This window comes from Mus caroli, unplaced genomic scaffold, assembly GCF_978045245.1.
Source record: "Mus caroli unplaced genomic scaffold, Mus_caroli_1 scaffold_2, whole genome shotgun sequence".
NCBI classification, from domain to species: Eukaryota; Metazoa; Chordata; class Mammalia; order Rodentia; family Muridae; genus Mus; species Mus caroli.
In genome coordinates this window covers 151,743,354-151,884,573 of record NW_028227257.1, presented here as the reverse complement: position 1 = coordinate 151,884,573, position 141,220 = coordinate 151,743,354, and the positions used below count along the sequence as shown (strand labels likewise).

The window sequence follows — 141,220 nt, the reverse complement described above, 5'->3', positions numbered from 1 at the left end:
CTAACTACCCTACTCTAGTTACAGTTCCCTCCCAAGGGAATCTCCTCCTTCTCCTTCTCTTCTTCTTTTCTTCTTCTTTTCTTCTTTCTTCCTCCTTTTCTTCTTCCTCTTCTTCTTTCTCCTCCCCCTTCTCTTCCTCTTCTTCCTTCTTCTTCTTCTTCTTCTTCTTCTTCTTCTTCTTCTTCTTCTTCTTCTTCTTCTCCTCCTCCTCCTTCTCCTTCTCCTCTTCTCCTCCTTCCTTCTCCTTCTCCTCCTCCTTCTCCTCCTTCTTTCTTCTTCTTCTTCTTCCTCTTCTTCTTCTCCTCTCCTCCTCCTTCTCCTCCTCCTTCTCCTCCTTCTTTCTTCTTCTTCTTCCTCTTCTCCTTCTCCTCTCCTCCTCCTTCCTTCTCCTTCTCCTCCTTCTTTCTTCTTCTTCTTCTTCTTCTTCTTCTTCTTCTTCTTCTTCTTCTTCTTCTTCTTCTTCCTTCCTCCTCCTCCTCCTCCTCCTCCTTCTTCTTCCCTCCTCCTCCTCCTCCTCCTCCTCCTCCTCCTCCTCCTTCTTCTTCTCTCTCTCTCTCTCTCTCTGGGATATCGTACTAACACAGTCATATTGCAATAGAAATATGCATTCTTAGGCTTGAGGTCAATGCTAACTCACTGGGTGGTCCCAAGCCAATTTCCCTGTTGTACACTTCCTCCCACCTCGAAAGAAAAAAAAAAAATATGGATTAGAACAATAGTGTCTGACTCTGGAATCAAATGGAGGGAAACTGAAAAAGATCATCAGGCTTGGTTCACTGAGTAAGAATATCTGAAAATAAGGTCGGGAAGATGAACACACACACATATCAAAGAAACAAATATAAAGACCCACTTGGAAATGGCATCTGAGATTATCCTTAAGGATCTATTAACCTACAACCCATTTTTTTTTAATTTAAAAAAATTCAATCCTACCAGAAAGTCAAAAATTGGGGGGGGGGAGCAAGAGAAATGGCTCAGCACTGAGGAAGACTTGCTGTTCTTGCCAAGGACCTGGGTTCAATTCCCAGTACCCAGTTAATGCATCACAACGATCAGGAATTCTGGCCTCCGAGAGGCACCAGGTGCATACATGCCATACAAAGATATACGAAAGAAAATAGTCATATGCATATCATTTTAACTGAATACAGTGGATTCAATAAAAACCTGAGGATGTTGCCCAGATTTACAATCCTTTGGTTGGTTCTAAAGGTATACAGTCCATTGTGGTAGGCAGGCATGGTGGCTGGAAAAGTTTGCTGACACCTCACATCCTGAACTCCCCAATCATGCAGGACGAAGGGAGGGAGGGAACAGGAGGGAGAGGGAGAGAACACTGGGAATAGCAGGAGGCCTTTAAACCCCAGTGAGTGGCCTACTTCATCTAGGCCTACACCTCTAGACCTCTCCAAACATCATCACCAACTGGAAGGCAAGTGTTTAAATAGGTGAGGCTATTCTCATTCAAACCGCTGGGAACCCTAAAGACTTCACCCTGCATAAAGCGCATTTTCTTTTGAGGGTATTTTTCTTAAAACATTTAACGATTTTGTGCATATGTATAATGAGCTTTGTGCATATCATCTCCTTCTCCCTCTCCCCAATTGTTGAACTCCCTCTTCTTGTCAGCAAGTCCCTCTTCCACTTTCAGGTCTTATTTTGTGCCCCACTGAATTCAATTAGGGTTGCTGACCTAAGCATGGGTGGGGGTGACTGACACTAAGGCATAAAGTCCTCCTGGCCCCCAACAACCATTAACTGTCAAGGGCACTTTCGGACAGGGCCAGGTCCTCACTATGTCGTCTACTGATTATGAGAGCTATGTAGCCCTAACTGGCCTGGAACTCAGAGATCCGTTTGCCTCTGATGCCTGAGTGCCCCACTAAAGGTGTGTATAATGATGCTTTGAGTGTCCAGAGCTCCTTTATAAAAACTTTTTCAAGATTTCGTTATGTGTATGAGTATTTTGCCTGCACATGTGTTTATGTCCCTATGTCTTGTCTGATGCCTGCAGAAGTCGGAAGAGGTTGCTGGATCCCATGGAACTGGAGTTATGGATGGTTGTGAGCTACCATGTGGGTGCTGGGTCCCCTTTGCAGGGGCAAACATGTGTTCTTGTTTTTCTTCTTCTTAGATTTATTTATTATTATAATTAAGTACACTGTAGCTGTCTTCAGACGCACCAGAAGAGGGCATCAGATCTCATTACGGATGGTTGTGAGCCACCATGTGGTTGCTGGGATTTGAACTCAGGAGCTTCGGAAGAGCAGTCAGTGCTCTTACCTGCTGAACCATCTCTCCAGCCCCAAACAAGTGTTCTTAACCAATAGCTGTCTCTCCTGCTCCATGTCCATGGATTTTATTTTTTTATTTTTTATTTTTATTTTTATTTTTTTTTTATTTTTTTTTTTTTTTGGTTTTTTTGAGACAGGGTTTCTCTGTATAGCTCTGGCTGTCCTGGAACTCACTTTTGTAGACCAGGCTGGCCTCGAACTCAGAAATCCGCCTGCCTCTGCCTCCCGAGTGCTGGGATTAAAGGCGTGCGCCACCACGCCCGGCTTATGGATTTTAATGTGGTACAGTAATGATGTCTATTATGCAGACATATGAAAAATCAGGATTCTTTTTAGAGGCTCAGTCGTTACTGGTTGCTCTTCCAGAGGACCTGGGTTCGAATTCCAGCACCCACATGGCAGCTCACAACAACTGTCTATAGCTCCAATTCCAGAGGATCTGACACCTTCACAGACACACATGCAGGCAAAACACCAATGCACATAAAATTTATAAAATTTTTTAGAAAGAAAGAATTCTTTCTGTAAAATGCTTGATTTTATTGTACTCATATGGGTTTTGGCCTACAGGAAAGTCTATGCCCCACATATATACAGTATATGTGAGTTCATTGAACCATCTTCAGCACTAAATGCAAAAACACCCACTTCCACAAAGCCCTGAGTTCATCATTGAGCAAGACGCACTGATAACCAATCTGAACTCTGAATGTCAAGGCTTTACCTACCAGCAGTGGACACTGTTAGTACCACAGCAGACAGCGCAGACTTCCGGCTGCTCAGACAAGCCTGACCAGGTGTGTCTGCTTACAGTTTTTCCAGATTGCTTCACTATGTAACCCAAACCTGTGATCCTCCTGCCTCAGCATTACAAATGCTGGAATTACAGGCATTTGTTACTACAGCTGGCAAATTGTGCATTTTTTTTAAAGATTTACTTTTTTAATGTATATAAGTGTTTTGCCTGCACATGATATGCATGTCTACCATGTGTATACACCCGGTGCCCGAGAGGTCAGAGGAGGGCATTGGAGCCCATCCCCTGGAACTGGACTTATGGACAGCTGTAAGCCACCTCATAGGTGCTGGGAACTGAACCTGGGTCCTCTGGAAAAGCAGTAAGTGCTCTTAACCACTAAACCATCTCTCCAGCCCATTTTAACCAAAGGTGCTTAGTAGCTCACACAGAGGAAGCCACAGTAGTTTGAAGAAAAGAAGAATAGTAGAGGGGAAAGCATGGATTGGAACCCTGGATCAGATAGGTCATCTTACCAAAAGCCTCAAATTTTCCCACTACAAGAAGGGACTGAGACAGTATTACCTAATACAGATACCCACAACATAGGATTGTTGTAAGAGTCAAGAAGAGAACTTACAGCTTTTAGGCTGCTATATGGCTCAGTTGGTAGAGTGCTTGTTCAGCATGCATCAGTCCCTAGGATCAGTCCCTGGCACAGCATAAAACCTGGTATGATGGTACCTGCCTGTTATCTCAGTACTGAAAGTAGAGGCAAAGGAATGAGAAGTCCATGGTGAGTTTGAAGGCACCCTAGGCTACATGAGACCCCGTCTCAAATAAACAAGAGAAAAGCTTTCAACTTTTATGATCACCGCACAAAAGCTGTTTTAACGTTCCAGTGGTATAGATATTAGCTCTAATTTGATGATTCAGTTACATTTTTCACTTTTTTTTTTTTTTTTTGCTTTTCGATATGGGGTTTTTCTGTGTAGCCTTGGCTGTCCTGGACCAGGCCTCAAACTCATAGATCTGCCTGCCTCTACTAGGGCTAAAGGCATGTACCACCGCCCAGCTGCTTATAAGCTAAGTTTTGGCTTATTATTATTATTATGAGAGTCTCACTGTATAGACTGACTTCAAATTCTCTATGTAGATCAGGCTTTCTTCGAGCTCACATATACCTGCCTGTGCTTCTGGAGGGCTGGGATTTGCCTGGCTTGCTTAATTAGAAGGGCACACTTTTTCTCTATCCTAATCGTAGCGTCACGACCATAGATAGACAACTACGCATGCGTCCAATCCTTGCGCGCCTCCATGTTACTATGGCAGCCGGATGCGCAGCAGGCCGGAAGTCAGTACAGTATTTCCGCCTCACAACACTTCCGGGTTGGAAGACGAGTGCTACATTGTCGATGGGTAGGTTGGATGAGTTTTCCTTGAGTTTCTGCGCCCCGAGTGTGGCGGGCGGCTGCGCTGGTGCCTCGTTCCGAGTGAGGCTGCGGCCTGAGGCGGATGTGCCTGTTCCTCGCCGCCGGGGGCAGTGGGGGCCTGGGAGCCAGGCCGCGGCCCGCGGGTTCCTTCTAGTTTGTTCCTCCGGTCGCCGGTCCGGGACAGCAGGGTCAGTCAGACGCTAGGGTGGCGAGCGGAGGTTGCGCGGGGCCGGAAGTGGGGTTAGGGGGTTAGCCGCTTTTCCGCTCCGTAGTTGAAGCTGAGCGTTCTCGGGAAACTGCCGGGCTGTTTGGGAAGTTTGTGCGGAAGGGACGGTGGGACCCAGTTTGGAGTCCGTGACTGTACCCTGATAAAGTGGTTTTCGCACCGAGGCTAGTCATCGGGCTTAACGGCATCGCGAGGCCGTTAGGAAATCCGAACATTTCCCAAGACAGAGGATGCCAAGAAATGAACGGCATGGGCCAGACCTTGTTATGAGGACCTGAAGGCCCTGGAGTTCTGAAAGGATGTTGATTTTACACTAAGAATAACAGACAAAAGAGTTGAGGTTGAGGAGATGGCTTAGCAAGTAAAATACTTGCACAAACATGAGGACCGCAGTTTGAACTTTTAGCTTCTCCACTTACACCCTTTCTTCTGCGCATTTAGTGAGGATAAATAATTAAGCTCTTCTGCATAAATCCCTCCTGTTCCTCAAGATTGGGTAAGGGGGTGGAGAGATGGTTCAGCGGCTAAGAGCACTTGTTGCTTGTGTACAAGACTTGGGCCTGGTTCCCAGCATCCAGATCTATATAGTAGGTTACACCCATTTATGACTTAAGTTCTAGGGACCTCCACGAGCACCCAGCAGACAGTAGCTGCATTCATACACACAAAATATAATCCTTTTTTTTTCTTAATTACAAACGAGGTTCAGGAAAAGTGGTTGTAATTAATTGTTACCGAAGTGACCTCAGCCCTTGGCAAAAATCCATCTGGGGCCCAAAAAGAGCTCAACAGCTTTAAAAGACAAACAAAAGCCCCCAATAAAACAGTAACTAAATGTGTTGTCACAATAAAGATGTGGAGGAAAATAGGGAGCCGACTCCCTGGGAGGGCCAGGAACCAGGGGAGCTCTGGCGATGGTGCTCAGGGAAGAGACTGATGGATGGCTAGCATATCCATTTCAGTTTTACAGTTTGCTCCTACCCCATTTCAAGTGTTCAATAACTTCATCTGGCTAGTAGCTACCTTAGGGGACACCCGGGTCTAGAGAAACAGAACTTGTTCTGGTTCCAGCCGTGATTTTAATACAGCCCAACTGCCCACTTGTGGGTTTTCCTTCTGTTCTCAGCACAGGGACAGCCAAAGAGAAAGAGTTAATTCATGTCAAAAAATGAGAATTACTAAGAGCAGACCCAGACTAGGTTCTGGGGCCACAGTGATTATGTAAGACTGTCTTAGAGCCTTAGCCCTAGTTCACTCCTGCTGTGTCATACTTTGCAAAGTCTTTGAAAGGGTTCCCTGCGTCCCTAGGTACCACTTCCCAGCTGGGGGATATTTATGAGGGAGGAAGGTCTAAAACAGAGCTCTGGTACCCCATGGAAGGTGAAGGAACTGCCTTGTAGATTCAAGTGTTCTTTCATGGCCTCCTCCCTCCAAAACACAGTTCTTACAGCTGCTGTGCACTGCCCAGAATTGTTAGGACTTTCTATAGGAAAGGTACTTAGCATCTAGGTTGACTAAAGCCTCTGGTGGCGGGGGGGGGGGGGGGTGTTGATTGATTGATTCAGAGTCTGTTAGTAAAACAAACTACAGGTCAGAACATAAAGATAGTGAGAAGAAATCTGAAACACTGTTTTTGGCTGGGTATGGTGGTACACACCTTTAATCCCGTCTCCCAGGAGACAGAAGCAGTTAGATATCTGTGAGTATAAGGTCTGCCTAGTCTACAGAGGGACAGCCATGGTTACACAGAGAAATTTTGTCTGGGGTTTTGGGAGGAGTGCACTGTTTTGAACCACATAAGTATGTCACCTAGTCAAAGATATATTCTAAATATTTATTCTAAGTATTTGGACCCAGAAGCAACTCAGATTGAGGAGAGGAATATGAAATGTTTGTAGATAATCCTTTTTTTTTTTTTTTGGTTTTTAAGACAGTATTTCTCTGTGTAGCCTTGACTGCCCTGGAACTCACTATGTAGACCAGGCTGGCCTCGAACTCAGAAATCCGCCTGCCTCTGCCTCCACAAGTGCTGGGATTAAAGGTGTGCGCCACCACGCCCGGCTGATAATTCTTTATGTACTGGGGAGGAGGGTCTGAGAGGGATTCAGCATCCCACGATGGCCTCAGTCTTACTGTGTAGCTGAGAAGGATCCTCGTAGCTTCACTTCTCAGGAGTGGGAGCCAGTTACAGGTATGTACACTGTAGATTTATGGAGTTTTCTAGTTTTGCTGGTCACTAACAAGACACCTGTGCTGTCAGAGGCCAGGGACCCTGCCTGAGCTCTGGGGGATACGAAGTGATGTCAAGATGAGCCTTGCTTCACTCTAATGAAGGGCTGAGTCGGGGCTTCCAGGCAGTGGAAATGGAGCAGCACACACAAACTGCCTTCCTTTGTGGGATCTGAATGTGCCAGCAGAAGAGATAGATGTTGAATGACTGAGTAGCTAATTGCTAATTTTTAAGTTACAAGTGCTTCAAAAAAGCAGATAGCCACAGAGAACAAAGAGAGGAAGCTTTCCTTTGTAAATGGATACTGGTGTTCTTCTAGGATTTCATATGTAGTTTGATCAGATTCATTCCACTACTTCCCCAACTCCTAGATCTACCCCTACTCCCCTCCCTCTCCCCACAATTTCATGTCCTCTTTCTGTTTTACAAATAACCATCCAGTCAGGTTTGTGCTACCATATATTCTGAGTATGGAGCCAGCCTCTGGAGCCATGTCAACCTACCAGGGATCATACCTTAGAGAAAACTGACTCTCCCTTCCCCAGGAGCCTGTGTCATCTCAGTTAGGAGTGGGAGCTCATTAGCCCCTTTCCCAGCACATTTGAATATTGACTGCCTTGATCTCGTGCAGGCAGCTACATACAGCTGCTGTAAGTTATGAACACAGCGGCCCTATCATGTCCAGAAGACATGTTTGCTCCAGTTCCCTCCGGCACCGGTTCTTAAGCTCTTTCCCCTTCTGAGGTGGTCACTGAGCCTTGGAGGGTGGATCTGGTTGGTCTGTCTGAGGCTAAACACTCCTCTGACACTTGTTCTCTGGCCTTTGACTGGTTGTGAGTTTCTGCATCAATCAACTGCTGTCCACTGCACAAAGAAGCTTGTGTGGCATGGTCTGTAGCTGCCCTGGTCTGTGGTCAGGAGGACAAGTGTAGATACAGTGGTTCTGCCTGGTTAGCACAGCAGCAGTGGTAGCTTCACCCTGGGGCTGGGAGCTCTCTGACCACAGGCTCTGGTCCAGAGTCGCAGTACCAAGCATATTTCCTCCTATGGCGCAGGCCTTAAATCCACCCGGAAAGTAGTTGGCTGCCCTTGAGGGAGTTACGCCACTGTTACATCCATTGGCACAGTTTTAGTCCACAGGGCTTGCAGCTGAGTAAGACTGGTTTGTCCACCCAGCACCCCACATAGCACCCTCTGATATATGAAAGCTAGCCAGTAGAGAGTGAGCTTTCTTAAAGAAGGAACCTTCCCACCAGGTGTTGTGATGCATGCCGGCAACCCTGGAACTCAGGAGTCTGAGATGGAAGGATTGTACCCAGGGCGGGTGCCAACCTGGGCTCTAGAGCAGGACTTTTCTCAGTAAACAAAGCAGAGCAGTCTTCTACCTAAACTCACAGGCAGGCAAGAGAGCCCCAACAGCAACAGAGATGTTAGGGAGAGCTAGGAAAGGACTAGGCAGGTTGGGAGAACCACAGCAAGTGCACATCACAGAAGATGAGTCTGTAAGTGGCACCTGGCCCTAGGCTCTGCAGGGCAGTGTTATTTCTTGTGAACTTGGGAGGGGTGTGTATGTGTCGCACGCACCTATGTGTCTATCATAAAGGCAATGGGTCTAGGCAAAGTGGATCTCACTGAACTTCCTGTGTATTTATGTTCATGACTCCAGGTTTGTCATTTGTCATACATTTGTGTTTGACTGTGCTGTTACCCCTGTCCCCACACTTAACGTTTAAAATGCCAAAATTTTGTCACATTTTCCTAAAGGAACAGGATGAAAGGGGGCACAAGAAAATTTAAGACCCACACTGAAACTTTGTACAAGAAAAAGAAATGGTCTTCTGTGTCTGAAAAAAGACCTCAGAAATGTCCCTCTCAATGCTTGGAGAGCAAGCAGCCTCAGGTATCTGTGTTGGGGAAGAGGAAGAGGGAGTCCCAGACACCAGCCCAGGAGAACTTAGAGAGTGAGTGGCCTCAAAAGGCCAAGAGGAAGAAGAGAAGGAGGGAGTCCCAGACACCCGCCCAGGAGAACTTAGAGAGTGAGTGGCCTCAAAAGGCCAAGAAGAAGAAGAGAAGGGAGGAACCCCAGACACCAGCCCAAGAGAATTTGGAGAGTGAGCAGCCTCCAGTGTCCTTGCTGGGGAAGAGAAGGAGGGAATCCCAGACACCAGCCCAGGAGAACTCGGAGAGTGAGCAACCTCGGAAAGCCAAGAGAAGGAAGAAGAAAAAGAAAGAGTCCCAGCAGCCAACTTCCTCCCTTCTGAAAAATCCAGAAACCTTTCGTAAAGCTAAAAAAACCACTTCTGCCCACAGAAAGAAAAAGAATAGTGTTCTGGAGGTGGATATGGAAACTGGGATCATCCTTGTAGATAAAGAAAACATGGAGAACCTGCTAGAGACTTCTAGAAAGGATGTGGATATTGTTTATGTTGATATGAGCAAGGGACAAAGGTCAGCAAAAGTGTGTGAAACAGAAGAGCTGCCCACTGCTAAGCCACAGGAACATGGCTGTCGAGAGCTGCTTGGTGACGTCAGGAGCAGAAAGAAACAGAAGCACCCCCAGAAAGTTGCACCCTGGGATGTTGTTCAGGGGAGCCAGCCTGAGAGTATCTCCCTGTCCCCATCAGAGCCCTTGTCTTCTGAAGATTTAGAAGGCAAAAGCAAAGAAGCAGCAGTGTTTTGCAAAACGAAGTCTAAAAAAAAAGTGCTCAGGAACCAGGAATTGGAGCCCGTCCCTGACAGTCTTGATAACTCGGAGACCATCTCTGAGAGACTTGATAGCACACACCACGAAGGAGTTGTTGGGGCTGGAGAAGAATGTGAGAGCACCAAAGAATCCCACAGTATCAAAAAAAAGTCCAAGAAAAAGAAGCACAAGTCTGTTGCTCTTGCCACATCTAGTGACAGTGCCTCAGTGCCAGACAGCAAGGCTAAGAGTGCCCTGGTGGACTCCCCAGAAGGCAGTGGTTCTGTGAGGGAAGAGGACATGGACCACAGGCCAGCAGAGGCAGAAGCCCAGGCTTGTTCCACTGAGAAGCACAGGGAAGCGATGCAGAGGTAAAGTGGGAATGGGGTGTGTCTTCTGTGTGCGTATGAGATGACAGAAACCTTAAGACTTGTGACATTTAATTGAGCAGATAGCTGAATGTTTTCATATGTAAATGAAGATAGTTTATTTAGATTTTCACTGAGATTTATTCTACCTAATTCTATAAGTTTGCACCATTTGAAGACTTCCCAGTCCCCATGGCTTGTCTAAGAGTGTGTGTGGACATAAGGGCCATGTACCTTACACTGGGGATTCTGCTGAGCAACAGCAGCTTGGCTCCTGCACAAGGAATGTAGCTATGGTTACGTCTCCTGCTGTATCAGTCTATTGCCCCACTTGCAGATCCTGAACCCGGGTCAGATTTTTCTCTTCTTACTTTTCTTACTTTTTATTCAGTAATCTTTTGTGTTTGTTTGGTAGTTCTGGCTTTGAATAGTTTTACATGACTGCTAAATATTAAGTGTCACGTGGGATGGTATTGATACCACGTATGAGCCATTCATACTGTCCTCTCACTGGGACATTGTCAGTACATCGATCATGAGGCAGAAATACGCTAGGGCTGTATTTCCTTGAGCCACAGGTCTGACTTGCTAACAAGTGGACTAGAGGATGTAGTTTCCAGCCTGACAGACTCAACTGGTGTTGTGCCTGAACATGTCAAGTAGGCAGATTCTGCCATCTGCTGGAGTACTGGGAAAAGCATTTGGGAAAACCGAGAGAGAAATGAGGCCAGGGCAGCAGGAATAGCCACAGCTGGGTATACCCTGAACACCAGCCAACCAGTTAGGAGCTGTAGGGTATTCTACAGCTCAACTCACTGTAAGGGCGGGGCATCTCTGTAGAGATCAAAAGGGCTTTATTTACTAGAACCAAGGGTGAGAATTAGCACATAAACTAGCACTGACTGGTAGGATCAATCCAGTTATCTCTGTCCACACGCCCATCTAAGCTAATCGGGATGCATAAAGAATTTGAAAATTATTGAATGAATGGCTGCCTCCCAGGTGCAGTTTAACTTTAGTACTTTTCTAGATTGAGACTCGTTCAGGGAGAGTTAAAAGGTGGAGATAACTTGCTGGTAATCCAGTTTCCCCCTTAGGTTAGAACCTACCCATGAAGAAGAAAGCAATTTGGAATCAGCTAGCAATTCTGCAACAAGACACATATCTGAGGACAGGAGAGATTCTGATGACTCGGATGTTGATTTGGGCTCTGCAGTGAGGCAGCTGCGAGAGTTCATTCCTGACATACAGGAAAGGGCGGCCACCACCATCAGACGAATGTATCGGGATGACCTAGGGCGCTTCAAAGAATTTAAGGCACAAGGTAAGCTTGCCAGTGTACTGCTTTTGAGTGACTTGAACTGATGGAGAAGCATTCTTTAAAAAGATCTTAAAGCCGGACAGTGGTGGCACACACCTTTAATCCCAGCACTTGGGAGGCAGAGGCAGGTGGATTTCTGAGTTTGAGGCCAGCCTGGTCTAAGAAGTGAGTTCCAGGACAGCCAAACAGCCAGGGCTACATGAGAAACCCTGTCTCGAAAATAAATAAATAAATAAATAAATAAATAAATAAAATAAAATAAAATAAAATAAAATTAAAAAAAAAAGGTCTTAAAGCTGGGTAGTGGAGGCACACGCCTTTAATCCCAGCACTTGGAAGGCAGAGAAGTAGGTAGATCTCTATAAGTTTGAGGTGAGCCTGGTCTACCAATCGAGTTCCAGGACAGCCAAGGCAACACACAGAAACCCTGTCTTGGGAAAAAAAAAAAAAAAGATCTCAGAAGCTATAGCTCTGAGACCATGCGTCACACTGAGCAGTACTTACTTAGCAATTGCTGCCCGAGGAATGTTCAAAATCACCTTTCAAAAATGTTTCCTCATTGCGTGTATTTATAGTGCAGGATAGTGTACTGTGGAAGTGCTCTTTCACACTAATAAGCACTGTGTGTTGAGTGAGGGGGCTCTGAGTCTGGGAGACAAAGCATTGAACAGGTTAAGCAATACACCCCAAGAACCTCACACAGACACAGTTACAGAGCAGTGTCGTGAGGGCCCCTTTGCCGAAACCCCTCATGTTGAATCATGAGGTAGAACAGGCTGAGCTCAAACTCTTAATCCTCCTTCCTTGGCTTCCCAAGTGCTGGAATTAGCGATTGTGCAGCGCCATGCCTCGCTCCAAATATAAATTACTGGGTTGCTTATTTAATTTTGTGGTATGTATATATGTATGCATGCATGCATTGTTTTGACCTGGAGTTAGCCACGAACCAACTACTCAGACAACGGTCTTGAATATGATGGAGGTGTATTGAACACTTTCTGATTGATCAATCAGGGCCACAAGAAGAAAACCTAATTGTGATACCTGTCTGTCCTCAGGGAAGACTTTTTATATGAAAACTCAGGTTCAAAGGTGTGAAGGCAAGCAGTGAAGTAGTACATTTATGGCTAACTAGACAAGGTATGATTAGCTAGCCTTTTTTTTTTTTTTTTGGTTTGTTTTTTGAGACAGGGTTTCTCTATAGCCCTGGCTATCTTGGAACTCATTCTGTAGTGAGGCTCCAGGCTGGCCTCGAACTCAGAAATCCGCCTGCCTCTGCCTCCCAAGTGCTGGGATTAAAGGCTTGCGCCACCACCACCCGGCTGATTAGCTAACCTTTAAACTGACTGGTCCTGCGTAAGGTATGAGGAGTGGTGGATAGGTGGTGAACAGGGGGATTTTAGAACATTGAGATAACAGAGTACAAGTAATTCAACCATAACTTTTTGGCTTATTAATAACATTCTTCAGTGTTAGTTAAAATAATAAGTATGGACTTAACTTCACCTGTGAGTAACATGGAGCCTAAATACAGTATGGCTATAGTTATGTTAGCAGGAGCCTCTACATGTATAATAACCCTAAAAGCAGGGCTGAGGGTAAAGCACTTGACGAGCATGCAGCCAGCGCTCGGTGTCACTCCTAGAATCCACAGAAACTGAGTGTGCTGATGCATGTCTAATCCCGGCACTCAGGCAGTGAAATCCGAAGTCAGAGTTGAGGCCCATCCTTAGCTACATAGGGAGTTTGCAGCCAGCCTGAGCTCCATGAAACTCTGTCTCAACCAAACCAAACACCTAAAACCCGACAGGTAAACTCCTGAGTCTCCAAGTCTGCTGAAAGAAAGAACTAGGTTTCACACAGTTGATGCTTAATGATTGCATAGAGAACAGGAGTTCAATGTAAACTGTATTGTGTTCTGTTGATTGATAGAAAGTGTGTGTTATTTCAGCAGGCTCATGCTAGCCCCTGTGAACACCACTCTCGGGGAGTTTAGTGGCGTGGAGGTAGAGTGAAGCTTCTTTTAGATTCTTCTAAAATGCCCAGTGCTTGTTAATATAACTATCTTAAAGATACTGAAAAAGCAAACAAGTCTCTGTGGAAGAGGCTGTCTGGGAAGGCTTGGAGAGGAAAGATATGGTTTACACTTGAACTGAGGATGGGGACTGGGGAGCCCCTCTGTGCCAAAGATACCAGTGGGCTGCTCCTGCCCAGTGGGCTGCTCCTGCCCAGTGGGCTGCTCCTGCCCAGTGGGCTGCTCCTGCCCAGTGGGCTGCTCCCAGCTGGTCCGAATGCAGTAGGTTTCCTTCGGGGCCCTGGGAGATGCTCAGTCAGTAAAGTGCTTGTTGCACAAACATGACCTGAGTTTTGTTCCAGAAGCCATGTAACAAAGCTGGGCCTGGTGGCATGTGCCTTTAACCCTAACACTGGGGAGGCAGAGACCAGAAGATCCTTGGGGCTTGCTGGCCCGCCAACCTGGCAAACTTGGTCAATAGGAGAGCCTGTCTCCAAAAACGATTGATGATCCTGTAGTCTCTATACATACATGTTTACACACACACTCTCTCTCTCTCCCTCTCTCTCTCTCTCTCTCTCTCTCTCTCTCTCACCCAGAGAAAGGGAGAGGGAGGGAGAGAGAGAGGCAGAAAGAGAGATGAGTGTAGTGAGTTTGCTTCAGTATTGACAGTCTGTTCTTTATTTCCTCACTCCAACTCTAGGTGTGGCTATTAGATTTGGCAAATTTTCTGCTAAAGAAAATAAACAAATAGAAAAAAATGTGCAAGATTTCCTATCCCTGACTGGAATTGAGAGTGCAGACAAGCTGCTGTACACTGACAGATACCCAGAGGAAAAGACTCAGATCACCAACCTAAAACGGAAGCATGCCTTCAGACTGCACATTGGTGAGTGGGGGAGGAGACCCAGGCCGCCCTCAGCCTTCCCACAGCTGCCTGCAGCCCCATGGTGAGGAAGCTCTTCCTCTGCATCCCATGGATGTCCCTGTCTCTCGAGTAGTCCTTCAGTGGATTTTGTGAAAACTGATTTTCTATCCTGTCCATTTGGCAGTAATTATGCCTTCAGTTTCTTTACCTGGCTGTCATTCCTTCCATGCATTCTGATCTTCCAAATGAAGTGCTTTGAGCCAAATCCCTGCTTGACGGGTTGCTGCTGAGAGAGTTAGGAGCTCAGTGAGCCTCCCACCAATGACCCCATGCCCAGAAGTGTATGGAAGTACAAATTGTATACAGCAGAGAGAAGAGAGGAGGAGGTGGGTCATGAAGGAGGCAGGGAAAGGAGTTAAGAGTGAATATGATCAAGATACACTGCATAAGATTTATTGATTTATTATGTACACAGTGTACCACCTGCATGTATTCCTGTAGGCAGAAAAGGGCACCAGATTACATTACAGATGGTTGTGAGCCGCCATGTGGTTGCTGGGAATTGAACTCAGGACCTCTGGAAGAGATGACAGTGTTCTTAACTTCTGGGCCATGTCTCCAGTCCCCCAAAATATTTTATTTTATTTTTATTGTTTTCATCTTTTTGAAGGGTTTCTCTGTGTATTGGGCTATCGTGGAATTTGCTTTGCAGACCAGGCTGGCCTCGAACTCAGAGATCCACCTGCATCTACCTCCCAAGAGCTGGGATCAAAGGTGTGCACCACCAAGTCTGGCAAAAGATGTATTTTTAGAAAAGATCAATAAGTGGTAACAGATCCCTCATGAAAGAACCACTTTTGAACTAGAAGATGGTAATCTCACAAGTGTTTTCAGTGTACACAGGGAGGCAGGGGCAGGAGAAGGCTCTCTGGAGAGAGGGAGGGAGGGAGGCTTGACTGGGAGATGATGAGCTTGGCTGGTCTCAATGAGCTTGGTGCCTCTCAGATGATGTTGAAGTGGCAATCCGGTGAGTGGATCTGCAAACCCAGCGTGCACTGCTCCTCAAGGCAGTGTTAACTGTGTATCTGTTCTGACAGTGCAGGCACATGAAGCCCCAGCATGCCTCTATGTCCAACATGCCTCTGCACACTGCTGCACATAACTTAATCATGTCACGGAGGGCTCCATTAGGTTCCTTTGGTGTTTGTGACCGTCTCACGTTGGCCACATGCCACCTCTCTTACTGTCTTCCACCTCTCTGCAGGGAAGGGCATCGCTCGGCCCTGGAAGCTCGTGTACTACCGTGCAAAGAAGATCTTTGATGTGAATAACTACAAAGGCAGGTAAGAGAATCTCAGTGCTGGCATCATAAGTGGTCCTGATGGCGAGAAGCAAAGCCACAAGTGACAGCTGAGGGTCCCAAAGGGTTTTGCATTGAAACCTGGTTAGAAATCATTAGGTTTACACCTCTAAGATTAATTTTCACTCCCAGTTCTTTAATAAGCCTTGTGGAATTGTCTGTCTCCTGTGTCCTCTGTATCTTTGTACCTGGGCTTCAGCACTGGGCATCTCCTGCCCCTCTTCCTGTGGCTCTGCATGCTCTGCTCTCCGCTGTACAATGAGCTTCCAGCACCATGGTGCTCCCTTCTGCCTTGTGCTTCACACTCTCCTTCCCCAAATGAAGTCCCCAGTTTTCATCTATGTCCAACATTCTGAATTATTATTATTATTAGTTGTTGTTTGTTTGTTTGTTTGTTTGTTTGTTTGTTTTTTTCGAGACAGGGTTTCTCTGTGTAGCCCTGGCTGTCCTGGAACTCCCTTTGTAGACCAAGCTGGCCTCGAACTCAGAAATCTGCCTGCCTCTACCTCCCAAGTGCTGGGATTAAAGGCGTGCACCACCACTGCCTGGCTCTGAATTATTTTTAAAATTACATTTTAATGTGTATTTATTTTTCGGGCATGCTTTTTAAGTGAGTCAGGGATCTGAACTGAGGCACTCAAGCCAACCTAGCAAACATCACACTACTGTGCCATCTCCCAGCCCTGTTCCCTCCCTTTCTCCCACCACCACTGCCCACTGTAGCCTTATGCTCCCAACCATAGTTCTTTCCTTTTTAATCTAAAAAAACTTATTCTCTATATGTGTGTGTGCATCTAACTATATGTATGTGTACCACACATACACAGGAGCCTGCAGAGGTCAGAAGAGGCATAAGATCGCCTAGAACTGGGGTTTTAGGCTGTTTGTTGTGAGCCATCATGCGGGTGCTGAGACCTGAACCTGGGACCTCTGCAAGAGTAGTAAGTGTAGCTGGGTATGATGATACATACCTTTAATCCCAGTAAGTGGGAGGCAGAAGCAGAATGATCTCTGTGAGTTGGAGGCCAGCCTGCTCTACATAGCAAGTTTCAGGACAACCAGGCCTACATAGAGAGACCTTATCCCAAAAAAACAACCAGAAAAGAGTAGTGAGTGCTTTTAACCACTATCTATTCAGCGGTCACCTACAGTCCATGTCTTTAGATTGTGAGTCTGTCCTTTTTCTGCTGAGCCATCTGTCCGGCCCATTGCCTGCAATGTCTAATAATGAAGAGGAGTGTGTCTGTGGTTTCCATAGTCCCCATTTGTGAGTGTACTTTCTGCAGACACAGGAGCACTGCTGTGCTAGAGAAGGTCATCACCAGAGGTTATCACTGTTCTTCCAGACCTTTGTTTGATCGTTGTCCCCACTACGACCCTGGGTTATGATTTAGAAATCTAAGGTTATGACAATAGCTATTTTTTTGCTTCAGCATTTATGGTGTTTAATCTCAAAATCTTTTTTTAGTAACTTATCCCACTTTGATATTTAGTAGAATTAATTCAGGCACATATTTGAGTTAAGAACAAACTGGCCAGACCTTTTCCTTGGGCCTTGCCTCCCGGAGCTATGCCATCTACTATACAGCCAAGTGTAATTAGGCTGTATTGCCATACGTGTGAGAGTCAGTGCTGTGCTGGGTTTAGAACATACAGCACGAACAGCCTTCAACACTGACTGACCCCTGGAAGTAGTGTGCCATGCACTTAGGTGGCACCCAGGCCTGGTATTTGCCAGGACATGTCAAGTCATGGAGTCACATCCCCAGCTCCAAGGAAGTTGGTTCTCAACACTGATTATATGAATACTAAGTGAAGGAACTCTTCCATGTGGGGAGTGATACATGGCTGGGTAGCTTACGTGATGTTGGTTAACAGCAGACAGCACTGGTCTAGAGGAAGTAGCGTAATAGGTCCATAGATGCCAACTGCAGACCTAGAGCAGTGCAGGAAGAGATGCTCAGCGGAGGGAGCACTCAGCTATGTGAGCAGTGCAGCGTTCCCTGCAGGGTATCATCCAGGTAGCAGTACCTGTGGGTGGAGACAGCCATGTGCAAGTCACCGCAGAGGCTGTGGTATAAGAACGGGCCTAGATGGTTTGATGTGGCCTATGAGAGACTGGGTAGACCTTGGCTCTTCCAGCCGTGACTGGTGGCATAATCACCACTGAAATGCATAGACAGGCAGTGAGGGGCTCCAGCCATGGGTGGGGGGGCATGGCTTCCAGTCAGTGCTGCCTTTAGCTCTTCCAAGGTTCTGCCACAGGATGCCGTTCCTAGTCTTGGATTTCATGAAACCTAGCAATCATTTTCCTTCTCTCAGGTACAATGAAGAAGATACTAAGAAGCTGAAGGCATACCATTCCCTCCATGGAAACGACTGGAAAAAGATTGGGGCCATGGTGGCCCGAAGCAGCCTCTCGGTCGCCCTCAAGTTCTCTCAGATTGGTGGTAGTAAGTGGCCTCTCTGTGAAATAAGCCCATGACTGAGCCAGTGTGCAGAGGCCTCTGTGGTCCACTCTTAGTGTGTGCTCCTTTTAAAGACCCTCTCTATGCCTGTTCCTTTGACTTCTCTGTGTGCACTAACCATGCCTCAGTTCATACCCTGCTGCATGAACTGCTGCGCATGCTGGTCCTTCCAGAAGTTGGCCAGGAGGGAATCTGGGGGAGTGAGATGTATGGCCACTTTGCCCCAGAATGTTGGGCCTTAAACTGGGTAGAGTGGAATACACCTTTAATCCCAGCACTTGGGAGACAGAGGCAAGCAGATCTCTGTGAATTTAAGGCCAGTCTGGCCTACATAGTGAATTCCAGGATGGCCAGGGCTACATAGAGGGACCCTCTCTCAAAAAAAAAAAAAAAAAAAAAAACAAGCCAAAAAAAGTTGTCAGTTATTTTCAGTTTGTGTGATTGAGCTATTCCCATGGTTTTCTGGAAAGCACCTGATTTATCATCTCTTTTTTAATGTGCCTGGAAGCAAATAGATGAGCAGCTATGACACCAGGTCATCCTTTTATGCCTGCAGCTAGAAACCAAGGTGCTTGGAGTAAGGCAGAAACCCAGAGACTAATCAAGGCTGTGGAGGACGTGATCCTAAAGAAGATGTCTCCCCAGGAGTTAAGAGAACTGGATTCTAAACTCCAGGAAGACCCTGAGGGTCGCCTGTCAATTGTCCGGGAAAAACTCTACAAGGGCATATCATGGGTGGAGGTGGAAGCTAGAGTGGAGACCCGGAACTGGATGCAGTGCAAAAGTAAGTGGTAAGTGTGAGGCTTCCTGTGTACACTGCAGTAGGGCTCTCATTTGTATGGCCTGGGCAAGAAGTGCAGTATCAGGAACACTCCAGCACCCCCTGCACCTCCTTCTCCTATGTGCCTTGATTGACAGTGTGCCGGTGTGCAGTAGCCTCTGTGCTCGGGTTTATTTCTTCCTCCTTTGGAACTTAAAGACTGGCTTGGTGGTGCACACCTGTGAATCCAGTATGCAAGAGGTTGAGGCAAGAGGATCTCAAGTTCAGGACCAGCCTGAGTTGTAGACTAGCTGGATGTGTGACTCTTGACTACATCTTTCTACAGCTTAAGGTTGGCAGGTAGAAATTTTTTTTTTTTAAATTAAAACAGCTTCTCCATACCCCATAGTGTGCTGAATAGCAACCCAGAAGTTAAAGTCTGCAAGACTGAAGCAAATGACAGAAATTGAGAAAGAAACCCAAGGACATTAGTGCCTTGTGTCTGTACAGTTGTAGATCAGCAGCTGCTCTGGGCTCCACTGCAACGCAGTAGTTGTAGTCACACTCTGAGCTAGGTAGGCAGTCTCTGTTCCTCTCTCTGCATATTCCTTACCTGCTCTCACTTTCCAGAGTCCTGGAGGGTTGAGCCTGCACGTCCAGCTACAGCTTGACTGAAGAACTGGTTCCTCGTGGTCTGGCCCACACTGTCCACAACACTCGATGATCTCACTGACCAAGCCAGCTCAGTCAGCCAACAGGTTTTCCAGGGAGGGATCGAGGATTAACAAGAAAGAAATAGACAACATTGTTGCATGACCCCAGCCACTTCTGAGGCTGAAGGGGCTTATTTTTTCTCAGTCTGATTTTATACCACTTTAAGTACATGCAAAATGTTATCAGTTCTGGGACAAGGAACAAGCAAGGCAATAAACAAAATCCCGCAAACACTATTTCTAGGACCTACTCAGGATGACCAAGACAAAAGGAATGCCCTGCGCGACTCATCTGAGGCACTTAGAGCTTTGCATTAACTCCTGTAAATATTCTTTTTTTTTTTTTTTTTTTTGGTTTTTTCGAGACAGGGTTTCTCTGTATGTATAGCCCTGGCTGTCCTGGAACTCACTTTGTAGACCAGGCTGGCCTTGAACTCAGAAATCCGCCTGCCTCTGCCTCCCGAGTGCTGGGATTAAAGGTGTGCGCCACCACGCCCGGCTCCTGTAAATATTCTTAATCTGAGCTATTTCCTGAGTCCCGCCCAAAGTCTTAACTCATGTAAATATTCTTTTTTTTTTTTTTTTTTTTTTGGTTTTTCGAGACAGGGTTTCTCTGTGTAGCCCTGGCTGTCCTGGCACTCACTTTGTAGACCAGGCTGGCCTCGAACTCAGAAATCCGCCTGCCTCTGCCTCCCGAGTGCTGGGATTAAAGGCGTGCGCCACCACGCCCGGCTCATGTAAATATTCTTAATCTGAACTATTTCCTGAGTCCCGCCCTAAGTCCCATTCCCACCTAGCTTTTTTTTTTTTTTTTTTTGCCCTGGCCCAATTCAAATTCCCACCAAGTTTCTAGAAGTGGCCCCAAAAGCTCTCCACACCTTCCAAATGAGGGTAAAATCCATTACAGTAAATACTTTACATTAAAAGTAGACCTTGAGCCGGGCGTGGTGGCGCACGCCTTTAATCCCAGCACTTGGGAGGCAGAGGCAGGCGGATTTCTGAGTTCGAGGCCAGCCTGGTCTACAAAGTGAGTGCCAGGACAGCCAGGGCTACACAGAGAAACCCTGTCTCAGAAAAACAAAACAAAAAAAGTAGGCCATGCATCACGCAACTTTCAACTCTGCTTGGGATATTTGGGTGCTTTGTTTGGGTTTTGTTCAGGGGCTCAGACCCAGGATCAAACACAAGCTGCATAAGCACCCCAGCACTAAGCCAAGCCCCCAGTCCAGTGTGTGTTTATCAGAAGCTCCAGAGAACAGCTAGCGTTGGAAGTGTGTAAAGTGTGCAGGAACTGCAACCCTTTCTTCTCGTATTTTAGGGTGAAGAGGGGAGTAGACTGGGCCTCGGCTGGAGGCTGATGGGTCAGTGTTGGAAGGGGAATGATGGAGGGCTGACTGTGCTGCTGCAGAACCAACATGAGACGGGCAGGGTGTGTTCAGTATGAAGAGAGAAAAGGGCACCTCAGCCCCCAAAATAAGCTCAGGCCCAGCCTCAAACTAGAGCTTGGGAAGAGCAGTGTAGATCAGCTGTGTGTGTGTGTGTGTGTTATGCATGGCAGAGGGCCTCTTAAGGGATCAAGGCCAAAACCGACCCACAGAGGAAGACATTGATTGAAAACCAGAAGGCAAGGAGGGGAGAGGGAAGGAGAGGGAAAGTGTGTCGGTGGAAGAAATGATCTGTCAGGCTGCTGCTGAGCTGTGCTCTTTGAGAGCACTCCTGACAGTCAGGGCTCACTGGGACACAGACTGGCAACCCAAACTCCAGCCCCAAGCTGCAGGCTCCAGGAGTCAGCATGTGAGTTCTCAGCAAACTTGACATTGGTGTTCAAAAGCTAGCAATGGGAGCAAGAAAGCCACCTGTTTTGTTATTTGTTTGTTTTTAGATCTATTATTTGTATGTTTGAGTGCTTTGCCTGCATATATGTCTGTGTACCACATGCATGCTTGGTGCCCTCTAAGGGCATAAGAGGGCACTGGAGTTCCTAAAACTAAAGTTACAGTTGTTTAATTGCAGGCTTTTCCACCTGTGCCCCAGTTCTAAAATAAGAGCTCTGAGACGTAATTATATACAACTAGATGTTGAGGCCATAAGCTTGGGCTTCTTCCCCAACTAACTCGTAACTTAGTTAACCTGCTTAGTCTATTCTATGAGTGCCACATGGCTGGTTACCTCTCCTCAGTTTTCCTAAGCATTTGGGGTAAATCTCCTCCCACCTGACTCTGTCCCAGAGTTCCTCTTTCCCTACTGGAACTCCCACCTCCTATTTCCTGCCTCAGCTCATTGACCAATCAGCTTTTTATTGACAGGTAATGCTTTCATACAGTACACAAGAGATTCTCTCCACACAGTTGTGAGCCACCATACTAGTACTGAGAATTGAACCCAAATTCTCTAGAACAGCCAATGAATGCTCTTACCTGCCAAGCCATCTCTTTATCCCCAATAGCCATTTATAAACAATCACAAGAGCATTTGCATAGTGTCTTTCAGTGCCTATAAATAAATAGGCTTATTCCATTTCTCTCAAAAATTCCATTTCCTTTATGGGGCTAAAGAGATGTCCTAGTGGGTAAAGCATAAGGACCTGAGTTCAGATCTCCAGCACCCATGTAAAATAAAGGCCAGGTGTCTGTAGCCCCAACACTAGGGGTGGGATGGGAGGTGGAGGCAGATCCCTGGAGTTCTTTGATTTTCCCTGACTCAACAGTGAGTTCCAGGTTCAGTGAGCAACCCTGTGTCAAACAATAAGGTAAAGAGCAGTAGAGAAGGACAGCTGGTGCTCACCTCTGGCTCCACATCCTTGAGCACACACACTCACGCAGCTTTTCCCAAAGCAGAGAAATCCAACCCCTCTGATCAAGACGTTGTCAGGTCCTAGATTGTCACCTAATGGATACTGCTTAACAGGAAAGTCATGGACTCTGTGGGAAGAATAACGAACAGTTCCAGGGTTACACGTTGGCTCTGTTACTAGCAGACATATTACGCTCACACCTGGCCCACTAACTCCACAAACCCTGTGTGTTTTAACTCAAGTAGGGACAGCAGTGTCCCTCCTGGTGCAGTCTTCCAGCGCACATGCCCACTTCTGTAAAAGCTTCACTTCCTGCAACACCAGCAGTTCAGAATGTTCTCACTAGTCCACAATTAATTGGGTCTAAAACAGTCTTATTTCCACTAATACGATATCACAAAGTACAGCCAGTGAGTCAGCAGAGGAGCTGAAGAGAAAACATGGAGGCGAGAAGGACAGGCATGAGGGGAATGTGTGTAACTTACACTTGATGCAAACAAAGTCCATTGTACATGGAAGCCAGCATGCTGAAGGTTTTAAGCTGCATCATGAAAATAGTATTGATAGGTATACTGTGCTTTTCAGCTGAAACATTCCACTTTTATAGAGCTAGTAATGATTTTTCATCAATCTTCATGAGTAAAACCAAAAATTGTCATTTATCACTTTGAAAAACAATTTCCCTTACACAAATTTCATACCACAAAATAGACTTTCTCATGCCCATTATCCATATTCAAAAGTGATGACCACTTTATCCATTTATTTATTCCTGCCCAGTGAATGAGAGCAATATATGTGATAAAAATATAGGAAAGTTGTACTTTTTTAGATATTTATTTTATGTATATGGGTACACTGTTGTCTTCAGACACAGCAAAAGAGGGCATCAGATTCCATTATAGATGGTTGTGAGACACAATGTAGTTGCTGGTAACCTGAACTCAGGTCCTCTGGAAGAGTAATCGGTGCTCTTAACTGCTGAGCCACCTCTCCAGCCCAGAAAGTTGTACTTTTAAAACTAAAATTAAACAATGCTTTTCTTTCTCTTAATAGGACAGAGATTCTTACCAAAAGGATGACCCATGGTGGGTTCGTGTATCGTGGGGTCAATGCTCTACAGGCCAAAATCACCCTTATTGAAAGGTACCAAAATAGGGATGGGTGCTTGTGAACCCTTATTTGTTAATCCAGAGACGAGGGTGCTGTTGCTTGCACCCATCGTCCACATGTGTCACAATGGGTGTGTGACCTGCTTTTGAGAGCCTCTGTTGACCAACTCTGAATGAGACTGAGAAAGAGAAGTTACTTGTCGCCTAATGTTTTTGGGAGTATGGGGGACAGACAGTGCATGGCAGCCATACTGTGTACTCAGTCAGAGGCTTGTTGCTAAATAGTCACCCCTTAGCGCTTTCTGAACTCTGGCTGGCTATTTCAACTCAGCTGTTCTAGCCCAAATTCTTTTCCACATTGACTGATTCAGACAGGCTTTTCTCTTGGCTTCTGACTGAATTACTCTGCTTGGCCTCATAGTAACACTAGCAATCAGTTCTAATTTTTCTGGCTCCTTCTCATTCTCTGGATCATTCTGTCTTTACCTGCAAACTGTCTCTAAAACTGTCCCTATAAAACTACCACCTCCTTCTCTTCCTCTCACCCCTTCCTCCCCTCCTCTGTTGCTCTCTTAAGTTGCCTCTCTTTCCTCTCTCTTTTCATGAGAGTTGGGCAGATCCTATCTTATTCTGTCAAATCTTTTTCTGATTCATCATTTTGTCTGCCCCTCAGTTAGATCTCACTTTCAAACATGGCTGCTTCCCTCTACATCTAACTTCATTGTTTGGGATTAAAGGTGTGTACTAAGGACACACCTTCTGTATCCCAGCCAGAGGGATTGAAGGTGTGTCATTCCAGCTGTATCACACAGACCCAGAAGGTCTTTGGATGGGATCCCTTGCCGGAGCAGCCATGTTGCTGGATTAAAATTCCTCTGCACTGCAGTACAATGACACTGTTGGTGTGACTTGTATGGTTTTGTCCTGAGTTCCCTGTCTATTCGGAGTCCTCATCACAGTGTCCCAGGGGAAATGGAGGATGAGACTCATTGTAACAGCTGAGAGTGACAGACCTAGGCTCAGGATGCTGGAGGATCAGCGAGAGCAGCAGAGGCTCTTGGTTGTGGCCATCCTGTCTAGCTTCTAGTCCCAGAACTCTGCCATGCTTCCTGTGTTGCACTGACTGGCTGTCCCCCACTCTTCCTTCTGCAGGAGAGACAGATGAGCAGATCTGAGGAGATAGCTCAGGTTAGACAGGACTGAGATCCTGGGTCTCATAGACTGGTAATCATCATGACAAATGAGTTCTGGTAGAATGGGACTGATGTCACCCCCCTCTGTGCACTGAGGGCCGCTCTGTGTGAGCAGTGCACATACAATGCTAGTAGTGGCTTGAGGAGTAGGCATGAGCACAGTGTACTATACCTGGGGAGCTGTGTTGAATAGAGAGGTGGCTCTTCAGCCTATCTATCTCCATAAATAGTTCTCTGACCTTGGACTAACCTTGGCTGGGATGGACAGTGTAGTTGAGGGACTGGCATGGGGTCAATGCCCTTGGCTTTGAGGTCTTGGTATTCTCTGAACCTATGGAGGTGGATTTCACTCGACATTTTTACTTTTTCTTACAGGTTGTATGAACTAAATGTGAATGATGCTAATGAAATAGACTGGGAAGATCTTGCTAGCGCCATAGGGTAAGCCCACTCATTGAACAGTAAGCTTATTCAATGATGAGAGGTTTCAAAATACTTTGTCTTTATGGTGTGTACCTGTATACAAGTATGTGTGTGCATGTGTGTTCAGTGCATACAGGGAGGTCTCAGCTTACAGGTTCTGTGGCAGCAGGCACCGAGAGATAACTTGCAGTATGTGGCTCCCTATCATACCTCACCAGGCCTAAAACATGGCGTGTGTGCAGTTGTGTACAAGTGCAGGAAAGTGCCTGGAGAGGGATCTCAGTCTATAGGGTTTGCCTCGGGAGCATAAGGATCTGAGTGCAGTCTCATCGTGAATCAGAGCTGACAGGGACAGGGTGGCGGCACATGCAGCCCCAGTGCTGGAAGGGTGGGCACAGATCCAAAGACACACACACACACAAGCTCCAGACTGTCTCAAAAGATTACAGAGACACGGTAGAGAATATGTCAACCTCTGTCCTCCGCACACAATACCTCCTCATGCTGTGTCATCTCTGCACCTTGTGCTTCACTTTGCTTTGTTTTCTCTGTGCAGGATCTCGCTATGTAGCCCAGGTTGGCCTCAAACTCACCATCTTTCTGCCTTTAACTTCAAAAACTTGGGAACTTTTTAGGGCTAGCAGTTCACATCCAGAAGCAGTGGAATGGTGTTGCTGATTGACAAGTGTTCCACAGTCCCTGGGATTCTCACCTGCAACACTGAAGGAAGTCAGGGCAGGAATTGGAGGCAGGAACAATGCAGAGGCCAGGAACACTGCTTGCTTAACCTGCCTCCTTATAGCACTCAGGTTCTGCCACATTCAAAAACCTGCTCCACATAGTCCAGTTTGGTGGGGGCATTTCTCAGTTGAGGTTCCCTCTTTGAAAATGTTTTTGGTTTGTGTCAGACATAAAAGTAGCCAGCACAGTTTGACTTTTTTTGTTGTTTTTGTTTTTTGTTTTTGTTTTTTATTTTATTTTTTTTAAGATTTATTTATTTTTATTATATATAAGTACACTGTAGCTATCTTCAGACACTCCAGAAGAGGGAGTCAGATCTCATTATAGATGGTTGTGAGCCACCATGTAGTTGCTGGGATTTGAACTTTGGACCTTCAGAAGAGCAGTCGGGTGCTCTTACCCACTGAGCCATCTCACCAGCCCTGTTTTTGTTTTTTAAATAGAAAATAGGTTACATTGTGCAGAATAAGAGAGGAATGAAAAGGAACAGTGTGAGTAGCCCTCTGACCACAGGAAACCAGCCAGAGAGTTTTCTGGTCCCTTCCCAGAGCATTTGTGCAAGAGGCTACAGACCCTGGAACATGTCCAACCATCAGAACTCACGGTGGCCCTGGAATCACGTCTGACCATCCGGGCTCACTCTGGCCCTGCACTTTTCTCCTCCACCTGCAGGGTCTCCAGGGACTGCCTTTCAGAGGGCAGCTTTGAGGGCCAGTCTTTTTATAATGGTTCCTGTTTTCATTCTCTCCTCACTCTCTCTCCCTCTCCTACCCTCTTACTGCTCTGGCTGGCCTGACCTCCCTCCTCCCCCGCCGCCCTTCTCTTTGTTATTCTTCTGTTGCTCTGTGAGTTTGTTTTTCAGCTTCTCTAATAAGCTCTGCTTTTTCCTAAGCACTGCTTTCTTTATCAGCAACACCTAGAAGTTTTTAACCTTTTATCAGAAGTTTAGACAGATAAAGAAACAGATGAACTATACCCTCCTCAGAAACTGGTCATGTCTGACCAGGTAACTCAGCTTTGTCTGTCTCTTCTGCTTGTTTTCTTTTCTTAGTAAATTATATCTGCTTTATAGCCTTGCTACCCTGTAGTATTTGAAAAGTCTCTGAGTAATTCCATTTGAAAATCAGTAATACTCTTTCTAGAAATACATTAATAGAGTCCAACTCTCAGTGTACTTGGAGTGAGTTATGTGCCGAATAACCCACTGTGCTGGCATGCCCATGATTGGAGAGGGGCTGAGCATGTGGCTCGGCGGCCTAGCATACACAGAGCCCTGGGTCCTTCCCCCAGCACCACATAGACTCAGGTGCCAACATCCATGGGTAAAGGCAGTTGTCAGTGCTCTGAGTTGCTCAGGACAATCAAAGTAGGAGGGTCAAGCCTGAATATAACCCTGCTCTGAGGCAGTAGGGAGGTCCAGCCTCGATGAACTGAACCTTGAACAGCCAAGCAGAGCATATTTATTGATTGGTACACAAAAGTTGTTTTTTGGGTAAAACAAGTTTCTCATACCAAAGCCCCTAATCTAATCTTTGTGTTTCATGAAGGAACACAGCAGCAGGCCCTGCAACTTTAATCCTCATTGCTTGCTGTCTGCAGTACCCAGTAATGCAAGACACTCCAGGTGTGCCAGGACTGTCTTGTGACGAAAGTCATGCACAGCTGTGAAGCTCCTTCAGAAATACAACTCTGTAGATAACAGAAAAGAATCTCTGTTTTCCTCAAAGATTTCTTCAAAGTCAAAGTATTTCTAGAAAACAATTCTTTATTCTGATGTCTACTCTAGATCCAGTGAAAAACAGCCATTTCATTCTAACATTTCCCCTAGATACAGCAATTTACTTAACTAGGATTGCATTATAGGCAGGAGGATCTAGAGTCATCCCTGGCTGGATAGAACGTCCCCGGCCTGCGTATGTGAGCTCCCATCACAAAAAGAACTGACAGTGTACTCATTGATGTTTTTTTCTTACCTTTCCTTTCTAAAGGGATGTCCCTCCACCTTTTGTTCAGGCAAAATTTTATAAGCTGAAAGCTGCCTGCGTTCCCTTTTGGCAGAAAAAGACTTTTCCAGGTCAGTATACGAATCCTTGTTTAGTTAAGAGTCTAGTGTTGTCCCAGTGTGGTGATCCCAGCAATACAGAGGCAGAGGCATTGGGATCTCTGGGAGTTTGAAGCCAGCCTCTACTATATGGCGTTACCTAAGCCAAATGAGAACCTGTCTCCAGTCTCCACCCCTTCAGGCTGAGCCCAGGGCTCTGACAGGTTCTCAGGGCAGTGTGCTATGCTCTGCTGCCTCATAAAGGTGGTGTTCCTGGAGCCACAGGCAGGGGCTCTGTCCTGAAGAGTGTCCTGAAGCACTGTTGTATACTATGCAGACACCACCACCTAGCTCACCTCCTCCTCGAGCCCATGACTAGTGCCTCAGTGTCCTTATTGCACAGGTCGATTAGAGGGAGCTGGGGAATTGTATCAGTGAAGTGTTTAGTATGCAACTGTGTGTGCACATGTGAAGCTGGGCGGTAGCAGTGCACACCTATGATCCCAGTTCTGGAGAGACAAAGACAAGACTCTAGCCGAGTCTAAAGGACTGTCCGGTCTAGAGAAGTGAGGCAGAGAACAATTGAGGAAGCACTGACATCAGCCTCTGGCCTCCACACGGATGTGGGCTTGTGAGTACATGTGTGTACACAGAGACATGTACATCGGAGAGTCACCTGTGCTGCTGCTGATGATGATGATGAAAGAATAATGTCTGCCTTGTGGGTTTTTTTCAAAGAATGTGTAAGTGACTGTGCACTAGATAAATTGGATCTTCCATGTGCTAAAAGGTGTGGTTCATTATTGTTAAGGTCCTGCAACCTTTGACCTTAATTAGAGGCTTATACCTTTTCTGTAGAAATCATTGACTACTTATATAAGAACAGTCTGCCTTTGCTGAAGGAAAAGTTAGACAAGAAAATGAAGAAAAAAGACGGCCAGATCCAAACACCCGCAGCTCCCAAACAAGACTTCCTGTTCCAAGACATCTTCCATTGCGATGATGACAGTGATGAAGGGAGCCCAGAGGAGCCCAGGTGAGTACAGGTCGCTGACTCCCATCTTGTTCCATTAGGTTATGTGCACGTGTGACAGTCTGCGTCTCTTCACAATAGTGCCTAAGTAGCTCACCTCAGAATGAGAAGGGGTCGTCGCTTTGGCTTTTCTTTCTGCGGCTCCAGTCCATGCCTTGGTGCTGTTGCTCTGTGCCTGGAGGTAGCACACATGACAGCAAATCCTTTACCTCATAACCAGGAAGCAAAAGAGAACAAAGGAATCCCACAATCCTTTCAAGGCTCACCTCCATTGGCTGAAGAATTTCAATGAGCAACCACCATCTTACACTGACGCTGCCCAGGGGACCTGGCCTTTAATGTGTAAGCCTTCGGGGAGTGGTCCAGATCTGATCACGCAGGAGGATCTTCAGTCCTGATGGCTGTTAAAAATGGTGTGATGGGCAGATTTCTGAGTTCGAGGCCAGCCTGATCTACAGAGTGAGTTCCAGGACAACCAGGGCTACACAGAAAAACCCTGTCTTGGGGGGAAAAAAAATAGTGTGATGGCAGGTGGATCTCTGAGTTGGAGGCCAGCCTGGTCTACACAATGAGTTCCAGGATAGCCTGGACTACAGAGAGAGTTCCAGGACAGCTGGGACTACATAGAGAAACCCTTTCTCAAAAAAGCAAATAACAAACAAAATAATGTAATGGAGCTAGGTGGTGCCTCACACCTTACTCCAGCGCTCAGAAGGCAGAGGTGAGCGGATCTCTGAGTTGGAGGACAGCCTGGTCTACACAGTGAGTTCCAGGATAGCCTGGACTACAGAGAGAGTTCCAGGACAGCCTGGGCTGCACAGAACCCCTTGTTTCAAACAAACAAGCAGATGATGTGCTGGGCAGGTGAGCATGAAACACATTGGGGGCTAGAGAGAAGACCGTGCCCGTGCGGTGCCTGCTCACGGTGGCATCAGATCCCAGCACTCACATGAAGAGCTGGGCCTGGCCATGGTGCTGCGTGCGTGCTCTCCACATGTGGGCTGAGGAACAGGAGGATCTTCAGGGCTAGGTGACCAAACTTCAGCAAGTAAGCAAAGGAAATGACCCGAAAAGCTGAGGAACACCACCAGAAATTGTCCTCTGGACTCCACATGAGCATACACACACACATCTTTAAAAGTGTTAGTTTCGGGGGCTGGCGAGATGGCTCAGTGGGTAAGAGCACCCGACTGCTCTTCCGAAGGTCCAGAGTTCAAATCCCAGCAACCACATGGTGGCTCACAACCATCCGTACTGAGATCTGACTCCCTCTTCTGGTGCATCTGAAGACAGCTACAGTGTACTTACATATAATAAATAAATAAATCTAAAAAAAAAAAAATAAAAAAAAATAAAAGTGTTAGTTTCATGTTGATGCTGCTGTGCTTGTGAGCTGACTGAATACTCTACCATTGTATTGAAGCAGTTACACTGCTGGTTTCATTGAGCCAGTGCAGCCACCAGTCCTAGGTGCATCAGAGAACACTACACCCAGTAAAATGAGAAAGCTGCCTCCCCTGACGGCTGTCACTGTGCTCTCTTCCAGCGCCTCTGATGTGCAGTGACTGGATCGCCTCTTTCTCAAACTGCTCTCTGTTCCCTTGGACCTGTGTTGTGCATTGGCCATAGATCCCGCTTGCATGTGATACCTCTCCTGTGCTGGGCACCGAGTCACACGGTGTTCTGCTGGAGCATTGGTAGTCTGCATCGGAGCCCAACTGGTAGTCTTGAAGAGTCTGTCAGCTGGACACAGCCCCACTGGATTCTCAGGACTGGGTGAAAGGGGTGCTCTTTGGTCAATCAGGAGAGTTAACCCAACTGTAGGGGCTTCAGAGAAGAGAACTTAGGGTTTGGGTAAGAAGAAGTATTTCACGAGATCTGTGCATGGCAGTGCACACTATGCACTATGGAGATAGGTGGGGGAGTGGGAAGTGGGGTCACAAGATTGAGGCCAACCTGGGCTACGTAGTTCCTCCAGCATACACACACGCAATGGGATACTGGAGCATCCTCCCAAAGGAGAAGTGCATTGCCCAGAGAGCAGGAGAGTACTGCAGAGAAGCTCTAGCTCTGCAGACCCCAATTTCCCTGTGTTCCTTCTAGCTGTTCCCATACTCGGGCTGTCTGTCGTTGCCCTGCAGAGAAATGTGTCCATGTGTGACACTTAGCAGAACACTGCTGCAAGGGAGTCTGGGACACCCAAATGTTAAGTCGTTCAGACTTCTGCCCCATTTGTGCTGGGGAGACAGAAGGGAAAGTGAGGCTAATGAAACCGTCCATATACTGCTGACTCCGTTGGTGCCACTCAGCAATCTTCTGTCTCCAGAGAACTCTCAGACGTAATTTCTGTGGCACTATTAGAAGGTGGGCTAGAAGGAGCTTCTGCTTGCCATGTACTTAGAACTTCCCCAGATGTGCAGATAATGGAGTAGTCAGGTGGAATGCACTAATGCACCCAGCTTTCACGTGGGGCAGGAGGAGCGGGAGGTCAAAGTGATCCTTACAAATAGCAGGCTCTAGGCCAGCCTGGCCTATAGATGACTCTGGCTCTAACAAACACACAAATAAAACATTATATGAATGATGGTATTTTAGTACATGGTTCTCTACCCAGCCCCTCTGTCCCTCAGGCATTCTATACTCTGTGCTGACAGGACTAAATTGCTCCTACAAAAATAATAGTACTAATGTATAAGCCAATTCTATATTTGTGATAGAAGAAAAAAATGAATATTCTTTAACAGGAAGTATGGTCCTAGAATGGGATATCATATGGCAAATTACAGTGATAACAATAGATCTGGTTGACATGACATATTTTTGTGAAGTATTTCAAAAGAGTATATATTTTCTCAGTTTTATAAAAATGAAAAATAAAAGAAATTGTTTGTTTATACAAATGTGTGTGAAATGACTTGAAGAAGATAATGACTCATTATACATTTGACAGATTAGAATCCAGAGACCCAGAGCACCATGAGAGTCTCAGGGAGCTCCCAAAACTGGGTGACGTGGACCAGGGCCGCAGCTCTTCCATCCCCATCCCTGGGGTGGCCTTCTGGGCTGGCTTTCTGGGGTTTCTTTGAGGCTTTCTTGCCCACACAGGATGCCCCCACTGCTGTGCCCTTGGCTGCCATTCCTCAGGTTCACATGAGAGTTCATACCAGGCAGAGCTGTTAGCATGGCCAGCAGGGTATGGGTGGCTCAGCTTTGAGCAGAGAAGGCTGTGCCCCAGTGGAGAGTCAGGAGCATCAATAGCAGGATGGGCTGATGGGTTCCCAAGAAGCAACTCACAAAGCAACTAACAGCTAAAGGCATGGCGTTTCCCACAAAGCTTGTGTGTGTGCTGTGTAAATGTTTGGGATTCTTAACCTTTTCCTTGCCTTTCTCCAATACACACGCACCAGGAAACTGCTCAGATCTTCCCTGTCCACCCACCAACCAGCTACTCTTATGTAGTAACAGTCATGGGATTTGGAGAAAATCTGCCCGAGTATGAGGGGAAGAGAGTGTGTGGAGCTTTAGGGGCAGGTTTGAACAGAGCCCTGTTAGGGAGTGGACAGAAAGGAAAGGACCCTGGTTTGGTTGCTCAGTCCATGAATCAGTGTAGCTGATTCCATGCAGAGTTGACCTTGTCAAAGGGGAAGAGAGCAAGTTCAGAGTATCTTCTGATGACACTTGCAGGGCCAGTCCATCATTGCTAGAAGTCAGGGAAAGAACTCACAACAGAAACCATGGAGGAACATGGCTGGCTAGGTCACTCATAGGCCCATGCTCAGCTAGCTTTCAGAGGGTAGGAAGTCAGGACAATGGTCAGATAAAGAAAGGTGTCTTTCCCCCCTGGGAAGAAGCTAACACTCCACACAACTGGAGTGCCCATAATAAATAAGGCCATCCACCAACCAGGGCCATTCTCTGAACAGTGACTTTTTTTTTTTTCCTATTTCCATCCAACAATAGCATCCATGGGGTTAGAGGTGGAGTTATATTCTGTCTGAACCAAGAAAATGAAATTGGAAGGGATAAAAGGAAGAAGTGGTCCAGGAACCTATGGAGAGACCAGCTTAAAGACCACCCGGCAGCCCAGAAGCTTTGGAGACAGACCCTGTCCGTGCAGGTGCTTTTTTGCTATTGTGGGACTCTTTCTGGAATAAACACTCCGACACCAATTAGAATGGAAGAGAGGAGATGTCACATGTCACAGTGGACCAAAGCCAGGGCAGCTCCTGCAAGACTTTGATCTGGGTACAGTTTGCATTCTCATTTTGATAGTCTAAACCACAAGGTTGGGGGAGGTTGTGCCATCCAGCTAGCAGTCTGCATGTTGTTAAGGGCAACGACCCATTGTTTTAGCTACTTCTCCAGGTCGCTGTGTTCCCTGTACAAGTGAAGTCATGCAAGGCAAACAGGCAGTACAAGCAGTGCTTTAAGTAAATCACTGAATAAATCGATGAATCTAATAATCTGTCTCTCTGTCTCTATTTTTTTTTTTTTTTGGTTTTTCGAGACAGGGTTTCTCTGTGTAGCCCTGGCTGTCCTGGAACTCACTCTATAGACCAGGTTGGCCTCGAAGGCGTGGGCCACCACTGCCCAGCTACTGCTGCTTTCTGCTTCAGTGAACTTGTTTCCTTTTTCTGGGTCTTTCCCCTTTGATCAGTTCTTTTTTTTTTTTTCCAGTAATTTATTTTTTTATCCACTTTACATCCCATCACAGCACCCCCTTATCAGTCCTTCCAAGTCCCCCCCCACTGCCCCCATCCCTTTTTCTCAGAGAAAGGAGCCCCCCCCCCTTGGGTACCATCCCACCCTGGGATATCTAGGCCCAGCAGTTCACTGTTCCTTGGGAAGAAATGGACTCCTGGGTAGACAGCCCTTGGTTCTAAACCCCTCTCTACAGGACCACTGCCTAGGTATGGTTCAACCCACAGCAGGCCAGGCCTGTTAATTACAAGGAAGATAATCAGTTCCCCACCAGCAATCCCTCAGTTGAGATTCTTTCACTGGTACTCTGCACTGTGTGTCAAATGGACAAAGCTAAGGGCCCTCCCAATATGTAGAAGGCCAACCCCTTAATTATGTCTCTAAGAAGCTAAGCTCTCCCCCACTTCCACCTCCACCCCCACCCCCACACACCAAGGACTTAACTTTGCTTCCTTTTATGCTTCAGCATTTGATGTGGGTTCTGATTTTTGGTTCTTAATCACTGTGAGGCTGCTATGGTGCTTCGGAGATGAGCTCTTAGGAGGAGACAGAGGCTGCCTTAGCCTCTTCCCTAGCACCAGAACAGTGTCCAGGCTGAATGGATGAGTGAAAGGGGGATTGATGGAGCCAAGTTGGTAAACAATAAACAAAATACTGACAAGAATGATAAATGCCACAAAGCCTCATAGGGGCTGTCATTACAGTAGGGCAAATGAATGCAAATTTAGGGGTCAGGATCTTTGTAAGTATTTTGAGATATTCCAAAATCAGCTGCTAGGCACTCCTAAGATGAATTTTCTTTCTTCTTTCTTTCTTTTCCCACTTGTTTGTTTGTTTGTTTGTTTGTTTGTTTTTCCAGGCAGGGTTTCTCTGTATATCCTTGGCTATCCTATCCTGTAACTCACTTTGTAGACCAGGCTGACCTCAAACTCAGAGATCTGCCTACTTCTGCCTCTGGAGGCATGCATCTACACCACTTAGCCAAGGAAACATTCTTTTGTTTGTTTGTTTGGTTGGTTTTTGTTTTTGTTATTTTCCAGACAGGGTTTCTCTTTGCAGTCCTGGCTGTCCTGGAACTCACTCTATAGACCAGGCTGGCCTTGAACTCAGAAATCCATCTGCCTCTGCCTCTCAAGTACTGGGATTAAAGGCGTGCCCCACCACCACCCAGCGAGAGGGACTTTCCTAATGCTATTGTTTGAAACAAGAAGATACACCCTAAATGTAGGCCACACCTTCTGGTGGCAGCCACATAAAAGGACAAGGAAGAGGAAACTGCTTTTTGCCAGCTGTGTTTACTCTTGCTGGCAAGTTCATCTATGTTGCTGCAGCCAATATGAAATCCAGGGTCTTTAGGATTTCAGCATAGACTGAAGACCAGCTCTCCTGGAACCATCCTGGACTCCAGCACTGTAGACAGAACAATTAGTGATTCTCAGCCTTTCATTTGTGAGACAGCCATTGTTGAACTACTTGGACCACACCCTATAAACCAATCTGCAGATAAATCCCCATTTGAAATATATATATGTGTGTGTGTGTGTGTGTGTGTGTATGTATATGTATATACGAATATATCTGGCATGAATCTGGAGTGATTGTTATATGAGATTTAATGGGGTTATTCTTTTGAAGGATTCTCAGTCTTTGCAAAACTTACTTTCCAGATGTGCCTGGCAAACCAGGAAGTCTCCTACAGCTGGCTGAGAATTGCTTAGGTAATGGTTTTTTAAGACAACCCCTCAAGCAGAAAAGAAATGTCAAAATTTGGAAATTGACTTGCTAAAAGTACATTTTGTGTAACAATAGCTTCTAGGGGCTGGACATGGTGGAGCAGGCCTTTAATCAATGCACTTGGGAGGCAGAAGCAGGCAGATTTCTGAGTTCGAGGCCAGCCTGGTCTACAAAGTGAGTTCCAGGACAGCCAGGGCTACACAGAGAAACCCTGTCTTGGAAAAAAAAAAAAGAGAGAGAGAGAGAGAGAGACAGAGCTTCTAGGAAGCTATAGTGTTCAGTCCTTGAGAGACCAATCCCCCTGCTGCTGAGAAGCCTAAATCCATCCTACAAAGTATCTCTCCCAACCCATCAATGATCCCATACATTATAGAACAATATATATATGTGTGTGTGTGTATATATATATATATATATACACACATATATATGTATGTATGTGTTATGTGTATATATGTATATATGTGTATATGTATATGTATATATATATATTCATATTCATTTTATTAGTGCTGATCCTTTAGATAACTCTGTCTAATACAATATTGGTGGGCCAGTCTCATAGGATCCTTAAAAGAAATGACAGTTGAGTAATTAGCTCCAGTTTACCTTCTGAGAGTACCTCCAACATGTCTGCCCCACCCTACCCCATCTTCTCAGAGACTTGCTGGCACACACAATAAGAACTGTGGAGAGCGAACAGAGACTTCCTCAAAGGGGAGAATCAAGACAGGCTGTTACTATGTACAGCCTCACTGTGTCTGCCACCCCAGGCAAGCTGGCAATCAATGCAGGGCAGTGGTGGAGAAGGAGCTTTGCAATGCTCAGATGGCCACGGAGCACACTACCACTGCACAGTGTGCTGTATCCAATGGGACCAGAAAGAGTCATAAGCCCAGCAGAGCTGATTAACAATGACCCAGCCTAGCTGAGCCACAAGATGCAGTCACAACCTTTGTGTCTTGTGTCTCCCACTCTTGGTCTTGATCTCCATGTGTTGTATGCTTGGGGACCTTTTAATATTTGTACAACTTGGGAATATTGGATTGATGGGAAATTTCTTATGAATCATTTGTGCCTTCTCCCAGGAGTGCTACTTCTAAGCAACCCCAGGAAAGTCCTGAAAATATTACCCCTCCTGCTTTTAGGAAATATCCTTTTCTGGGCCCAACTGAAGGTCTTTCTAATGCCCAGGAGGTTGTGACTAACAAAAAGATACCAATGCTCTCCTCATGAGGCTCCACTCCAAGATACTCTTGGAGCATCTGCCCAGGATCAAGATAATACAAACAAAGTAAACTTTAAAAGGTAATCAAGATTCAGTGGGCTAGAGGAGTTGGCAGCAGATCAGATCCAAAGCCTCTTCCTACTCTACCCTCAGGCAATTGTGTGGTGTATAAGATTGAGAGCTGCATATAGTATGGCCTTCCAGAAAAAGATATAACAACAAAGTTAGATAGGCTGGAGCCATCTCTGCACTACACAGGGGCTTATAGTGATGGACAAAGAATGGTGAGTGTGGGAAGCCACATGTGCCGTTGCAAGGTGGCGTTGGCTACTGCTGGCCACCACGCATACATAGGCAGTAAAGTTTTTTTTTGCCAAGATGAGGTTTTGAGAATTAACCAAAATTAACCAATCAGATGAGAGAGAAGTTAACCAATCAGATGTAGGCATGCAAATGAGGTGGTAAGCATAACCCAAGCACAACCATTCCGGGTGTGAGACACGCCTCTCCTAGGCCTATATAAGCAGCACCAGTTCTGGGCTTGGGGGTCTCTTCACCTCTGCAATCAAGCTCTCCCAATAAAAGTGTTCAGAAGGATCCTGTTGCAGCGTTGTTCTTGCTGGCGAGCCAGGGCGCGCGCAAGAGGTGAGGATACCTGAAAACAGAATGAAAAATTAAGGCCTCCCCTTATGCCGGACATGGTGGCCTCACCTTTACTCCCAGCACTCGCACTCAGGAGGCAGGCAGATTTTTGAGTTCGAGGCCAGCCTGGTCTACAAGAGTGAGTTCCAGGACAGCCAGGGCTACACAGAGAAACCCTGTCTTGACCCTCCCTCCCCCCCCAAAAAAAAGACCTCCCCTTCTTAGAAAAGTTCTGTCACAGTTGGTTTATCAATGAAGACTAAAATTGTGACCAAGAGGAAGTCAAAACATGTGTCTGGGACAAGAATGATATGATCTTTGTTTTGGAATGACATGAATCTATCCCTGCCTACTGGGTTCTGTATAAAGAAGAACTACTCAGAGTGCCAGTCAGTCAGGATGCAAGATTCTCCCAACCACCATGCCTCACTCACTTCTCAACCAACTTTTTTTTTTTTTTTTTTTTGGTTTTTTGAGACAGGTTTTCTCTGTAGCCCTGGCTGTCCTGGAACTCACTTTGTTAGCCAGGCTGGCCTCAAACTCAGAAATCCCCCTGCCTCTGCCTCCCAAGTGCTGGGATTAAAGGCAAGCACCACCATGCCCGGCCTCAACCAACTTCTTATCTCCTCTGTAGGACCTAGTCATTGCCAGGGCTGACCCTGGCCACTACCACACTACACACCATGTTGCCAAGAGACTGACTTAAGGGCGGTGTCTCTAGGAAATGGCAGGGGAAAGTAGTGGCCCTTCCTCACTCAATTGCGTACCACTACTGTGCTTTTCAGTTCTGCAAACCTCAGGAACAAAGATCATTTCCTGAAGCTATTCTTGTCTCTAGTTTGCCTCTGTGAGTCTCCTGGTATACTGCGTAATAGTCTGAGGAGAGGGTACAGCTGCACCAAGGCCCTACTTGGTCCCCAAATTCAGTGTAATAAAAGAATGTCTTTCAACAGAAGACAGAGAGCAAGAACAAATTAAAGAATGACCTGCTGAGAATGATATATGCTACTGAAACTAGCAAAAGACAAAATGAATTCAATGTGACATCATCTGGATTGCATGGGACCTTGACTCAAAAACCACCTAAACAAAGAACATCTCAAAAGATTAGTGAGCTGAGGCAGGAGGATCTTCAATGGAAGAACAGCCTGGACTACGTAGTAAGAATGTGTGTGTGTGTGTATGAGACAGATGGTTCAGCAGCTAAGAACACTTACAGAGGTCCTGAGTTCAATTCCCAGAAACTGCATGGTGGCTCACAAGCATCTGTAATGGGGTCTGATGCCCTATTCTGGAATGTCTGAAGACAGCTACAGTATACTCATATACATAAAATAGATAATTAAATTATATATATATATATGCCTGGCATAGTAGTACACGCCTTTAATCCCAGCACTTGGGAGGTAGAGGCAGGTGGATTTCTGAGTTCAACCTGGTCTACAGAGTGAGTTCCAGGACAGCCAGGACTATACAGAGAAACCCTGTCTTGAAAAACCAAAAAAAAATTATATATATATATATATATATATATATATATATATATATATATATATATATATATATATATATATAAAATAGAGGGCTTGGTAAATAAAGTCCTGGCCACACAAGCATAATAACTTAGAATCTGGTCCTCAGACTATACGTGAAAATACAGGCATGTATGGTGGCTGCCTGTAATTCTAGCACTCAGAAGGCAGAGAGAGGATCCCTAGTGCAATCTGGCTATCTAGACTAGCTGGAATTAGCAAGCTTCAGACTCATTAGAAACCCTGCCTTAGTAAATAAGGTAGAGAACACTTAAGGAAGGTAACAGCAACATTGGGCCTCCATACCCAGGCCTGCATGGCAAAGCCATATCTACTGGAAATGTAAAGAATCATGAAGCCAGAACAGGCGCCTGACACGGTCTCAGCAAAGCTGAACTAAATGCAGAGATTGCTGTCATCCTGTCTCTTATTTCTGGTTTTGGTTTCTGCATGTGACATTCTGTTTTGGTTTGGTTTGGTTTGGTTTTTGGTTTTTGTTTTGTTTCTCTGTGTAGCCCTGTCTGACCTGGAACTCACTCTGTAGACCAGGCTGGCCTCGAACTCAGAAATCCTCCTGCCTCTGCCTCCCAAGTGCTGGGATTAAAGACGTGCACCACCGCTGCCTGGCTTGCATGTGACATTCTCGAGGGGCTTTCTACATTATGGTTCATTTTATGTCTTTTCCCAAGAAAATTATGGCTGGCTCTCTTTCAGAAAGTCCTAAGCATACTACTCTTTCTGCTTTCACCGAAATACTCTCACCTGGCCCTATTTGGAAGTCTTCCTTACGCCCTCGAGATTGTGATAAGCACAAAGATACTAGAAATTTCTTTATGAGGCCATGGCTCCAGGATCTTCTTGGTACATCCATCCCTAAGCAAACTGAGAAACAGAATAATCAAAACAGTATAAACGTAGAAGAAGCTGAAGAGCTCCGGCTGCCGGGGAAAACTGGTAACAGATCAGAGGCCTCCTCCTCCAATGTGCTCAGGGCTTCCTGATAATATAGTTTATAAGACAGGGTGTCAGTGGTATGCACTCGAGAAAAAGAACTCAGTGATAAAGTTAGATTGGTTCAAATAGCCTTTCCACCCTACATAATATCATCTATAGATGATTTAAAGATATAAGAAAAAAGTTAGGTATCAGGATTTGACATTCATAAAAAGACTGACTCACACCAGGCTATGGTGACACCATTTGACTAGGAACAAATGTATTTTCTTTAAAAAAACAAAACAAAAAAACAGTTGTTCCAGACATTTTTTTTTTAGATTTTATTTATTTATTTTATTTTATATATATGATGAGTACACTGTATCTGTCAGACACACCAGAAGAGGGCATCAGATCCCATTACAGATGATTGTGAGCTACCATGTGATTGCTGGGAATTGAACTCAGGACCTCTGGAAGAGCACTTAACTGCTGAGCCATCTCTCCAGCCCTTGTTTGTGTTTTTTGAGACAAGGTTTCTCTGTGTAGCCCTGGATGTCCTTGGACTCTCTGTGTAGACTCGGCTAGGCTCAAACTCAAGAGATCCATCTGCCTCCAAAGTGCTGAGATTAAAGGTATGTGCCAGCTAGGCAGTGATGGCACACACTTGGGAGGCAGAGGCAGGCAGATTTATCAGTTCGAGGCCAGCCTGATCTACAGAGTGAGTTCCAGGACAGCCAAGGCTACACAGAGAAACCCTGACTTGGAAAAAAAAAAAAAGAAAGAAAAGAAAATTCAGAAATTAAATAAATAAATAAATAAATAAATAAATAAATAAATAAAGGTGTGTGCCACCACACATAGCCAAAATATTTTCTTTTTGGTTTTTCTGTATAGCCCTGGAACTCACTTTATAGAACCAGGCTGGCCTTGAACTCATAAGTCCTCCTGCCTCTGCCTCCCGAGCGCTGGGATTAAAGGCGAGCGCCATCACGCCCGGTTCCATAGTTGTTTCTTGATTGGGTCAATAAAGATAGCAGAAGCCAATCTTAGGGCAAAGATTTAGAGACGGGATTTCCGGGTTCCAGGAGGAAGAGGCGGAGACAAGATCGAGAAAGGGGTTTTTGGGCCTGGAGCACAGACACCATGTAGGCCACCGGAAGAATTCTGATATGAGAGCTGAGTGCCCGGCGTGGTGGCGCACACCTTTAATCCCAGCATTCAGGAGGCAGAGGCAGGCTGATGAGTTTAGGAAGATAGGTTCCGCACCCAGTGGTTGTGTTATCTGCCTAGTTTTAAAATATTAAGGTTGTCTGATGTTTTCCATCTGTGTTGACTCAGGTGGGCAGGCTCCAGGCGTTCTCAGGAGGGACGGTTGTTGGGGGTCTAGCAGCCTCAGTCAGAGGATCGGGCAGGACAGGCAGGATGTAGGAACTAAGTCGTGAGGGGCTGCAGCACTGGGCAAGGAGACCAAGCTAGCAGGACATGTGCTTTTTAAAATTACACACATTTGTCTAGTGCTTTGAAATTATAAATGCTGCCAGACTAAGAATAGGGTGCAGTATATTAAGTATGCATGCTTTGGCAGAAAAACTCAGATTCGTTGAAATTGGGTTATAGGTCTGATAATAAAAATCACGTCTGTTCTTTCTGAACTTGGTAATTGTAACTGAATCTGCAACCTCAGACCTGCAATGAAAAATCAAACACATGTACAGGGAAAAAAAATGATATGATTTGTATTTCTTGGAAAATCATGCCTCTGTCATTATCTTATGAGATCTATATAAATAAAGAAGCAACCTGATTGCTAGTCAGTCAGAGCTGCAAGATTCTTCAGCTTTGCTGATTCAATCCTCCTTCACCAACTCTTTACCTCCCCTCTGGGACCTGGCCATCCCTGGGGCTGGCCTTGGGCACCCCCATACATATGTACCGCCACAGGTAAACAGTTTCTGAGAGAAGGGATGCCTGGGCGCAGCAGAAACAAACAACTGCCTCGAAGTCAAATCCTGGCTCCAAGCTGGTGGCCTATGCTCTGCTGGAGACAGGGTCCCAGCCTGCTTTCTCTGTTCATCTGCTTTCTCTAGAGATCTCCAGACAGCTCTCTCAGTTCTCCAAGCAGTTCTCTCTTGCAAAATTCCCTGGCTAACTTGTAGACCACAAGCCCAATCTTTTATTTTACATATCAATCCAGTCATTTATTCCAGGTTCCCTTTGATTATCCTACAAATCAGCATCCTGGGGCCCAGCCCCATACTTTTACTTTCACTTTTGCAAAAGACTTGAGAGATCTCTCCTGTGGGCACCATTCACAGATCCTATCTGCTGCTGTAATAGACATTCTTCCATGAATGTGTAGTATGTATCAGTGTGTTCTGAATCCAGATGAAGATTCCCTGGAACTGGACATGGGCTGCCATGTGTGTGCGATTGAATGAACCAAGGTGCTATGGGAGAACAGCCAGTGTCCTTAACCACTGAGCCATCTCATCTTAGCCTCCAAACATGAACAAAGTTTTGTTTTCTAAAAAAAAAAAAAAAAACAGAATTCAGAGATCTGCCTCCCTCTGCTTAGCATGAACAATAAGCTAGCTGGGTGGGACACAGACATGAAATTACCATTTCTGCCCTACCTGGTCCTGGACTTTGTCCCAGGCTGACACTGAACTCAGGAATCTGCCTGCCTTTGTATCTTTCTGACAAGCTGGCTCATTAATGCAGCTACCTTTGTTCCTTTAGATTTGTGAAGCCCCTCATATAATTCATATTGTATCCTTATTTTTGCATAGTTGAGAGAGATGGCTGAAGAGATGGCTCTGCAGTTAAGAACACTGTTCTGCCAGAGGTACTGAGTTCAATTTCCAGCAACCACATGGTAGCTCACAACCATCTATAATGGGATCTGATACCCTCTTCTAGTGTGTCTAAACATAGCTACAGTGTACTCATATCAATAAGAAATCTTTTTTTAAAAAATTATAGGGGCTAGAGAGATGGCACAGTGGTTAAGACTGCTCTTCCGAAGGTCCTGAGTTCAAATACCAGCAACCACATGGTAGCTCACAACCATCCGTAATGAGATCTGACGCCCTCTTCTGGTGCATCTGAAGACAGCTACAGTGTACTTAGATATAATAATAAAGAAATCTTTAAAAAGAAAAAAAAGAAAAAATCTGGGTGCACCAGCATCTGTCTGTAATCCCAGTACCAGGCTAAGACAGAGAGATCCCTGGAACTTGGTGGTCAACCATTCTACCTGAATTATTCAATAGAGACCCTGTCTCAAAAACTAAGGTGGAGCTCAACCAAGGAAGACACCAACATCAATCTCTGCTTCTTTTTCTCTCTTCCTCCCTCCTCCTCCCACCCCCTCCCACCCCTTCCCACCCCCCACTGAGCAGTGGTGGCCAGCACCTTTAATCCCAGCACTTGGGAGGCAGAGGCAGGCAGATTTCTGAGTTCGAGGCCAGCCTGGTCTACAGAGTGAGTTCCAGGACAGCCAGGGCTACACAGAGAAACCCTGTCTCGAAAAACAAAAAAACAAAAAACAAACAAACAAACAAAAAACCCAAAACCAAAACAAAAGTGAAGGCAGTAATGGAAGAGTTGAGCAAAATTGGCTGGGTATGGTGGTGTATACCTTAATCCCAGCACTCAGGAAGCAGAGACAGGCAGATCTATGTGGGGTTGAAGCCAGTCTGATCTACATAGTAATTTCCAGGCCAGTCAGTGCTAAATAATGAGACTCTGTCTCAACAAAAACAAAAAATAAGCCGGGGGGGGGGGGTGGTTATTGAAAGACCCACAACGTGAGGACTCCCCCACATTCTGACTCGGGAGAGGTGACACCCCAAATCACTCACGGTCTTGCTGCAAACTGCAAGAGGACTTTTTATTTCAAGAGTGCTCTCCGGCCCACAGTCATACACCATGCAGGGGTAGAGGACCGTGGCGCCCTGAGTAGTTGGGTAAGGGGGTATTTAAAGGAAGAAACGACAACTCAAGGGGGTGAGAAGGGCGTTGTTGGAAAATACCAAAAATACCAGTTAAGAGTCACGAGGAAGTGGAAAGTCAAGACAGTTTTCTAGGAGCCTCTAACGATAGCACCTTTGCTTAGCGGGTTCCAGCAACAGTCAGGGTGGGTCAGGGTGACTTTCTTTGAATGAACACTTCCTGAACACAGGAAGAGGGTGGGTCTATCTGTTTTATTATTAGCATGCCTTGGAGCTTTGAGTCACAAAGGTCACATTCTCAAGCTTGGGCCTAAAGGCCTAGAATTTTTGTTTTTACGTTATAGTTTTTCAATATGTCTGTAGGCTTAGATTTTCTTTTTCTTTCTTTCTTTTTTTTTTTTTTTCGTTTTTCAAGACAGGGTTTCTCTCTGTATAGCCCTGGCTGTGAAAGACCCACAACGTGAGGACTCCCTCACGTTCTGACTCAGGAGAGGCGACACCCCAAAATCACCCACAAGAAACGATCTTGCTGCAACTGCAAGAGGATTTTTATTCGAGAGCGTTCTCGGGCCCATGGTCATACACCACGCAGGGGTAGAGGACCATGGCGCCCCGAGTAGCTGAGTAAGGGGGTATTTAAAGGAAGAAACCACAATTCATGGAGGTGGGGAGGGCGTTGTTGGAAAATACCAAAAATACCAGTTAAGAGTCACAAGGAAGTATAAAGTTACAAGTGTCAGGTTATCTCTCAAGACAGTTTCTAAGAGCCCCTAACAATCTAAGAGCCCCTAAAGATAGCACATTTGCATTGCAGGTTCCAGTAGTGGTCAGGGTGCCATTCTTTGAATTGAACCCAGGAAGCGGGTAGGTGGAGGAAGGAATGTCGCTATCTGTTTTATGACCAGTACCTGGAGCACTAAGCCACAAAGGCTACACTCCCAAGCCTGGGCCCAAAAGCCTCGAATTTTGTTTTTACTTTGCTATACTTTTTTAATACTTCTTCATTCCCCACTTCTTCTAGTTAATAGTTCTAATCTTAGAACTAGACACTATCTTCTCCCTGACATAGTTGATCCTTTAGGGCATGGTACTGTTATCTCAAAACTAAAAGCCACACTGCATTAATTCTTGTTTTAATAAAGGTGACTTGCCTATTTAACACACATGGACCTATAATGAAAAGCAGAAGCAAAATCAAAAGGGGTCTCATAAAGGTAGAAAGTAGGGTGGTCAAGAGTACAAGATAAGGGCCTTTCCACCCGAGTCTCAAGGTTTTCTGCATGGAGATGTCTAGCAGGTCTTCTGGAGCAGGCCTTCTGGAGCTGCTTTTTTGCTTGCTGTCTCACTCACTGGAGCACCTTGAGCCTAGAGAACAAAGGCTGGGAAAGCAGCATGTCAGCACTATGTACAGAGGCTATTTTTACCAGTGGAGGGGGCTCCCTTTAGAGTAATTTATAAGGGGGTCAGTCTAAACTGTCCAGGGGTGTTTCTAACTCTGAAGAGCAAAGGGTAGGAGAGCTATCCAATCATTGGCGCCAGTCTCCGCTGTCAATTTGGTAAGGGTCTCTTAATGGTTCTATTTATTTTCTCTACCTGTCCTGAGCTTTGGGGCCTGCATGTACAATGTAACTTATAACTAATCTCTAATATCTTGGCCAGTCCCTGATTTACCTGGGCAACAAAGGAGGTCCATTACCTTGGGAAGATTTCTTTTAGAAATTCTACCTCATCATAGCACAGGCCTTGCAGCTTTTGGCTATTTCTTCTGCCAAGTCAAAGAGTCCTATAACATAGTAGTGAAAGGACCTAACCACACGTTTGAATTTCTTGGCCCCCAGGCCAAGTCAAATACCGTCCATAACTTGATAGTGCTCAGGGGTGTATCTAAAGCTGGTCTCTCTAATGTCATGATAATCTTTAGGCTCCTTGACTGCCAGGATCATTGCTCCTTGAGTCACCTGTTTGGCAGTTAGATCTGCTATCTGATTTTCTTTAGCCACAGCATCTTAGGTCTTTCTCTGCAGATGTCAACAGCCCTCTTTGTCTGTATATTGCTCCGTACAGTGACAAAAGCATACCTGCTGTCAGTGTAGATTTTTCTTTTGCCATTTATGGACCTTGTCTCAAAGTCACAAGTTCAGCTTTCTGGGCCGACGTCCCTTCAGGGAGGCTGCTGGCCTAGATCACTTGCTTTCTGTCCACCACCATACTGCTGTCCCCGCCTTCTGCTTACCTTTAACCTCGAGGCTACTGTCATCAGTGTACCAGCTCGAACCCTCAGGCCAAGGCTGATCTGATCCTTCAGATCATTTCAAGTACCAGTTTCTCAGCACAGTGATGAGTAGGTGCAGTCTCACGCAGTGGGACAGCAGGTGGAACGAAGCGAAGGTCACTCGTTCAGTCAACAAAAAGTTCTGATGTGTCACAGGAGCATTGGTAGTCATCCATCAGTCAGGGGGCTTTTGGATAATGCTTTCAAGAGCGTGGGATGCCATTACAGCTAGTTACTGTCCCAGAGTGAGCTTATCAGCATCCTTGACAAGCAGATTATGGCAGCAATAGCTTTCAGGCAAGAAAATCACCCGCTGGCAACAGGGTGTAACTTCTTGGATAGGTAAGCCACTGGCCTTTTTCAAAGTCCCAAAGTCTGAGCAAGGACTCCTCTGGAGACCCCTGATCTCTCTTCCACATAAAGAGTGAAAGGCTTGGTTAGGTCAGGCAAAGGCTGGCCATCAAGAGGGCCTTTTTAATTTTTTTTAAAGGCTTTCTGGCGATCTGGGATCCACAAAACACCTCCCCTTTCTTGGTTAGGGGGTACAACAGGGCAGCTAAGGTTGCCAACCCAGGTGTCTAGAGTCTGTAGAAGCCAGCAAGTACCCAAGAATTTTCTTACTTGCCTTGGCGTAGTTAGCCACTACTTCCCGTCTCGAAGGGTGTATCTCAAGTAAGTAACTTCAGTCTGACACAGCTGAGTCTTTTTAGCTGAGGCTCGGTCTTCAGTTGCCCAGGTTTCCTGTCTAGATCCTGTCTTTTTCTTTCTCTCCTATCAAATTTCTCTCTTGTCTAAGATCCCTCCTGTTTTCTCTTTCTTCTGCCTCCCGCCTCTCTCTCTCTCACACACACTTTCTCTGCCTCTTTCACTAATCACATAACTGTCTCCCTCTCATAATACACCTTCTTTTTTTTTTATTAATTAATTTATTTATTATATGTAAGTACACTGTAGCTGTCTTCAGACACTCCAGAAGAGGGCGCCAGATCTCGTTGCGGATGGTTGTGAGCCACCATGTGGTTGCTGGGATTTGAACTCAGGACCTTTGGAAGAGCAGTTGGTGCTCTTAACCGTTGAGCCATCTCACCAGCCCCCCATAATACACCTTCTAATCTCTGAAGTTTCTTTCTGATATCGGGAGCCAACTGCCTTATGAAGGCCGGCCAGGCCACTGAGGCCTTCTGGGCTTCCTAGGTAAGATCAAAGGGAGTGAACTGCCTGAAGGCTTCCATAAGCCTTTCAAGGAACATTGAGGGAGGTTCGATCGGCCCCTGCATTACCTCTTACCTTAGCCAAATTAGTGGGCCTGTCTCGAGGCACCTTGGAGACCAGAGCCTGGCATTAGATTTTCAAGCTCTCCTTACCTTCAGCCATGTCGCAGTCGCAACTGGGGCGAGTCAAAAGGAATCCCATGTCGATCTCATTTTGTAGCTGTGTAGACCACCCATTGGCTCCCGGGCTATTTTTCTAGCCTCTAACAGAATTCTCTCTCGCTCTTCGGTTTTTAAGAGCATCTGCAACAGCTGTTGACAATCATCTCAAGTAGGCTGATGAGAAAACATAAGGAACTCTACCAACCCTGTCCTGAGAAAGGGGGTGGTTAGTTTTCCAGTTATAAATACCAACAGAGGAAAATGACCAGTACTGAAGGGTTTAAAGTTTGGGCGGGTCCACCAGAGTCCGCCCGGACTCTGTGCTCTGCAGTTCCATGTACCCGCAGCGGTCCGCCTCTTGACACCCCGAGGGGTTTAGGGTTCCCTCGGCAGCTGGGGTTGAGGCTGTGGATAAGGGGAAGGTTGTGGACTAGGCCACTCAGGAGGCTTCATAGATTTTGGAGGAGCCGAATTGGCTGGTGGCTGCGATTTGGGAGAAACCTTTAATTTCTCTTGTAACATAAGAGTACAACCACAATTTTGAGAAGCAAAACCAAATTTTTTTTTTTTTTTTTTTTTTTTTTTGGTTTTTCGGTTTTTCGAGACAGGGTTTCTCTTTATAGCTCTGGCTGTCCTGGAGCTCACTCTGTAGACCAGGCTGGCCTCGAACTCAGAAATCCGCCTGCCTCTGCCTCCCGAGTGCTGGGATTAAAGGCGTGCGCCACCACGCCCGGCTTAGCAAAACCAAATTTTAACAGTGAAAACAATCTATTTTTTCTTTAAAAATGAACTCCAAAAACATTACTTGCTACAAATTTTGGTGGCCTGTTCCTGCACACAAACACAAGAAGGTGTAGCCGCCAATATTTCAAAAAGACACTACCCTAAATCTTATCTTTTATAAATTGGATTTCTAGGATAAGAATTACATAGAATATTACTCAATTTAGGCGTATCTTTAGAGACCTGTTCCCATGGATTGTCTCATGCTGCATGTTGTAGTTCTAAATTACTCTAACCCAGAGTTACCAGTTTTAAGTCAACTTTTTGTTACCAATGTTACAAATTTTTAATCATAACTAATAACTTATGAGCCACTAATCTATAACCAAGACATATAAAACATATTTATACTTTTGAAACTATACAAAAATGAAATGGCTGCATACATTTGCTCATTTAAACCAAACAAAATTCTTAATTTTTCTAGCTGTAACTTCAAAAGAGGAGCACCTTGTCACCTGATGAATCTAATTATCACAAGCACAGAGATTTTTGTAGAACTTGAGAAGCTGCTGGTCCCTATAAGAGCAGCATTTATAATCAGCTCCTAGCAGGGCTTCTCCAGCCACACTAGATTCCTAACTACAGGTGCAGGGCCCCAAAGACCAATTAATACTGTTTATTTTATTTTATTTTTTACCAAATTATCCCCAGATAGTCGGAGAGTACTGCTTTTCTCAAAACCCATTCTCTCACATCTCAGGTGTAAACTATCTCTAGTCAGGGTATAAAGCACCTATGAGAATTACCTTTGTTTTTCTAGATTTTTACATAGCTCTAAACACATACACAAAAACACATAAAACAGAAACCAACAGATCCAGACACATTGGACCCTTTTTTGTCCTCCACAAGCAGGCAAAAGAATTAGACGATTTTGGAGGGGGAAGCTTCCGCTTCAACAGAACTCGGTCCCTCTGACCGATCCGGAGACGGCCAGGCGTCCCTGGCTCTCCTTACCTCCCAGGGCGTCCCCCAGGGCCACAGCCTGTGGTCCTCCTAGCACGTCTGCCAACCACAGTCCTCCGGTCCTTACGGCCCAAAAGGACAGCTGCAAATACCGACCGCGCGCGCATTTCAGACCCCATCACCCCATCGTCTCCAAACACCAGCATCCATTTCTACCTAGACGACCAAAACCAGAGAAGCACACTTGTTCCTCACTCTGCCAGGTGTAAAACCAAGGCACGAGGTGGGACTCGAACCCACGATCTCGCAACCCGAAAACCAAGACACAAATTCAATAAACTCAGATGGATCCGAACTCAGATTTCGCCATGCTTCAGAAACATAGGACAAGACACAAACAACCCAACACAACAAGCACATGTTCCAATGTTCGTTTCAGAAAACAGACACTCAAAACAGAGACACCGGCCGGCACACACACAAGAGGGGATCCCCATACCTCCAAGTCGGTTCTCGGGTGTGAGGGGTGGTCACGTTTCCCGGCCAATGCACCAAATGAAAGACCCACAACGTGAGGACTCCCTCACGTTCTGACTCAGGAGAGGCGACACCCCAAAATCACCCACAAGAAACGATCTTGCTGCAACTGCAAGAGGATTTTTATTCGAGAGCGTTCTCGGGCCCATGGTCATACACCACGCAGGGGTAGAGGACCATGGCGCCCCGAGTAGCTGAGTAAGGGAGTATTTAAAGGAAGAAACCACAATTCATGGAGGTGGGGAGGGCGTTGTTGGAAAATACCAAAAATACCAGTTAAGAGTCACAAGGAGGGCTGGTGAGATGGCTCAGTGGGTAAGAGCACCCGACTGCTCTTTCGAAGGTCCAGAGTTCAAATCCCAGCAACCACATGGTAGCTCACAACCATCCATAACGAGATCTGGCGCCCTCTTCTGGAGTGTCTGAAGTCAGCTACAGTGTACTTACATATATTTAATAAATAAATAAATCTTTAAAAAAAAAAAAAAAAAGAGTCACAAGGAAGTATAAAGTTACAAGTGTCAGGTTATCTCTCAAGACAGTTTCTAAGAGCCCCTAACAATCTAAGAGCCCCTAAAGATAGCACATTTGCATTGCAGGTTCCAGTAATGGTCAGGGTGCCATTCTTTGAATTGAACCCAGGAAGCGGGTAGGTGGAGGAATGTCTCTATCTGTTTTATGACCAGTACCTGGAGCACTAAGCCACAAAGGCTACACTCCCAAGCCTGGGCCCAAAAGCCTCGAATTTTGTTTTTACTTTGCTATACTTTTTTAATACTTCTTCAGCTGTCCTGGAACTCACTCTGTAGACTAGAACTCAGAAATCCACTGCCTCTGCCTCCCAAGGTCTGGGATTAAAGGCGTGCACCACCACCACCCGGCAGACTTAGATTTTCTAAACCTTTCTTTTTCTAGGGTTCTAGAACATTTTACCCTCCCTTCTAGCCCCTCCATCAGAGGTAGGGGGGGAAGAAGGTTTATAGGAATGGGTTATGGACCTGTTTAAAAGTAGTTCTTTGTGGTAATTCCACTCTTCATTGTCAGGACACCAGCAGTCCAGTCCAATCAACTGAGTTGCCAAGGAAACCAGAAATTTTCCACTGCATATGACACAAAAAAAGAAAGAAAAGAAAATTTAGCAGATCTTGTTATATCAAATTTAAATAAATTAAGCTCATGAAGTTGGCATATTTGATTATAAAATAGGCATTATTTATGACACATCTTGTGACATGTCTTTTTGAGTTTGGTGTCAGTATCATGATGCCTCATGGGATGAATTAGGAAGGGTCTTCCTGACGCAGATGACACAGGTTTCAAGTTTTTGTGACCTTTTTTTGTTCCAGTTGTTCTTAGTTGGTCCCAAGGTGCCTGATACTCAATCGTCAACAAAAGTCAGTTTGAGACAGTGGCTCTGAGTTCATTGTTCCACACCAATGAAACTTTCTTTAAACTTTTTGATTCTTTGTGAGTTTCACATCATGCACCCCAGTCCTGCTCATCTCCCTGTCCCCTTATATCCATCCTTTGCCCTTGCAACACCCCCCCCCCGAAATAAAACACGCAAACAACAAAAAAACCAAACCATAGAAAACACCTCATCATGGAACCTGTGCTATTTCACAATGTTTCCCACGGGATATTCCTCTGTCCACAAATATTCACTTGCAAATGTTCACTGAGGCAATGAGTTATTGGCCTAGTTCAAGATCTCTGGCTTCTGTGACACTATGTGTGTGTGTATATATATATATATATATATATATATATATATATATATATATATATATCCTCCCTGAAACTCTTCCCAGTTATCCTGTTGTTGCCCAGTGTCATGGAGATTCTGCAGTTTTGGATCATTAGGACTGGCCCTTTCATGAATGAAAACATATGCAGATGATATAGATTTTATGGTGGGCCAATTCAGAGCCCTGGACTTGGGCCTGGGTGATAGCAGAACTGGTCAGCTCACTGACTCTCCTTTATCTACCACCAGGGTGAGCTCCCTAGCACCACCTAGGCCAGCAATGCCACCATCAGCAGGAGGCAGGGTCAGTTCTCCAGCTCTCATGCCCTCAGGGCCGGCTCACCCACTTTCATGCCTCCAGAGCCAGCTCCACTGTGCTGTCCAGTCAAGGTGCAGGGCCCACTCTCCCAAGTGCTGCAGCTTGTGAGAGGCTGGTTTAGCTCTTTCGCTCTCACACCCTCCTTGCTAGCTCACCCCTGCTTTCACCATCAGGCCCAGCTGCACTGTGTTAAGGGCACAGACTCTGACAGCAAAGCAGCATTCAGAAGCAAATCAAACTTTCTTAAGAAGCTTGACAGAGCCGGGCAGTGGTGGCGCACGCCTTTAATCCCAGCACTTGGGAGACAGAGGCAGGTGGATTTCTGAGTTCGAGGCCAGCCCGGTCTACAGGGTGAGTTCCAGGACAGCCAGAGCTACAGAGAAACCCTGTCTCAAAAAAAAAAAAAAAAACCAAAAAAAAAAAAAAAAAAAAAAAAGAAGCTTTACAGAGAAATATGATGAAGGAAAATCAAGGTGTGAGAGAAACTCCCAAGGAAGAGTGGGAAGGATTTCTAAGACAGGAAGAAGCCTTCAAATTACTTAACATTTTTTAATTGGACCATGGCAGAAACTGGACAAAGGCTGAGAGAGTCTCTGTTAAGATTAGAGATGAACTCTTTGGCCATGATGGGCCGAGCCAGTGGAGGGCCTACACTAAGGAGCTGCTCAGAGAGATGACTTTTTGTTTATGTGCCCACACAGTTAGGGGTGGTTGAAGCCCCCTCTGCCCACTGCTGACTGCAGCTTTGACTTTGAAGTCAGCTGCACTTGGCGGGCATTACCACCATCTGACCTTGCAGGTGTTAATTACAGTGAGCCTCTTTGTTCCCACAGCCTGTGTCTTTATAGGGGCAGAGTTTAACTCCATCCCAGTCATCAAGATGCAACTCCCTCATCTTCAGCTCCTAGTCTGAAAGGTGGTTGGATGTAGTCTCCTCTATTTACTTGTAATTTAGTTATGTTAGCTACATGCAAAGTAAGAAAATAAGAAAGGGCTGTAGAGTGATACACATGTCCTCTTTGGAGATGAACAGCAATATGGAAATGTAAACTGGGTGTGGGGTGTCGGGGAGTGGCTGCTGCTGACCTACAATGCTGCTCTCCTCCTATATGTCTAGTTTGGTTATCTCATAGTCAGCTACAAGTCCTTCTGTTGATCTTCCTTGGTGCTCCAGGCTGTGCTATGTTAGCCCTTAGTAACCTTAGTTCTCACCACAGTTTATGTGAACAAACTACACACACACACACACACACACACACACACACACGGTATATATATATATATATATATATATATATATATATATATGGATGGTACTGCTCCCAATAGGCTGGGCTCTCTTACATCAATTAGCAATCAAGAAAATGCTTCACAGACATCAAGCCAATCTGATAGAGGCAATTCCTCAGTTGAGGTTTGAGTCAAGTCAACAAAAGCTAACCAGGACAGTGACAGTTTGAATTCTTGCCAACCTGGATGCCTCTCAGTTGTTGGGTCTCTGTTTACTGAATCAGTCTCTGTTACACTGCTCCACAGATTTTTCTGTGTCTTCTGCACTGAGTGTTGATAGTTTGTATTTTAAGGAGTTTGTTCATCTAGGTGTCCTACTGTGTTGGCCTTTCATTTGCTCCTATGGGATCTTTCCTTTATATAGGAGTTAAAGATTGGGCCAGTTCTCTGCAGTGGAAGTCAACAGAAAGGTGACGGGAGAGGAAGTAGAGACAACTGTCCTGCAGAGCAGGCAGGCTTACATGGCAGGCACAACTGTGGGAAGGAAGATTAGAGGCAGAAGCAGCCCTAGAGTCAGGGCTCCACCCTGTCAACCTCCTTCTGGTTTGCCCTCCCTGATGTCATCACATTTAAAGGAGGTTCACTGAAGTCTATTGGGGTGAATTCCCCTAGGGAGATGTGAATAAGTATCTATTTACCCTAGATAGAGCCTGCATTAGACTAAAGAATTCTACTCAGGTCTAGCTTAGTGAACCAGTGAACTTCTTGGAGTTACATACAGGAGTATGGTTGGGGGTTCCAAGGCTCTGACACTCTTCATCTGACCTCCTCAGGTACTGCACACATGAAAGATGCCTTAGTGGTTAAGAATAGTAGGTGCTTTTGAAGAGGACCTGGGTTTAATTCTGAGCACTCACATGGCAACTCACAAACGCCTGTAACTCCAGTTCCAGGGAGATCTGCTGCCCTTTCTTGGATGTCTTGGGCACTGCATGTGCATATACATATGTGTAGGCAAAACATTCACACACCCAAAAGAATAAAATCATAATAAAAAAATAAAGTTGGGTAGCAGTGACACTTTTGCATGATTTTAAAAGTCAACAGAGGGCTAGAGAGATGGCTCAGTGTTTAAGAGCCCTGACTGCTCTTCCAGAGGTCCTGAGTTCAATTCCCAGCAACCACATGGTGGCTCACAACCATCTGTAATGGGATCTGATGCCACCCTCTTCTGGTGTGTCTGAAGAGAGTGACAGTGTGCTTACATACACTAAATAAATCAATAAATATATATATTTTTAAATGCCAGGTAGTGGTGGCGCACACCTTTAATCCCAGCACTCAGGAGGTAGAGGCAGGCTGATTTCTGAGTTCGAGGCCAGCCTGGTCTACAGAGTGAGTTCCAGGACAGCCAGGGCTACACAGAGAAACCGTGTCTTGAAAAAAAAACCAAAAAATAAAATAAAGTCAACAGACTCTGAGATTTATTTTACACACATACACGAGAGACAGAGACAGAGAGAGACAGAGAGAGAGACAGAAAGAGAGAGACAGAGAGAGTGCTCTCACATGCATACATCTATATACACATTGGATCACATTATGGTCACCATGTAGGTGCTAGTATTTGTGAGTGTTCGCTGATTCGCCCGCGAATGAGGACACCACACACAATAGGGTTCTTCTGCAGCAAGCTTTATGCGTCTTGAGAGGGAGAGCATAAGCTTCACAACCGGAGACCCCAGGCAGTCCGAGCCCCTCCTTTTTATAGGAAATTCTCCCCGCCTCGGACGTGGCAAGCCATGATTGGCTCAACACTGATCACCCCATATGATGTTATCCCTGAGGCGGAGCTGCCCGGGGCGGGGATTTCCAGCGCAGGCGCAAACTAGTTGTTTACTAGTTGGTACTGAGGAAATGACTCAGTACCGGAAGAGCGGCGCCCCACAAGTATTAAAACTCAGGACCTCTGAAAAAGGAAACCAATGCTCTTAACCTCTGTCTTAGTCAGGGTTTCTCTTGCTGCAATGAAACACCGTGACAAGGAAGCAAGATGGGGAGGAAAGGGTTTATTCAGTGTACACTTCCACATTGCTGTTCATCACCAAAGGAAGTCAGGATTGGAACTTACATAAGGCAGGAACCTGGAGGCAGGAGGTGATGCAGAGGCCATGGAGGGTGCTACTGCTTGCTGGATTGCTTCCCCTGGCTTCCTCAGCATGCCTTCTTATAGAAACCAGGATTAATACAAGGATCCATGATTTGCTCAAGAATGATACCCCAGACTCAAATAGCATGCAAAGGCAAAGAGCCTTTATTCTGCAAAAATTAGTAGTTTGCAGAGCTAGTAAGTTTAAACATATTAAATGCCATATTGGAGTTAAACAATGTTTTTATTCTAAACTTTACTTTGCAAACATAAAACAGGAGAGTTAAATAAAACTTTAACTCATAATTTACCGCATCAGTTTTTAGCCTGACTATCCACCCCTATTAAGTTTGAGCCTTAAAAGTCAATTTTGAATTGAAGCTTTTCTAATATTAAAATAAAACTTTTAATCCAAAAACACACTCCATAAAGAGACTTACATAACAGAACACAATAGCTTCCCATATGGTTTAGTTTAGGCTGAAACTAGTCTCAGGACAGGAAAGGGTTAAAAAGTTGGGAAGGTGCTACATCCTTGGCTGAGAGACCTCTTATTTGGGTTGCTGGAGCATTGCCAGGGTTAAGGCAAACTGAAAGGAGGGGGTGGATTTGAAGAGTTAGTGATTTCTAACCTTTTAATGTAACCCTCTAAAAATTTTAATTCCTGATATCACTGTAATATATCTGATGTAATGAAAAGAAAAAGAAAAGGACTAAAGCTTCCCTTTTGCCTGCTAGGACACCTTGGGTTCCTGAAATGCTTCTAGGAGCTGGTATTGCTGTTTGAGAGCCACCAATTCAGCAGGGAAAATCTGTTCTTTAACAAACTTGACTAAAACATTAATTACACAGGGTCTAAAAATCAGGGCCAGCCTCAGAAGAAAGAGTGGGCTAGTCAAAGCCGAGACAAAGGTGGCCAACCAAGGGGACTGGTTAAAGAGGGACTCATACCAGCTTTGAGACCATGCTCTTTGTAATTTCCTGTCTTTAATCTTTTTCTAAGCTGAGCCATATCTTCTTTGACTACTCTGGAGTGACCAGCATGAGCACAGCATTCTTCTCCAAGAGCTGAGCATAAACCACCCTGCTGAAGAAACAACTCCAATCCTCTTCAATGGTTTTTAACGATTTCAGCCAGAGAGGAAAGGGAATCTTGTAGAGATTTGTCTTTCTCTTATATTGCTATCTAGTGCAATGTATATGGTTCTATAATTCTTTTTTTAAAGATTTATTTATTTTTATGAGTACAGTGTTGCTGTCTTCAGACACACCAGAAGAAAGCATCAGATCTCATTACAGATGGTTGTGAGCCACCCTATGTTTGCTGGGATTTGAACTCAGGACCTCTGGAAGAGCACCCAGTACTCTTAACGATTGAGCCATCTCTCCAGCCCCTAAGTTTTATAATTCTTATCATGTAATATTAGTGCTGAAGCTCCTGTGCAAGCTGCTCCAGCTACTCTTATACCAAGCAGGGTGAATAATACTACAGCAGATACAGCAACCCTTTCACCCAGTGAGCTGGGGAGTCTAATTGATTGGGAATATCTTCCCCTGTATAGTAAGTTAATCAGGGAACTAGCTGTACCAGGACATAGAAATCAGATAAGGTATTTAAATTTTGTTGTTGTTGTTGTTGTTTTTATCAAGACAGGGTTTCTCTGGGTAGCCCTGGCTGTCCTGGAACTCACTCTGTAGACCAGGCTAGCTGTGAACTCAGAAATTTGCCAGCCTCTGCCTCCCAAGTGCTGGGATTAAAGGCATGTGTCACCACGCCCGGCTGAGGTATTTAAAATTAAGGTGTGAATACAAGGGGTAAGTCCTGATGCACAGGCCTACCAAGCATCTCTGGAGGTATATATTATCCATAATTTATATTGGCAGGAGTCATAATGGAACTGCAGAGGTGTGAATGTTCTGAAGGTGTCTTGTCCTGTTACTTACAGTAAGGTCAGTTTACTGTTATTTGACTACTGCCATCTCTACTGATTCTCTCTGTGGACTGAACAGATTCCAGGGATAGCTGTTCCTTCATAGTAGTGGGACTGGACATTTAAGCATAACCAACAGTCCTGTGTCAATACTTGATGAGAGGAGTTAAGTACTTGGAAAGAAGCTCCCAAGAGTTCCAACTCCTTTCAGGGGTTCTGAGCCAGGATGTGAAATGAGGTTTTGTTGGAGAAGGAGGTTAATGAAGTTGCTTCTTGGTGTAGCAGTAGGAATGGGAATAGATGTGGACAAATGACCCATCCAGCAGGTCCAGTTATTCGAGGGTCTTGAGGGGACCTTCTCCTAAGAACCAAATAGGGGGGAGGGAGAGACGGACACCAAGTGCGAGGAACAACATGGAGACCAGTCTGATTAGCATCAAGGTGTCACTGTATTAGCAAGGCTCAAGGCTTAAATGCACAAGCAAAAGGGGAAGTACTTCTCAGCAGGAGGAACGGGACAGCGGAAATGCACAAGCAAAGGAAGAAGCACTTCTCAGCAGGAGGGATGGGGCAGCAGAAATTTTTCTTTTGGCAACTACACGGGGAAGCAGGAACTTGGTGGTACCAGGGTACATCCTGTGGTCAGGACATCCGGTGCTGACTTAGGGCTGGAACAATCTGTGGTTATTCTCAGAGCGGTGCATTGGTGGCCCGCTTTTGACCCCCTTTTCTTCTTGGCGGGGGGAGAGGCCCAATTCAGAGATCGGGACAATTGTGTTGTCTTAATAGCTCCCAACAGACAAAGGCCAGGGATCTGGCCTTGTTAGGACTTTATTGGGTCCAATGGGTACCCCTAGAACTTGTCTAACAACTGGTCTGACGGTGAACAGAATTCCTCCATAAGAGCCCCCTACTCTCTGATATAATCACAATCCCCAAACATAACTCATATCCCATGATATGTGGCCTGTTTTCCTTTTTCTGTGAAGCTGAGTGTCAGGGCATTGCAAGGTAGATATGGGTGAGAACTGTGAGCAATATGAAAAGTCTGAGAAAAGCATGGAGGTATTCCATTTCTAACTAGCTTGATGAAGTCAGATTTAATGAGGGTTCCCTGTTGACAGCCAGTGCCTTCACAACCCCAGTGTACACAATAATAGTGGGAGGCTCCTCCACAGCTTCTCTGGCAGGCTTGATGCTCTGGGCACACAGAAACATACTGTCCTTGAAGGTATTTTTTCCTACAGGGATTAACAGGTGATGTATCAAATCTTCTAGATCAAAGTGTAAGCCTGAGAACCAAGATCCAAGGGAAGCAGCAAGGTTGACCTGGTGTCTCAGTTAGGGTTTTACTGCTGTGAACAGATACCATGACCAAGGCATGTCTTATAAAGGACATTTACTTGGGACTGGCTTACAGGTTCAGTGGTTCAGTCCATTATCAAAGTAGGAGCAGGGCAGCATCTAGGCAGGCATGATATGGCAGAGCTGAGAGTTCTACATCTTCATCTGAAGACTGCTAGTGGAAGACTGATTTCCTCGAACCTAGGATGAGGGTCTTATAGCCCACACCCACAGTGACACAACTACTCCAACAGGGCTACACTTTCTAATCATGCCACTCCCTGGCCCCCAAACATATGAGTGTATGGGGGCCATACCTAAACATAGCATCATAAAAAATACATTTAGTTCAACTTCTAAAGTCTCCATAGTCTATAGCAGTCTCAACAGTGTTAAAAGTCCAAAGTTCAAAGTCTCTTCTGAGACTCATCCAATCACTTAACTGTAATCCCCAAAACAAGACAGGAAACCAGCTGGGCAAACTCGAAACTCTGCATCTCTATGGCTGATGTCAACGCAGTCTTCAGATCTCCAGCTCCTTTTTCATCTTTGTTGACTGCAACAACTTCTTTCTCCTGGGCTGCTTCCACTCCTCGTTAGCAGCTTTCCTCAGCAGATACCCCATGGCTCTGGCATCTCGAACATCTTGGGGGTCTCCAAGGCAACTTCAATGTTACAGTTTTTTGTTTCAGTGTCTGGGATCCACACATGATCTGGGTTCCTCCAGAGGGCTGGCATCACTTCTCCAGCTCTGCCTTCTGTAGCACTCTAAGCTCAGGTTGATCCACTCCACTGCTGTGGCTGTTCTTAGTGACCACCCCATGGTACTGGCATTTCCAATACACTGGAGTCTTCTGCTGCAACGGATTTATTTATTTTATTGTATTTAAGTACACTGTAGCTGTCTTCAGACACACTAGAAGAGGGCATCAGATTTCCTTACATGGTTGTGAGCCACCATGTGGTTGTGGGATTTGAACTCAGGACCTGTGGAAAAGCAGTCAGTGCTATTCACCACTGAGTCATCTCTCCAGCCCTCAGCTTCTTCCTTTTTTTTTTTTTTTTAAAGATTTATTCATTTATTATATGTAAGTACACTGTAGCTGTCTCCAGACACTCCAGAAGAGGGCGCCAGATCTCGTTGTGGATGGTTGTGAGCCACCATGTGGTTGCTGGGATTTGAACTCTGGACCTTCGGAAGAGCAGTCGGGTGCTCTTACCCACTGAGCCATCTCACCAGCCCCCCCTCAGCTTCTTCCTGTTTGTTTGTTTGTTTGTTTTTCCAATGTCTGGCATCTACAAGTGATCTTCTGGGCTCCTCCAAAGGGCTTAGGTTAGTTCTCCAGCTCTGCCCTGTATAGCACTCTAAGCTCACGTTGATCAACTCCACTGCTGTTGTTGTTCTTGGTGATCATCCCATGGTACTGGCATCTCCCATACACTGTGGTCTTCTCCTGCAATGGCTTCTCATAGACTCTCTTCAAGGTGCCAAGCCTCAACTTTGCATGACCCCTTCAGTCCTATGTTATCAACTGCAATTGAGGCTGCACTTTCACTAATGGTCTTCCATGGCCTATCACAGTGCCAAACCTCAGCTGTTCTTCATGACTCCCTCATACCTTCAAAACCAGTACCACCTGGGTGATTCTTACATTATCAAGTACAGCAGCATGAGGTACAAACTTGACTGTCTCTGGAACAGAGCTCCTTTGTGCTTTCAGAAAACACTTCTCAGAAGATTTCACCTTAGTGATAAGCTGGTCTCTTCTCCTTCTCTTCCTCCTCTTCCTCCTCCTCCTCCTTCTTCTTCTTCTTCTTATAAAGAGATCTATCACCCAAATATAGCTGTCTCTTGTGAGACAATGCCGGGGCCTAGCAAACACAGGAGTGGATGTTCACAGTCAGCTATTGGATGTATCACAGGGCTCCCAATGGAGAAGCTAGAGAAAGTACCCAAGGAGCTAAAGGGATCTGCAACCCTATTGTTGGAACAACATGATGTACTAACCAGAACCCCGGAGCTCTTGTCTCTAGCTGCATATGTATCGAAAGATGGCCTAATCGGCCATCACTGGAAAGAGAGGCCCATTGGACTTGCAAACTTTATATGCCCCAATATAGGGGAATGCCAGGGCCAAAAGAATGGGAATGGGTGGGTAGGGAAGTGGGGGGCGCTATGGGGGACTTTTGGGATAGCATTGGAAATGTAATTGAGGAAAATATGTAATAAAAATATTAAAAATTTAAAAAAAGAGATATATCTATTTATTTATTTATTTATTATATGTAAGTACACTGTAGCTGTCTTCAGACACACCAGAAGAGGGCTTCAGATCTCATTACAGATGGCAGTGAGCCACCATGTGGTTTCTGGGATTTAAACTCAGGACCTTTGGAGGAGCAGTCAGTGCTCTTAACCACTGAGCCATCTCTCCAGCCCAGTTGGTCTATTCTTAATCACCACTAATTTTTTAGCTCCAGCTAACCAGCATCAATTGTCCCAGTAGTCCCTTCTATTCTGGAGTCTAAAGCCAGAGCCATGTGGCTGAAGCTACCAAGTTCTGCTGCTTGCTAGGGCTGGAATATGCCCCCCTTGTTCTATTACATCATCACCAGCTTTCTGTTTTCCAACTCCTTCACTGCCTAAGCTTGGCTGTCCTGGAACTTGCTCTGTAGACTGACTTTGAACTCAGAGATCTTCATGCCTGTCTCCTAAGCACTGGGATTAAAGGTGTGATGGCACACACCTTTAATCTGGGCTACATCTTCTGCTGGAGACCATATAAGGACAGTGGAAAAAAGCATTCTCTCTCTCTCTCTCTCTCTTTCTCTCTCTCTCCCTCTCCCTCCCTCTCCCCTCCACCTCCCTCCCTCCCTCCCTCCCTGCTTCCCTCCCTCCCTCTCCTTTGCCTGCTTGCCATGCGGGACTTCATTCACAGCTGCTACCGACCATTGTTGGGAGTTGGACTACAGACTGTAAGTCATCATAACAAATTCCCTTACTATATAGAGACTACCCATAAGTTCTGTGACTCTAGAGAACCCTGACTAATACAGAAGTTGGTACCCAGAGTATTTCTAGAGGAGCAGAAGTATAAGGATGAATCTTTTAAAATACTGGAATTAGCTTGTTGATCCACCAGCACCTTCAACTACTGAAACCTCTCCAGATTCTCTCCCTCCTGGGAGCTCAGAGTATTTTGAAGACCCATGGTTGAAATTATATCTCAGCCGGGCGTGGTGGCGAACGCCTTTAATCCCAGCACTCGGGAGGCAGAGGCAGGCGGATTTCTGAGTTCGAGGCCAGCCTGGTCTACAAAGTGAGTTCCAGGACAGCCAGGGCTACACAGAGAAACCCTGCCTCAAAAAACCAAAAAAAAAAAAAAAAAAAAAGAAATTATATCTCAAACTTAAAGAAGCTAATGCCCTTGGTTTTCTTTTCTTTTCTTTTTTTCTTTCTTTCGAGACAGGGCATCTCTGTGTAGCTCCGGCTGTCCTGGAACTCACTCTGTAGACCAGGCTGGCCTTGAGCTCATAAATCTGCCTGCCTCTGCCTCCCAAGTGTGTCACCATGCCTGGCTTGATTTTCTTGATGAGTTAGGTTACAAAGCTTTCTACAAGATGGGGGGGAAAATCAGAAAATGATTTTACTGGCTGGTTGCTCTTAGCATCTGGGGAAAAAACGATGAATGAAAAGAAGGAGTTGTGTGATAAACTGGAAAGGCTGCAGACACAAGTAAACGATCTAAAAGTTGCTAAGTGTGTCCTTGAAGAGAATCTTCTCTCCTGCAGCCATAGAGCTCAAGTTACAGAAAATCAAACTGAAACCCTCATTGTAATAAGGTTGGCTGAACTACATTGAAAATTCAAGTCTCAGCCTCAGAGAGTGTTGATAGTTAAAATAAGGGCACTAATTGGCAAAGAATGGGATCTTATAACTTGGGATGGGGATGTGTGGGAAGGCCCTGTTGAAGCTGAGAATTTTGAATCTTCAGATTCTCAAGGGTTGGCCCCACCTGAGGAAGTAGTACCCTCAGCTCCACCCCTTGAAATAATGCCTTCCCCACGAGGAAATTAATTCTGCAGTCTGATAAATCAGCAGTGACTTCACTGAAGAAAATGCCAGACATGACAATACTGATATTTCTCAAGGCCCACCAATAGTTTCTTCTAGACCTATAACCAGACTCAAGGCAAAACAGGCTCCTAGAGGGGAGGTAGAAAGTGTAGACTATGAAGAAATTCACTACACTACTAAGGAGCTTAATGAGTTTGCTAATTCATTCAAGCAGAAATCTGGCCAATATGTGTGGGAATGGATTTTAAGGGTGTGGGATAAGGGTGGAAGGAACATAAAACTAGAGCAGGCTGAGTTTATTGACATGGGCCCTCTGAGTGCAGGTTCTAGGTTTAATATAGAAGCTCGCACAGTTAAAAAAGCTGTCAAAAGTTTGTTTGAATGGTTGGCTGAAGTGTTTATCAAAAGATGGCCTACTGGAAATGACTTGGAGATGCCTGATATTCCGTGGCTTAGTGTTGATGAAGGGATTTTAAGACTTAGGGGAAATTGCAATGCTAAAGTGGATATGGTGTGTAAAACCTAATCTTCCACAATGGGAAGGTCCAGAGGATATATATGCCCTTCACCAGTTCTATAAGACGCAAACTGGTGAGAGGGGCACCAGCACATTTGAAGGGTTTTGTTCTTGCCCTTTTCCTTGTGCCAGATCTTAGGGTTGGAGATGCTGCTGCTCAGTTAGATGAATTAAATTCAGTGGGTTTAATTGGACCCTGAGGTAACAAGGGCCAGGTGGCAGCATTGAATCGCCAGAGACAAGGTGATCGTAGTTATTATAATGGACAGTGTAGACAAAACAATGTTTATAATAACATACCCAGTAATGGTCAGCACAGGAGAGGTGAAATTTATAATGGCATGATTCGCTTGGACCTTTGGTACTGGCTAATCAATCATGGTGTTTCCAGAAACGAAATAGGTAGGAAGCCTACTGCATATCTGTTTGATTTGTATAAGCAGAAAAATTCTCAAACAAATGAAAGAAAGGCTACATCAGATTGTGGTAAATGGCAATCTTGGCCAGTGAATAAATTTCCAGATTTGAGTCAGTTTGCAGATCCTGAACCCCTTGAATGAAGGGGTGGCCAGGTTCCCCTGAGGAAGAATCTTGATGATTCTCTGTGTAGCCCTGGCTGTCCTGAAACTCACTCTGTAGACAAGGCTGGCCTCGAACTCAGAAATCTGCCTGCCTCTGCCTCCCGAGTGCTGGGATTAAAGGCGTGCACCACCACTGCCTGGCCTAAAAGTTTTGCTGTTACCCTTTCTCCAGTTCTTCCCCAGAGGGACCTACAGCCTTTCAGAAGGGTAACTGTACACTGGGGGAAAGGAAATAATCAGACTTTTCGGGGTCTGCTGGATACTGGTTCTGAGTTGACACTGATCCCAGGAGAACCCAAGAAACATTGTGGCCCTCCAGTTAAAGTAGGGACTTATGGAGGACTGGTGATTAATGGAGTTTTGACTGACCTTCGACTCACAGTAGGTCTAATAGGTGTCCAAACATATCCTGTGGTCATTTCCCCAGTTCCAGAATGTATAATTGGGATAGATATACTCAGAAATTGGCAGAATCCTCATATTGGTTCCCTGAACTGTAGAGTGGGGGCTACTATGGTTGGAAAGGCTAAACGGAAGCCTTTAGAGTTGCCTCTGCCAAAGAAAATAGTGAATCAAAAACAGTATCTTATCTCCCTTTAACTCTCCTATCTGGCCAGTGCAGAAAAGCAGATGGATCATGGAGAATGACAGTTGACTATTGAAAACTAAATCGGGTAGTAACTCCGATTGTAGCTGCTGTACCAAATATAGTTTTGTTACTTGAGCAAATTTACACATCTCCTGGCACCTGGTATGCTGCTATGGATCTGGCAAATGCCTTCTTCTCAGTACCTGTCCATAAGGACCAAAAGAAGCAATTAGCTTTCAGTTGGCAAGGCCAGCAGTATACCTTCACAGTTTTGCCTCAAGGATATATTAACTCTCCTGCCCTGTGTCATAATTTAGTTAGAAGGGATCTTGATCGTTTGGATCTTCCACAAAATATCACATTGGTACATTATATTGATGACATTATGCTGATTGGACCAAGTGAGCAGGAAGTAGCAACCACTTTGGACTCATTGGTAACACATATTGGTATCAAGGACCATATACCTCAGTGAAATTCTTTTTTTTTTTTTTTTAAATCTCAGTGAAATTCTTAGGAGTCCAGTGGTGTGGGGCCTGCAGAGATATTCCTTTTAAGATAAAGGTAAGTTATTGCACCTGGCCCTTCTTACAACCAAGAAAGAAGCACAACGTTTAGTGGGTCCATTTGGATTCTGGAGACAGCACATCCTTCACTTGAGTGTGTTACTTAGGCCTATTTACCAAGTGACTCAGAAAGCTGCTAGCTTTGTGTGGGGCCTGGAACAGGAGAAGGCCCTTCAACAGGTCCAGGCTGCTGTGCAGGCTGCTGTACCACTTGGACCACTCAATGGAGATGCTGTTTGGAGCCTCTGGCAGGCCCCTGTAGGTGAATCACAGAAAAGACCTTTGGAATTTTGGAGCAAAGCTCTACCATCATCTGCAGACAACTATTCTCCCTTTGAAAAACAGCTCTTGGCTTGCTATTGGGCCCTAGTGGAAACTAAATGTTTGACAATAGGACACCAAGTTACTATGCGACCTGAACTGCCCATCATGAGCTGGGTACTATCAGACCCGGCAAGTCATAAAGTAGGACGTATACAGCAGCAGTATATTATCAAATGGAAGTGGTATATATATGATTGGGCAAGAGCAGGTCCTGAAGGCATAAGCAAGTTACATGAAGAAGTTGCTCAAATGCCTATGGTTTCTACTCCTGTTACAATGCCATCTGCTGCCAAGCATGTGCCTATAGCCTCATGTACCCTATGATTGGCTGACTGAAGAGGAGAAGACTAGGGCTGGGTTTACTGATGGCTCTGCACGTTATGCAGGCACCACCCAGAAGTGGACAGCTGTAGCATTTTAACCCCTTTCTGGGACAACCCTGAAAGACACAGGTAAAAGGAAATCTTCACAGTGGGCAGAACTTTAGGCAGTACACATGGTATTACAGTTTGTTTGTAAGAAGAAATGGCCAGATGCATGATTATCCACTGACTCATGGGCATAGCCAATGGACTGGCTGGATGGTCAGGGACTTGGAAAGATCACAAATGGAAAATTTGTGAGAAAGACAGTTGGGGAAGAAGTATGTGGATAGATCTCTCCAAATGGGCAAAGGATGTGAAGATATTTGTGTCTCATGTAAATGCTCACCAAAAGGTGACTTCAGCTGAAGAGGAGTTCAATAATCAAGTGGATAAGATGACCTGTTGTGTGGACAGTCAGCCTCTCTCCCCAGCCATCCCTGTCATTGCTCAATGGGCACATGAACAAAGTGGCCATGGTGGTTGAGATGGAGGTTATGCTTGGGCTCAGCAACAAGGACTTCCACTCACCAAGGCTGACCTGGCTACAGCTGCTGTTGAATGCCAGATCTGCCAACAGCAGAAACCAACACTGAGCCCCAGATATGGCACCATTCCTGACTACATTGGACCATTTCCTCCGTGGAAAGGACAGCGTTTTGTTCTTACTGGAGTAGATACTTATTCTGGTTATGTATTTGCCTTTCCTGCGCGTAATGCCTCTGCTAAAACCACCATCCACGGACTCACAGAGTGCCTTATCTATCATCATGGTATTCCACACAGTATTGTTTCTGACCAAGGAACTCATTTCACAGCCAGAGAAGTGGGACAGTGGGCCCACAATCATGGGATTCACTGGTCTTACCATGTCCCCCATCATCCTGAAACAGCTGGTCTGATATAAAGATGGAATGGCCTTTGAAGACAAAGTTACAGTGCCAATTAGGTGGTAACAGCATGGAGGGCTGGGGCAGAGTTCTTCAGAAGGCAGTATATGCTTTGAATCAGCGTTTGATATATGATACAGCTTCCTCCATAGCCAGGATCCATGGGTCCAGGAATCAAGGGGTGGAAAAGAGAATAGTTCCATGCACTATCACTCCTAGTGACTCTAGGAAAATTTTTGCTTCCTTTCCCCATAACTCTAGGTTCTGCTGGCCTAGAAGTTTTGGCTCCAGAGGGGGGAGTGCTCCTACCAGGAGCCACAACAAACATTCCATTGAATTGGAAGCTCAGACTTCCCCCTGGTCATTTTGGGCTTCTAATGCCCTTAAACCAACAGGCTAAGAAAGGAGTAACAGTGTTAGGAGGGGTGATATATCCAGATTACCATGGGGAAATTGGATTACCTCTCCACAATGGAGGTAAACAAGATTATGTCTGGAATGTAGGAGATCCCTTAGGGCGTCTCTTAGTACTACCATGTCCTGTGATTAAAGTCAATGGGAAACTACAACAGCCTAATCCAAGCAGGATGACAAAGGACGCAGACCCATCAGGAATGAAGGTATGGGTCAATCCTCCAGGAAAAGAGCCAAGACCTGCTGAGGTGCTTGCTGAAGGTGAAGGAAATACAGAATGGATAGTAGAGGAAGGTAGTTATAAATACCAATTAAGGACACATAACCAGTTGCAGAAATGAGGATTATAAAGTGATATGCATGCTTCTGTCTTATTTTGCTAACGAATACATTGTCTTTCTTCCAATTTCTTCTTTTTTTTTTTTTTTTTTTTTTTTTTTGAGACAGGGTTTCTCTGTGTAGCCCTGGCTGCCCTGGAACTCACTCTGTAGACCAGGCTGGCCTCGAACTTAGAAATCCACCTGCCTCTGCCTCCCAAGTGCTGGGATTAAAGGCATGCACCACCACGCCCGGCTTCCAATTTCTTTAACATCAATTTGTATTTAAGTTGAGACACTAAAAGGATGTTCCCAAGGGACATTGCCCCATTGTTAATTTACAAAACCGTTTGCAATTGTATGAGGGATAATTATATCATGTTAAGCATATTCACAACCTTGTTATTGTTTCATGTGAACATGTGATATTATTTGTATCAAGTTGACAAGGGTGGATTGTAGTGGCTATTCCTGGTTGTCAACTTGACTATATCTGGAATGAACCACAGTCCAGAATTGGAAGGCTCACCAGTGACCCTAATCTGGAGGCTGGGAGATAGAAGTTTCTGACCTGGATCTTGGCATGGAGATCTTGAGGTATAGTGGCTATGGATTCCAGAAGATTAAGAAAGGGAGATCTCGGGGCGGTGGTGGCACCCACTTTAATCCCAGCACTTGGGAGGTAGAGGCAGGTGGATTTCTGAGTTTGAGGCCAGCCTGGTCTATAGAGTGAGTTCCAGGACAGCCAGGGCTACAAAGAGAAACCCTGTCTCGAAAACAAAACAAAACAAAACAAAACAAAAACAAAAGCAAAAACAAAAACAAATCATGATTGCCGGGCGTGGTGACACATGCCTTTAATCCCAGCACTCAGGAGGCAGAGGCAGGGGGATTTCCGAGTTCGAGGTCAGCCTGGTTTACAAAGTGAGTTCCAGGACAACCAGGGCTACACAGAGAAACTCTGTCTCAAAAAAAACAAAAACAAACAAACAAACAAAAAATCATGATTGGGATTGGTGAGATGGCTCAGCAGGTAAGAGCACTGACTGCTCTTCCAAAGGTCATGAGTTCAAATTCCAGCATCCATATGGTGGCTCACAACCATCCGTAATGAGATCTGACGCTGTCTTCTGGAGTGTCTGAAGCTACAGTGTGCTTACATATTGTCTTAGTCAGAGTTTCTATTCCTGCACAAACATCATGACCAAGAAGCAAGTTGGGGAGGAAAGGGTTTATTCGCCTTACACTTCCATACTGCTGTTCATCACCAAAGGAAGTCAGGACTGGAACTCAAGCAGGTCAGAAAGCAGGAGCTGACGCAGAAGCCATGGAGGGATGTTCTTCACTGGCTTGCCTCCCCTGGCTTGCTCAGCCTACTCTCTTATAGAACCCAAGACTACCAGCCCAGAGATGGTCCCACCCACAAGGGGCCTTTCCCCCTTGATCACTAATTGAGAAAATGCCTTACAGTTGGATCTCATGGAGGCACTTCCTCAACTGAAGCTCCTTTCTCTGTGATAACTCCAGCTGTGTCAAGTTGACACAAAAATAGCCAGTACACATATAATAAATACATCTTAAAAAAAAAAAAAGACAGGGAGATCTCTGAGTTCAAGGTTATCTGGGATTAAAGATGTGATGGCACACACCTTTAATCTGGGCTACACCTTCTGGAGACCATATAAGGATATTGGAAGAAAGGAGTCTCTCTCTCTCCTTTGCCTGCTTGCCATGCAACTGCTAGATCCTTAGACTTCCATTCACAGCTGCTACTGAACCGTTGTTGGGAGTTGGATTGCAGACTGTAAGTCATCAGTGAGTTCCTTTACTATATAGAGACTCTAGAGAACCCTGACCAATACACTGTTCATCACCAAAGGAAGTCGGGACTGGAACTGAAGCAGGTCAGGAAGCAGGAACTGATGCAGAGGCCATGGAGGGATGTTACTTACTGGCTTGCTTCCCCTGGCTCAGCTTGTTTTTTTTTTTGTTTGTTTGTTTTGTTTTGTTTTTGAGAAAGGGTTTCTCTGTGTAGCCCTGGCTGTCCTGGAACTTACTCTGTAGATCAGGCTTGCCTTGAAGTCAGAAATCCACCTGCCTCTGCCTCTCAAGTGCTGGGATTAAAGGCATGTGCCACCACTGCCCGGTTCAGCTTGCTTTCTTATAGAACCCAGGACTACCAGCTCAGTGATGGCACCACCCACAGTGCCCCACCATCACTAATTGAGAAAATGCCTTATAGCTGGATCTCATGGAGGCATTTCCTCAACTGAATTCCCTTTCTCTGTGATAACTCCAGCTTGTGTCAAGTTGACACACAAAACCAACCGGTACACTTTTCATGACCACCTTGAAGTATGCCTCTCTTTCAGGAGGTTTTATGACCAACTTCTATTATTTTTTTAAAGATTTATTTATTATATATGAGTATACTGTAGCTGTCTTCAGACACACCAGAAGAGGGAGTCAGATCTCATTACAGATGGTTGTGAGTTGCTGCATGTGGTTGCTGGGATTTGAACTCAGGACCTCTGGAAGAGCAGTCAGTGCTCTTAACCGCTGAGCCATCTCTCTATCCCCCTATGACCAACTTCTTATGCTATATTCTGTTTCTGTAACCATGCTTATTTGCCTGCCAAGTCCCCCATTTGGAAACCCCCTATTCCTGAGTTATAAAAGTCATATCTTCCCTATGTCCAAGGCTTCCCTATGTCCCTAGGTCTTGAACCCCACTTTAGGGGGAAGTCAGCCTGTATACACAAATAAAGCTTGCTGTAATTTGACCACAAAATGGATTGGTGGTCTTTCTCCTTGACTTTATAATATTAACATAACCACTGAGCCAATAACTCAGAGCCCCAATTCACAATAGCTTCATTTGTAATGACCCTCCAACCTGAAGTAGCCTAAATAATCATTGATAGATTGTGACAGAGCAAGTCAATGCAGAGGTTCCTCCACCTTGTATTCTTGCTGGGGCCATTTCAGGTCTAACTAGAATTTGATCTCTTTGATGGAGAATCCCATAGAAAATTATCCAAGATGCCTAGCTAGCTTATCTTGGCTTCTGCTAACTGCCTGATTGTGCAGAATCTTCCTCCGACTATTTGCCTTTTGTTAAGCTACTTGCTTGTGTACCCCCCCCCCCCCCCCGCAACTGCAAAGTAAGATACCAGGGTGTAGATTTTGCTTTTAGGAAATCCTTAGTCTAAACGATTGGGGCTATATTTGATCTTGATTACCTAAATGTAGTCCCAACTGCTGAAATAAAAGACTTTCAATTGGCTATAAACTGTGTCTAAGTGCTCATTTCTGGTGGGCTCTCTATAATAACATGGTGGCTCACAACCTTCTGTAACTACAGTCCCAGGGGATCCAAAGCCCTCTTCTTGGCATTTTACTCATGGTACACATGTTGGTACACGGTAACACACGCAGGCACTCACACATAAACATAATAAAAACTCGTGGTAACAACAATACTCCATAATATGCAAATAAAAATGAAAACCCAGAGCTGGGCTGATCATGTACCTCAGTTGGTAGATTTTGAACCTAGAATGAGTCAGGCCTTGAGCCTTGATCCCAAGACCATGTAAACCAGGCATGGTGGTACACACCTGTAATCCCAGTTCTGGGAAGGTGGAGGCAAGTTTGTTATCCTCTGTTGCATAGCAAGTTCTGAGCAACATTTGATGTCATTGGCACCCTCCAGGCAGCAACTGCCCACCAGTTGGCTGTGCAAATAGCTCTAAGGTCTGGACTTCTCCAAACCCTTTGCATGATAATGGTGACAGATAATGGTGGAAGAAACAACAGGCTGTCTCACACCTTAACCTTTAAACATGGGGGAAGGGCAGAGAGGCAGGCTGGAGCAGGGTCATTGCTGAGAGTTTAAGACCAATGGAAACCTCACCGTGAGTGTTCAGCCTGTCTCCAAACAAAACAATTTCTCTTTTTAATTTTGTATTCACTAATTTAGTGTACTTTTTTGTTGTGATGAACCAGCCTGGGCTTGAAAGCCGTCTTCTTCTTCTTCTTCTTCTTTTTTTTTTTTTTCTTTTTTTTTTTTTTTTGGTTTTTCGAGACAGGGTTTCTCTTTATAGCTCTGGCTGTCCTGGAGCTCACTTTGTAGACCAGGCTGGCCTCGAACTCAGAAATCCGCCTGCCTCTGCCTCCCGAGTGCTGGGATTAAAGGCGTGCGCCACCACGCCCGGCCTTTTTTTTTTTTTCAAGACAGGGTTTCTCTGTGTAGCCCTGGCTGTCTTGGCACTCACTTTGTAGACCAGGCTGGCCTCGAACTCAGAAATCCGCCTGCCGAGTGCTGGGATTAAAGGCGTGCGCCACCACGCCCGGCTTCCTTTTTTTTTTTTTTTTTTTTGGTTTTTCAAGACAGGGTTTCTCTGTGCAGTCCTGGCTGTCCTGGAACTCACTCCGTAGACCAGGCTGGCCTTGAATTCAGAAATCCACCTGCCTCTGCCTCCCAAGTGCTGGGACTAGCTGCTTCTTCTTCTTTTTTTTTTTTTTTTTAAGATTTATTTATTTATTATATGTAAGTACACTGAAGCTGTCTTCGGACATTCCAGAAGATGGAGTCAGTCAGATCTCGTTATGAATAATTGTGAGCCACCATGTGGTTGCTGGGATTTGAACTCAGGACCTTCGGAAGAGCAGTGCTGAGCCATCTCACCAGCCTCCCGAAAGCCATCTTCTAATAAAGACAAACTAGGCTTATTCCTGTTTCTGATTAAACCTCTGTTTCTCAAGGATTGGGCTATGCCCCACCTGTAACCTTAACTGCAAATGACTCTGTACTGCCTGTTTCAAGAAATAGCAGCCGTGTCTTTGTTTCGAAATGGTATACCATTTTGCAACCCTACCTTTTTCTCAAAAGCTCATTATGACCACCTATTATGACTACCTTGTTCTGCTTATGTAACCCCATTCATTTGGAAATCCCATATACCATTTGGAAATCCCTTATCCTTGAGCTATTAAAAAAACCTAGTCTTCCTCACATCCAATGCTAACTTCTTGAACCCCACCTTAAGGGGAGGCAGCCTGTGTACACGAATAAATAAGATTGCCTTAATTGCTTTAATTAATTTGGCCATGATGATTTGGGTCGGAGGTTTTCTCCTCCCACTTTGGCATTAGGAGTTGTACATGGTTAGGGCTCTTCATCTCCTTGGGGATCAACTTTATATATTTGGATGAAAAATAATACATTTTATTCTTTGAAAGCTTTGCACATTAATGGATATTGATGATATTTCATCCACCATTTCCTTCAACTTCCCTATTGCCCCCTCCTTCCCAGCTTCATACCCTTTTTATTTTTATTTGTTGCTACTAATCATCCTGAGCTGGTTAGAGCCACCCACGTTCACATGGGTGTGTGGCCATCCACCAGGGAACAAGCAAGCTCCCAACAGTCACATCCTCCCAAAGGATAGTGAACCTTCTCTTCTTCAACTGCCATCAACTGCCAGTAGCTCCTCTGATAAGGGTGGGGCTTTGGGATCCCTACCCACCCCCATCAGTGCTGGAATTCTGACTGGCTTCATGCTGTGCTGGTAAGCACATATGCTGTGATCTCATGCATCCACCAGTCATGTCCGGAAGTCAGCATCACAGCTCTCCTTCCTGTCTGCCAGTTCTTAAATTCTTTTTGCCTTCTTTGAGCTTGGCTAGAGGGAGGTTGATGCAGATGACTCCCTGCACCTGAGAACTCGTTTATACCAGGCACGTTGAGCAGTTATGAGTCTCTGCATTAACTGTCACCCACTGCAAAAAGAAGGTCCTCCAGCCAAGGCTGAGAGCGGGATGGATCTTCTCTGTGGGACTGGGGCATCTGGCCCCGCAAACTCCTATTTAGCTTTTTGAGATAAGGTCTCATTCTGTATCCTATGTGGCTTGGAATTCATTCACTAGCCCCTGCTTACCTGGAACTCCTGGTGATCCTCCTGCCTCCATCTCCTAAGTGCTACTACGATTGAGGGTAAAATCTAAAATCTAATCATGCAAAGTTAAAAGTTTGTTGGACTTGTTCTGTTGTTTGTAGAAAAAAACAAGGGTGGGAAGATTAAAGAAAGAGCCAAAAGGCTTGGATGGAAGTACACATTTTGTGGGCTGCAGAAAATATGTCTTCATTTTAATCCACAGAAGTAGCAAAGACCATGTTTATTACTGTTGGTATAAGGGCAAATATACTATTACATGGAAAACATCTTTGCTAGTCTAAACCTTTTTTGTTTTCTGTCCTGATTTCATAAGACAAAACATTTTTGTGCACCTTATAATTATTTTGGAGGGTCTCCAGGACTAAGTTATTCTATAGCAAATCACATGTGTATATATGTTATTTATATTTTATAAATAACATATATATAAAATATTATTTATATTTTATGTTATATAATTCTAAGAATATAATGTAATACTTATTTGTATTTATTATATATTTGCTTTTTATTTCATCTTTATGTGTAGGAGTGTTTTGCCTGCTTGTATGTGCACCCCTTGCGGGCCCCAGAGCAGGGCATCTGTTCTCATCACTTAGGACCGAAGTTTCAGACAGATGTGAACTGCAATGTGGCGCTAGAAAATTAACTCTGGGTCCTCTGGAAGATCAGTAAGTGTTCCTAACTGCTGAGCTTTCGCTCCAGCCTCAGACTAGTGTTTCGTACACTCAGGAGTAACTTAGCATTTATGTCCTCTCACGAATAAAACATGGCATATTGCTGAAGTCTGAAATCTGGGTTACGAATTCTGCCAGGATCTGTATCATCAGGGACATGGAACTGAGGGTAGTTTCTATCACTTCCCCTCATTTCTGAAAATTTCAGTTAGCTATTGAGTCTTGATTTAAAAAAAAAAAACTATCATAAATGTGTTACTTTAAAAACCATGCATACATATAGTGCTTCTAATTTGAAACCATTTTCTGCAACTTTGATTTTGATAGAAACCTTTGACGAAATGAAAAAAGGGGGGGGGGAGCAAGAAAATAACGGTCAGCTTCAACTGCCGCTTCCTGATTGGCTAAAGCCCCTCTAACGGTCATCTGCTGCCTTATAAACCACACCCCCTTTTCTGGAACGTTCCTTAGAGCTTTACCCTCGTGCTTCGGGCGCTGGCTTCTCATTCTGCGTTAAGGTTCTTCAGGGTAGGAAGGTCTCTGACCCACCTGCCACCTCTAAGAGCCTTGTTCTTTTCTGTGGCGTTGGCAATGGAACCCAGTGTTACAGTGTGACAGGTGAGTGCTCCTGAGTTACTTTCTTGCACCCTTTCCTTTAAAAAAAGAAAAAGAAACAATGTTAACTTTTAAATTTTGGTTAATTTAGGCCTCCAAATCGCTGACCTCCAGGTCTGGAGTTGAAACCTCATCACGCCCTTTCCTTTTTAAAAAAAATAATTATTTTAATTTTAAAATTTTGGTGAATGTAATGTAGGCCTCGAAATCGCTTTCTGTATGAGGCTGGCCTTTGGGCCTGGGTGCGCTGGCTTCAAGCCTTCTGAGTACAGGGACCACAAGCTGCCGGGCTTGTAAAGTGATTTGTTTTTTTCCTAAATTCCGTTTTTGAGGAGGAGAGGTTTTGGGCCACACAACTGTCCTTTGGGAAATCTGGCATGACTGTGTTCCATTATCGGAACCTGTTCTGGGTCGGAAACGTGCAGAGCCCTCGACTTGGGGCGCCCTTGCAGTCTCACACACACATTTTATTGTTTAGGTTTCGGACGAAAACGTGACTGACGTTGCGGACGTTGGGGAGCGGAAGAGCCCAAAAGGAAACAGCAGGTAAGTATCTCCCCGAAGAGGGTCAGGGAAGGGGCGGGGTGAGAAAGGGGGCGGGACGAGGAAAGGGGCGGGGACAGGCTCCTCGACTAACTTACCGCCCCTTTGGACCGGAGTCCTTGATTGGTCCGACCTACCCCCTCATTCCGGAAGTGACGCCACTCAGCGGTCAGGCCGGTTGTTCCCCGCTGCTGCACTTTCCACCTGCCGTCCGCCTCCATGGTCCGCCCCCTTGGTGTACCACAACAAGCAGGCTCTGGCGGGGGCGGGCTGAGGGCGGGGCCCGCTCTCGCGGTAGAGGCGGGTTGGGCGTTGGGCGTCGCCTTGCTCTTCGGTCTAGCCGGGGGCATGGAGGTGGGTTAGCGCGCTGCAGCCGGGCCTAGCCAGGGTGAGACGCGCCGCGGGCAGGCTGCGAGCGGGTGAACGAGCAGGAGAGGAAAGCGCGTGCGCGGTGAGAGGCGCGCGGCTTACTGCCGTTGGGAACTTGCGCGCGGCCTGCGGGAGCGGGCGCCTGCTGTGACCCTTCTGGAGAGCTGCGTTCGGCGAGAGCGGCGCCTCGCCGCTGCCGCCAAGGGCGGGCAGTGCTTGGTGTTTCCTGCAAGCGAGGCCCGCCCCCGGATCTCTGCTGTTCTGGCATCAGCACCGCCGGCCCTGGGCTACGATGTACGGCGAGGACCCTTAGCTTCGGGGCGAGGGAGGCCTCCCGGGTAAGGAATCCGACCTTCTGTCCTTACGTCGCTTCCGCGTGGGCACCGGGACGCCCTCCCCGCTGTACCAGGCGTTGCGTTTGGACGGCCTCCCTTACGCCCACAGTGGGATGTGATCAAATGCCTATTTGGCCCCTGGAGGGGAACAGCCCCTAGGGAAGTTAGCGGGGGAGGGGGGATCAGTGTTAAGCCGTTCCCCTTCATGCACCAGTAGTGTGTGGTCTACCTGACCAAGGTAACTCATTAGATGACACACTAATTAGATGACACAAGGCCCAGGTGAGATGCATAATGTAAGGGACATTTTATCAGTTTTTAATTTATTTTAATTTCAGAAATGTTCTTTTTGGGGGCCAAAGTGTGAATCTATCTGAATGCAGAGCCACATCTCACAGATAAGCCCAGCAATCACAAAGAGCATCACTTCTCTGTAGGACCTTTGTCAAGGTAATTGTCTTTTTAAACAATAACTTCTTTTTTTAGTTATTTGATAAGTACTGGAGTTAAAAATGTAGCATAGGTCCATACCTTGACATGCCCTCTTCTGGTGTGTCTGAAGATAACTACACTGTACTCATATAAATAAAACAAATCTTTAAACTTTAAAAAAAAAAAAAGTCTAATGTGTGCAGTAACCTGGCAGCATTTTATAGGAAGGTTTGGAGGTAGGTCAGATGAGGCAGAGAGATTAGACTTAGTAATTCAGGCAAATGATGAAAGAGTAGGAAGACTCAAGAAAGGAGGAGTGCTAGACTCAGATGCAGCAGAGGAGAGGGACAAGGTGATCCTGAGGTTACTGCTCTAGAGATGGAGTGGGTGTCAGCACTCTCAATGGAGCACTTACTGAAAGATTTTATTTCTTTTTAATAATTTACTTTCATGCATATTGGTGTTTTGCCTGCATGTGTCTGTGTGAGGGTGTCAGATCCCCTGGACTGGTCGTTACCGGGAATTGAACCTGGGACCTCTGGAAGAGCATCCTGTGCTTTTAACCCCTGAGCCATCTCTCCAGCCCATACCTTGTCTTCTAGGCTCCAGATGCCTATACTCCACTTTTTCTGCTGTTCTTCTGGTCATCTCATGGTACTGGCATCTCCAAAACACTGCTGTCTTCCGCTGTAGCTAGGCTTCACCAATAGCCTCTCATAGGCTCTCTTCATGGTACCAAGCCACAACTCCTTTGCATGACCCCTACTCTGCTACTGTGCTTCACCTCTGCCCTGCTTTCAGATTTGGGTTTAATCAGTTAAGATGGACCAACAGAATATTTTGGCTGTGGAGGCAGTTTCTAGATGAAGTAGAGAGTTGTAAAGAGTAAGTCTTGAGTGTAAAGTTTTCTGTAAGTGTCTGTTGTTCTTTTTAGCTACAGGTGCAGAATGAGCACATGCTGTTGGTGTACTCCAGGTGGGTCTTCCACCATTGATGTCCTAAAGCGCTATGCATCTAGCACTGGGTCAAGTGAATTTCAGACAGCTGATGAAGATCTCTGCTACTGCTTAGAGTGTGTGGCTGAGTACCACCGAGCCAGAGATGAGGTGCCGTTCTTGCACGAGGTAATTTGCAGTAGGACAGGAAGACAAAGTGGAGCTTATTGTCGGAAGGAAGCATTCAGGGAAATATGATCCTAATTAAAGCACTGAAATCTAGCGCCTAGCATCCCAGTATATAACAGTTGCTGTAAATACTTTGGGCTTGAATTGAAACTTAAAAGTGCAGTTTCATGATCTGTCAGTTGCAGTTACTTTGTTATAAATTTTTTTTGGTTTTTCGAGACAGGGTTTCTCTGTGTAGCCCTGGCTGTCCTGGAACTCACTCTGTAGACCAGGCTGGCCTCGAACTCAGAAATTCGCCTGTCTCTGCCCCCGAAGTGCTGGGATTAAAGGTGCTGGCCACCACTGCTCAGTGGGGGGTGGGAAGGGGTGGGAGGGGGTGGGAGGAGGAGGGAGGAAGAGAGAAAAAGAAGCAGAGATTGATGTTGGTGTCTTCCTTGGTTGAGCTCCACCTTAGTTTTTGAGACAGGGTCTCTATTGAATAATTCAGGTAGAATGGTTGACCACCAAGTTCCAGGGATCTCTCTGTCTTAGCCTGGTACTGGGATTACAGACAGATGCTGGTGCATCCAGTTTTTTTTTTTTTTTTTTTAAAGATTTATTATTATATATAAGTACACTGTAGCTTCTTCAGATGCACCAGAAAGAGGGTGTCAGATCGCATTACGGATGGTTGTGAGGTACCATGTGGTTGCTGGTATTTGAACTCAGGACCTTCGGAAGAACAGTCGGTGCTCTTAACCACTAAGCCATCTCTCCAGCCCTCCATTTTTTTTATATAAGCTAGGAAAATGTACTGGCTGGTTTTGTGTGTCAACTTGATACAGGCTGGAGTTATCACAGAGATAGGAGCTTCATGTGAGGTAATGCTTCCATGAGATCCAGCTGTAAAAGCATTTTCTCAATTAGTGATTAAGCAGGGAGGGCCACTTGTGAGTGGTGCCATCCTTGGGCTGGTAGTCCTGGGTTCTATAAGAAAGCAAGCTGAGCAAGCCAGGGCAAGCAAGCCAGTAAGAAATAACCCTCCATGGCCTCTGTATCAGCTCCTGCTTCCTGACTTGCTTGAGCTCCAGTCCTGACTTCCTTGGTGATGAAGAGCAATTTGGAAGTGTAAGCTGAATAAACCCTTTCCTCCTCAATTTGCTTCTTGTGCAGGAATAGAAACCCTGACTAGGGCTAGAGAGATGGCTCAGTGGTTAAGAACACCAACTGCTCTTCCCAGCAACCACATGGTGGCTCACAACCATCTATAATGAGATCTGATGCCCTCTTCTGGTGTATCTGAAGACAGCTATAGTGTACTTAGATATAATAATAAAAATTAAAAAAAAAAACCCTAAGACAGGAAATAAATTCAGATCCTCAAGGAAATCACTTCACTGACTGAGCATCTTCCCATCCCTAATTTTTATGTTCAAACTATCCAACCTATTTGTGTGTAAACTTATATTTAAATTTAAGGAAAAGGGAGCCGCCCGCCGCCCCCCCCCCCCATTTTGAAATAAAACTAGCTTCATACTAAGTAGCCACGAATGACTTTGAACTTTCCATCTACTTGACTCCACCTTGTGGCATTTCAGGCATGCACAAGATGAATGGCCTGCAGAGGCTTCTCATTTAATTTGGAGTAGCTTATAGTTCATAGATGTGTAGCAGGAAGGCAGGGTAATATGTGTCTCTCATTCTCAGTACATGGGCTGAAGGACCATGTTTGGGGACTTTTTAGTTCATATATGTGTGTCTTGTTTGGCTTTTATAAGTTGGAGGTTTATTAACAAGTCTCAACAATGCCACTTTTCTAGGCGCATGGACTCACATCCTGTTTCTGGATTACCTTTTGTAATGCTCCTGTTTTAACTTTTTCATTGTCAAATGTTGTGATGATTTGTGATCACCCATTACTGAAGTTATTGTAACTGTTTTGGAGTGCCATGAATCACACTTGTAAAGTAGGAGTGCTCTAATCAGTGAATGTGTGCATCCTACCTGCTTCATTGACTAGACAGTTCCTGTCTCTTTCCATCTCCTTAGGCTTCCTTAGTTCCCGAGATAACCATTGTGAAGTTAGTCCACCTGTAGTGGTGTAAGTGTTCAAGTATAAGGAAGAGTAGCGCAGCATATCTTAGGCAGAAGCTACATGTGCTTAGTGAGGAAGGCATGGTAAAAGCCAAGATAGGCTGAAAGTTAAGCCTTACTACTAAAACTTAAATAGCTAAGTAGTTGATGTCAAGAGAAATCTTTTATTTTTTTATTTTTTTTTTTTTGGTTTTTCGAGACAGGGTTTCTCTGTTTAGCCCTGGCTGTCCTGGAACTCACTTTGTAGACCAGGCTGGCCTTGAACTCAGAAATCCACCTGCCTCTGCCTCCCGAGTGCTGGGATTAAAGGCGTGCGCCACCACGCCCGGCTGAGAAATCTTTTTTGTTTGAGATAGGGTGTTTAGCTCACACTGCCTTCAAATTCTCTATAGAGCTGGTGATGATCTTGAGTTCTTCTGGTCCTTTTGCCTCTGCCTCTCCAGTGTTTGGGTTTCAGGTATGTATCATCACACTCAAGTCTATCTATGCTAGGCATGGAACATGAGTTTCATGCTGGCTAGGTGAGTGTGTACCTATCTACTGAGCTACATCACACCTCTTAAACCATTTTTGCTTCTTCAAACTAAATTCAGATACATGTAGTATTTTTTCGACTGCAATCATGTAAACAACTTTTACCTGCATTGGGAATTCAAACATTGGGTGAGACCGCAGCACTCACTGACTTGCTAACCTTTAGTTCCAAGTTATGTCTGTGTGATGGGTGCTACTTTAAGCTTCTCATTTCTTTTCTTTAAGACAGGGTTTCTCTGTGTAGCCCTGGCTATTCTGGAACTCACTGTGTAGACCAGGCTTCCCTTGAACTCACAGAGATCCTCCTGCCTCTGCTTCCTGAGTGCTGGGAGTAAAGGTATGCGCCAGCACCTCCAGGCAGTTTTCCATAGGAAAGATTCACACATAGCGTATTTTGTTAGGATAAAAAATATTGCCTGTTTTCATCCTTCTGCAGGTTTTGTGGGAGCTAGAAACCTTACGCCTCGTGAGTCACTTTGAGAAGTCCATGAAGGCAGAAGCTGAAGCTGATGATGATTTATATATAGTAGACAACAATGGAGAAGAACAGCTGTTCGACTGTAGTGGCCAAGATTTTGAAAATAAGCTTCGAGTTCCTCTTTTTGAAATACTGAAGTACCCTTACTTACTTCTGCATAAGCGTGTTAGTGAGTATCTTGGGTGTATAAGTTTAAGAGTTGGAGTTGGGACTGAAGAAACGCTATAACATTTAAGAGCGTGACAGCTCTTCCAGAGGATCTGGGTTCAGTTTCCAGCACCTACATGGTGGTACACACCTGGTGCACAAATTTATACATACAAAAACTTTTACACATAAAAAATTTAAACGTAATTGGGGGTCTGTTGGGCCTGGAGACAAGGCCTGGTGGTTAAGACACCTACTACTTTTGCAGAAGACCTGGGTTTGATCACCAACCACATATCTCATAACTACAGCTCCAGGAGATTTAATGCCCTCTTGTGGCTTATATGGGCATATATCACAGTCATGTGATATACATACATATGTACTTGGGTATATACTGGTACACACACACACAAACACATAAAATAATACATGTAAAAAATAGTCTGAGTATAGCTTAATGGCAGAGTACTTAATTAGCTTGGTATATGTGTGAGGTCTTTGGTACAAAAAAATTTTTTTTAAATTTATCTGAGATGAAAATCATTTGACTTTAATATATAGTTAGGATACTCAATATTTTGTGGGAACTGGAGAGATGGTTCAGGGGTTAGGAGTAATGGCTGCTCTTCCAGAGGTCCTGAGTTCAATTTCCAGCAACCACATGGTAGCTCACAACCATCTGTAAATGGGATCTAATGCCCTCATCTGGTGTGTCTGAAGACAGTGACAGTGTACTCATAAATAAAATAAATAATTCTTTACAAAAAAAAATGACTTAATACTTTGTTTTCAGACAAATTGGAGTGAGCATGGTATACCCATTCTACAGTAAGCAGGTTTTGCTGTAATTGCATTTCTTACTATGACTCTCTGTCCATCCAGGCTGGCCTCGAAATCAAAGTCCTAGCTTAGCCTCCTGAGTTGGAAGAAGTGTGGGCCAACATCTATACCAGGTGTAAAGAACACACACATTAGGACATACAGTGTGCTCAGTAGTTACACATGTGCTATGTGGCCGTGACTAATAACAACACATTGAGTTGGTTACATTTTTTTTCTTAATCCAAAATAGTCTCTCTGCACACACATGGGTGTTTGTTTTGGTGGGGTACTGGGGATTGAACCAAGAATTGTGCACACCTTAGGCAAGCACGCTATATCCCTAGCTGCCTTTTATTTATTTTATTATATGTGAGTGCACTGTAGCTGTCTTCAGACACTCCAGAAGAGGGCATCGGATCCCATTACAGATGGTTGTGAGCCACCATGTGGCTGCTGGGAATTGAAATCAGGACCTCTGGAAGAGCAGCCAGTGATCTTAATGGCTAAGCCATCTCTCCAGCCCCTCTCTAGCCTTCTTAGTATTATTTTGAGACAGCATGTCACTAAGTTGCCAGGCTGGCCTTGAATTCACTCTGTAGCCTGGGCAGGCTTTGAATTTGAGATCCTTTCACTTCAGCCTCCCCAGGATATGGGATTTACAGGCTCATGCCACCCGACCCATCTATACCCTTTCTTTTGCTGTGTGTCTTGAGAATGCATAGTTGCACTATAAAATACACACTTTATGCAGTTTTTATTTTCCTTTAATTATTAAAGTCCTTTTGAAACAGGGTCTCTCCTTGTAGCCCTGGCTACACTGGTACTGACCATGTAAATCATGCTGGCCTTGATCTCTATAGAGATTCACCTCCCTCTGGGACGTTGGGATTATATAGGCTTGTGTCACCAAGTACTTCTTTTTGATTAGATACATTACTATATTCCAAGTAACTTGGTTTTTAAACTGAAGATCTTTTAAACATTTTCACTTAATATTTTTTATGTGTATGAATATTTTGTCTGCATGTCTGTCTGTCCACTTCATATATGCAAGTACCCAAAGAGTTTGGAAGATGTTTGACCCTTTGGAACTGGAGTTAAATTAAAGATCGTTGTGAGCCACCATGCAGGTGCTTGGAGTCAAATTCCAGGTCTTCTGGAAGAGTAGTTAGTGCTTTTAACACCTGAGCCATTCCTTATGCCCTTTAAACATTTATTTAAAAAAAAAATGTATCCATAAATGAATGCCAGGGCTGGAGAGATAGCCCCGCAGTTAAGTGCACTTCCTGCTCTTGTAGAAGACCTATTCAGTTTCCAGGTTCTACATGGCAGCTCAAGGTAACTCCAGACTCAGGGGATCTGACAGCCCACCCTGTTCTGATCTCTGTGGGCACAGATCTTTTTGGTGCACAAACATGTGTGCAGGCAAAATATTCATATACGTAAAGATATTTTAAAAATTTAAAAATCCATAAAAGCGTATATAAGCTTATAAAAAAGTATTGCAGCAGTTCCCAGTAGGCTGATCGAGTCATAAATCATCCTCCAAGCCGGGCGTGGTAGCTCATGCCTTTAATCCCGCCCAGGCATGCAGATTTCTGAGTTCAATGCCAGCCTGGTCTAAAGAGTGAGTTCCAGGACAGCCAGGGCGATACAGAGAAACCCTGTCTCGAAAAAACCAAAAAAAAAAAAAAAAAAAAAAAAATTGTCCTCCAAAGCTAGCTACTGTTACTAGTATAGAATTTTTTTTTTTTTTTTTTTTGGTTTTTCGAGACAGGGTTTCTCTGTATAGCCCTGGCTGTCCCGGAACTCACTTTGTAGACCAGGCTGGCCTTGAACTCAGAAATCCGCCTGCCTCCCAAGTGCTGGGATTAAAGGAGTGAGCATAAGAGTTTTTTTTTTTTTTTTTTTTGGTTTTTTCGAGACAGGGTTTCTCTATGTAGCCCTGGCTGTCCTGGCACTCACTTTGTAGACCAGGCTGGCCTCGAACTCAGAAATCCTCCTGCCTCTGCCTCCCGAGTGCTGGGATTAAAGGCGTGCGCCACCACGCCCGGCATAAGAGTTTTTAATTTTAATGCCTTGTTTAAAAAAATGATTAATGTTTATTTACAAAATAACCTAAGAGCCATTTTTAGCCTCTTGAGGCCCAAAATTTAATCATATGTTATCTTTCTATTTAGATGAACTGTGTGTGGAAGCGCTTTGCCGAATGGAACAAAACAATTGCTCCTTTCAGGTTTTTGACAAATATCCAGGCATCTATTTGTTTTTGGTTCATCCCAATGAAATGGTGAGTGTGAGTGGTAGGCAGTGCTAGTATTGGCTTTATTAGTTTTAATTATAGACTTAGTATGTATTCTGTTTAAAATATTGGTTAAGGTTTTTACTCTTTTTATATTTGTGCATTTAGGTAGACCGTTATATTATTGGGAGTGTCGTGAATTTAAGAGGGCAGGAGAATACTTGCTGATAGGTGATTGAGTTTAAAAGACAAGAAAAGTAGTTTGCCTTTCAACGTGTCTGTCCCAGTGAGGGTTTCTGTTGTTGTGATAAAGTACTGGTCAAAGCAACTTTGGAAGGAAGGAAAGGATTTGTTTCATAATATACTGCCACATCACAGTCTATCAAAGGAAATCAGGAACCTGGAAGCAGGAACTGAAGCAGATACCATGGAGGAATACTACTTACTGCCTTTCTTAGCATACTTTCATGTACAATCCAGAGCCATCTGTCTAGGGGAGAAGAGATACCACCCATAGTGGGCTCAGCCCTCCCATGTCAGTCATTAAAATGGTACTCCAGGCTTAAGAAGGCTTTTTTTTTTTTGTTTTTAAATTGAGATTTCCTCTTTCGAAATATTTCTAGGTTTGTGTTAGGTTGACAAAATTAACCAGCATAGTATCAAACTGAACTAATAGAAGAGTCCTGCTTTCCTCTCTTTGTTGCTGAGATACATGGAAATGGCATTTAAATATTAATTTTGCTAATAATAAGTGGGATTGAAGGGGTGCAATTATAGGGGATAGGATGGAGCAAGAAAAATTCCAAGGTGCTAGAGATGAGAAAGATAAAATTCAGAGTGGACAAGAACGGATACAGAGATCACCCCTAATCATAGAAACAGGTTGTAAGTGAGACAGCCTACACATACAGTTCCATGTACACTAGCAGTTAGAATGGAGTCAATACTTTACGGCAATTGCTGAAAAGTCTGTTTTGCCAAAATAATGGCAAGAAAAGATGTTTTGCTTTTACACATACTGCAGGGTGTAGTAGTACACGCCTTTAATCCCAGCACTCAGGGGGCAGAGGCTGGTGGATTTCTGAGTTTAAGGCCAGCCTGGTCTACATTAGTTCCAGGACAGTCAGCTACACAGTGAGACCTTGTCTCAGGAAAAAAAAGGAGCATAGCAATAGACTTTTAGTCAAAATGATAGTGAATCAGTTTCTTTCTTTCTAAACAAATGGTAGGAAAAGTCCCCAAAGAGGAAGTGAGGCAGTCAGACTAGGTGTTTCTACAGTCCAGCAATGGAAAAGCATAGTAAGTGATAGAATCCTGTAGACCCTAAGGGATTTGTTATACATGGTATTAGAAATATACTCCAGAAGACAACTAGAACCCCTGTGAAAGTTGACAAAAATATAAGACGCTTATTGATGCTGGGTTTTTATTTTTTTATTTTTTACTTTTTTTTTTTTTTTTTTTTTTGGTTTTTCGAGACAGGGTTTCTCTGTGTAGCCCTGGCTGTCCTGGAACTCACTCTGTAGACCAGGCTGGCCTCAAATTCAGAAATCCACCTGCCTCTGCCTCCCAAGTGCTGGGATTAAAGGTGTGTGCCATCACCGCACGGCGGGTTTTTGTTTTTGTTTTTTTTGTTTTTGAGATGGTCACTGTAGACCATGCTGGCCTTGAACTCACAGAGATTTCACCTGACTTTGGTTCCTGAGTGCTGGAATTAAAGGTGTAGAAGACTATGCCGAGCTTACTAGCTTTTAAAAGCAAGTACCTACAGGAAAAAAGCAGCTATGCTAGCTTTATACTACTATAATAAGTGCTAGAGAGATTTCACTTTGTAAAGGAGGGGTTTTTGGCACTGTAGAGATTTTGTTCCAAGAACACAATTACCTATGAAGCTTTGAACCTCTGGTAGTATCTCATGGATGGGGCAGGTATGTGGCAGAGCAAAACCACTTATCTCATGGTAAGAGTGAAAAAGAAGCCCTGTCCTGCAATTCTGACTGAAGGCATACTCCATGTCCTGAAGAGCTGCCTACAGGCCCTGTTGTTTAAAGGTTCTACCTCTTGATAGTGTTGAAGAGATTTTGTTGTTGGGCCTTAGGCACACTAGGCAATGCTCTGTCACTGAGCCTATAAACTAAGCTCTGTAGCACCTGCGTCTTTAGAGGACATTTCAGGTTCCAAACTCTGAGATATAGGTCTCATCATAGCCATGTACTGGACCAAACACTTGCAGCTTGATGACTGAGTTCATAGACAAGACATCCTAAGCTGCTGATGCTAAACTTGGTTATGTAGTTGGACTGAGTACTGCTGGAGTCAGTCCCAAATGTGTAGCTAGAAAGAGGGCTGGTTATAGGTGAGGGGAACACAGAATCCCTCCATGTAACAACTTGAAAACTAAATCTGAAAAAACATAAAATAGATGTTGAGATGTACTGTTGAAACCAGCTCTGTTGGCTTCTCTGTTAAGATCAACTTCTGAAGAACTTGAGAGAACTGGGACAAACTCTGGGCTGAAAAGGTCTGTTGGGTTGTGTTATGAAAGGGTAAGATCCCTCCCTGCTCTCTGGCTGTAGATAAGATGGGAAAGGTATAAGGTTTTGCTTTCAGTTCTTCCTGTTGCTATGGGTTAGCACTACTTGTTCACATTCCTGAATTCAAAGTTCTGTTGAAGTAGAGATAGGAGTGAAATGAGGGCAGTACAGAACACTGATGCTTAAGACACTGATAGGTGTCTGGGGACCAGCTTAGCACCTCTGATGACTTTAATATTGTGCCTCCTCAGGCTCATGGAGGGAAAATGCAGCCTTGACCTGTTTGCTACTGCTTTCTGACCTGGGCACTAAATCCTTGGGGATGTAGCTCCGTCAGAGTGCTTGTCTAGTATGCATAAATCCCTGAGGTTGATCCCTTTCATGGCACAATACCACCCATGGTAGTAGTGCACACTTAAATATTAGCACTTGGGAGTGGAAAAGTTCAGGTCATTCTCAGCTATGCAGCAAGTTCTAGGTCAGATGGGGATAAACAGAAGACCCTATCTTAAGAGAAAAGGGATTTAGGATATGTGATAATAAAAATGAGTACCTATGTATGTTTCAAAAATGTATTACTCAGTAAAGACCAGATTGAGCAAATCTTAGAAAGAAGATAAAATTTAATGCATATGAAGGATGGTAGTGTTAAAAATAAAGAAGAAGATAAAAAGAAAATAAAGAAATAGTGGAGACAACTTCACTGGAGAAAATAAGACCATGGAGAACCTGTGAAGATTTTCAGGAGAGAGAAAGGCAACTCCAAACATGTGCAGAATAGTGAAAGAGGAGGATCAAAGCAAAATTTGAAAAAAAAAATTTATTTTTATTTATATGAGTACAGGCAGCTGTCTTCAGACACACACAATGACAAAAACAGAACTATATGAAAAATGCTTTTCTCACATGGGGTGAGAGTGAAAGACCCCCGGAGGGCAGACCCTCACTCAAGCCTCGGGACAGCCGCGTACCCAAGAAGACACTGAGACCGAACTTAAGATGTAGAGAGTAAGATTTAATAAAGCAACAACAAGGAAGCACATAAAAGCACATAAACCAGCTCTGGGGTCGAAACTCATACACCAGGCATGGTGTAGAGGAGATTCGACGACCACCCAAACTTTTCTCAGGCTTATATAGAAAAAAAGCCAAGGGGGGAGCAGGGTAGGAAAAGTACAAGTTTGCGTGACTGAGGGGTTTTGCCAAGGTGTTTTACGTAACCAAGGGGTCGTGTCCTATATTTTGGCAATGTACCCGATCTATTGGAACATTCTGGGGTTGTACCAGGAGGCCCTTATCTAAAAAATGTTCTTGGAACAGTCCTCAGTTGGGAGGGGTAGGACTAGGTTTGTTCCAGGAGACCCTTATCTAAAAAAAATGTTCCTGGAACAGTCTTCAATTGGGAGGGGGTCGGACTCTGGGGTGAAGAGTTCAGGAATGTACTCTGGGGTGAAGGGTTCAGGAGTGTTCCGGGAGCAATCTCCAGATGGGAGGGGTAGGACTCTGAGTTGAAGAGTTCAGGAAGAGTTCAATAATTTTCCTCCTTCAAGAGAAGACAAGGACTTTTTAAAAAAAATTATTTATCTTATATATATGAGCACACTGTAGCTGTCTTCAATCACACCAGAAGAGGGCATCCGATCCCATTACAGATGGTTGTGAGCCACCATGTGGTTGCTGGGAATTGAACTCAGCAGTCAGTGCTCTTAACCGCAGAGCCATCTCTCCAGCCCTTATACAAGGTTCTTGAAGATGTTTTACACAGTGACTTTTACTAAACAGCACGTAGAGGAGGAGTCAGAGATCATGCAAACACACACAGTTGGCTGATTATTGATAATGTGGATGTTAGAAGCCTTTGTATAAAAATGAAACCAAAAATTTGAGTTCAGGTTGGGCTTGTAGTTTTAGCCTGTAATCCTAGTGTTTGGCAGGCTGAAGGATGGAGATGCCACACATCAGAGGCCAGTCTAATCTACATAGTGAGTTCCAGGCTTCTTATGTTACAGAGTCAAACCAAGTTTCAAGTAGAAAGGGTCTGGGGGGTAGCAGGGGGTAGACCAAGTAAAAGGAAAGTGCATGTCCCTGACTTGGTTTAGGTATCCTGAAATGTAAATGGGATTGAGAGCGGAAACTAGCAGAAGGCATCACCCTAAGGGCACAGGCAAACGTGGATTATTTTTTTAAAAAGAAGGCATGCTGTAAATGAAGTCGGAGGTGATGGTAGATGGAAATGACCAAGATATATTTGTACAATAAGAAATTTTTAAAGAATAAAAAGTATTAAAGGGGGGGCTGGAGAGATGGCTCAGGGGTTAAGAGCACTGTTTGTTCTTTCAGAGGTCTTGAGTTCAATTCTCAGCAACCACATGGTGGCTCACAACCATCTTTAATGAGATCTGGTGCCCTCTTCTGGCCTCCAGAAGAATGCCTGGAAAAATCTTTAAAAAAATGAAGAAATCTTTGAAAGAAAAAAAAAAAGAAAAAGAAAAAGTCTTTAAAAAATCTTTTTTTAAAAAAAGTATTAAAGGAAAAAGTTCATGTATAAAAATAGGTTTGAGCCAGATGAACTTAGCTAAAGAATAAATTAGCTTATAGAAGTCTTTTGTGTATTGCTTCTAATAGACATATCTAAAATGTAAGTGAGCACAAAAGATTGATGGAATAAATGGAAAATTACCAAATGCTTATAATAATGTTAAATAGATATTAACATAGAACAGGTTCCTGCTAGTCTTTAAGAATGAAAATGATTGTTTCATAAATGATGTATAGTTTGTTTGAATCAGGATTAAAGGTCTATATGCAGTAATATAATCCCCGGTTGATCAGTCTACTGAACTCTGTAACTAGGAGATTTTCTTTGTTCATTGTTCATTGAATTAATGAACCTACAATGTTATTATAATACAATTACTCAGGTTCGGCGATGGGCTATTCTGACTGCAAGAAACCTGGGGAAGGTGGACAGAGATGACTATTACGACTTACAGGAAGTTCTAACTTGCCTTTTTAAAGTCATTGAGCTGGGGCTTTTGGAAAGTCCAGACATTTACACATCTTCTGTGCTTGAAAAAGGCAAACTGATCCTTTTGCCTGCACACATGTATGATACTACCAACTACAAAAACTATTGGCTAGGTGAGTATTATTATTACATGGACATGTCTTCTCTAGTGTTCTGAGCACAGAGCAATCTGAGCAATTTTCTTATTACAAAGTTTCATGGTTCCTAGTTCTTTTTTTTTTTGTTTTTTGACACAGGGTTTCTCTGTGTAGCCCTGGCTGTCCTGGAACTCACTTTGTAGACCAGGCTGGCCTCGAATTCAGAAATCCGCCTGCCTCTGCCTCCCAAGTGCTGGGATTAAAGGCATGCGCCACCACGCCCTGCGGTTCCCAGTTCTTGTTCCTTTGCTAAATTAGCTTAAATATTAAATATCATTTATTCTAAATGCCTTCCATACAGATACATTTTCAAACCCTGGCAAGTCTTTTGTTTGAAGTAGAAGTGTCAGTCTGATGTTGATTATTTCCATGTTGTGAGAGATATTTGCAAGTCACTATTTCATTAATCGCTGTTCTTCAAAGTTATATGTCATGGTTGGTAGCAGTTTTCTTAGTGGTATATGAACTGTATACAACATATATGAATGTTTGAGGCATCTTCAGTTTTATGAAATTCAGGTTGTGTGGTAGTCATCTTAGAAATCACCTTCTACCAAGGTTCCCATCACTTACCTGTTTTACAGAGAAAGTGTCAAGTGCTATGGTTGGGGAGTGGTGCTTACGGTAGGTACCTCAGCCTTCAACAGCTGTGAGGGGAGCTGAAGTCTGCTGCTTGACTTGCTGCCCTGCTTTATTTCTGCTAGCTAAGACAACTATTTAGTATAGTGCTGTTACAGCAGTCTGGTAACTGGAATCATCTTACAGGTATTTGCATGTTGTTGACTATTCTTGAGGAGCAAGCCATGGATTCACTGTTGCTGGGCTCAGACAAGCAAAATGATTTTATGCAATCAATTCTTCACACCATGGAGAAGCAATCGGATGGTAATATACTTTACTTACAAAATGCTTTTGAATAATACTATGATGGTGTACTTTTAAAAATGTTGGTGTCACTAGGCAGAGTGATGCCACACACTTTTAATCCTAGCACTAGAAGGCAGAGGCAGGCATGGATCTCTTGAGTTCAAGGCCATCCTAGTCTATAGAGAAAGTTCCTGGATAACCAGGGATACACAGAGAAACCCTGTTTTGAAAAGCCAAAATATAAAAAGTAAGTTTGTGTCACTATAAGAATTAGGGTTATGCCAGGCAATGGTGGCGCACGCCTTTAATCCCAACACTCAGGAGGCAGAGGCAGGCAGATTTCTGAGTTCGAGGCCAGCCTGGTCTACAGAGTGAGTTCCAGGACAGCCAGGGCTACACAGAGAAACCCTGTCTCGAAAAACTCAAAAACAAAACAAAACCCAAAACACAAAACCAAAACCAAAAACCAAAACCAAAAAAAAAAGAAAAAAGAATTAGGGTTATAAGAGTGTGGAGAAAAGAACTTCAGGCTTCAGGCGTGCCGAGGAAGTGCTTTAGCACAGTCTGACCAGGGATTGAGTTAGCTCATAGATTCAGACTTTAACTTGCAAAGGACTCCTTAGACTTTAATTTAACTCCTATCTCTTTGCTAGAGGAAATGAGTCCAGAGAAGTTAGTTTAATTTTCCATTATGTAAACCAGAGTCTCTGGGAGATTTATTTGCAAAAAGCATGTCACTTAACAGTAGGAAGAGCCTTGCCAATCATAAGAGTCCATCTTTGCTTACTACTTCATTGGTCTCTTTCCTTTTTTTGTTTTTTATTTTTGTTTTTAATTAATGTATATGAGTATACTGCAGCTGTCTTCAGACACACCAGAAGAGGATATTGGATCCCATTATAGATGATTGTGAGCCACCATATGGTTGCTGGGAATTGAACTTGGGATTTCTGGAAGAGCAGTCAGTGTAACTGCTGAGCCATCTCTTCAGTCCCTCATTTATCTCTTGATTCTCTAGGGTGGCACTGTCCAAAATAACCACCAGACTGAAAATTAATTAAAAAAGAAAAAAATCTAGTTTTTCATTACCATTAGCCATATTTTCAAGGCTCAGTGGGTACTAGACATTATAAACCCACAACATTTTCATCACCACACACAGTCTACTCTAGATGCTTGGAAAATGAAGCCAGCAACTTAATTCAGGAAAAACATGAAGTTGAGGCTAGCTTGCATTATGTAGTGAGACTGTCTCTAAAATACTTAAGCAGCCTTCCACCATTCCATCCCATCCCCCAAAAGAAAAGTTATCCTGAAATATATAGTCATATTATTTATTAGACTCCAGCTTTTCCTGGGTTGTGAAGCTGATGGTTGAGCTAAACTGATCATAGGAGACCTGAAAAAGGAATGCATCAGTAAAGACCAAGTGTGTCAGAACCTATGAGAATATCCTTCACTTGGCTTTTGGAAAGTTGCTTGGTGATAAAACTCTGTTTATTTCTAGATTTATATCGAGATTCTAGAAGAAATCACACTATTTTTCTGATAGCAAATATTTTCTTGCTAGATTATGCTATTGATAATGGATTTGCCAGCATATATTATGAACGTTGTTCATTTCTTTCCCTGTGTCTGTACATAGTCTTCAAGTGTTGCCATAGGCTGGGCCTAGTCAGCCCCCCTCAATCTGTGGGAATCAGGGGTTCCGGCAGATGGGCACAGAGTCGGAGGGAATTGACCGACAGATGCAGACACAAGAGAGTGTGAGAAAGTGTGCTGGATTTGAATGTAATTTGTCAAATCGAGCATCAAACTTTTTATACTGAAGAAAATAGGGAAGTTAGGTGACACATCAGCCAGGTACAATAAGGTTACCTGATTCTTACATAAAACAGAGGAATGCAACATGGCAGGCCTGGCAGGAACCAGCTGGGATAAAATTTAGTGTTAACAGCTGGAATTAAAAGCAGCCCCACCTAAGGTCAGTTTAATCTTAGAAGCCAGGGGCAAGGGCTTTGTGCCCTTGCCGCAGTTCCTATTCTAGTCTATTGTATAATCCACCGTCCCCCTAGGCCATTGTAAATTCCTGTGTATGGGTGTAACTCAGCTATCTATAGTTCTAAGTATCTACCCTGGTTCCTCCTTAGATCACAAACTTCCTTCCTAGATAATGGTAAATTTCTGTGTAGGCCATTGATTTAGCTATCCATGCCCAGGGTTGGCTCAAGGACTGACTGCCTAGGACTAGTGAAGAATCTAACTTAGCTATATGTCAAAAATTCAATCCTTAGAAGCACTTATAATAAAGCAATATTAAGGAAAAGCACACAGATCCGTTTACCAACTAAAGCAAGGACATTGGAGCATTCGTTATACAGGATGCCATGGTTCCAGGAGACTAAGTTTCTGTGACCTTTTCTCCTCGGGACCTCGATTTTCAGCTTGTCAGGCGGGTCACTACTGGAGTGGATGTAGCAAAGTGTAAATTCTTAAACTTTTCATAATTGTCTTCATTCACATGACTATATTCTTCCTTATATGAGGTTTTACTAAATGTAAGGCACCATCAGAGGTTGTATACAATATGCCTAAGGAAATCTACCCGAGATAAGTCCTTTTGGTTGGGGGTGATAGAGTACTTGCCTACTTTGCCCAAGGCCCTGGGTTCTGCCCCAGCACTGAAGAACAAATGCCAACCAAAGTTTGAAAGGTCTGTGAGAAGTAAAGCGAAGGGTCAGAGGCACCTAGTCACTCTGAGAGATAAAGTAGGCTGTACTGCTGCCTCCACGGAGTGCTCCGGGAATCAGACACTTGGGAAAGTTAACATAGTATGGAATCTAGTAAAGATGGTTAGGAATTTGATAGGCAGTGCTGGCAGAGAAGGCATTCTGGTAATATCTGCAAATAACTGATTTGTTTTTGCTTATAAACAGATTATGGGTATATGAAAAATTAAGCTTGGAAACAACAAAATGCTGTTACATAGTAAGCAAAATTAAGAATCTTGCTGGAGCAGAATTTTTTTAGATTCTGGGCCTTATTTAGATAATAAATACCATTTATTCTTTTACTCTTTCAAACAGTACTTAGAATGAGAAGGGGCGGGGGAGAGAAGACTTCTTTTTTTTTTTGGTTTTTCGAGACAGGGTTTCTCTGTGTAGCCCTGGCTGTCCTGGCACTCACTTTGTAGACCAGGCTGGCCTCGAACTCAGAAATCTGCCTGCCTCTGCCTCCCAAGTGCTGGGATTAAAGGCGTGCGCCACCACGCCCCGTGAGAGAAGACTTCTTAATCATCAGTTTGTTTCTCATTAATTATTTACTTTTTGCAAAGAGATTATAGTTTTTGAAAATTTGTAAATCAGGTATAATGGCCCACGCCTTTAATCCCTGTGCTTGGGAGGCAGAAGCATGTGGAACTTTGTGAGTTCGAGGCTATTCTGGTTTTCAGAGGGACTTCCAAAACAGCCAGGGCTACACACAGAGAAACCCTGCCTGTCTCAGAAAAAGCAAAACAAAACACTTTAATAAATTAGACATCACTTTAAATTACTGCTATTTTCTTTCATTCTTGCTATTTTGGCTGACTAAGAATATTTCCAATATATCTTAGAATGTTTTTCTTACTGTTTTTTATTTTAGTAATTGTTTTATTTTATTTCAGATGATAGCATGGATCCTTTCTGGCCAGCATTACACTGTTTCATGGTGATTCTTGATCGCCTTGGATCTAAGGTGTGGGGTCAGCTTATTGACCCTATTGAAGCTTTTCAAACCATCATTAACAACGAGAGCTACAACAGAGAGATCCAGAATATACGGAACAGCTGCATAAGGTGCGGTAAATGTTAGAATTTAAAATAACATACTGTAGCTCGTTTTCTAAGATTTTTTTTTTTCCCTCTTCTCCAACCCCTTTCATTTCAGTAATTTCTTTTTATTCTTAATATTTAAGGACCAAGTTAGAACCGGAGCCACATTTTGATGATATGGTGACGTGCAGCCAGATTGTTTATAACTTTAATCCTGAAAAGACCAAAAAGGTATAGAACATTTTTAAAGCTGAAGTGACTCTGTAGAGACACGGTTCTGTGTAGTGACTGGTTGTTGACTTTATGATGTTTAGTTAGTCTGAATCCACTGTTTCATATAGGCCCTTTGGTGTGGCTGATGCATTTCATATGGGGTACATGAACTCTAACTGCAGGGGTAGTTTGGTAGGAGTAGTAGTAATCAAGCCAACTAATAGGAAGGCTTAAGTATGTGAAGATGTGGATTTGCATTTTCTTGAAGCAATTTTATAATTCAAATGACATTAAGTACATCATATTGGAGAGCAGAAGACTAAAGCTGCAGATTATATTCCTTTTCTACAGATTGGGTGTTGACACCATTGATACTTGTTTATCTGAATATTTATCATTTTTCCATTTAGGATTCTGGGTGGAGATCAGCCATTTGTCCAGATTATTGTCCAAACATGTATGAAGAAATGGAAACATTAGCCAATGTACTTCAGTCAGATATTGGTCAAGATATGCGTGTTCATAACAGCACCTTTCTGTGGTTCATACCTTTTGTTCAGTCACTCATGGATCTTAAGGATTTGGGTGTGGCTTACATAGTAGAAGTTATTCATCATCTATACTCAGAAGTCAAAGATGTCCTCAACCAGACAGATGCTGTGTGTGACAAAGTCACTGAGTTTTTTATTCTGATTTTAATATCAGTGATTGAGCTGCATAGAAATAAAAAATGCTTGCATCTGCTGTGGGTGAGTTCTCAGCAGTGGGTAGAAGCTGTTGTGAAGTGTGCCAAGCTTCCTACTACCGCATTTGTACGGAGTTGTGAGAAGTCACCTGGAAATACCTCCAGAGGAACAGCAATAATGTCGTCCTTGGCGTTGCATTCGGTGCAGTCTAACTCTGTCCAGCTTGCTTGTGTACAGTTGATTAGAGGTCTCCTCAAAGAAGGTTATCAGCTTGGTCAGCAAACACTTTGTAAGCGGTTCTGGGATAAACTTAACTTATTCCTTCGAGGAAATTTGTCTCTGGGTTGGCAATTGACTGGTCAAGAAACCCATGAGTTACAAATGTGTTTGAAACAAATAATTAGAAACATAAAATTCAAAATGCCCCAATATAGCACTTTTGGGGATTCAACTTCTACATTTAAAACCCCTCCATCTTTCAAAGAAGAAAGTGATATAATAGACAGGAAGCATAAAAAAACCACTTATTGCTTGGAAAATTGCAGTCCAGTATCTTCTAAAGAGCCAATGAAAGCTGACACCCATCGAGTATTGATGAAAGTAAATACTACAGAAGAGGAGAACTTGAAGCAGCATTACATTGATTTGAATGAAGAAGAGCCTCTTCCAGCTGAGTTGTGCTTGAAGCAGAAAAGTGAGGCTCTTTTTTCTGAAAGTGCTCAAGAGCAAGTTAAAATAAGCACAGAGAAGTCTGGAAAAGAAAGCTCTTCATATGCACCACCAAATAGTACTTCAAAAAATGGTCCAGAATGGGGATGTGACAGAGGAGTGATAATGCCAGCACATTCATTGACTGATTCTAGCAGTGATTTTATGGAACAGGTATCTACATCAAATGGAGATGTCTCATTAAAGGATGGCTCTGTTGGTAAAACTTCAAAACCAAGTTTCAAATTACAGAAAGATGAAATTTGTGCAAAGTTATCACATGTCATAAAGAAGCAAATCAGGAAAAGTACTTTGGTAAATAATATCAATCTAGAGGAAAATGCAGCTATATCTGACCTTGAGAACTGTTCAGGAACAGATAGAGGAGCTCTAAAGGAAGATAGCATTGGACACAATGTGCCTTCAGACCCTGTTCTGGATGACAAGCATGAAGAGGAAAAATCTCAAAACAGTTCATTATTCAAGAAAGAGATAAAGAGTGAGGGGTTGGATAATAGTAGTTCTGACAATGAAGACAAGCTTGAAGTCCAAGAAGGCCATGCTGACGATGATTTGGTATCATTTACAGAAGTTACTGATACACTGGTGAAAACTCCATGTGAGGGTCCTGTAAAGATGGTAGTTGAATCAAGAGATAAGGAAATGAGAGCAAGTACAGTGTTGACTTCTAACTTGGTAGAAGGGCAGGTGCCTCATGACAGTAGCAAACCTTTGGTCGCAGGTCGTCAAATAGACCTCTGTAACATAACTTTAATATCTCAAACCACTGTTATTCAATTTCCATCAGATTTAAGTAAACAGAATTCATTTCAGCTACAAAAAGATGATAAAAGATGTTTGACAGCTAACCAAAACAGTGCTGCCACCTGCCATGGGCAAGTTATTGTTATTTCAGATTCTGACGAAGAAGAGGATGAGGATGAAGATGATGAAGATGAAAGAAGTTGTAGTGAGGAAAACATCAAACAGAGTAAAGCATGCATAGGGAAAGACTGTTCAGAGCAGCATGGTTTGGCAGTTAATCCCAATGTGGAGAAGAAGCTTGTGAAAGAGGAAGAAACAACGTGCCCTGTAGAATTTGAAGACTCTGAATCTCAGGTTTTTGAGTTTGAAAGCTCATCTGAAGTCTTTTCAGTTTGGCAAGATCATAAAATAGACAGCAAAAACTCCCTTCAAGGGGAACAAAAGAGCTGTGTAACTCATGTAGCTGATAGTACAAACAATAACTTGGGTTGTGGTGACTCTGTGTCTGAAGAGGTTGTTAGAAACAAAGCAGAGGGAGTTAAGGAGCATGCAGGACCACATAGTAGTGTTTCTGCTGAGGAATTTTGTAAAACTGGAGTAAAAAAACCTAAGAGGAAACGCCGTGACAAAGTTACAGCTGAAGATCCTCAGAGGCCTTCCTCTTCTGTTGGAACTGAACAATTGCCTGATCGCAGAGATCTTACTGAAAGTGATTTAAAGAGTGCAGACATGGGGATGGCAACTCCCAGTTCAAGTGTTGAGAGAGATTCTACAGTTTTACAGAAGTCTATAAAATCTAGAACTCACTCAAAACCTGTTAGGAAAGTTCCAGCCTCTAAGGCAACTAAGAAAACACACTCAGACACCAGAAGAGGACAGTCTAAGAGTTCACGTTACATAAGTTGTAGAACTTCTCCTGCTATTGTGCCACCAAAGAAGTTTCGTCAGTGTCCAGAGCCAACTTCAACAGTTGAAAAACTTGGTCTGAAAAAAGCCCCTCGGAAGGCATTTGAGTTGTCCCAGAGGTCTCTGGAGTGTATAGTCCAATTACGTGACCATGGGAAGACTGTTGGAGTAGTTAACGCCCCCAAGAAAGCTAAATTAATTTCTCCTCAGACTCTTTCTATCAAAAATAATAAGAAGCTTCTGACAAGCCAGGATCTTCAATTTCAAAGGCTTATGAGATCCAGATCACATCAAAAACGAGACTTTGATTACAAAAATACTGTAAGATCAGTGTCACGCATAGTACAGGGATCAGATGTACTTGAAGCAGACTCTGATGAGCCAGATGATCATCGAGTAAGTGAGCCACTTGCCATCAGTAATGAAAAACAGTTAGCAAAATGCATGCTTTCCAAAGCAGAAGTGGCAGAAGCCTCTTCTGATCCTTGGGTGACAGGTATAACTTGTCTTGTGAACCAGTGTGAATCTAGAGTGTTAAGTGGAGGAGTGCCAACAGATGTGGTGATGTCCTCTGCTTCAGAGGACCCTGTGGACGGAGGTGCTCTCACAGTTCAAGTTGGGGAGGTGGCACCTGTGAAAGCTGCAGAGCCAGAGTCTAGTAGTGATACAGATGATGACAATTTATTCCTAACACAACATGATCCTCAAGATATGGATCTGTGCTCACAGTTGGAAAATAAAACCATTATCGTGGCTCATAAAAAAGACACAGTACAGAGAGAAGATTCTTTAAGTCGGCCTCAGTTGGAGTCTTTGAGTATCCCAAAGTGTAAATACAAAGACTGTGTCGAAACTACAAAAAACAAGGCGGAATACTGCCCAAGACACTCTGAAGCTAAAGCAGCAGATGACGGCCTGTTCCGTAAACCTGGCTTGCCTCTTTCTGTAGCCAGGCCCTTGAGACCTACTACTACCAAGATATTTAGTTCAAGCAGCGCTTCACGAACTGCCAATCTTTCCAAGTCTTTGGAAAGTACTACACTTCAGTCAGCACTAAAAAATAAGTCAAGTGGAGAACAGCCTAATTTGAAGGTGACACCACCCTCTTCCATGGGTTCTCAGAAGCCAGTGGCTGAGGTGAAAAGTCTATGCAATATTTTTCATTTTCAGACTCCAAGCAGTTCCAGCAAACAGAGTTACAAGCTTACATTTAGTGAGAACAGGCCTACATCAGCTGCTTCTCCAGTGAATATTCTGTTGCCATCACAGTCTATCTTTGACACCTTCATTAAAGAGGTCTTAAAATGGAAATACCAAATGTTTTTGAACTTTGATAAGTGTGGTGCTCCAACAAGTCTCTGTCAGTCTATCTCAAGACCTGTGCCTGTCCGATTTCAAGATTGTGCAGAATATTTTAATGTTTTTCTACCTTTGATTATATTGAATGCTTTTGAAACAGTAAGTATTCTTTAATTCTTTGCCCCTACTGTAGATAGAGAAATGGTTATAAGCATATAGCTAGCTTTCTAAGTTTCTATAAGAGTGAGTCTATACTCACTACAGTGAGAAGGTATTGGAAGGTTTGGAGTTGGTCAGTATTTAGACCAGGGACTAGTAATACACAGTAGCTTATACTTACCCAAGATCCTTGGTTGTTGGGTAGAGAATAAACTGGAAAGGCTAACAGATCTAGTAGACTAGTTATAGGTTGGTTACAGCAACTTGAGGGTAAAATGATAGTGGCTTTGGGTGGTAGCTGTGGAGATGGAAAGGCTATAAGGGTACATTTTAGAATATATGACTGATGAGTGGAAATTGAAAAGATGACTGTTTGGAGGCTTAACCTGGTTATGTTATGTTTACTGTCTGCCAGGATTGAGGTAGAACTTGAATTCACCTCTCCTGGTTTCTAGGCTGGAGCAGTACATGGCAGGAAAGCTCCTCTGGATGTTTCTAGCCAAAAATGATGCAGTGTGACGATGGGGTTGTGTGTCGTCCCCCACCCCCACCCCAAGAGGAGTAGCTGCTTGGTTAACTTTGAGTAGAAGCCGCTCAGCACTAAGAATTGTTGGTTACCAGGAACTGAGGGCCAGTTGCAGATTTAGCTGCTTGACTCAAAAAGTTATTGTAAAACAAAACAAAGTCTCAAAGGTCATTTTTTGTTGTTTGTTTGCTTGTTTAAAAAGTGTTAAATAGCCCTTTTACACTAGTAATTTTTCTTTCATAAATTTGGGCTTAGGAGTAGTCATTTTTAACTCACAAAAGATCTCAAAGATACTTGTGGGTTTGATTTGAGCCTTTGGAAGACTACTAGTACGTGTGACATATAGAAACCAACAGGAAGAATGCTGGTGCCAATATTGCAGAGGTTGAGAGAAATGTAGGGCAGATAATCTCATTGTGAAGTAGGTACAAGCAGTGTGAAGATCTAGCATCGCATGAACAGTATCAGAAGCACAGGTGACTGCTGAACATGAAAGGTGTCTTATTTCAACTGAGCAATAGTATTTTTTAGCCTTTAAAAGTTCAGTTAACAAATATAACCAAATGTGACTAATGGCTGCTAACTTGGGCAGGACAGTTGTGGACAACTTGATAAACCTCACAGACTGATTCTTAGGTTTTCACTTGGGATCTGTTCTGCTTTTCCTTCAGCCCACTGGAACATTTTGCTGTTTGTTTGTAGTAGCTTTTAGCATGTTCTTTATTTCTTAGTTTCTTCTTTTACTTTGTGTAGGTGGCACAGGAATGGCTGAGCTCTCCAAATAAAGAGAATTTCTATCAGTTGCAATTACGAAAATTTCCAGCTGACTATAAAAAATACTGGGAGTTTCTGAGTAAGTTCATACGCAACTTGGAATATATAATATGATAACTGGAAATTTTTACTTGAGAGATGCCAGGGGCTGGTAAGGTAGACCAGTGGGACGAGCATGTATAGCTTTCACCAGTAGTACAGACAGTAGCCAGTGATCATATGACGACAGCCATGTAAACTCATCTCATTTAGCTCTTGTTACAATGAGACATGAAGGCAGAAAACATTATTTGAGATAAAAAGAACAAATGGTCAGAAGTTCAGTTATTAGGTTCTGTAATTTTAGTGAATGTGTATGTGATAGAGAAAATATGAACAGATAAAAAGTAAACTGTACATGTACGTATGACTGTATTGTTTTGTTTTGTTTTGAGGTAGACTCTTCTGTGTGTGTCTCCCTGGCTGGCTTGGACCTCAGTAGTAGACCAGGCTGCCCTCATTTCACAAAGATCTGCTTACCTCTGCCTCCCTGAATGCTGAGATTCAAGGCACACTGCATACAACACACCAGACTTTTGTACTATTAAGTCAGTGAAGAGTGACAAGTAAAATACAATGGAAATGAGTGCCTCTTATATACCAAATCTATAATATATCCACAGAGATGTTAGTACATTTATGGTGGAGCTGGCTCTTGTAGATTGTGAGTGAAGCAAGCACTGATAATTGTTAGGAAGCAGCTGTCGTGGGCAGAGGGTTTATAGAGTGGTTTGGGTGATGAATCCTGGAACTTGGGTCGGAAGAACCAACTTTTCACATTCAAATTTTAGAGTTTACAAAAATGTAGAACTTAGACTCCACATAGAGTTTTCAAGAAGCCTTCTCACATGTTAACATCTCACATACATGGAACAGTGATGGAATCAGGGGTTAGCATTGCTATAGTACAGAGTATGAGAGAGACCTCATTCATAACATAGCTGTGGTCCCAGTGATGTCTGTTTTCTGTCCTGGGATCCAATCTAAAGTCCAAACATCTGTAGTTGCACTGTCTTCTCTCAGTCCCCAGTGGTCTAGAGTAGTTCATTCCTCAGCCTGTCTTCACTGCATGTTCTTTATGCCAGTTAGTTTGTAGAACACTCTTTGTTTCCCAGATGTTACCTTAGACTTGAGGTTTTATGCATTTGGTAAAAATAGAACAGAAGAATAGCTTTTCTTGGTGGCAACTCAGTCTGATCACTTGATTGCTGAGTATCTTCTGTGAAGTTACTGTTTTCCACAATCTGTGTTGTGCCCCTTTTTTTCTTCCCTGTTTTTTTTTTTGTTTTTTTTATAATTTGTTTTGGGATTTTAGAATTAGAACCTAGGACCTTTGTATTCCATCAATGAGCTATATTGTAACACAGTTGAAAATTTCTTGTTAAAGATAGTTTTTACAACCCCAACTATGGTTAGGTTTATTCAGTGTTTTCCTTGTGCATGTGCGTGTGCATGTGTGTGTATAGCACCTATGGGAGCCAGAGAACAACCTTAGGGTTTGAAGTAGAATCTCATTGTCCTGGAACTCACCAATTAGGCTAGACTGGCAGGCCAGTGAGCCAGACGGATCTCAGTCTCCTGCTTAACCATACTATATTATTTTAAGCGTGTCTCACCATGACCAGTCTTTTAAAAAACAAAATGGTGTGTGTATGGGTGTGGAAGGCAGATGATGTTGGATTGCTAGAACTAGAGTTAGTTACAGATGGTTATTAGCTATCATGTGAGTACTGGAGGTTGAACCCATGTCCTATAAAAGAGCAGCCCTTCACTGTCCCACCTGTAACATGCCCAGCCTCTATGTGGGTTCTAGGTTTGAAACTCAGGTCCTCAGTGGTTGTGAGATAAGCACTTTGCTGACCGAGCTACCTCCCTCCCCAGTTCTTTGTATGATATGTTAAAGTTCCTTCTTTTAGAAGTTGAGCTCCCTCACTGAATAGAGGGGCTTCCTACCCCACCCCACACCCCCACTCCCTGAAACATTTCCTTAGGCTTCTTTAGTTACTCCTCCCGCTCCTCCTGTTTTTTTTCTTGTGAGTCTCTGGTGTGCTGTCTCTTCTTGCCTTTGTTACAGATTGTAAGAATGGAATTCTACAATCTGTGCACTTGTGTCTTTTGCTGCTTGTATTAACATAACAATATTGATTGTTCATAGTTCTGATTGACTTGTCCCATCTGCCTCATCTCCATTCTTAGTGCTTTAACTCAGTTTCTTAGTGCTCAGCTGACTGGGTTGACGTGAACCTTTTTATTGTAGTGCTTGCTTTATTTTCCTAGTCTTGCTTACTTTATATCCCTTGTGTGGAATGCCATTAGTAGCTTTATAGTATCTTTGTGTACTTAGATCTGTTTCTGAGTTTCTTGAGCCTGTGATTTTGAAATTGGAGAACACAAGAGAGAACTCTGTGGTTAAGAACCAGTAGAAAGACCTGGGTGGAGTGGTGGAGCATATCTTTAATCCCACTACTCAGGAAACACAGGCAGGAAGACAGCCTGGTCTACAGAGTAGTGAGTTCCACGACAGTCAGAACTACACAGAAAAATCTTATATTAAAAACAAACCCAGTAAAAAGTCAGGCCTGATGGCACATGCTATAATACTAGCACTTGAGAGGCTAAGGTAAGAGGGTAAAGGGTTCAGGATCACAGGGAAGGAGAGATAACTTAGTTAAAAAGTACTTGTTGCTTTTGAAGAAGATCCAGATTCTATCCCTAGTACCCATGTGGTAACTCACAACCATACATAACTCCAGTTCTAGAATCCAATAGGGATGCAGGTGGTACATATATATACATCATGTAGGCCAAAGATTTATATACATAAAATGTTGGGGTTCAGGAATTGCCACACAAACCATTAAGCAGCCATCTCAGTTAAGCAAGAATAGTTTATTTAATGCACACCCCAAGACTGATTTATCAGGACTCAGGATTCCAGTTGTGGTACTAGTTTGTTCTTAGGGCAGGCTTTTTATAGGAAAAGCCAAGTTCAAAAGTAAGATGGCAAGGGTGAAGGCTTATGACATTTTGGCTAACTTGACAAAGTACTATCAGCTGACTTTTAAGTTGATTGGTCCTAAGTGAGGTAAGAGGAGTGGTGAGTGGGTGGTGAACAGGGGGGTTTCAGAGCACTGAGATAGCAGCATAAGTGATACAATCATAGTGTTAGGATCTTCTAGAATTTTTCAGTGTCAGCTATAGATAATTACTTCTGGGAAGCAGAGTCAGACCCTGAACTTAATTTCATTTTATAAGCAAAATGGAGATTGAATAAAAAATAGCTACAGTGATGTTAAAAGGAGCAGGCCTCAACATAAAGTAACTCTAAAAAGTGGGCAGTGGTTAATCCCAGCACTTGGGAGGCAGAGGCAGAAGTGAGTTCCAGGACAGCAGGACAGCCAGGGCTATACAGAGAAACCCTGTCTCAAAAAACCAAAAAAAAAAAAAAAGAAAGTTAACTCTAAAAAAGATCAGGGTCAGCCAGGACTACATAGTACGACTGTCACAGCTAAGAAAAGCTAGAATGAACCTTATGGAAAGTGTGTCTGCTACTTTTCAGTATTCTGTTTTGCTTTGTAGAAATTTTCTTTTAACTTTGATTTGAAATGATTATATTCACTCTTACTGTCCTCCCTCTAGCTCCCCAAAGAACCCTATATTATAACCCTCCTTCCTTTTGTAACATATTGTTTTCTTTTCAAGACAGGGTTTTCTGTAGTCTTGACTGTCCTAGAACTCACTTTGTAGATCAGGCTACCCTCCAATTCACAGAGATCCTCCTTCTTCTGCCTTCCAAGTGCTGGGATTTTAAAGGCTTCCATCACCTTCTGCCCCCTTGTTTTTCATACCTTATAGAATCCTGTAATGAATAATTACAATTGTATTTTTGAAAGTGAGTTAAAAGTTTTTGTGAGCTGTCATGTGGGTGTTGGGAATTGAACTCAGGTCCTCTAAGAAGAGCAGCCAGTGCATGTTACTTTGTACTTTTTGGAGGGTGGGGGGTGAGGGTAGAGTGGAGTTTGAGACAGGGTTTCTCTGCATAGCTCTTGGTTGTCCTGGAATTCTGTAAACCAGCCTGGCTAGGATTCAAGAGATTTATCTGCCTGAGATTAAAGGCATGCACCACCACCACCACCACCCAGCTGATTCCTTTAAATCTCTCTAAGGCCACTTGGTGCTACTTTTCTGTGCCTGGATGTGTGGTCATCCACTGGAACCTGTGGAATCTTTTTTTTTTTTTTTTGAGACAGGGTTTCTCTGTGTATCCCTGGCTGTCCTGGAACTCACTCTGTAGACCAGGCTGGCCTCGAACTCAGAAATCTGCCTGCCTCTGCCTCCCGAGTGCTGGGATTAAAGGCATGCGCCACCACTGCCCAGTGAACCTGTGTAATCTTATCAAGTGTCCATCCTCCTAAAGAAAAGTGACCCTTCTTCCCTTATAACCATCAATTGCCTGTAACTCCTCAGCTAGTGGTGGGACCTGTGGAGCCCTCCTGCTTTCCATGCTGGACCTTTGAAACAGCGTGATCTTGGACAGGTCATGTATAGGCAACTACAGCTGCCACTGTTTGGTCTGCATCAGATTTTTACATTTTTATTGGCTTAGGTCACTCTTCTAGTATAAAGAGAGAATTCATCAGGACTTTATACTTTGGAACAAAAGTACAAAGGTTTAATTTCTTGTAAATTGATCTTGAAATCTGTTAAAAATTGCATAAATGCCAATTTTTGTTTCATAGTTTACTTGGACGAATCTGAACTTGCTAAACAGCTTCACCCAAAGGAAAATGACCTGGTGTTTCTGGCTCCTGAGAAGAGTTACATGGACAGGCATGGCATGCAAGATTGCAGCCACTATTACTGTGGCTATGTTCATAAGTTTCGTCGCACTTCAGTCAGTAAGTAAATAAGGGGTCAACATGATGATCTCATTTGCTTAGCTTTGTATTTTGTTATATGCCAGGTTGATCACTTTCCAATTAGAATTCTTTTTCTCTTTTCCCACCTAAGATCCTGAGTTTATTGCTTACTATTTAAAAGCTTTTTTTAAAATTATGTGTATGTAGGTGTATGCATACAAGTGCAGGTGCCTGCTGAGGCCAGATATGCTGGATCCCCTTGGAGCTGGAGTTAGAGGCAGTTATGAGCTGCCCAACATCATGGGTATTGGGAAACCCAACTCAGGTTCTCTGGAAAAGCAATATCTTTTATGTTCTTAACAACTGAACCATCTCTCCAGCCTCAAACCTTTGTGTGTGGAGGGGGCGGGGGTGGGGGGTTTGAAATAGGGTTTGTCTGTACGGGCCTGGCTGTCCTGGAACTCACTGTGTAGACCAGGCTTGCCTCGAACTCAGTGAGTGATCTGCCTGCCTCTGCCTCTCTAGTGCTGGAATTATAGGCACACTCTGCTACAACCTGGCTTTGTTTAATGTCCTCTTCTGATTCTTTCTTCCATCTGTCTTTTTTTTTTTTTTTTTTTTTTTTTTTTGGTTTTTTGAGACAGGGTTTCTCTGTGTAGCCCTGGCTGTCCTGGAACTCCCTCTGAAGACCAGGCTGGCCTCGAAATCCGCCTGCCTCTGCCTGCCAAGAGCTCGGACTAAAGGCGAGCGCCACCACGCCCGGCCCATCTGTCATTTTTGTGTATCACTTTCAAGTTAAATCTGTTTAATAACTTAGGTCACATTCCAGCCTTGGATTTTTTGACTAATTACTAATGAGAAGAATAAACAGTTTGTTATTATAAGGCAGCTTAAGTTCGGAAGTTTACTGTTTCCAGCACTTCCAACCATTGCATTGTAGGGTAAGAACATCTGCCAAGCAATGTGTCTTACTCTTCTGCACATTTGTAGTGTTCTCCAGAGGTGGTCAGAGAATTAATTCTTTGTTACTGAGGGAAGCTATGGCTCAAAAATATAAAGTAATACAGCCAAGGTTGTTGCTAACATCAATTTGCAGGACAGAATTGAATCTTTTTTGCAGGATGGAACTGAATCTTTTTTTAGTCTGGCCTTTCTATGTTGCTCAGTTGTTTTTGAGCTAGTGGGTTCAAATAATTCCCCTGCCTTAGCCTTCCAAGAAGGTGCTACTACAGGTTGTATCACTAGACATGGTTTAAAAACCCTGGTTGCAGTTCACTGTGATGTCTTAAGTTTTTTATATCAATTTGCTTTTTTTTTTTTTTTTCTTTCAAGACAGGGTTTCCCCGTTTAGCCCTGGCTGTCCTGGAATTTACTCTGTAGACCAGGCTGGCCTCGAACTCAGAAATCGGCATGCCTCTGCCTCCTGAGTGCTGGGATTAAAGGCATGCACCACCACGCCTGGCTCAATCAGCTTTTTTTTTTCTTTTTTTTTAGGGGGCTTGCAATTTTATTTACATAAGTATCATTTCATTTGCATATGCATTCATAAACACATTTCCATATATAAACAGGAAGGGACAACTGGGACTGCAGTTCCATTCCCACGGTGACTCGCAACCATCCTCTGTCTTGACGGCGGCCTGAGCACGGCATTCTCCTCACACCTTGGGGTTCAATCTGCTTTTTAAGATTTATTTATTTTACATATATGAGTACACTGTAGCTGTACAGATGGTTGTGAGTCATGAGGTTGTTGGGAATTGTATTTGGGACTTCTGCTCACTCTGGTAGGTCCCACTCACTCTGGCCCAAAGATTTATTATTGTAAATAAGTACACTGTAGCTGTCTTTAGAAGCACCAGAAGAGGGAGGGAGTCAGATCTCATTACGGGTGGTTGTGAGCCAACCACCATGTGGTTGCTGGAATTTGAACTCAAGACCTTCAGAAGAGCAGTCAGTGCTCTTACCCACTGAGCCATCTTACCAACCCATTAATCTGCTGTTTGACAGTTGAAACACTAGTATTCTAACTTGCATAAAAAGATGATTTCCTGATTCATCCTTAATTCATTATGTCTTCAAAGTACCATTGATTCTCCTGAGACTGTAGCACCATGATGCATTTTATCTGTGCTTGCCTGAGTCTGCTTGTTGCGCTCTTTCCTCCTTGAAAGACATAGCTTTCACATCTACTCAGTATCCTTGTTTGGAAGACACCAGCTTGTCCACCTCTGTGCCCATTCCTTCTTCATCCTGTCTCTGTTTCTCAAAGCACTCAGTACTTTCTGACATATTTATTTGGTATCTTCTTCTGGAGGACAGGGACATTTTTGTTTGTTTAGACTTTCAAGACAGGGTTTTTCTGTGTAGCCATGGATGTTCTGAAACTAGCTCTGTAGACCAGGCTGGCCTCAAACTCAGAGACTGTTTGTTTTTTCACAGTGAAAACTACAGGTTTATTTCATTTGCAACAGTTCCACACAGTGCTCCACCAGCCAGTCAAGTGTAAAAATCACTCCACAAAATCTGAAAACAACTCCTGAACAATGAGGAAAAAAAATCAGAACAATTTTAAATTTACTAAATATAAGTGACTTCTACATCATGTAAAATACAAGTTGTAAACACCTGTGACTAATCTTTCCATTGAATAATATTACACTGATGTTTGCTTCTCTCCTCTTTGATTACAGTGTGCAGTGGGAAAGCGGAGTGTTCATTATGCATCCAGACACAAGATACCTTGCCAGCCAGTGTAAATAAACTTACAAGATGCATTGTAATCAGTTCTCTGGTCACTACACAGAGGAAATTGAAAGCCATGTCTCTGTTGAGTAGTCGGAACCAGTTGGCCAGAGCTGTTCTAAATCCAAACCCCATGGACTTCTGTACCAAAGATCTACTAACGACAACTTCTGAAAGAATTGTGAGTGCTGATTTGAATGAAGCCAGGAAAGTAAGAGGAGTTTGTGTTAGGACATTTTAGCTGCTACTCGTCCTGTATGCTTGTGCACAGCGGTGTTTAGTTCCCTTCAGTTTTGCAAAGTGGACAAGTAGGTTAGCTTATGTCAGGGTAAAGATAAGAAAGTAAAGAGGGTGTGTTGAAAGAGTATCAATTAGCTATTCTCTAGTGTCTGCTGCAGTGTGTGCTGGGTGCTCACCATTTCAGGAGTTGTGCACAGATTTTGTGGAGTGAGTTTTGTATTTGAAGAGAGTTGGTGGAGAACTGTGGGATTGTTGCAAATGAAGAGATGAACCTGTAGTTTTCACTGTAAAAAAAAATGTACATATAGTCCAGAAAATTAACAAAAAGTGCAAAAGGAAACCAGTACTTCTAACCCTCATTGTATAATGAAGCTTTCATGGTCATTATCCAGTCATTTTGCACCTTCGAAGGAGTTGACTTAGCCATATTCCTAACCTCTTTGATTCACTAAACTATCTAAATTGAAAGACTAAATTTAGACCAGGTCTGGCTGTTTTCCACCTTGTGACATTGTATTAGGAAAGAAGCATTCTTAAAATTTCACTGTCGAAGCAGAGAATTAAATGGAAAATATAAAACTGAAGAAAAGTTACTTAAGAAAATTTACTGTCATGTTTGTAAAAAGCATTAAAGTACAATTATAAATAGGCTGCTGGGTATGGATGTTAACTAATAATTAGTGTCCAATTAGGTTTCCTCTAGTTGTGAAAGGTCAGTCACTTAATGATTTTGTTTGACATGGACTGGAAGAAAGTTGAATAGATGCTGTTCTTCTCCCATGTGTCACCACAGAAAGAATTCATTATATCTTTTCTATAGGTTGCCTACTTAAAAGACTTTAATGAAGACCAGAAGAAAGCCATAGAAACTGCATATGCCATGGTGAAACACTCACCATCCGTTGCCAAAATCTGTCTGATTCATGGACCACCTGGAACAGGAAAATCCAAAACTATTGTTGGTCTCTTGTACCGCTTACTGACAGAGGTGGGTGTGGCACTGTTAGCCTGGACATGGTTCCATTTGACCCACATTAAGAGATGTACCTTTGCCCTTTACATGTGTATTTAAAAAGATTTATTACTACTGTTGTTTGTAATTTTATGTATGGGTATTTGGCTCACATGTATATCTGTGTACTACTTAAAGAGAATAGAAAAAGATAAGATTTTCCTGGAACTGGAGCTGCAGACAGTTGTGAGCCATGATATGTGTGCTGGGAAGTGAACCTGAGTACTCTGGAAGAGCGGCCAGTGCTCTTTATTGCTGAGGCAGCTCTCTGGCCTTTTGAATGGATTCTTGGTTGGACTGAATATTCATTAAGTAACAGTAAAATGTAAGGTCTAGTGCATCCCAACAGTTGTGATAAACTTTATGGCAGAGAAGGCTTTATGTATGTGTTTTATGTAGGAGTCAAAATTAGGATCTTGTATGTGCTCGAAAGTGCTATGTCTGCTGAACTGCTTGCCACAGTTACTCATATTGTGAAAGGAATGGATGCTTTCCTTCAGCCATTGTGATAGCTCATTGTTTGTCTTCTGTTTGGCAAATTGTAGAACCAGAGGAAGGGCCATTCAGATGAAAATTTCAATGCCAAAATCAAACAAAATCGAGTCCTCGTGTGTGCACCTTCCAATGCAGCGGTTGATGAACTTATGAAAAAAATTATCCTCGAATTTAAAGAAAAATGTAAAGACAAGAAGAATCCTTTGGGTATACTTGCTTTTGCTACTTTTCATTTTATTTTTCTTGAGACTATCTGACACTGCCTTTTAGCAGTTAAGATCAGAGTCCATTGCAAGTGATGCTGTATAAGCATGACTGACATTTCCTTCCAGTTCCAAAGCTTAGGAGCTGATCATTCTGGGCAGGAGTCTCTGCTGTACACTGTTTAGAAAACCAGATTCCTTCTGAAGTGGTGCCTTCCTGTATTGTCCTCTCCGTTCCTCAGTGTACCTCCTGGTCAGGGATAGCTGCCGCACTGGCAGTTTGAGTCATATCACTAAGAATGAGGAGGGGTGAAATGACAAAGGGAACAAATGAGCTCTCTTCTGAGGAGGGTTCCTAGATGCTCAGTTTCATCTCTCCTTATTTCCCTTTGACTGCAAATTATGTGGGACATGTCTGTATTCTGAGAGATGACATACATTCTTGCTTTTGTGTCATATGTACACCTAATAATACATAGTTTGTTTCCTCTAAAACTTAATACACTGTTAGTCTATAGCCAAACTTCCTTTTCCATGTATTCTTAGTGGTTGTGAGCAGAGACATTATCCTTCTTTCCTGTTCTGATTCTCTGAAGTAGTAGCAACTCTGGTACCCCTAAGCTGACCCTGTGGTCCACTGACTGGCTCTCAAGCCACTGCTTGGACAGCAGTATCCAAGAGAACTGCATGTGTCGTCAACAGACCTAAGTGCAGGTGGTGTGCTCAGTGTGCTCTTAACTGCAGTGGGGTAGCAGAGCTGGGTAGATTTACCCTGAAGTGTATTCAAGTACAGGGAAAGTTAGAAAGAAACTGAACTTCTGTCCATGAATAAATTACACTTTTTCTGTTTTTCTTTTAGATCTGTTGAGGTGGTACAGCCTTTTTTTTTTTTTTTTTTTTCTTATGCCTTTGGTAAATCACAGTACCAATTTGTGAATGTCATTCTTTGACACAGTGCTTGATTGCTAATGTGTTATTTTAGCACTTCGAATAGTGGTCATAAATGAGAACAGCTCATACATTTTGTTGTAAAACAGATTTTGTTTTTTGGTTTTTTTTTTGTTTTGTTTTTAAGATAGGGTTTCTCTGTGTAGCTCTGGCTGTCCTGGAACTCACTTTGTAGAGCAGGCTGGTAGACCAGGCTGGTAGACCAGGCTGGCCTCGAACTCAGAAATCTGCCTGCCTCTGCCTCTGCCGCCTCCCTAGTTCTGGGATTAAAGGAGTGCACCACTATACCCGGCTATTTTTTTGTTTGTTTTTTCTTTTCTTCCTTCCTTTCTTTCTTCCTTCCTTTCTTTCTTCCTTCCTTTCTTTCTTCCATGTAAGTACATTGTAGTTCTCTTCAGACACACCAGAAGAGGAAGTCAGATCTCATTACAGATGGTTGTGAGCTACCATGTGGTTGCTGGGATTTGAACTCGGGACCTTTGGAAGAGCAGTCGGGTGCTCTTACCCACTGAGCCATCTCACCAGCCCTGTTTTGTTTTTTTTCGAGACAGGGTTTCTCTGTATAGCCCTGGCTGTCCTGGAACTCACTTTGAAGACCAGGCTGGCCTCGAACTCAGAAATCCGCCTGCCTCTGCCTCCCGAGTGCTGGGATTAAAGGCGTGTGCCACCACGCCCGGCCTTTTTTGTTTTTTTGAGACAGGGTTTTTATGTAACCCTGGCGGTCCTGGATGGAACTTGTTCTAAGACCAGGTTTTCAAGTCTGCATTTTACTGAATGTAAATTATACCTTAATGATAACTTAAAGAGCAAAGTAAGTGCTCTTCTATTGCCCTTCTCCAGTATCCAGGAAAACCCTCAGAATTCCATGCCTCCTAAGTTTGTTTTCAGTTCTGTCTGGTTTTGGCTTTTCGGATTTCCTCTCTTACATTTTTACAAGTTCATTCTACAGTGTAAAGGATTCCCATTGTAATGTGTAGAATATTTGTGGATATTTAGGATGGATCCCAGATAATTGCTTCTGTCTTTCTGATGGATGCACAGTGAATCTGGCTATTTTGAAAACTTCAAGTAAGTGTTGGCGAGAGAAGATGGCCTTACATTTAGGAGAGGGAAGTGAACTAGGATTTTAAAGATCTTGTTATTAAAGGTAACTATACAAATATGCCATTTCCTCTCCATATATTCATTTGGAAATTTGTGCCAAGTGTGGTACATATGCCCCATTCTTACAGGCAGGAGGATTGTTAGAAGTTCAAGGCCAGACTGGTCTACATATTGAGCCCCAGTCCAGCAAGTACTATATACAAAACCTTCTCTCAAACACCTTAATTCTGGGTGTTTGGGGTAGAAATGACCAAGTAAGATTCTATATGAGTTAAATACATAGTAATATATGGTTAAGCAAACTTAAGAGTTAGGTGTGGTGACACACTCCTTTAGTCTCAGCACCTAAATTTATCATTCATTCCTCAAGTGTGTTCTTCATGGAACACTGTATAGAGAAGAATTTGAGAAACATCAGCCTAACAGTATGAGCTCTGTTACCATGTGACCTTGAGAGCCATGCACTAGGATCTGCACATCTTTCAAAGCAGAGGGAACCAACCAATGTTTTTAGGTATCTTTCACTCCCACTCATTTTTAGCACTTCAAAGTCACACTTTCTACTTCCTGCAGTTTATAAAATACTGATCTGTAAGTTATATGTTACAAAGTAGTATTGATGTGACCTTCCTAGCTTGTATTGAGTGAAGTGGTACTTGCCTTACAAAGTTGTTATCCAGAATATCTTGAAAGAATGTGTGACAAGTCTTTAGTTACTGGTGTACAGTTGGCAGTTGATGCCCTTCTCTGATTATTATGGAGGTGGGATTTAATAGCAATGTCCTTATTAATTTTATGTCTATATCAACAGGAAACTGTGGAGATATAAATTTAGTACGACTAGGTCCAGAAAAGTCTATTAATACAGAGGTCTTAAAATTCAGTTTGGACAGTCAAGTCAACCATAGAATGAGTAAGTGCTGGCCTTTTTGCATTGGTGTTCTGTTGCTGTTTGTATGATACAGTAATGATGGGGGCACTAGTGGCATTTTGGGGACCCTGCAACTATTCTAGCTTCTTTCTCCTTATGTTTGTGTGTGCCTGTGTGAATTTTGCTAGAAATAACATGTGATTTTTAAATTTATATTAGAAAAAGACTTGCCTTCTCATATTCAAGAAATGCTTAGAAGAAAAGAAATTCTAGATGCTCAACTTGATGAGCTTTCTCGTCAGAGAGCTCTGTGCCGAGGTGGGCGGGAGATGCAGGTATGAGCCCCTCCCCATGTGGACCTTGCAGAAGTGACTTAGACATGAATTGGTCGATGGGTGTGTCATGCTGCTCTCATTGATGTGGTGTGACTCCATGATATGCTGGAGTAGTATGGCTAATGTCAGGCTAATGTTAGCGAGCTCTTCTGTAAATACTGTTTTATAGACCATAGTCTATATCTGTAGTCTCTGGGACAGCTCCTCAGCTTGATTGTGGCTCTAAAGCCATGCAACTGCATTGCATGCAGTTAAGATTAATTTATAAAAGTAGATGGCATATTTTATTATTAGGCACTTTACTGTTGAGTTAAACCCATTTTAGGGGCTGGAGAAATGGCTCACTGGTTAAGAGCACTGACCACTCTTCCAGAGGATCCAGGTCTGGTTCCTAACCTCCACATGGCAGCTCACAATAAACTAACTACAGTTCCAAGAATCTGATGGTGTCTTCTGGCTTCCTCAGACTCTTGGCACACACGTGATAAACAGTGCAAACAAAACACATGTAGACATAAATAAAAACAACCAACATTTATAATTAGATTGAGACAGAGAATTTACTGGCTCATATACTCAAAAGAGTCAAGTGTGACTTAGCTTTTTGTATGTTTGTGTCAAGAAACGTATCTGGCAACGTTTTGCCACCTTTTGCTTTCCATTTTCTATGTATCTCAGCCTTTTCTTTTCCATGAGAAGTCAAGTGCCAGTATTTTTGGGCACCATCACTCTGGCTTAAAATACCATGTGTCTGTTCCAAGGATACACCCTGATTGATCTCTGGTCGCCAAGCAGATCTAATCCCTGATTTGGTTTTGGGGAAGGGTGTCATGCTTGCATTAGTTACCTGCTCATCACTGTTGCAGGATTGTTGTGTATAAAGCACCTTAGACATGAATGAAGGATTGAAGCGCCGAGGTTTGTGATACTAGGCAGACAGCAAACATCATGCATGTGGGAGACATAATTGAGCCCATCAGGTGTGTAGAGCAGGGTTGGGGCTTGACTGGTAGGGAAGAGAGCAGGAATTCAGGGAATTCGTGAGTAAGATGCTCTTTACTCTCCTAAGGTGTGAAGTGTCTGAGAGCTTTCTAAAGTGCTTGGTTTTCACAGTGATTTCAAAATTGTTTTCAGAGGCAAGAATTAGATGAACACATTGTCATAGTTTCAAAAGAAAGGCAAGAACTTGCTTCGAAAATTAAAGAGGTAAGTAGTTTACCTGCAGCAGTTGACTTTCTTTATGAAACAGTTCAGAGGACAGAAGGACAGAGTTTGTTTTAAAAAGTATTTAACATAAAAATGACACCTGCAAAAGTGGAGACAGCAGTCTTTTTCTTAGGTATAGGCCAGTAGTAACCAGTTTTTTTTTTTTTTCACCAGCTGCAAATAGAGAGTTGCTACCATGAGTTGTTCATGAGAGTAGGTTTGTGGATACTGAGAGAGAAAAGCAGGAGTGTACCACATTTGTAATTTAGTAAGGTAGCAACTGTGGACTATCGTGTGCTCTATTTATTAGGAATATAAAATGAGTGACAGTGGGATGCAATTAGGCATAAAAACATACAGCTCCCTTCTTTTCTATTCTTTGCCCCAACCTGTGGGATAGTCGAACAGGGTCTGGGGATCATCTGTGGAGAGAATGGGGGACAAGAGACAGCGGAGGAATGGAGATCTGATCAAGCTGACAAGTTTTTATTATATATATACATATACGCATAGAAGCAAAATATGGGGGAAGGGGGGTCCTGAGTACACCTGTTCCCAAGAACAGGATATTGGCTGGGTGAAATGTTCAGCAGGAAGAACAGAACAGAATGGGTTGCTAGGTACTTGTCCACAAGACCTATAGCTATTGGAACTGGGGGTAGTCCTTTCCCACAGAGGCCAAGACTTTGTGCCAGTAAGCACTTATGGCTGACAAGGCAGTTAATGTTCAAACAAGGTTGTTCCCAACACTTCTTGGCTTACAGCATAAGCTTTTTGTGTTTTTGTTTGAATCCTGTATCATGTACAGTTGGTCCCAATTCTGGGACACCCACCCACAGTCCAAAGTAAAACAGTAGGATAGTTTGAGGGGAACTGGTAGTTTGCGTTTTTGACCAGAGACAAACAAAATTGAATTTAATGTATATTTTCATCAACAGTGTAAATAACATCTCAGTTATGTTTCATGCTTATAGGTGAAGTGCATTGCTCATCTGTGTTGTGAGCTTTGTTGCTTATTGTGTCTTCTATGGGCTGTTTATTAAATTAGCCACACTTGGGGGAGCACTCATTACAGTTACGGCTAAGAGAAGAGACCCTGACTATGCTTTAGTGCTGGAGCCAGATTTCCACCTCTTCTAAAGCTCACATACGTGGCCTTGACATCCAGGATGGATTTGTGCAGAGGGATTTCTTGTTTACTAGAGCTGAGGTTTTCTCTTTTATTAAATATTTTTATGTCATGAACAAAAAAGGTAGATAATTTTTTAGTAAAAATAGGACTGTTACAGGATTTGCATATAACTAACTCTAGTTATCCTTTGTTACCCTAGGTTCAGGGACGCCCACAGAGAGCACAGAATGCGATCATCTTGGAGTCCCATGTCATCTGCTGCACATTGAGCACTAGTGGTGGTTTATTGCTTGAGTCTGCTTTTCGAGGGCAAGGGGGTGTCCCCTTCAGTTGTGTCATCGTAGATGAGGTCAGTGGACAATCAGGTGTGCAGGTGTGACTGGGACGGTAAAGAAAAGTTGTGGGTGAGTTATGGGTGCTGAAGTGTGGGTGAAATGGGGCTTTTATTTGGTGATCACTACTCTAGCAGTGCTGGAGAGTGAACATCCAGCCTTGCTTGTGAGGAGGCCTCTGTCTCCCAGCCTTTATCTGATGTGCACATGTTCTCAGACAGTGAAACATGGTGCTGACAGCCTGCTCCAGAGTGAAGACTCTAGTCTTCTGGGCACGATTGTCTCCAGCACTATTCCTCCTGAGCTGCAGCAGTTCCTCTGCTAACTTTGAAATACAAATTCGTGACTTGGGACAGCTTTGGCTGATGCATTTTTAGCTGGCGTCTTTTCTTTCTTGTCCATTTACTGGACACTAATTGTGTACATTCATTGTTGGTGTACTGGCTAGTTTCATGTCAACTTGACACAGCTGGAGTTATCACAGAGAAAGGAGCTTCGGTTGAGGAAATGCCTCCATGAGATCCAACTGTAAGGCATTTTCTCATTTAGTGATCAAGGGGGAAAGGCCCCTTGTGGGTGGGACCATCTCTGGGCTGGTAGTCTTGGTTCTATAAGAGAGCAGGCTGAGCAAGCCAGGGGAAGCAAGCCAGTAAAGAACATCCCTCCATGGCCTCTGCATCAGCTCCTGCTTTCTGACCTGTTTGAGTTTCAGTCTTGACTTCCTTGGTGATGAAGAGCAGTATGGAAGTGTAAGCTTCCTCCCCAACTTGCTTCTTGGTCATGTTTGTTCAGGAATAGAGACCATGACTAAGACAGTTGGCAAATTATGTGATAAAATGAAAGATCAGAAAGATGGAAATGATGAAATAATTAAAGACAACGGTACTGAATTAGAAAGTCGGGAGACTGTCATACCCCAAGTAACATCTGAATTTTAGAGATTATGTTCTAAAACAGCTATTAGAGAAGTTTTCCAGGCTCCATCTCAGCAGGAATGAGGCAGGCACTTAAGATGTCCTAAGCCCTCTGTTGCTATCTAATTCCACAGTTAAGGCATCTGTGGTGGTCGAGTTCACAATACTTGTTAGGTTGTTGAAAAGTTGTTTAGGGACTGGAAAGATAGCTCAGCTGTTAAACCAATAACTGTGTTTAGATAATTTGTTTTATGATGAAATCTTATATATATTTCTTTTTCACTGCTATACCTTCATTGTACATGGTACAGTGTCTTACAAGTATGGCATACTTTGATCATTTAAAAAAAATGCTTATTTTTGATACCTGGTGTAGAGGATGTATGTCTGTATGCATGTATGAGGTCCATCATTATTATCACTACCAACACAATAACAGTAAAGGTTTAGCTATAGTATAGAAGTTTGGTACTTTTTTGGATGATTAGAACTTAATTAAGGCTTTATCTCCTTTTATCCTTTTTAAACAAGGCTGGGCAGTCTTGTGAAGTTGAGACACTTTCTCCACTCATCCACCGCTGCAATAAACTTATCCTAGTAGGAGACCCCAAACAGCTCCCTCCCACAGTCATCTCTATGGTGAGTACTTCTGTTGATGTCAGAGGATCTGTTTTTAATATGAAAGAATGGTTCTGTTTTGAATTATCTTTTCCTATTGGAGAAGAAATTAGGAAATGACAGGAAAAAAAGTGTTACTTGAAGTTTCATATGAAAAACTGTGGCCAGGCATGCTTGCAGTCCTAGCAATCAGGAGGCTGAGCAGGTTCTCAGGTCAGGCCTGCCAGGAATACACAGTGAGACCTTGTTCCAAGACAGCGTGAACGTTTTTTGTATATGTTCTTTGTTCACAGTTGTGCTTCTGAGTGTATGGGCAAGAGTTTTTTAGACATGAAAACCTAAGTTCACATTGCAATGCTTCAGGCTTTCCCTGTGTAAGAGGGACTATATCTGATTTGATAAGAACACAAAACACATAAGACAGCTTTAAGTGTAAAGACGACTCCCCTCCCCTCAACACACATGCTTTACACTGTGTTCCTGAAGCTAAATTTGCTCTCTCTCTCTCCCTTCCTTTTCTCTTTCCTTTTCTTATCTATTTTTGTATTTACTTATTTATTTTTAGATATTTTCTTTATCTACATTTCAAATGTTATCCCCTTCATTTCCCCTCCCACTGCTCACTAACCCACCCACTCCTGCTTCCCTGTCCTGCCATTCCCCTACACTGGGGCATCGAGCCTTTACAGAACCAAGGGCCTCTCCTCTCACTGATGTCCCACAAGACTACAATGCATCTGTTACATATGCATCTAGAGCCTTCCATCCATGTGTACTCTTTGATTGGTGGTTTAGTCCCTGGGAGCTCTGGGGGTACTGGTTGGTTCATATTGTTGTTCCTCTTATGGGACTGCAAACCCCTTCAGCTCCTTGGGTCCTTTCTCTAGCTCCTCCATTGGGGACCCTGTGCTCAGTCCAATGGATGGCTATGAGCATCCACTTCTATAATTTTCAGGCACTTGGCAAAGCCTCTCAGGTGACAGCTATATCAGGCTCCTGCCAGTAAGCACTTGCTGGCATCCACAATAGTGTCTGGGTTTGGGAATTGTATATGGGATGGATCCCCAGGTGGGACAGTCGCTGGATGGCCTTTCCTTCAGTTTCTGCTCCACACTTGGTCTCTGTAACTCCTCCCATGGGTATTTTGATCCCCCTTCTAAGGACCACCGTAGTATCCACACTGTGGTCTTCCTTCTTCTTGAGTGTCATGTGGTCTCTGAATTGTTTGGGTATTCTGAACTTCTGGGCTAATATTCATTCATCAATGAGTGCATACCATGTGTGTTCTTCTGTGCTTTTGTGATTAGGTTACCTCACTCAGGATGCCCTTCACACCTGATAGTGCACATGGTAACAGAAGAAACTGCTCACTGTGAGTAGAGCTGTGGAGGATGAGCACTGATATGGTCCAGGCTGCCTATTATTTTTTTAATGTATATGAGTACACTGTCTTTAGGCACACCAGAAGAGGGGCATCAGATCCCATTACAGATGGTCGTGAGCCACCATGTGGTTGCTGGGGATTGAACTCAGGACCCCTGAAAGACCAGTCAGTACTCTACTACTGAGTCATCTCTCCAGCCCCCAGGCTGCCTCTTTGTTTGTTTTGTTCGAGACAGGTTCTCTGTACAGGCCTGGCTGCCCTAGCAGGCTGGCGTTGAACTCAGCCTCCCAAGTGCCACCACGCCCGGCTTTTTTCTTTTTCTTTTTTTTTTTTTTTTTTTTTCATTTTTCTTTTTTTTTTTTTTTAATTAGGTATTTTCCTCACTTACATTTCCAATGCTATCCAAAAAGCCCCCCATACCCTCCCCTCCACTCCCCTACCCACCCACTCCCACTTTTTGGCCCTGGCATTCCCCTGTACTGAGGCATATAAAGTTTGCAAGTCCAATGGGCCTCTCTTTCCAGTGATGGCCGACTAGGCCGTCTTCTGATATATATGCAGCTAGAGACACGAGCTCCGGGGTACTGGTTAGTTCATCATGTTGTTCCCCCTATAGGGTTGCAGATCCCTTTAACTCCTTGGGTACTTTCTCTAGCTTCTCCATTGGGGGCCCCCGGCTTTTCTTTTAAGCCGTCATTCCCTGGAGATAATTACTGTGGGGATAGTTTTGCTTATGTAGCCTGAGCTGGCTTGGAACTTGTTCTGTAGCCCAGGCTTGATTTGAACTCAGTGATCCTTCTTTTTCAGCTTCTTGAGTGCTAGGATTGTAAGGATACATTACCACAGCCATCTCAGGCAGGCACTAGTGTAGGTGTGGAGGTTGTGATGATAAAAAAACAAAGTCCTTATTACACTCATGGTGCTTAGTGGGTGGTAGACAGTATTGAGTTACAGAATGGAGTAAGCAGTGGTTTTAAGATAGATAGATAACTAGACAGATAGATGGATATATGCCTATGTATATATGTGGGGGTTTGTATTTAAAAGAGCAGTTAAAACTCCATATGGAATTGGCTTTTTTTCCAGCCACCTCAGGGACAGCCTTTTTTATGTCATCAAGTACAAATTTGTAAGTTTGACTCACTTTTTCTGTCTTCTTAAGAACGTCTATTATGTTGTATAAATTATTTTTCTACTTTTCCCAGAGAGATTTAAAATTGGATTTGGAGCCGGGCGTGGTGGCCCACGCCTTTAGTCCCAGCACTCGGGAGTCAGAGGCAGGCGGATTTCTGAGTTTGAGGCCAGCCTGGTCTACAGAGTGAGTTCCAGGACAGCCAGGGCTATACAGAGAAACCCTGTCTCGAAAACAAAACAAAACAAAAAATGAATTTGGAAAATTGGATTTGGGGCTACATTGAGTAAACTTGGGGAGATATAGATTAAACTGCCAGGTGTCTCTTCACAACTGTTTAGTTATACAAGCTTGTATACATAAAATGAACACAAACGTGTACATAAATGTTAGGGTACACAATGCTTTACTTTCACTATGGAAGTTTGTGTAACAGGCTTATTCGTACTGTGCACGTCTTCATAGTGAGTATCGCCATTAGCATGACCATATTCTGGTGTACAGGTTTTAGAGCATATTTTAATTTCCAGGTTATGCGATTTTTATCTTTGATACTGTCGTTGAAAATTATATAGCAAACTGTGAAAACATGGGCAATTTTTCTCATTTGTTTGGGTCACTTTTGCATGCTGATGTTATAACCCACTACTTGGCTTTTAAAATCAGTTTACTGGTTTAGGTTTGCTCTTTCCTGACTTTATAGTATTAGTACTCGGCACCACAGGTCTGTGAAGAAATCACTGTGCACAGGCTTCCTTGTAGTGACACACAACACTTAGATTTTTAACAAATCTTCGTGCCCTCACAAACCTATGTTAAGTTTTTGTGCTTCTTTTATTGTTCATTCAGGTGGCCTCTTGGTCCTGTCAGAAGAGCTTTGGGGTGTGGTCATTCACACCCTCACCTCTTTCATAGCACTTTTCTAAAGAGATCATCTCACCTTACAGTCAAGGGTCACAGCTCCCTGAGGATCAGCATCAGAAACATGCCACCTGAACTTTGACACATTTGTTTTGGAATATCAGTTCTTACAATAGTGGGGACTTGTTTAAAACTAAAAACAAAAAAAAAACCCAAAAAAACCTCTTACTGTTTTTCAAGACCGGGTTTCTCTGTGAGTATCTTGGCTGTCCTGGAACTCACTCTGTAGACCAGGCTGGCCTCAAACTGATATCCACCTGTCTCTGCCTCCTGAGTGCTGGGATTAAAGGTTTGCATCACCAGTGCCCCAAGCCCTCCTCCCAAGCCCCCAGGTATAAACTCTTACAAATGACTCTTTTCTTCTCAGAAAGCACAGGAGTATGGCTATGACCAGTCAATGATGGCACGATTCTGCAAGCTGCTGGAAGAGAATGTCGAGCAGAACATGATTGGCAGGCTGCCGGTGTTACAGCTTACCATTCAGTACAGGATGCATCCAGACATATGTCTCTTCCCTTCTAATTACATTTATAACAAAAACCTGAAGACAAATAGGTGGGTGTCCTGTAAGCTTATAAGCTTGTCCTTTGGGAAGCTTTAGCTGCTTATGAAAATGTCTTGGCATAAAAAGCATAAACCAGGCTGGCTGTGTTGGCCAATGCAGGTGATCCTATTCCATGGGAAGCAGAAGCAGGAAGGTTGGTGAGAGTTGTTGAAAGCAGCCAAGGCTACAGAGTAAGACCCTGCTTGGGGTTAGGGGAAGGAAGGGTGCTTACCTTGAATCATTGTGCTATTTTGACTATATGAAATGCAGATAGATTGGGGGGAAAAAAGAGGGGGCAGGGTAGTGGCACATACCTTTTGATCTTAACACGGGAGGCAGAGGCAAGTGGATCTGAGGGCCTAGCCAGCGCTACACAAAGAAAACTGTTTGAAAAAAGTGGGGAAGGGAGAATCACCATGTTTACTATAACCCACATATAATCACTGGTGACTTCATGGCCTGTCTGTGGTGCTAGGGACTGAAGCCAGGCTCTTAGCCTTGTTTGTGCATTTGCGCTCCCTGGAGGCTGCTCCCTGTTTCTCTAGCCCTGTATGTTTCCTGTACTTTGTTATGAGCTGTTTTTGAGTCATGATTGTATAGATCATCTTCCTTGGTACCAGAATGGAAATAAGATCTAGTTTAGACTTTTCATTGCTATGCATTTGTGAAAGAAGACCTCTTAATCTCTTTTTCCTGGTTCTGTCTCACACAGAAAATAAAAGAAGAAGATATTGATAAAATGTGTGCTTTAGAGCATATTTTCTGAATATGATTGCTTTTCTATAGATTGACTGAATCCATTCGATGCTCATCAGAGTGGCCATTTCAGCCCTACCTCGTGTTTGATGTTGGAGATGGTTCAGAACAACGGGATAATGAGTATGTTTTTGTCTTCCTTCATTCTCCAGTAATGGTCTCAGAATCATTAGGTTATAAGCTTTTCCCATACATGTCTCTCCAGTACCAAGGTATCTGTGTTGATAGCTTCCTCTTTTCTGTATAATTGGTCAGTACTCTCAGGTGACCAGTAAGTCCTTGAACGGTCATAACTGAGAGACCCCATCAAAAGTTGATGATTGTGATTTCATAGGCATGAGCCAGATAGTCCTTGAAATTTTGAGTTGTGAAGGATTGTGTTGGGTACCTATAAAATGATAGCAAAGTGCAGGTGGGTGGTGTGTTGCTAGGTAGCAGATATATCAGGAATGCCAAGGATTGCTCTGAAGAGAGGAGTTTAACAGCCTGGAGGTATTGTTTGTGAACATGTGCATAAAGACTACCCTGTTATGTGGAAAATGTGAAAAAACAAAACAAAACCCCACAGATTCTAAAGTGAGAATTGGAAATGGGTCTAGATAGAATATTCCTTGCAGTGAAAAATAAAGAAGCCGGGCGTGGTGGCGCACGCCTTTAATCCCAGCACTCGGGAGGCAGAGACAGGCGGATTTCTGAGTTCGAGGCCAGCCTGGTCTACAAAGTGAGTTCCAGGACAGCCAGGGCTATGCAGAGAAACCCTGTCTCGAAAAACCAAAAAAAAAAAAAAAAAAAGAAAAATAAAGAGGTTCATATGGTCTTCAAGAGTAGAGCAGAAGACGAAGAGCCTAACCCCAAGCACATTATAGGACCAGAAAGCAGCAAGGAACTTGATAGAGTCTTAACCTGACAAATAAAGAAGGTCTAGGAGAAGGAGCTATCTTCCTGGGATGTTACAGTGTAGCATGGCTGAAAGCATGACAGTAGTTATTGGGTGTTAATCCTTAGGGGAACAAGGGCCCGTGTTGGTAATGGTTGGATCTACTTACTTGGCAATGAAAGGACACACACGTTGGGGTATGGACTGTGAGAACAGGATATGGAGCCAGCAGAGAGGATAATGAGGTGGCTTTCATGCCATTCAGCCCTAGTGGGTTATGTTGTTAATGTTTAGTTGTCTGGGTGACATCTTTTCAGCTTTGTGGTTTATTGGTTTAAATTTAGCTGACTACAGATTTCTTCCTTACAACCACTTTATGGATTGGACAGTTATTTATAGTTACTCATATGTATATAAATCTCTATTATATCTTCTTGATATTGCTGCCTGACTAGAGGGAAAAACACCTATGCATACTCTTTAATGTAATGGGAACTAACTAGAATTAGTGAGCAATTAGACTGCTGTGAGATTTGACACCTTGTCTTTTTTCATCTTTTTAAAGCTCATATATAAATGTTCAAGAAATAAAGTTGGTGATGGAAATAATTAAACTTATTAAAGAGAAAAGAAAAGATATTTCCTTCCGAAATATTGGCATAATAACCCATTACAAGGCTCAGAAGACGATGATCCAGAAGGATTTGGAGAAAGAATTTGATAAGAAAGGGTGACGTATTTTTACATGTTATTTCTGGTATTTAGGTTGAATTAGGTTATTTCTTAACAGGACTGGGGGGCTGGGGGACTGGGGTTGAATCAGGGTCTTTGTATTCTAGGCACGTGCTCTAACATCTCTGTTATATTGCCCAGTCTTTTTATTATTTTTGTGATCATGTCTGTAAGTTTCCCATTTGCTGTCCTCCTGCCTCAGCCACCAGGCCCTACTAAGATTGTGGTTTTGTCTCCTTATCTCTACACTAAAAGATTAAAATCTGTAAAGTCTAGCAGGGCGTGGTGGCGCACACCTTTAATCCCAGCACTCGGGAGGCAGAGGCAGGCGGATTTCTGAGTTCGAGGCCAGCCTGGTCTACAGAGTGAGTTCCAGGACAGCCAGGGCTACACAGAGAAACCCTGTCTCAAAAAACAAAAAAACAAAAAAACAAAAAAAAAAAAATCTGGAAAGTCAGTGTCAGGTGTTTGGTGAGAAACATTTAACTCCAGCACTTGGAAGGTGGAGGCAGGACGATCAGTCAAGGTCATCCTTGGTACCGTAGTTTCTTTTCCCGTTACTGTGACAAAATAATTCTTGACAAAAACATTAAAGGATTTATTTCACCTCACAGTTTATTACAGCCCACCATGATGGGGGAATCAAGGCAGCAAGACTCTGAAGCATCCAAGCAGCAGCAGCAGAAGATCAGTGAATGTATGCATGCTAGTGATGAGCTCGGTTCCTCCACTGTTACACAGTCCGGGATCTCCAGCCTAGAGAATGGTGCCACCCACACTGGGTGGGTTTTCCCAACTCAACTAACACCACCAATAAATAACCCCCAGAGACATGCCCCCAACCCATTTCTTAGGCTAGTACAGGTTTTACCAAGTTGACTATTAATACTAATCATTATATTCTGCTACATAGTGAGTTCAAGGCTGACCTGGGCTATGTGATCCCCATCTCAACAAAACAGTCTGGAGAGAGATGGCTCAGTGGTTAAGAGCACTTGCATTGCAATCATAAAGATCAGAGTTCAGATCTCAGTACTTAGACAACAAGCTGAGGGTTGCTTCTTTGTAAGCACAGCTCTGACTCGGGCAGAGATGGGGATCTTTTGGGGTTCGCTGGCTTCCAGGCTGTCTGAGAAAGTATGTGCTTTCAAGCTGCTGCTTGTGGCCTTTCCACAATGCACTGTTACTCCTAAGATAGAATACCAAACTAACAACTTTTAAAGTTTCTTCTCTAGAAACACACACAACTGACTTTAGAGAAAATTTTAAAAATCTGGAGATTCTGTCTCTCTATCTTTCTATATCTATCTATCTAGCACACCTCTCAGTGTAGTAACCAAAACCTGAGAAACAGGTTAGACTTGACTGCTGAGTTCCGCCAAATGTCAATCCACAGTCAGCACTAACACAGCTGTGTGTCTGCAGTCCTTGCACTATGGAGTCTGAGGCAGGAGGAGCTAGAGTTTTAGACCTACCTGGGCTACATAGGTAATACCCTATGTGAAAACAACAGAAAAGCCAGTAATACTTAGGACTTGACAAAAGCCTAATTAGGAACACTTCCTGGTTTTCTTTTTTTAATTTATGTAAGGCAGGTACACCATGATGTGCATATGGTCAGAGAACAACTTTCAGTAATTGGTTCTGGATAGAACTCCAGTCATCGGGCTTGGTGGCAAGCTACCTTACACGTTTTGAACCATGTTGCTGGCTCCGAGGACACTGTAATTTTTTTTTTTTTATGACACCAAACCAGAGAAGGTGTTACAAGAGCCACAGGACTGATAACACTAATGATTGCAGATTTAAGAATGCTAAATGGACAGCTGCAGACTGAATCCAGAGCATATTAAGGGACTGTATATCATGACCACATGAAATTTATCCCAGTGCAGTGTTGGTTAACTATATTGCTGGAATAAGAGAAGGAAGCAAGAGTTGGCAGCTCACTCTTGGAGCCTCCATACTTGGGAATACAGTGCAGGATAGACATAATGAGCTTGAAGCCACCCTAGGTTTCTGAATGGAAACTGTATCTTAAGGAACAAACAATTAGTATGGCATGTGGGTCGCCTTCTCAATCTAACAGATGACAGAAAATTAACAAAGCCTATCTTTCACAACAGAAAAAACTATTAGGAGTACAGAGAAAATTTCATAACTTGATTGTCTATAGAAAACACACAGGTAACAGTGATCTGTCATGGTTCAGCAGTCTTTCCTGTAGACCACGGAGGACATTTGTTCTTACTACTTCTGTTGTCCATTGCAATAGACACTCTAGCCAAAGCAAGACTTTGTTGTGTGTAAGTCTATAAATAATTCAGCATGGTTATATATAGATCCAGTTAATGAAGCTACATAAAGAAGCTCTTAGGGTTAACACTTTAAGAGACTTGTAAGAACACAGGATCAATATGTAAAAAGTGGTTGTCGGTGAATAGTCTGCTCAAGAAGTTAAAAACATTCTATTTATAATAAATAGCACCAAAAGTAATAAAATACTTAGAAGTAAATAAGACCAGTAGTAGTATAAGATGTATCCACTGGAAGCTACAAAGCATGTTACAAGAAAAAATTAAATACCCAGCACACGGAAAGAAGGTCGTGGATAAGAAGACACAGCCCCAGTGGCTGTACTCAGAGAAGACTGGTACTTTGTCTACCAGAATTCCACCCGCCTCTGACAGAAGTCGTCAAGCTGATGAAGCTATAGATGACTCTGAAAGGCTTAAGGAAACATACATACAAATATGTATAGCCTCAGACTAGGAGATGGTTTCTTATGGACTTCATAAACACTAAGAATTGTGTTTCAGAAGATGTCATGAAAAGAATGATGTTATGCTGACCTCAGAAGCATATCTGAAGATACTGTCCTGTCTGGAACATACAACGAACCTTACAACTCGGGACATTCGGTTTTTGGTTTTCATGGCAGGGTTTTTCTCTCTGTAGTCCTGGCTATCCTGGAATATACTCTGGCCTCAAACAGAGTCTCTCTGCCTCTGCCTCCAAGTGCTAGGATCAAAGGTGTGCGCCATCACTGCCTGGCATCCAATGAAGAGTTTTAAATACTGCCTTTGTGCATGTATTTCATAATTTAAATGGTTTAGTAAACTTTGTGCCTTTTATAAACAGACCTGCAGAAGTGGACACGGTAGATGCCTTCCAGGGCCGGCAGAAAGACTGTATCATTGTTACCTGTGTCAGGGCAAGTGCTGTGCAAGGCTCAATAGGGTAAGTAGTTCACATTGCATCGTCACTTGTTGAGAAGCAGCTGTCTAGATCCACCAGTGACTGCTCTTAGCCCGAGCCATCATTGTTTTATTCCTTTTGTTTAAAATAGTGGTTCTCAACCTCGGGTCACGCCCTCTTTAGGGATATCAAATGACCCTTTTTCACAGGGGTCACATATCAGATATCCATCATATCAGATAATTTACATTATGATTCACAACAGTAGCAAAATTCCAGTTACAAAGTAGCAACAAAAATAATTTTATGTTTGAGGGTCACCACAGCATGAAGAACTGTGTAAAGAGGTCACAGTGTTAGACAGGTTGAGAACCATTGGTTTAAGTCTGTGTGATAGCTGGCCATTGAGATGGCCCTGTTTAGTAAAGTGCTTACCATACAAGCATAAAGACTTAAGTGTGACTGTCCAGTACCCATGTAAAAGCCATGTGTGATGGTTTGCGTCTTGTAATCCGGATACCTGCGCCAGAGACAGGCATACCCTGGGAGCTCACAGAAGTAACTTTGTTGTTGTTGCATAGATTCCTGGCAAGTTTGCAGAGATTGAATGTCACCATTACACGAGCCAAGTATAGCCTCTTTATCCTTGGACATTTGAAGACTCTGGTGGTAGGTACATTCTGTGGGGACTACAGGGAATTTTTCTGTGGGGGAACTACAGGGAGTTTTAAAATTTTATCTGCTGTTGCCTATTACAGATTTTTTTTTTCTTCATCAAAATGGAAATGATTTCTTGGTTACAAAATAAAGGTTGTTAGGTCTTTCAGCTACTTGGCTGTGAGCTTTTATGTATGTACAAACTTAGCCCAAAGCTCAGGTATGTACACTTGTCTGAACCCTGTTGTGTATCGGTGACAAGACCAAAGAAGGTGTGTAATCTACACAGAAAGTGCTAGGACAGCGTTTAGCAAACAGTGGTGTGGGCATGTGAGCAGCTTCTTCAGAGAGAGTGCAGAGACATGGAGGACTTTGGGCATGTGGGTTACAAGGAGAGGTCTGCCCCAGAGCTTTTCTGCTGCAGGGGTTCTTGGAATGAAGCATAGTGTTCTGTATTTTTAGTGGGGAAATGCTATGAGTGAAGCCAGTGGCAGGGAGCAGGGGAGTGTATGCTTGCTGCTCAGCTCGTCTAGGGGTTACAGTGGATTGGTGCTTTCCAAGTTTTTGCTGTGAACTTTATCTTTTAAAGCTCTCTTGCCAACCCAGTAACTTTTTGGTGTTTTAAAAAGTGGTCCTCTGAGGAGAGAAGCCAATTTTGCTTGTTTTTCTTCCCTGTTTTGTTAATAGCAAGCAAGAGCATTCAAATGCATCTCCTTCCCATCTCTTACCTACATTGTGGTTTTTAGCTCGTGTTGTTTGTGTACCCTCTTAAAGAAGCTGTAAAAGCTTGTTTTATGTCTCGCTTTAAGTTGATAAGGAAAAACAAAATTTGAGTGTAAATATTGCTAAAAGATTGTTTCTAACATAAACATTGACATTTTAAAATAAAGTCATGGGGGCTGGAGACATGGCTCAGTGGTTACTGCCTTTCTAGAGGACAGGAGTTTGGGTCTCAACACCCACGTTGGATGGTTCACGACTGCCTGTAACTCAAGCTCCAGGTCTCTGAAAGGTCTTGCTCACTGACATAAACACATAGAACACAGAAATAAATTATAAACCCTTACTGATGGGGCTGGGGACAGCTCAGTGGTATATAACACTTGCCTGGCAGGTATAAGGCCCTGAGTCCATCCCCAGCAGCATACATGCAATTTAAGCAAGAGAAGAATAAAATAGAAAGATTCAGGGTTCTGGAGGGATGCTCAGGGGTTAAGAGTTCTCCTAATCTTCCCTCAGTAGTCCTTTGGGGCTTGGGAGGCCTTTGGGAAGCTTAATAAATGCTGTGGGTTTCCTTCAAGAGCAATCTTGTGTGGTCAGGAATTTGCCTTCGGAAACCAAGTCTTAACTGTTAAAATGTCAGCCATGTAGGTCAGTATAGGTCAGCAGGATGCTTACTGCAGTAGCAGCTAGAGAAATGAAGTCGTTGTACACTTGTGGGGTTGATGCAGCAGAAGGACTGTAGCTTTAATCTTATTTAATTTTAAGTGACATAAATTTCAATAGCCTGGCAGAGCAGGTCTGTAGGAGGACATCTTACTGTGTGGCAAGGATGGTAGGGATGCGAGTAAAGTTTCTGTGCAGCTGTCACCAGCCTTGGCTTTTAAAGATCATGACTCCTTAAGACTGGTCGTTTGAGTGCCTCCTTCACTCTTGTCTTCTGAGTGGTGAATTTTTGAGTCTGTTTTATCAGACTATATTTATTCCTTCAGAAATGGAAGTTGGGCCCACATGCTTTTCCAGCAAAATGAGTGTTTCTGTAGGGTGTGATTTTTTTTTTTTTTTTTTTTACTCCTCTTTGTTTCAGGAAAACCAGCATTGGTATGAACTGATTCAGGATGCTCAGAAGCGTGGGGCCATTATTAAGACCTGTGACCCAAACTATAGACATGACGCAATGAAGATTCTGAAACTGAAGCCTGTGCTACAGAGGAGTCTGACCCATCCCCCAGCCACTGCCCCGGAGGCACCCAGACCCCAGGGTGGCTTGCCCAGCAACAGGCTGGACAGTGGACTTGCCACAACATCTTTTGCTGCTTCTTTGTATCACACACCCTCTGATACTGTCACTTCAAAGGGACCTGAAAGGCCACTTCTTCAAGACCGACTTCGAGATCCACGACTACTCAGGAGATTGGATGCTGAAGCCAAGGGAACATTCCTGAAGGATCCACAGCCCGTTAGCCCCCAGCTCCCCAGGGTAGTTCATCTCTTGGGAGAGCCTGTGGTTTTCCAGAACCTAGGTTTTGTTGTGCCGCCATCCACTGCCATCGTTGCTCCTCTGGGCAGCCACAGGTCACCTATACAGGCTGAGCCACCACCTGCTCACCCTGCTGCTGCCGCCTCCACAAGTAAGAGGAAGTACAGTGACCCAGATGCTGGGCTCAGCCACAGAAGAGAGCCCAGGGCCTTCAGTGGAGAGCAGGGGAGGCATGGCTCTATGACTCATCATGTGCTGAGAAGCACTGACTGGGACAGGAGGAGGCTGGATGACAGCAGTGCCAAGAGGAGACAATTTCTATAGTAGCACCTGGTGAGGAGACTTGTCCACAGGCCAGCTAGTGGTACCCTACTGAGAAGCTGGGCTTTGTCTTTGTTTCCCTTGAAGGGTCTCTGTTAGAGGATGGAAGTAACTTCTAATTCTTGGTCTGTTTGTTGGTCTTGTTTTCAGTACTTTTTGCCAGTTGTATACACTTGGAGAGGGCATTTGTATGCCTGTAATCTTGTTCTTGAGGTCAGAAATTCAAAACATTGGGAGCTTTCGTTGTAAAGGTTAAACTGAATCCATATAGCAAATGTAGATCCTTTTACAGTGTAAACCACACTTCCTGCCTCAGCCTAAAGCACTGGTCCAACAGAGCAAACTTCCTATTTAAAGAGAGAGAGGAAGACAGATCCTTTCAACCATTGTGTGGTAGACAAGTTTAACAGCCTCAGTACTGGGAGTTAGCCAAGTTTGAACAAGTAGCTAGTGTCTTGAGCTGGGGTTTCCTAGGCTTTTAGAAAGCAGCACATTGGGAGTTGTGCTCATAAGTGCACTTTGAAACAAGGCAGCTTGGCACAGGGCATCACTGTGACAAGTTCATTTACCTATATTGGTGTATAGGTTTTCTGGCTAAATATCTTTCCCTTCTTAAAACGGAAGAACAATTCTTGAATGGTCATTCATGCTTCCAATGTTTGGTGAGGTTGGTGTAACTGGGGAATTGTAGACAGCTTAGCAAATGGAGGATTTGTGCTGGCTTGGTTGGCTTGGCCTGGAAGAGTCCATTTAGGATGCTTGTGAAGACTTGAGGGTTGCCAGGAAAATTTAAAAGGATGCATTTCAAGGGATCCCATGGGAGCTAAACAGGGGCAGAGCAGATAGCATATCTCAGGCAGGAGAGAAACTCCATGAGAAAGAAGAGCAGCTGTCTAGGCTGCTGGACCATCCAGTAGGTAGATGAAAGTGCAGTCTGTGTTGGGTCACTGCAGGCACTGGACTCCATCAGACCTGGTGTGGTTGTGAGAGGAAAGCAGAGGGGCCTGGAAGTCAGTCAGGACAAGGGTGGGAGGGCTGTTTAACCAGTCTCTATGTAGAAGGGCATGTGAGTGTGAGGTCTCTGGTAACTACTGTGTGCACAGCCCGTTAGCTGCCTTGGGGCACGAAGACAGCCCTAAAACTTAGTGTTCGCTGTTAAGAGGGGTTTTTTCCATCTGTTCTTACACAAGGGTTTTGTGTTAGAAATTCTGCTGAAGGAGGTTTTGTTTGTTAAGAGCTTTGAAAAAACTGTATTTTGCCAAGTTTCAACACTTGAGTTTCCTGATCTCTTTCTGCTAGTGCCCAGACATGAACCCTAATATCTGTTGAATACTTGTAAAGCTGGGGAGTGAGCACCTTCTCAGAGCACTTCAGCCTCCTGGATGTCCCCAGCTAAGTGGGAAAGAAATCTTGCTCTGGCTAGGGCAGGGGTTCAGTAAGCTCCTGCATATGACATTGGCAGGAAACCTCACTGTCACTTGAAATTTTCTTTCCTAGTATCTGTGAGAAGTGCTCAGTTTAGCCAAAAGTGTGCTTCTGAGAGGGGAATAACAACAGCAATAGCCAGGACGTTTCCCACTCTAAAGACCCAAGAAATATGTTTGTAAAAAGAAGATTTTCCAAAACATGTAGTTGGCTGCTCTCCGATGAGTATGTTGTAGGACATTGTGTGTTTATCTGCTGGCTCATGGCTAGCCACATCCGAGTATTGGAATTTGTATTGCAGCCTGCTTATTTTGTGAATGTAAGGGCTGCTGGGATTAGACTCTGGCCAAGGGATCTTCCTTCTCAGCAAGCAGACCTTGCCTTAGAACTGTCTCTCAGCAGAATGTAGTTGCATAACATTAGATCTGAAACCTTATTTATTCCAGATGGTAAAGGTATTTGCAGAAAGTGTTTGCTGTGTCAAGTGGCCTTTCCTGACAGTGCTGTCAGAAATGGTTAACCCTGACAAGATGAAAAGGTCACTCTGTCCTTGCTGTGGTTAAAAGAACATGCCCTGACTACTGTCAAATGTTATTTCAAGCTGAATATATTATACCTGTCTTACTTTGCTTCTCTCTTGATTTACCACAGTTTGTCCAGTTATGTTTTCATGAATTATCAGGAGTAAATTTGAACAAAAACATGTGAATAATCTCCTGTAAATGTGTTTTATAACAAGAGTGTGCTAAACTATTTTCTAAAAATTACTTGTGCATTTTGGGAATCTTTCTGTAGCTTTGTGTTTTGTATGCTCTGGATTCATAACTGGATTTTGGCAAATAGTAAACCTATTATCTTTGTTAAAACCTAAAATTTAAGAGAAAATGGCAGAAATAAAAACAAACAAGAAAACTGGCCTGGGTTAGAAGTATTCTGTGCTGCTAGGTTAAGGCTGGAAGACCCTCCCCCTGCCAGCTCCTTGTCTTCACTCCCCTTCAGTCCCACGCTCCTCATCCTTGGGGTCCTTTGGTGCCATGGACCACCCTGGCTGGGTATGGGGGTCCCTGGGATGTGGGTTTCTCAAGGTCAGGTGGGTAAGGATTCGGTGATGACAAACAGAAACAAGCACAGAGGCAGTCTGGATCTGAGTGGATTTTGCAGCTCTCAAGGGTTTTTATACATAAACAGGTGTGACAGCTCTGAAAAGGTGTGTTCAGTGGAGCAGTGAAATAGAACAGTCATAACAGTAATCATTTGGTACATCAAAATATGAAATATCCTCCAAGTCTTACAACTTCAGAAAAAAGGTATTTTCAGAAAAACATTCAGGTAGAATGGATATTGTTATGATCATTTAGTACATCAAAATACAAAAATCATCTAAGGCTAGTGGCAAATTCCCAAGAAAAAGCTAGTGCCTTTTTATGATGTTACTATTTAACCTCTACTTCCTGTTCTTCTGTAACTCTTCAAAGCATAAATTTAAACGATTTTAATTCTTTATAATTAAGGCTTTCTTTTTTTTTTTTTTAAGATTTATTTATTTAAGTACACTGTAGCTGTCCTCAGACACTCCAGAAGAGGGCGCCAGATCTCGTTACGGATGGTTGTGAGCCACCATGTGGTTGCTGGGATTTGAACTCTGGACCTTCGGAAGAGCAGTCGGGTGCTCTTACCCACTGAGCCATCTCACCAGCCCTAACTAAGGCTTTCTTAAACAAGATACCAAAACCTACTTCCGATGACACAGGTGCAGCCATATCAAATATTATTGTCGGGAAAGTTTAATATTTATCAATACTCTTATACATGATTTGTAAAGTGAGGCGCTGGTTTTCCCAGAGATGAGGCCATGGTTAGTGACTCCATTTCAAGGGATGGTTTTGTAGCCATAATACTCGCTTAAGATCTTGGCCTAGGCTATCAGGAACATCTCATATATAGGAAAAGGAATAGAAAACATAAAACAGCTAAGTAGCCAAGAGAACCATGCTCAGTAATTTTTCTCTTGCGAAGAGTTCCACAACCAGTTCCAGGAGGCCTCCCCTTTTTGAGGTCAAACACCTCAGCCTGTGGAACTTGTCACACAGCTCCTTACTGGAGGTGGTGTGGCACTTTGGAATCTGGGTAAGGTTATGAGTGTCTCCATTGCCACATGGACATCCTATAGATTACAGCAAGTTCACTAGGCTGGGGCTGGGAGGTGGAGACTACACATGGGCAGTGACTTGAGACAGGAACTCCTGGAAATGGCAGAGGAGGCACGGCACATCCATGTGCAAGTCAGGTCATTGCGAGTGGCCATAGATACTCAGAACACACACAGTAGCTTACAGAATGATGTCACTTAAAGGACACTTAATCTGTTTTCCACATCTTGCTGTACCCAGGGTCCACTTGGAGATCACAGGGAAGAAGGGAGGGTGATGATAAATTTGCCCAATGGGATGATGAGCACTATGCCATGGCCCCTTCATCTGGAATTTGTCAGTAGCTGTCAGTGATTGAAGTGGCCAGGCATCCCTCTCTGTACCAATCCACAATTGCACAGTCATTCCACTCCCTGGGTTTCACTATTCATAGAGGAATAAATAATTCAGGGAGCAACATAAGATTTAGTTTGAACTTAAAGAGAATTTACAGTGTTGTGAGCACGACAGGCAGTTTCTGCACACAAGGGACCTGAGTTATCTGCTTCTGCTGTGGAATGTGAGTGGAGTTCTCCAGTGGCATCTGAAGCCACGGAGGCCTGAAACATGGCTGTCTTTTTCTGCTACAAGTGGGAGCCTTCGGCCTGGATACTTTTAAAAAAGTATTGCTTTTGTTGTCTCTCCCTGCCCCCCGCCCATTTTCTGATGTTTTTTGGGTGCAGCTTTTGAAGATCGAGCTCTCGGGTGTTTCTATAGCAGAGCCTTGGAGTCTGGCTCCCACAGAGTCAGCAGGAATAAGGGGATCCATGGGGGTCATCTCTGAGGTTCTGGATGTAGCCCTCCAAGAAAAGTCAGTGGGAAACCAGTTTCTGTTCAGATGGGAGGTTCCCTGGGGCAGTCAGTGCAGCAGGGCCAAGGGAGGAAACTAAAATGGCCCAACGGATCCTTCCACCAGAGTCCACATCATTTCAGAACCTTTGGTTTTCCTGAGGGTTTGCTCTTGGTTTGGACACTCTGGGCCTGGACATCCGTATAAAAACATGGAGACAGTCTCTCGCACTTCCGAAGCTGTGTGCACTTGTGTTCTGCATAGTCATTCACTCTACATTTTTTTCCTCCATTGCCTGCCTCTTATTAACCCCCATTGCTGGGAATTGAACCCAGGATCTGGCATATGCTAGGCCAGCACTCCACCACACCCCTGGAGATTTCCCTCCCCTTTTAAAGACAGGGTCTCCCTCTATGGTCTAGAGTTTTCTCTGTGTGTAAGTCAGGCTGAACTCAGAGATCCACCTGCTTCTGCCTTCTGAGTGCTGGAGGCATCCCCAAGACACCTACCTGCCTAACTCTTTGTACTTTTGTTTTGTTTTGTTTTGTTTTGTTTTTTCTTTTGAGACAGGGTTTCTCTGTGTAGCCCTGGCTGTCCTGGAACTCACTCTGTAAACCAGGCTGGCTTCGAACTCAGAAATTCATCTGCCTCTGCCTCCCAAGTGCTGGGATTAAAGGCGTGCGCCACCACGCCCAGCTTCTTTGTACTTTTTAATGGTAAAGGTTATTGCCTTTATTAAAATTTAAACTTTTAAATTGTGTGTATCTGTGTGCATCTGAAAGGCAAGTATATGCAGGTGAGTGCAGGTGTTTGTGGAATTTAGTGGCACTAGATAAAGATATCCTTGGAGCTGGAGTTACAAGGCAGTTTGTAAGCTTTCAGACAAGGATGCAGGGACTCTTAACTGCTGCTCACAACAGTTACCTAACCAGTTTCTTTTTAAAACTTACTACGTGTGCGTGTGCGTGTGTGTGTGTATGTGGTCAGGCTTGGTATCAAGTACCTTTCACTGATCCATCTCACCAGCCAGATGTTTGGTTTGTATATACCGGTGGCCATGAAAAACTTTCTACAGTAAGGGGTTTGGGTGTAGAGAGGATTTCAGCGCCCCTGGTCTAGAGGATGCAGTTCTACAGCCCCACTCTCCACAGGGTGAGACTCTGCCTGTAGCCTTGTGAAGGCCAGGTGCTGCAGTCTTCCAGGTTAATACCAGTGCAGTGGAGGATGCTCTGTCTCTCCCTACACCCCTCCCAAGGCCTGCAGGGCGACGCTTCTGCTGAGAGTGTACACCCCCCTCTTCTGGGGGAGTGGGGCTCACATTCTCTGCTCATTTTTCTCCTGTGCTCATTGTCCCTTTGGCTTTTAGCAGCAGTGTGTTTCCAGTGTGAATCATACATTGTGTCCATTTCCTGTGTTCTGCATTGTTTTGTGCTTTGTGCCTTTTTAGACACATCTTTGGTTATACAGGGGGATTTGCTTCTCCTCCCTCCTCCTCTCCCTCCTCCTCTCCCTCCTCCTCTCCCTCCTCCTCCTCTTGCCAGTTTTTGGAGACAGGTTTCTCTGTAGCCCTAGAATTCTCTCTGTTGACCAGGCTGGGCCTCTGTAGATCTGCCTGCCTCTGCCTTCTGAGTGCTGGGATTAAAGGGGAGCACCACCACTGCCCTTAATGTCATTTAATATATCCATCTAAAAGCTGAAAAACCATTCTTTTTTTAAAATCCCACTTGCAGCCTAACTTTTTTTTTTAAAGATTTATTTATTATATGTAAGTACACTGTAGCTGACTTCAGACACACCAGAAGAGGGCATCAGATCTCATTACGGGTGGTTGTGAGCCTCCATGTGGTTGCTGGGATTTGAACTCAGGACCTTTGGAAGAGCAGTCGGTGCTCTTAACCACTGAGCCATTCTCTCCAGCCCCCCAAAAACATTTTTCATTTGGAAATTCAAATCTTCTGTTTTTTAAAATGATGTGAGTATGGAGGTGAGGGCAGCGAGTATGTCCACATGTATGTCTGCTCACAGAGGCCTTGAATCCCTTGGAGTTGGGAGTTCCAAGTGGTTGTGAGCTGCCATGTGGGTGCTGGGAATCGAACCCAGGTTCTTCACAAGAGCAACAAGTGCTCTCAACCACAGAACCACTTCTCCAGCCCTTCAATTGCACTTTATGTGTTTTGTGTGTGCATGCACACACACCAGTACTTGCTGCCTGCGGAGGCCAGAGGACAATTTGTAGTTGTTTCTGTTCTTCCGTGTAGCTCCTGAGATTGAACTGAGGCAGTCAGGCTTACCAGCAATCGCCCTTCCCCGCTGAGCCACCTCCTGACCCTTAGTGCCTCGCAGGGACTGGGCTCCTTTTATGGCATCTGTATGACCTTTCAGCACAGGCACATGGTGTGCAGTGACCATGTCAGGGTGACAGGCACTTTCATCCCTTGTGATGCCTGCTGGCTAGGGCCCTGTCCTGCTCTCTTCAGCTCTTTTGAAGTATTCAGCTAGTGATTGTCAATGCTGGTTGCTTCTCAGGCCCATGCAGTGTGGAAACATCCTCCTGTCCCCCTGGCCTGTGCCAGTACCCACCCTCCCATCACTCTTTCCATGCCCTAATGATAATTTCTGAGGGTTGCTGTACAGTCTTAAGAGAAAGAACCCATGTTGGGTAAGAGTTCGTGACTGTCCGCATTCTAGTAAAGACTCCTCTGAGCTTGCTGGTCCAGGGCCCTAGCAGCTGGCCTCTGGGCTTCTGTCTGCCCTGCTGTGGAGTCTACCTTTACTTTCTGGAACCCCCTCTCTTCCTAGAGAAGAATGTTTACAAGCTAAGATCTAGTCCCAGGCACTCTAAACTTACCTGTTCTCCTGCTGGAGCTTTCTAGAACTGAGATCGGGGAAGAGTGAGTAGAATTGGATGTCAGGTGGGGGAAGGGGGGGATACAGTGGGAAAGGCCCTAAGGGTACAATTCCCCCCTTTCTCATCTTCCTTCCAGTCTCCTTGAAGTGCTATTTCTCCTACATGCCCAGCAGAGCTTGCATCTCTTCTAGATCATAGGTCAGTCAGTGAAAGGGACTCAGGCCCCCCTGGAAGAAGTCCCAAGACATTAGTCCAAACGTGGTTCTGATTGCTCAGCATGACGTCATAGCATGATGGGGGATTTTATTCAAGACAAGGCCTCACTATGTAGCCCTAGCTGTCCTAGAACTCACTCTGTAGACCAGGCTGGCCTCGAACTCACAAAGTGCTGGGATTAAAGGCCTGTGCCTCTTATGTCTGGCATGATGGATATGGGCCTCCATCTGTGATATCATTCCTCTCCTGGATGCACAGGGATCTTGGAAGCTGGTCTCCAGCCTCTGGGAACCAAAGGCACTTCCCAGACAAAGCTGCCTCCAAGACTGCAATTCCAGCATGTCAACCTGGCCTGCTCTAGAAGCCCTGTCACCTGTCCCTCGACCAGTCCTCCACTACCTCCAGGTTCTAGGTCTCAGCCAGGACCTGGGACCTTTAGAGACAACCTTGCTCACCCTCATAGCCTTCCTGCAGCCTCTCCACACTTCTTTGAGGATTTTTGGGTCTAGCAAAACCTTGAAGAGATGGGGGCAGAGAATGCTGCTGAGCAGGGTAGGACCAGCAGAGGCAGGTAGGCCATGCAAGCAGCCAGAGGGCTTCCCTGGACTTGGGAGGTCCAGGACAGCCACATGACTATCTGTGCCTTTCAGCTTTCTGAACTCCACTGGGAGTTCCTTTCCTATGACCTCCATTTCCTGGTTCCCCAATGTCCCATCAATACCTCTCTCTCCATTAGTCCTGCTAATGTCCCCTGCCTGGTTCTTTTGTTTGTTTGTTTGTTTTTCAATATACAGGGTTTCTCTGTATAGCTCTGGCTGTCCTGGAACTCACTTTGTAGACCAGGCTGGTCTTGAACTCAGAAATCTGCCTGCCTCTGCCTCCTGAGTGTTGGGATTAAAGGCATGCGCCACCATGCCTGGCTCCCCTGCCTAGTTCTAAGCCCCAATCTACCAACGTGCAGGAGAGCAAACAGAAGAAGCAAGCCTCACCTCTGTAATCCTCGAACTCAGGGCTGGAAAGGAGGTTGGCTATGGGTTCCAGGCCAGCCATGAAGAAGTAAGCAGAAAGGTTCCAACCCTGGGGGTTCTGGCTGGCTGCTGCATAGAGGGCAGTCCAGGAGCAGGGGATCCCTGGGCACAGTGGGCAGGGGCCTGCAGAGTCTTTCTGGTCCTGGGTGGCATGCACTTTGGGAAGGAGTAGGGCAGGTGGAAGGGCTGGGCCTCTTTAGTGCCCAAGCGTCAGGTCCAGCACGGCTGTGGAAGAGGCTGGGACACGGTGGGGTCCTGCCCCTGGAGCATCATTGCCAGGCTGTGGATCCCCCAAGTATGCTGATGGTTGCTGTTACCCTGTAGCTGATATGCTGTCTCATTTATGTGCTTGAATTTCAATCTCTCTTTCTGGGGAATATACTTCCCCCATTACTCAGGGCTAATCACTCCATAATACATGAAACAGATGGGTTCTCAGGAATGAGGTGGTCATGAGGCTGTGGGGGTTGAGAACAGGCCTTCCTTCTGCTTGGCCCTTAGGGCCATGGGAAAGGATCGAGACAACATAACCACAGAGGTCATAAAAACCTGCATGGCCCTTTGTAAGAACTGCTCATTATGTGACTTGAACTTAAACTTGGGATTATATGAGAAGACTCATGTACCCTCTGATCCAATGACTGTTGTATTAATTAGCTAGGATGAACCTGGGGACTTCAAGGATAGAGAAGAAAAGGCATAGATAGGAAAAGAAGGAAGAATCTATTTTTAAAAAAGACAGATGGGTTTATCTTGTAGGAGGAAGGTGTGTGTATGAAACAAAACAATATTAGAAGGAGAGTGTGGCTTAAGGGAAAAGGACGCTGGGCTGGTGAGTTTGCGTTCACAGAGAGGTTGTCAATTTCAGACATGAGGCCATGGAATTGCTAGGATAAGGAAAAGAAGACTGGAGAGTTAAAAGATGATGTTCAAGCTTATGAAGCGTTGGTCCTGCTCCTTGCTACGTGCAGGACCGTGTAGGACCGTGCAGGACCGTGCAGGACCGTGCCTAGAGATCGGAGCGAGCCAGCTGCTCTGCTTGCATAGATTCGAAGACCTCTGTAAGGAATCGTTTTAACCTCCGTCGGCTGCCATCTTTCTGTTCTCACACGAAAACGTCACTGGAACGACTGCTGTCTACCATACCAGGAGACCCCAGGAGCCGTGCCAGCTGCCGGTGAGGAACACACTGTGGGCAAGCTTTGTGTTTAGTTTTTATTTCAAAGAATCAGGGGTTGTGGGGAGTAAAATCTGGGATTTTTAGAATTTATTTAACCATGGATCTCTTTGTGTTTTAGAAAATGACTAACAATAGTCAAAAGATCTGATTAATGTAGTTTTAGTAAATAAAAGACTGGGTTCTCTCTGACCAAATGGAGCAATGAGAGAGAGAGAGAGAGAGAGAGAGAGAGAGAGAGAGAGGGAGAGAGAGAGGGAGAGAGAGAGAGAGAGAGAGAGAGAGAGAACCTGAACTGACAGCGGCATCCACCCGCATCCACCCGTTTCTCAGGACCCGCCTCACACTGAGGCTGGACCTTGAATAGGATAACCAAGTCATAAAGCAGGAGACATTGGCTGACAACTGGCTTAGGCCAGGCATGTTCTTCACCACTCCACCAGTGCAAACTCACTGACTCAGAGGTGTCCCTGGGACACCAGTACTACTGTTGGTGTCCCTTTTAACAGGTGAGAAGACAAGACACGGAGTGACTAAGTCACACAAATGCAGGTGGCGAGCTCCAGGCCCCTGTCCTGGGCTGCCATCTTCTCTGTCTTTGTAGCTATTCTATTTTGGCAAGCCATGTAAGCACTGGTCAGCTAAGGAAAGCGCCTATCTCAGCTCCTGGCTGTGTCCCAAGGGCCACCTGCTTGTTCAGCTAAGCACAGCACTTGGAAGGGCGGATCCCTGGAGTTTAACAGACAGCCTGACCAGTTGATTGGTAAGCCCCGGATTCAGTGAGAGACTTCTCAAAAAAACAAAGTCTCAGTGGGTAAAGCACTCGTCACAAAGCTGTGAAGACTTGAATTTGGATCTCCAGAACACACACAGAAGCTGGTCAGAGTGAGCGCCTTCGTAATCCCAGCATCGAGATTAATTCCCATAGGGGTGCTTGTTAGAGAAAATACTAGAAGTGTCCACCAGAAACATAGACAGTTATTAGCTCCGAGTAGAGACTTGTGGGTAATTTTAACATAAAAATTACTAGCTGGGTGAAGTTGACACGCGTTTGTCATCCTGGCACAAAGGAAGCTGACGAGGCAGGAGGATCAGGAGTCTCCTCTGCCAGCCTGAGCTGCAGAGCACACATATGTCTCAAAGCACACATAGGTTTTGCTAGCTTTCTCATGCTTTCTAACTTCCCTACACATTGCAATTGGTGCTTTCAACAGGAAAAATGAGTCCGTTAAGCTTTTCTTGTCTGGGCCCATCCCTTTTACAATTCCCACCTAAGATGAGCTAGGATGGGCTAGGTGCCTCACTCTGGGGAGCCCAGCCGGATCCTCCCACACACCCCATTTCTCCCAGACCTTTAAGAGATGCGAGTTGTTCCCCAGATGCCCATAAATGCCTTATAACTGTGAAGCATGGTCGGAGACAAGATTGCTAACGCAGCATCCTGTTTATTTAGGGGGCAGGGCTAAGGCAGCCTTTGTGTAGGGGGAGCATTCCCCTGGCTCCCAGCAGTCAATGGGATGAAGCCAGGCTCCCCAGGGATCCCCCACTCAGAGTAGAAGAGGGAGGTGGGCAGAGAGGACCCAGTGGTGTACAGAGGCTTGGAGAGGCATGCAGGGTTTAGAGGCAATCTCACCCATTCCTTAGCAATCGTGATTTTAGGCAAGTCACTTCCTTTCTCCCCGCCTCTACTTGCCCCTCTGTAAAATGAGCCATCCCTTCCTTCTAACACAATGATTCTCAAACTAGGACAAGTGCACTCAGCTCGGGCACTAGAGAGATGCCTGTGGATAGCACCACTTGAGGCAGGGGCACTGCTGGCCTCACCGGAGCCCTGGTGCTTAGGGCTTCCCCATCTCTGCCACTAGGAGCTGCACAGGCTGCAGTGCCAAGGCAAAAACATGGCCTTGGGGTTGTCTCAGGTGGGTGCCTCCCCCTCTGCCCGTGCCTTGAGGAAACAGACACTGTGGAAAGCTGAGCTGTGACTCTGGCTTCGGTGACTTTGTTTTCTCCTTTACTCCATGGTCTGGAAGATAATCAGTGTTTCCCAAATGTCTCCTGGCAACACTCCGTCCGCTGGAGGTCAGGGCCTGAGCAGTCTGTAGGGATCGGGGATGCCATTCTGATTTACAGTGAGCTGTAACAGCCTTTTGCTCTGTAGATGACTGGCTAGTCCTAGGGATGCTGACACAGCAAGGCCAGCTGAGAGGTCAGAAAGGACAGTGTGGG

General features: G+C 44.1%; 2 protein-coding genes across 9 annotated transcripts; both read left to right on the top strand.

Moving 5' to 3' along the window:
• The first annotated feature begins 4,369 nt into the window (after positions 1–4,369).
• Ttf1 (transcription termination factor 1) lies at positions 4,370–31,699 on the top strand. Of its 5 annotated transcripts, none has more exons than XR_015046557.1 (12): positions 4,370–4,452; positions 8,687–9,976; positions 11,071–11,297; positions 14,012–14,197; positions 15,441–15,519; positions 17,859–17,989; positions 18,561–18,795; positions 23,328–23,417; positions 24,952–25,017; positions 27,729–27,814; positions 28,856–29,273; positions 30,361–31,699. XR_015046557.1 is itself a non-coding variant. In XM_029474254.2 (12 exons), exons 1-12 carry the CDS (start codon positions 4,370–4,372, stop codon positions 30,377–30,379), a joined length of 2,670 nt encoding a protein of 889 aa, XP_029330114.2. In that variant the 3' UTR covers positions 30,380–31,697. The 5 variants fall into 5 exon arrangements, 3 of the variants coding, with proteins under 3 accessions (XP_029330114.2, XP_085691195.1, XP_021012516.1); XM_029474254.2 differs by lacking the exon at positions 28,856–29,273 and adding an exon at positions 28,640–28,817 and having other exon boundaries at positions 30,361–31,697; XM_021156857.3 differs by lacking the exons at positions 4,370–4,452; positions 28,856–29,273 and adding exons at positions 6,631–6,883; positions 28,640–28,817 and having other exon boundaries at positions 30,361–31,697.
• A 41,690-nt stretch (positions 31,700–73,389) lies between these two features.
• Setx (senataxin) lies at positions 73,390–131,653 on the top strand. 4 transcript variants are annotated; one of them, XM_085835068.1, is made up of 29 exons: positions 73,390–73,409; positions 74,018–74,033; positions 74,509–74,576; positions 75,616–75,727; positions 76,644–76,833; positions 79,877–80,087; positions 83,071–83,180; positions 88,588–88,807; positions 89,597–89,716; positions 93,363–93,534; positions 93,654–93,741; positions 94,134–98,246; positions 99,526–99,625; positions 104,325–104,483; positions 107,138–107,370; positions 108,250–108,417; positions 108,987–109,143; positions 112,003–112,104; positions 112,282–112,397; positions 113,532–113,603; positions 114,935–115,084; positions 116,513–116,620; positions 120,404–120,591; positions 121,367–121,459; positions 122,779–122,943; positions 123,560–123,727; positions 126,087–126,185; positions 126,725–126,812; positions 128,608–131,653. In XM_085835068.1, exons 5-29 carry the CDS (start codon positions 76,657–76,659, stop codon positions 129,322–129,324), a joined length of 8,094 nt encoding a protein of 2,697 aa, XP_085691194.1. In that variant the 5' UTR covers positions 73,390–73,409; positions 74,018–74,033; positions 74,509–74,576; positions 75,616–75,727; positions 76,644–76,656; the 3' UTR covers positions 129,325–131,653. The 4 variants fall into 4 exon arrangements, with proteins under 4 accessions (XP_085691194.1, XP_021012595.1, XP_021012598.1 ...); XM_021156936.2 differs by lacking the exon at positions 73,390–73,409 and having other exon boundaries at positions 73,958–74,033; XM_021156939.2 differs by lacking the exons at positions 73,390–73,409; positions 74,018–74,033; positions 74,509–74,576 and adding an exon at positions 74,740–75,280.
• Positions 131,654–141,220: the final 9,567 nt, after the last annotated feature.

Coding starts and splice junctions, on each gene's coding strand:
- Ttf1 (XM_029474254.2), top strand. CDS start 4,370: ATGCGCAGCAGGCCGGAAGTCAGTACAGTATTTCCGCCTCACAACACT. Junction 14,198..15,440: donor TGCCTTCAGACTGCACATTG/GTGAGTGGGGGA, acceptor ACCTCTCTGCAG/GGAAGGGCATCGCTCGGCCC. Junction 25,018..27,728: donor GATCTTGCTAGCGCCATAGG/GTAAGCCCACTC, acceptor TCCTTTCTAAAG/GGATGTCCCTCCACCTTTTG.
- Setx (XM_085835068.1), top strand. CDS start 76,657: ATGAGCACATGCTGTTGGTGTACTCCAGGTGGGTCTTCCACCATTGAT. Junction 89,717..93,362: donor CATGGAGAAGCAATCGGATG/GTAATATACTTT, acceptor ATTTTATTTCAG/ATGATAGCATGGATCCTTTC. Junction 98,247..99,525: donor TATTGAATGCTTTTGAAACA/GTAAGTATTCTT, acceptor TACTTTGTGTAG/GTGGCACAGGAATGGCTGAG.